Raw genomic sequence first — 141,913 nt, 5'->3', positions numbered from 1 at the left:
CAAAGTGTTTTGTAGCTTGGCTAATATGGTTTTGTACATAGTCTCATCTTTCCATAGAAACAAAAGATCATCAACAAAACATATGCAATACAATTTTTGTTGTTTCTCTTCTTTGACAAATACACAAGGGTCAGCTATACCTTGGTGAAACCCTAGAGAGAACATACCTGTGTCAATTTGGTGTGCCAACAGCGGGCACTCTGTTTTAGTCCATACAGGGCTTTCTTTAAACTACAAACCATTCCCTGCTTCACCTGAATACCATCAGGTGGTACCATGTAAATGCTTTCGTCCAGATTACCATACAAAAAGCTGTATTTACATCGTGATGTGACACATTCAGTTGTTCCTCAGCAGCAATTTTTAGCATTAATCGTATACTCTCAAATCTTACAGTAGGTGAATAAGTTTCGTGGTAGTCCTGGTCTGGAATTTGTGAGAAACCACGTGCAACTAATCTGGCTTTGTGTCTAATCACATTTCCATGCTGATCAGTCTTGGCCTTAAAGACCCAACGACTATCAATCAATTTCATGCCAGGTTGCATTGGAACTAATTCCCAAGTATTGTTTTTATGGAGGGAATCTAGTTCAGCCTTTATGGCATTAAGCCAAGGCTTTGCATCCTCTGAAGACAAACTCTTTACTTCCTGGAAGCTTGCAGGTTCAAAAACTTGTTTTGAACAGCTAGCAACAGCTGTATCAGTTATGGCTGCATTAGCATACTCTTGTGCATATCTCTTAGGTGGAACACCCTTTGTGGCTCTCTCAGATCTGCGTATATTATGCAAATCTCAGGAGCAGGTTCCTGCTTTGGAGTAGTAGAGAGTGGTATCTCTGACTCTGTATAAGACATCAGACGGTCTTTGGAATTCTTTAGTGCTCTTATAATCTCCATGTCTGTCTCACTATCAGAATTTTCAGCAACATTTTCACCTCTATCAACCTCTTCCTCTTCAGGATCAGGCTCCTGATCTGCATCATGGTAACACTGAAAATGCCTACTTTATCCCATTTTGCATTACATTCAATGCTTCTTGTCAGCTTTAAGGTCTTAGTATTAGTCATTAATACACGATATGCACCTTTTTCATAACCAAGAAATATAGCATGCGAACCACGTTTGCCCATCTTGCTATCTTGTGGTGTATGCACCCATACATCAGAACCAAAAATTTAAGGTGCTTAATAAAAGGCTTTTTCTTAAATAGCTTTTCATAAGGAGTACAGCCTATGGCTGATGAGAGCCTGCGATTATAACAATATGTAAAACAATTCAGTGCTTCTGCCCAAAAAACATCTGGCAGGTTGGCATCATGAAGTAGGGTCTTCATGCCCTGCTGGAGTGTTTGGTTAACTCTTTCACATAAACCATTTTGCCATGGGGAACGCGGACAAGCAACTTGGTGCTCTATGCCCATTTCAGCTAGAAATTGTTCAAAAACTGCTGAACAAAATTCTCCCCCTCTATCTGTGAAAAAACATTTCACTTTCGTGCCATGAACATTTTTTAACCATGCACAGAAATTCTTAAATTTTTCAAATGCATCATTTTCTTCTCCAACATATAAACCCAAACATATCTGGAGAATTGATCTATCAGAACCAAAAAATACCGTGAGTTACCTCTAGAGGGCGCTAGAGGACCAACAAGGTCTGCATGTAAAAACTGATAAGGCGCGGCACTTCCTTCATAGATATTTTACCCTTGGGAGCCATTTGACTTTGTGCTCAGCACAGGAAATGCATTTCATGTGATACTTGCAATTTCGCAAAGTCATTCCCTCCACCATTTCAGGCATCTTGGCCACGCCCTGAAAATGCAAATGCCCTAATTTGCGGTGAAAATCATGTATGCAATTATCATGTAACTTCTCATTTTTTCTCACAGACAACTTACAACACTGTTCACTATTTTTAGCAACATCATTTGCTTCAGTACGATAAGGCAAAACAAACAAACCCTTTTGATACTTGCCATAAAGAAAAAGCTTATTATGCTTCATTATTTGACACTTATTTTTGGTGAAACACACTTTAAACCCTTGTGCAGTAAGCTGTGACACGCTCAGCAGGTTATCAGCTAAATCTGGAGCAAACAGTACATTCTTTATTGTTGTATTCAGTCTTTTCAGGAAAACAGTTCCATGTCCTTCACTTTGAAGTGAGCCTCCATCTGCTTGATGAATCGTGCCCTTCTGCAACTCAAGCTGGACAAACAAACTCTATTTCTGCAGATATGCCGCGTAGCGCCCGAATCTATCACAAATGCTGACTGCACACGCTGACTGGTACAACGTGTAATCATAGCCTTTGGTTGAGGGGGTCCCTGGGCTTTGCCTTCCCCTCTCCCTCTGGAACCACGCTTGGCTTTTGCACGCTTTTTGCAGAATCTTGCACATGCCCCAGCTCTCCACAATTGTAGCAACGCTGTGCCTTTAAGACAGTAACACTATCTGGGCTTTGTGCTGAAGCGCTGCTAGCTTGTCCTTGTTTGTGATTTACAGCCATTCTTCGATCCATTTCATTCATCAAAACAGCAGATACATGATCAACAGTGAGCTGAGCTGTTGGTAGAACTGCTAACTGTGCAGCTACCGAATCATAACTTTGATCTAGACTGTTTATAATCAAAAAACAGAAAATGTCTTCAGAAAGATTCACCCCTCTCTGACTCAATTCCTGCCTCAGGGATTTTAATTGAGCCATATGAGACTGCAGGTCTCCACCAGGTTGCAATTCTAGTCTGCACAACCGCTTGAAGAAGATAATCGCCGAACCAGCTGCTGTTCGTAAATGTGTGTCTTTCAAAGCATTCCACATAGCTTTGGTGGAATCTTTTCCTTGCAGATTAATTAACTGGCCATCTGAGACACCTGTCATTATTGTGCCTCTGGCTCTGCAATCTGCATTATTCCAAGCAGCCCATCCACGACTATTGGGCTGTGGCGCTGTGTCTGTTATCACATGCCATAATTTCTCTTTCAGCAGCATTGCATACGCAAATTCCATGAAGAGTAATTATGCGTATCAAGCAGAGGAAAAGGAAAAGTACCGGCTTGGCTCTGCGCACGATCCATTTCTGGTTTTCCTATCAGCCAATGAAACAGTTTCTCTTAATGCTGCAAAGACTTATGACCGGCTTGCCTCTCCTACACAGCCTTGCTAATTAGGCAGTAAAACAAACAGACAAACTTGCCTTTGAAGCAGCAGCAGCTGACCTTGAGTTACATTCCACTGTCCTCCAGCCGAGACACTTCTTACCAGGAATCACGCAGCAATCTGGCACAGTCCGGAACACACTCTGAGGACAGTCCAACACAGTCTGCGCACAGTCCAGCAACACAGTCTGGGCCCATAACCGTTGTGAGCATTAAAAGCCCATATGCATATAGCAAACTCAGTCTCTTACAGCAAAGTGCAGCAGAAGCAACTGTGGTTGGAAAGTAACATCTAAGGTTTTATTTATAAAGCAAATAACAAAACAACACGACTACTCACATCCATCTTCTTCAGCAGGGGGGGGGGAAAGGAAGAGAGGGAGGAGACATTTAAATAGTTCCCATACTCATGCATCAATTAAGTAATTAAAGGCAACCCACAACATTATGCAATGTGAGAATGAGACATTACAATACTGACATCTCTTACTTTGCTCCATACTAATTGTACAGGAATTCCGATTTTCGGGTTGGCCATAAATTCTAACCCGATCCTTCCCATGAGGCTAAATCTTTCGTTCCTTCCTTAGGGACCCAGGGACAAATTTCCCCAATGGTTTTAACTAAAAGCTCTACTTCTGATTCAGAGACAGGGTGACCATTTCTTTTCAAAAGGTACAATAAATCTTCACAAAATTTTACTTGAGCAGTTGAGAGTGAGGAGCCCATTTTTTTTTTTTAAACACTTTTCAAAAACTTTCCCCCCCACCCGTAGGCTTTACTAGGGGACACCGGTTCTACCCGTAGGCTTTAACCGAAAACCTGGCACCCGTAGGCTTTAGCCAGAAAACCTCCGCCCCCACCCGTGGGCTTCTACTAGGGGCTACCGGCCCTACCCGTAGGCTTTGACCGAAAAACCTGGCACCCGTAGGCTTTAGCCAGAAAACCTTTCCCTCCCACCCGTAGGCTTTTTCGGGAGACACCGGCCCTACCCGTAGGCTTTGACCGAAAACCCTGGCACCCGTAGGCTTTTGCCAGACCCTGGCACCGTAGGCTTTTGCCAGAACCCTTCCCACCCGTAGGCTTTAGGGAAGACCTTATCCTGCCCGTAGGCTTACACTAAACTCCTTGCCGCTCTACCGGGGACCCCTTGGGGCAAAATACACGCGCGCAATTTCTATTTACACTATTTTTGGGCAAGCGGTGGATTCGCGCTACTGCAGCGAAATCCTGGATAAACCGGGCCGTTATACCTCACCTCTCAATGTCTGTTTCCGATATGTTGCCTTCAACCGGAGTCTTCGTGGAAGCGATTTTTGACTACGCTTTGCCTCACACGGGGCACCACTTGTCGGGGTTTGGGTGCTGGAGCTCCTCGTGCACGGCCTTGGATTGGTTATGCACGAGGTACCAGTTGGGGGAAAGTGGCCAGCGTTCCGCGTGCTTTTGAGCACGGTCGGCCAAGCCTCACAGTTGAAGGATGATGAGTAAGCCAATTGAAGACTCTGGTGGTGTGTGAGTTCCTAATTGCCTTCTTTAAAGAAACGTTGCCTCGTGAAATAAAATATATACCCTGACTCTGAATAGACGGACCAATTTACAGAAAATTAAAAATTTTACTTTCCCCCGTTAACCCCAAAGGAAGACAGACACGGTTGTATCTTTAGTGGCTTCGGCAGAACCCGCGTAGGCTCGTCCCCTAAGCTAAGTTCTCCTAAGCTTAAAGACCCTGCGCGCCCAATCTTCCGCGAGGCTAACTAAATAAACTAAAACCGAAATATCTTCCGCAATTCTAGCCCTAGGCTAAACCTAAAGAAAACCTAACTAAGGCTAAACCGAATGATCTTCCGCGATCTAACTCTAACTAAAGAAAAAAACCCATCCAACCCGTCCAGCCCGCTCCTAGTCCCTTAAACTAAACTTGACTTCAACTAAAACCCAACTAAAAGAACATAAACGAACTTCTCCTAAAGAACGTGCGGTCTCCTGCCTAAGCGGGGTGCCTCTGCCTTTATTAGGGAACAAACGTGACATCATCATTAGTACTTTAACCAATAAAATCACTGTTGCTGCCCTCCAAAAGGGCGGGAAGCAAGTTTAACGCTCATTAACAACTTTGAACATGACCGGATCTACAAAATAAAGGCGGATTAATCTTGTAAGTGAATCACACTATTCATTCATGCTTTCACTTTCACTTTTACGCGCAATTATACCAAAAGTAGACCTCGAAAAACTTATAAAATAACCAAATAAATATGAATCCATGGCGGATCCGTGAAACGTATTCCGACACTGACTGACAGCTTGGAACCGCAGGGGGGAGAGCTGAGTGCAGAGTGGGGGACCAGTGCTGGGTTTACGTATAAGCTAAACAAGCTATAGCTTTGGGCCTCACTCTTGGGGGCTGCCAAAAACATAAGGGGGAAAAACTGGATGTGCATTTCCAAAATATAAGATAAAAACAAATAATATAAAACATATAGTGTTTTGTGTTGTGTATGGACCTATTAGGTCCATAAAATACCATATAACTTATATTCAAACACAAAAAAACAAGGACAATTTGTTGTTGACAAAGGAAGCTGGACATATAAAGGGCCCCATTACCGTCAGTAGCTTAGGGCCTTATGAAACCTAAATCTGGCCCTGGAGGGGGGACCAAAGGTGGACATACAACCCCAGAAAGCAGCATGACGTGTCCCCCACCAGAGCTACAACCCCTCCCCTAATAGATGCAGTTAATCACTAAAAAACCGTACATTTATTACATTGACCACAAAAGAGATTTTAAATTTTCACAGCAAATGTTTTTGTCTTCAGCCTTCATCAGTTGCTCTGATAAAAGCGATGCTGCTTCCCAAGGCTGCAGTAGTTACAGACCCTTGCAGATGGAGTGCTCAGAAGACCTTCATTCGCTAAAGCTACACCAAAGTGGAGGCCAAGTACTGTTTGTGTGCTCAGCATGTGTTATATCCACAAATCCCCCCCCCTTTCGCTAGCATTGTTGGATCTATTCGCATCACTATAGCAATAATTGATAAATCCAGAAAGCTATGTTATCAAAATTAAAGTGTTTTCCTCCGGTGTTGCAGGGTAAAAATGGCAGTTTCTATATTGTGTAGGTAGGTCAGTTGCAGTTTTCCCAGTGCTGTTCCTGGGGGTACACAGGGGTACGCATACCCCTAAACATTTTGTGAATTTAAGTTTGACCTAATTGAGGGGCAGTAGAGGGGACGACAGAGGATGAGATGGTTGGACAGTGTTTCTCGAAGCTACTAGCATGAGTTTGGCCAACTGTGGAAGGCAGTGAAGGATAGGCGTGCCTGGCGTGCTCTGGTCCATGGAGTCACGAAGAGTCGGACACGACTGAACGACTGAACGACAACAATTTCAATATGAGTAGGTAAGTGAGAGTACCCCTAAACATTTTATTTTTATTTTTTAGAAAAAAGCACTGGTTTTACCTATGTACTGGATAATGGGATCTTGGATTTTGGTTTTGTTCATTCAGTGATTATTATTATTATTATTATTATTATTATTTATACCCAGCCACTCTGGGCGGCTTCCAACAGAATGTTAAAATACAATAATCTCTTAAACATTAAAGCTTCCTAAACAGGACTGCTTTCAGATGTCTCCTAAAAGTCTGGTAGTTGGTTTCTCTTTGACATCTGGTGGGAGGGTGTTTCCACAGGGCGGGTGCCACAACTGAGAAGGCCCTCTGCCTGGTTCCCTGATATAAATTATACTAGTTACAGGTAGGTAGCCGTGTTGGTCTGCCATAGTTGAAACAAAATTAAAAAATTCCTTCCAGTAGCATCTTAGAGACCACTAAGTAGTTCGTCTCTAAGGAGCTACTGGAAGGATTTTTTTTATTTTGTATAAATTATACTGCAGGATGTGCAGGTTGAGCTGTCCTGTGGCAAAATGCTAGAAACAAAGAAGAAGAAGAAGAAGAGTTTGGATTTGATATCCTACTTTATCACTACCCGAAGGAGTCTCAAAGTGGCTAACATTCTCCTTATCCCTTCCTTCCCCACAACAAACACTCTGTGAGGTGAGTGGGGCTGAGAGACTTCAGAGCTAGTGTGACTAGCCCAAGGTCACCCAGCAGCTGCATGTGGAGGAGGGGGAAGCGAACCCGGTTCCCCAGATTACGAGTCTACGCCTAAACCACTACACCACACTGGCTCATTCAGAGCTGCTAACACTAGGTAGCTTTCTCTTAATGATCAGGTTCTAGGCAGGAGGTGCTGGATGGAAACTGCAGCAGGATTTTCTGGGCCTGGAACACTGTATGTAGATATTTATTATATATTCAATTTATACTGAGGTCACAGGGCAGTTCACAGACAAGACCACAACATATCAAATCAAATAAAAAACAATAACCCAATAAACCCCCCCCCCAAAAAAGAGCCATATTCTAAAAGGGTGTTGGATTAGGCCCCCTGCATCCCTGCAGCTATTGACAAGAACTGCTGTGTGTTGTACATCCATTAGCTTAGTCTAGCCTGCCTTGCAGGGTGTTGCAATGTGCAAATATAAAAGTCAGGAGGAGAGGGGAGGAAAATACACAACCTTGAGCTCCTGAGGGGAAGAGCAAGAAACAAATATATGGCCACCAGCATGGATGGTTTAAAAAGAGGAATAGATGAATTCATGAAGGATAAGGCTCTCAGTGGCTTCTAGCGATACTGCCAATCAGAGGCAGTGTGCTTTTGAATACTGCTATATTGGCATCCTGCATATGCCTTTGAGATCTGGTTCCCCGAGAAAAGTGCTAGATCCTGGGGCAAGGACCTTGCCTGCTACCTACTGTGTTAGATTATTATCTGTTAAGGTCACTTTTAAGACCTTACCTGTGGTTTCACAGTTGAGATGCCGGAAAGGGCGCTCGCATTTCCTTTGCAACCCTAAGCCCCACATTCAAGAGAACTAACCAGCATCTAGACAAGCTCATTCTTTTTCATAAGTCTCTTGAGATATAATCATTTGGGGCCATGGAAGATGAAGACGGTTACATGGCGTTAAGTCCCCAGCCAAGTAATAAAAACTCTGCACGTTGGGCAGAAGCTAAGAGGACGCAAGGTATGGTTTGCCACGGCTCCCTCAGGGTCCTGCATTAGTGTTTGTTTGTATTTTTAGGGGGGGGAATCTTCTCTAGGGCACACAACCTTCTCTGAATTAGGACTGAGCAACTTTTTGGGGTATCACTGCTTGTTCATATTTTTTGGGTTGTATTCAACTAAGTTTTACTCAATGTAGATTCGTTGAAATTTATGGACGCACTTTGCAGCTCAAACCTAACCGTGTCTACTCAGGAGTAAGTTCTGCTGAATTCAGTGGAGCTTACTTCCAAGGTGAAAGTGGGCTTAGGAGGACAGCCTTGCTTGGTCATGTGCATTAATTTCAGCGGGTCTACTCAGAGTAACATTTAGTCGAATACCACCCTGCGCAAGTGAGTTTTATACTTTGTAAACTGCATAGCAGTAAATGCAGAGAGCAGCGGAGGCAGTTTGGCACAAGGTTCATTTTATTTTATCCTTTGTATGACTGCATTGTGCTAATCTTTTATTATTATTTACCATATATTCATGTGAAATTTACAACGTAAAGTGGCGTCAGATTAATTTTGTATCTGATGAAATTGTGTTGCATTGCAAGTTTTATTGTTTTTAGAGTTTGTGTTTTGTGTTTGCCTTATTCTTATCATGGACACTGCTTTGATGGCTTTATGCTGTGACAGGTAGGTAGCCGTGTTGGTCTGCCATAGTCAAAACAAAATAAAAAATAAGAAATTAAGTTTGTTCTTGCTATGAGCTTTCGTGTGCATGCACACTTCTTCAGATACTAGATGCACACGAAAGCTCATACCAAGAACAAACTTAGTAGATCTCTAAGGTGCTACTTGAAGGAATTTCTTATTTTTATTTTGTTTATGCTGTGATGCAGTCTTATAAATTTGTTTATATAATAATAATAATAATAATAATAATAATAATAATAATAATAATAATAGTGGCTATGGTCTACCTCTGGATACCAGTTACTGGAGATTACAAGTATCCAGTATCTATAACTGAAGTCAAGGACCTTATTTCACAGTTAAAAAATAATAAACCACCAGGCATAGACTATTTGCCCCAGAACTATTGAAATCTAACATCGACTGGTGAGCCTCCCTGCTGGTGGTAATATTCTCATTTATCAATTCTTCCGGGTTATTCCCTGAATTTTGGGCCACAGTGGTAGTCATCCCTTTATTGAAAAAGGGCTAACATCTGATCCGGCTAGTTATAGACCAATTGGTTTGCTACCTGTAATTAGCAAATTATAAGCAAAGCATCTTTACAATAAGCTAGTTGATTGGAACAAAAGAAAACAAAATCCTTCCAGTAGCACCTTAGAGACCAACTAAGTTTGTTATTGGTATGAGCTTTAGTGTGCATGCACACTTCTTTGGCAGATCTTGGCCTAAAATCCCTAATAAGAATGCTTCCGGCTTTTTCACAAAAGTCTTTTTAAACATTTTTTTCAATTCATTATAAATCATTACCCAATATTTTTTTAACTTCTCTACATTCCCACCACATATGATAAAAGGTCCCTTCTTTTTCTTTACATTTCCAACATGCCGAAGAGGAAGCAGGATTTAGACAAAGCAGATCCACTATAGATAATTGCTTTGTACTAGTCCATTTTATAGATAAGTATGTTAAGAAACCAGGTGGTGTGCTATACGCAGCTTTCCTTTATCTGAAAGCTGCATTTGATTCAGTCTCTTGAGTAAGACTTGGGATAAGTTGAAATCTTCAAGTATGGATAAAAGATTATTGTTCTTGATTAAATGTCTATATAAAAAAAAACCTGTGCTGAAGGTACGTTGCTGTACAAATGGGCATCTCACAGGATTCGTACCAGACACAGAGGCAGTTAAGCAAGGTTGTATCCTAGCTCCCGCATTGTTTAATTTATATACATATTATATTTTCCAGATCTCCAGAGTATCATGCCCCTAAATTGGCCACAAAAGCCATCTCTTTATTATTATACACAGATGATGTGGTACTTCTATCACAAAAAAATGGGCCTAAAAGGATTGATGAGGGCATTCTCAGGGTACTGCCAAAGAGAACAGCTGGCTGTGAATTACAAGAAAACTAAAGTCAAGGTGTTTTCAAGAAACCATAGGGCCCATAGATGGTATATGGATAATCAGTTAATTGAACAGATTAAAGTCTTTAAATACCTCAGCCTTATTCTTCAGTCAACAGGTTCATGAGGAGCACATCAGAAATATGCAAAGGAAACACTGTCATTCCTTAAGTGCCAAAATTCTGACACGCCTTTTCCTTACAAAAGGTGGCTAAAGCTAAACCCCTAGCCAGTGTGGTGTAGCGGTTAAGAGTGGTAGACTCGTTATCTGGGGAACCGGGTTCGCGTCTCCACTCCTCCACATGCAGCTGCTGGGTGACCTTGGGCTAGTCACACTTCTCTGAAGTGTCTCAGCCCCACTCACCTCACAGAGTGTTTGTTGTGGGGGAGGAAGGGAAAGGAGAATGTTAGCCGCTTTGAGACTCCTTCGGGTATTGAAAAGCGGGATATCAAATCCAAACTCTTCTTCTTCTCTTCTATATGGGGCTCAGACTTGGACAGGCACACTCACCTTGGATCTACTGAAGCTGTTCAATCTCAGTTCCTACAGCAGTTTTGTTCTGTTCCATCCCGTGTTGCAAATGCTTCATTGCACATAAAGGCTAACCTCCCCTCTGTTGAATTACAGATTTGACGTAGGACATTTAATTATTGGCTTTACCGAAATTTAAACCCCACTGGTCTACTACCCCTAGTATCGCAAGATTGTCATGAGAGCGCTTGGACTAAAATTGTCAACCAAAAGCTTTTCTTTTTTGGTTTATGGCCACAACAGTTACTAACACTGGGCTTCAGTAAAACAAATAATTTAAATAGACAGCTCCTATATGATATCAAGTGACAAAATAATCTGGCCACAATAAGGAAATTCTGTCCATGGTATGATTATTCTCCACCTAGTCATATTGACACTTTGGCACCCTATATGCAAAATTTAACCATTCCAAAATACAGGCATGCTTTCACTTTCGCAAGATTGAATGTGCTGCCTTCAGCTGTACTTGGGGGTCGATTTAAAAAAAATCCACTGAAAAAAGTTACCAGTATGTCCCTATGGAGGTGGCAGTATTGAGTCAGTGGCTTGTGTGCTTCAGGCTTGCACTCTTTATAAAGATTTGAGGAGTGAGGTTATCACTCCTCCTCTATTATTGTCCATGCTGGGTCTCTCAACCAGTGCTGCTGTGTCCTTTCTTTTAGCAGATCAAGATGATCAGGTGACGACAAAAACTGCAAGGTTTTTAGCGTGGGCAATTAGAATAGGTTCTGTTGTTTGATTATTGATGTAACCCCCCCCCCCCAAATGTACTTTCTATAGTTAAGTTTTTACCTCCATCTTCAGTACATTTTTCTTTTCTTTTATTGCTATGGCTAGTGGCTGATGCAAATAAAGTTTATTCTGCTCTACAAGTGGGGAAAGTGGCATTGTGCTCATATCCTGCTTGCAAACTGTGCATAAGCACCTGCTTCGCCCCTGTGAGAACAGGGTGCTGGGCTAACTGCGCCTTTGGCCTGATCCAGCAGGTTTTTTTGGTACATTCTTAAGTCTCCTCCATCAGTGCCAGCCAGACACTGCAAAACCTTACTGCGTGGGAGCCCCTACAGAGAGCCAATAAGGCATGTTTACAGCAACAGCTTCTCTGTCCTGAAAATAATGTAAAAAATTCTTTCCAGTAGCACCTTAGAGACCAACTAAGTTTGTTCTTGGTATGAGCTTTTGTGTGCATGCACACTTCTTCAGATACACATGCACACTTCAGATACACATGCACATACTGTGTATCTGAAGAAGTGTGCATGCACACGAAAGCTCATGCCAAGAACAAACTTAGTTGGTTTCTAAGGTGCTACTGGAAAAAAAAAATTCTTTTGTTTTGACTATGGCAGACCAACACGGCTACCCACCTGTAACTGAAAATAATGGTTGTTTCTAATTCAGGACATGCGGTTGTTTCCAGGTTTTCACACCAAAAATATGAGACAGGGCAATCTTAATGCTGTGTTTGCATATGTACGCTACAAAAAATAATAATAGCTGCCTAGGGTCAGAACTGTGGTTAAGTTTCCTCACTCCACATTGAATTCTTGCAGGCAATTCTAAGCTAATCGCTCGGTACAAAATCTCACTGGGGATATTAGGGGCAGCCTGTGTCGTTCTGGGATTGGCTGTGATTGCGCTGATCGTGTTTGGTAAGTTCTTAGATGTCTAATTGTCATCGCCCCCCCCCCAAAAAAAACCCACAACACCACCACTTCATTTTAAAATCACATGGCATATGTAGTGCACAGTTCCTCGATCCAAACTCTGAGGAAAAAATGGAAATAATATTCAGAGTGAGCAGGGAGGGGGAGACAACGAAGGGGATCTATGTGCCCTCCCCCAGTAAATGTATAGGAAAGGTGGATGGATCATCTTAAACTAGAGCACTTTGTATCTTCTTGCCCATGAAGCAAGGTGAGGTGGTGTTTTTAAAGCCGCCGTGAATCCCAGTTTGGAAGAAAGGTGGAATATATTAAATACAGTGGTACCTTGTTACAGACGCTTCAGGTTACAGACTCCACTAACCCAGAAATAGTACCTCGGGTTAAGAACTTTGCTTCAGGATGAGAACAGAAATTGTGCGGCGGCAGCAGCAGGAGGCTCCATTAGCTAAAGTGGTACCTCAGGTTAAGAACAGTTTCAGGTTAAGAACGGACCTCCGGAATGAATTAAGTCCATAACCTGAGGTACCACTGTAAATAAGTAGGTATTTGGGGATGGGGGAAGTGCAGAGTGACAGACACCTGCAACCCCATCATCTGGTGGCTTGCAAGGCTGGGAGGGTTAAATAAAAGATTTTTAAATAATGGTTCAGTTTGGCTCCCTGACTTTGATGCTGGGAGGGAATACAGAGGTATAGCAGGTAAAAAGGGATGGCTTAACCCTTGCTGCTCCCATCATATTTAACCCGCAGCAGAGGTTTGCATCCAGAAAGGGGGGAATGGCCTGGAGAATGGTATTGGGGGGGGAGGGTGCAGCAGGAGGCGAGTTTTCCTGCAATTTCTCCACTTCATTGTCCCGCCACCCAATTCATTTTAGGCCTCAGACGTTAGAAATACCATGATTGTTGTCTAAGGGCACTTCCTGGCTGTCACTATTTTTGGGTGGGATTCATTCACTTAGCTACTGGCAAGATTCTGGTTGCACATTTGTCGTGTATCGAGCACTTTTATGCAACAAACCCACTTCTCTAAAAGCCTGGGTTTAATTTAATTGTATACTGCCCTTCATCTGAAGATATCAAAGTGGTTCACAAGATTTCTGGCTACAAGGAAAGAGATTGGGGGGGGTGCATTTGAAATTGTGGGCCAACACTTGCTCTGTGCTGCCTTGCGCTGAGATTCATTGTAAAGCAGCTTTCTGATGTCATCTACCCCTCTGTGGCTCAAGCTGTGGAGGGAGGCTTATGTAAAGGTGAGACTCGTGGGACAGCTGCCAGCGCCACTGAGGATGAAGCAGGAACCTTGAAAAGCCCAATGAGAGCACATGGAAGCCCCTGTTCTGAGCAGATGGCCATTCACCTGTGTGAGCCATTTACAGGTAAGCTCCCATCTCTTCCTCCTACGGTGCCTGAAACATTTGCCTGTTATTGGTGAAAATGAGGTTCTTTCTTATGTAGGGACGGATTTGAAAATAGTGAGATATTTGAGTGCCACGTCCTTTAGGACTTCTGAAACTAACCTGTGCACCGTGAATTGGGCTTGGACACTGACAGACAAGCAGTGTGGCTGCTTCATGCTCCTTCTCCACCAGCGCCATCCCCACCAGCAATCTGGCTGCTGAATTCTGTCGTTTCCCAATCAGTTTTCAGGGGAGCTTCACATAGAGCACCTTGCAGCTACCAGAGCATGGAATATTAGTTCAGTTTTCATTTGTGTGAACAATCATAATACAGTGGTACCTTGGTTCTCAAACGCCTTGGTACTCAAACAACTTGGAACCCGAACACTGCAAACCCAGAAGTAACTGTTCCGGTTTGCGAACTTTTCCCGGAAGTCAAACGTGCTCCGTTTTGAGTGTTATGCTTCCGATTTGAGTGCCACACTTCCATTTTGAGTGTTACGCTGAGGTCTGTCTGTTTTTGCTATTTATTTTGCTTTTCTGTTTTTGCGGCTCTTTTTTGTTTTTTGTTTTTGTGACAGTGTGGAACCCAGTTCAGCTACTGATTTATTGATTGTGTGACTGCAGTGCACTGTTTATTGCTTTCATTAATGGATCAATGGTCTCGTTAGATAGTAAAATTCATGTTAAATTGCTGTTTGAGGGATTGTGTTTAAAAGTCTGGAATGGATTAATTCATTTTGCATTACATTCTGTGGGAAAGCTCACCTTCATTTTGGAACACTTTGGTTTTGGAAGGGGCTTCCAGAACGGATTAAGTTTGAGAACCAAGGTACCCCCTGCATGTAAAGAACTGAAATGATGACTAGACTAAAATAACCGTATGCCTTTTCTTTCTCTTTTTTTTTCTCCTTATAGAAAGTGCCAGGTGTAAGCTCTGTCCAAACAACTGGGTTGCACGGGAGGGAAAGTGCTACTGGTTTTCTAAAGAGAAATGGAATTGGCTTCAGGGCTACAGCGACTGTTCCAGGAAGAGATCTCAAATGCTAGTGGTCCGGGATTGGGCAGAAATGGTAGGAAAAACGTTACTCTGGATTTTGCAATGCAGGTGTTCAGTCAAGTGCTGTGTACAAAAATGCAAATAGTTATGGAACATGCATTATGAAACATGCATAAAAATAAATAAAACATGCATTAATAAAATAAAAATAAATAAAACATGCATTAATAAAATAAAAATAAATAAAACATGCATTAATAAAAATTAAAAATGCACTGCATTAGCGAAGCTTCCTTTGCAAAAATGTATGCATTAGGCAAAACTGCTTCTAAAATAGGTATATTAGAAGAAACTCACACACAAAAACCCTGATGTGGAAACATAGAGAACTGAATTGAAGGTTGGAAAAATTGTAGACACAGTGAAACTGAAACTGAACCGTCCCTGCCCAACAGTCACTGGCTGTAACTGAACAAAGAACAAGAACAACAAAGAAACAAGAACACTGGCAGAATTACAATTTCCCTTGTGTTATTGGCAGGAATTCATACAGGCCATCACTCAAGAGAAATATCCTGTTTGGATTGGACTTAATATTACACATCTGCGCAACACCTGGACCTGGGTGGAAGGCTCAGCCTTAAATCAAACCCTGTAAGTGTTTTCCTGCGTTTGTACAAACACAACCTTTCCTGTAATAGCTTTCTCTGAATTGCAGACGCCTCATCTCCACAGGCTAGCTGGACTGGATCAGGGGAACCTTTCTTGGTCCAGCGGGGCAGATTCTTCTCTCCAGTGTGGTGTAGTGGTTAAGAGCTGTAGACTCGTAATCTGGTGAACCAGGTTTGCGTCTCCGCTCCTCCACATGCAGCTGCTGGGTGACCTTGGGCTAGTCACACTTCTCTGAAGACTCTCAGCCCCACTCACCTCACAGAGTGTTTGTTGTGGGGGAGGAAGGGAAAGGAGAATATTAGCAGCTTTGATACTCCTTCGGGTAGTGTCAGGAAACCCCCTTCCCCACGGCTGGTGGAGTCGCGGGAGCGTTTGCAATATAGAGACCTGCCTCCGCTGTTCACCAGTTCGTCCTCCCCCTCCTCCACTGGAAGCGACCATTCCTCCAGCGGGGAGGGGGAGTCAGGGGCAGGAAGGCGGTGCAGGGGCTCTGAAGGTGTCGCGGAGCCTCAGCACCGTAGGGAAAGCGGGGATCGGGGTCAGGTTCCCACGCTCCGAGGTCGCAGGCAGGAAGGACGTGGAAGGGGGAGGCAGGGGTTCAGAATCCCGCGCCTCTTTTGCTGGACAAAGAACCGGAAGGGTTCATTCCTGGACTCTGCGGAGGGATGAGATGGACGTTTGAACTTTTGCTCCACTGTATATAGCTGTGCACAATAAAGAACTTAGTTTTTAGAAGTTCTGCGTTTGGGGCTTTACTCATGAGCAACCACTGAACGTCCTTACAGGTAGTGATAAAGCGGGATATCAAATCCAAACTCTTCTTCTCCTCCTCCTCACCTTGTGGTCCAACTTCCATGTACCTGTCAACCATCTGACAAGATGGCATCAGATGATTGATACCTGCTGGAGTCCGTCGGCAGCTCTTCTCAAGTTCCAGACAAATGGCTGGTCCTTACTCCTGGGCAAGATATACCTTTGGTCTAATCCTGCACGGTGCTCCTTGAATTGTGAAATTACTGACCTGAGGTTTTCTCTGTTTCCACAGGTTCCCACTGCCTCTTCCAGAAACTGGAGCCGGTTGTGGAGTTGTGAAATCCGGTCAAGTTCGCTCTGAAATGTGCACTGCTGAATTTAGGTGGATTTGTGAAAAAGAAGCCATTTTGTTCTAACCTATGAAAACCAGCCACCAACCTTCACGTGCTAGTATGATAGACCCTTTTTATTTCCCTGAACCACAAAGGCTGCATGAAGGAGAGCTGCTATCACAAGTGAATATCATCCCCTCTATTAGTGCACCTGAGTCATAACTCAATTATGGAAACAGGACAATCTAAAAAATTAGGTGGTAGCTTCTGAACGCTCAGGGGACTCCTTAGGTATGCAGACATATATATAACTTTGCAAATTAAAAGGCCAAGTATTTTTATTTTTTAATTCCTGAAATAACCTCCTGAACTCTGTCGCCCCCTTCAGCCCAAGCCCCATATTTCTGTCACACTCTGCTGTTTTGCAAGTGTTTGTTTGTTTTTCTAGTGCAGCACTGGATGTGGCAAGTACACACCTGAGGACTGCCTTCTGCACAAAAGCCATGCTGGAAGCCGGCAGGGCAGGGCAGAGTGGGATAAAGGCGTCCTACTGTATGCCATGATGCGGTCTGGAGAATTTTCCGTGTCATATCTTCACTGGTTTCAAAGTTTTTGCATATTAGTAAACTGTAAGTAAAATACAGTCGTACCTCAGAAGTCGAATGCCTTGCGAGTCGAACTTTTGCCTCCCAAATGCCGCAAACCTAGAAGTGAGTGTTCCGGTTTGCGAATGTTCATTTGGAACCCAAACGTCCGACATGGGTTCTGCGGCTTCCGATTGGCTGCAGGAGCTTCCTGCAGCCGATAGGAAGCTGAGCCTTGGTTTCCGAACGTTTTTGAAGTTGAACAGACTTCCAGAACGGATTCCGTTCGACTTCCGAGGTACGACTGAAAACATGCTAAATTAGCTCACTGTCTAACACATCAGTACATTTTCCTATGTACATTATCCTGTGCAAATAACCTCATTTGCATAGAATGTTCTTCAGGTCAACCCACATCACTGGCTGCAATTGGGAGGCTGCCAGTTAAATATCTCAGGTATACAAAGGGATCTGGTGATCAGATGTTGACTGTATCAAAGGAGCCAGCAAAAAGAAAATAAACCCACTTGAGCCTCTTGGGCTTGCCGATCAGAAGGTCAGTGGTTCGAATCCCCGTGACGGGGTGAGCTCCCCTTGCTCTGTCCCAGCTCCTGCCAACCTAGCTGTTTGAAAGCACACCAGTGCAAGTAGATAAATAGGTACTGCTGCGACGGGAATGTAAACTGTGTTTCCATGCGCTCTGGTTTCCATCGCGATGTTCCTGTCTGTCTGTCTGTCTATCTATCAACATCATTCAATAAATAAACAAAATAACTTTAACACTAGAGTTTGACATGTTGGGAAAGGTAATTCACAAGCACCCTAAATACTGTCGCACAGCGGTAAATTCATCAAGCAGAGTCTTCTTCATAAACAGAATAAAAGTTTACTGAAGAAAATAAAGTTGTTCATAAACAGCATAGTCAAAGAGCTTACACAGAGTGCTCATAACAGCTTTCTGATTCTTCATAGAGGCACACATCTTAAGTTACTGATTAACTGTAGTCCTGGAGCCGCTCTGTCTTCACACACATACTGAGCCGAGAGAGACTACAGTACAGACACGATCCATACAGCTCTCTGAGGCCCAGAGACAAAATGGCTATTTTATATAGGGAGGATGAGTCATCGCTCAAGATGAGTGACTGTGTAGGCCTTGCAGACCGAGCCTAGGCCTTGCCTGCTTCTGCTCTCAAGAACCTTTGTCATGACAAATACATCCACTTAGCAACGTCCACTAAGGGCTGCTTAGTCTGGGAGATGTCTCAGTGGCTGTTGTATTATACCTCTCTAACTGCCCACATAAGAGAAGAAGAGGTTCCACATATGTACCTGCAAAACTGTTCCACCTGCCTTTGCCCCCCTTTACCTTATTTTTTTTTGCTTTTCAGCTAAGGCAAGAGACCAAATGAGAACTGCATGGATGGTGGTTAGCCTACAGGTAGTCAAAACAACAACAACAACAAAAAATTCCTTCCAGTAGCACCGTAGAGACCAACTAAGTTTGTTCTTGGTATGAGCTTTCGTGTGCATGCACACTTCTTCAGATGCACACGAAAGCTCATACCAAGAACAAACTTAGTTGGTCTCTAAGGTGCTAATGGAAGGAATTTTTTTATTTTGTATTTTGTTTTGACTATGGATGGTGGTGCATGCAATAAGGAGCTCTTTCTAGCCAGGTAGCAGCTGTCAGATACAAGATTAAGTCTCTGCGTAACAAGCTGTCTTGTTAACAATGGCAGCAATTTGCTGTGCCTGCACCACAGAACAAGATCACATGTAAAAAATATTGTGCCAGTCTGGTTCCACCCATCGCATCATAGCATACTCTGAGTTGGATTCACATCATGACATAAATTCACTGGAGTAATGGTATCCTAGTTTAAGCATCGCCTCTCTCTGTCTGTCTCACTGTTTCATCCTACATACAATACCTCTCAGAAATTTACCAGCGGTTCAGAGATTTGGGATAAAAAGACTTAATGCAGAATTCTTACAACATCCTTCACTTTCAGGCTATTAGGCTACTGTTGCGGCAGAATTTTTAGAGTCTTTTTAGAGCTTTGCAAGAAGTCTGCATCTCGATTATTTGCAGCCACTTATGTCACATTTTCCTCTAGCTTAGCTACAAGGGCGCCATCTAGGGGCCAACCAGCCACAAGCAAGTCATTTATGCTGTACAATGATACCTCGTTTTGAGTCCGGGATCCGTTCCGGAGCCCCGGATGCTCGACGAAAGGGACGCTCGACAAAGCGCCGCTCTGCGCACGGGCATGGAGCGGTTTCGTGTTTCTGCGCAAAGCACAAATTAGCGCTTTGGCGCGTGCACAAGCAACAAACCCGGAAGTAACCTGTTCCGGTACTTCCGGGTTTGCCATGGACATTCCACGAAATGGATGCTAAATGGGGCGGACTCAAAACAATACCACTGTAAACTCAATTTGCCTCCCATCCTCGGTACTGCTGTGCTTTGCCTAAGATCTTAGAACGTTGGTGGAATAAGGACAACAACATTGCTCTCAAAAATGGATTCGGGACCTTTTTAAGTTTAGCTAAGTATAATTTATTCAGGGATGGGAGCACACATATACAATGTGACCCAGTGGCCTAATGGATAAAGCATCCAGGGCCGGCACATCCATTTAGGCAAACTAGGCAATTGCCTAGGGCGCCAAAATGGAGGGGGCGCTGGCCATGCTTGGGCAGGACGGGCTAGCAGCAGCTTCTCCGCTGTAGCAGAGAGGTGCTGCTTGCCCCCTACACCACCACCCCCTCCGGAGCTGGGGATTGTGAGTTTGAGTCCCATCTGGGTCATGCCTTGTTCTTGTTTGGAAGGGAGCAGGTGGCGCTGTGGTCTAAAACCACTGAGCCTCTTTGGCTCGCCGATCGATAGGTCGTCAGTTTGAGTCTGTACAATGGGTTGAGCTCCCGTTGCTCTGTCCCAGCTTCTGCCAACCTAGCAGAATAAATGTATCTGCCTCCAACACCGACAGTTGGACTATGCCTTTGTGTGTTGTATTGTGTGTTGACTTTTTTTAACTATTATTTAATGCTGATTGTATTGTGTGGTTTGTGGTCAGCCACCTTGACACCTGCAGAAAGAAGAGCAGGGCGAAAGAGAAAGATCATACCAAGAACAAACTCAGGTGGTCTCTAAGGTGCTACTGGAAAGAATTTTCTATTTTGTTAGGGCGAAAGAGAGTTGAGGTAGTCACATGTTGAAATGGTCACTGTTGCTTCCTTCAGGTTAATGTTGAAGATGTGAATGTTGACACTCAGCAAAATGTGATTGTCAATATTGTCATTGAAATTCTACTCACTATTGATCCAGAGTAGATTCCAATGTGTGTAGTTAGCAGAGTAAAAACTTAAATGTGTTGCAGAATTCCCCCCAAAATAGACCGGAGGCAATTAATATTTCATCCAGAAGTGCTTTACTGCTACTGAAGGCAAATGAGCATAATGGTCACAAATCCAATACATTGAGAATTGGCACTGTCTACAAGAATTCCAGTTGCAGCAGACTTAACCTAAACTTACAATAACATATAATAAGACTAAACCTTAACACTGTATAAAGAACACCACACTAGACAGAAAGTGGAACCCAGGCTCCTTCTGGCACTACTTTTATAGTTAGCATGACCTTGACAGAAGTGATAACAAAACCAGTTTAAGCCAGCTGTACTCAACTTCTCTGAAGGAATAACCCAAACATCATGAACATTCTGCTTGTTTCTTTCACACAGAGAAGCTTCCAGAACCCTCTTGAATTAATTAGAAAAAGATCTCTACACATCAGATCAATACTTTCTATACTAAGAAATGCAAGCTGACAGCAAGCCCCACTTGAGAAACCTTGTCTCCTGTCCCAGTTCTGCTACTAAGCCAGACAAGTGGGAAGCCAGTAACAGTATACTAGTCTTTTTGATAAACCGCTTAATATTTCTTCTTACAATCAAGCGGCATATAAATTTTATTCAATCAGTCAATCAATCATGTGCTAGCAGGGGGTGGGGTCGGAGGAATGTGAGAAGGCACGACTGAAAGAGCTGCCATGCAGCCTCAAAGTGACATAGGACAAACAGCTAAGTGTTTCTCTCTTCCCCTCCCCACCCTACTTAAGAGAATCATCAGCTACCAAGTGGAAGCACATGAACCAATCATGACACAGATAATGGGCTGTATCCAACCAATTCCCATTCAGAGTAATCCGAAACCTGAAGGATCATGAGGTGAGCAACCTCCATTATCAAAGGTGGTAGGCTGCAAAAAGCCATAAAGTCTGAAAGAATGGAGCCCGGCACACTTGCCTACGGACTCTTCTCCCCTTCGGAATCAGCAAAGCAGAGCTTCCACAGCAGCTTCAGCAGCAGTCAGTGGCCGTGTGTCTGTGTGTCATCGTTGCAATAAATCAAGACGACTCCCAGCTTCACTAAACTAAAGCTTTATTATATACAGCAGAAAAAAACATTCCAGCCAGGCGAGCACGCAGGCATTGCGACTCATCCTGACTCCGGATAAAACAGAAACTAACAAGTGTTTGCATTACAAAGGAATGTTCCCCATATGTGAACCTCCTCCCACTGGGCAGGGCGTAACTATCTGAGCTATTAACCCTGTAAGCTCACAACCTCACAATCAATGAGCCCAAGTTTTCCATGTCCAACTAGTTCAATGAGTAGGGTTAGCATTGGGTACCACCCAAATCCTGAACACCCTTGCCTTATAGGATCCCACTGCATGCACAGAGCAACCAGCTGTTATTTGGGAAACATATGAACCCAGCAACTGAAGTATTTCCCCCTCCATATTCTTCTGATTATCATTAATCACTGGTGGGGTCTTTTACAAAAATATATTTCAAGATCATCCATTACACAAACATATGAAAATAGATGTTGAGACGAGTAAGAATAGTTAAATGTGATTCTAAAAAAGTAGCACCACCTTTTTTTTTATTAAAATATATTTTTGTGGTAGCAAAATGTCATAGACATTGAGGAAAAAGAGAGGCGAGGTGAGGGAGGGAGAGGTTTGGGTGGGGTTAATGATCTTTTCATTATATTGCATAGTGTTTGTGGAGTGTTTTGGTGTCAGTATCTCACGGATATGTCCTTTATTTATATAGTTATTTGTTTTTATTGGCATTGTTACAGATTGGAGGGTCCAAGGTTTGGTTGGTTTCTATATGGTTTGCTTGTATGTGGGCGGGGGTTGTGTCAGATTGGCCATATTGATTCATATGCACTTGGGCGGGTTAGGTCATTGTATTGTCCAAAATATAATATAAAAAACAAATAAAATAAAACCTATATACAGCAACTGTGTTTTGTGTTGTGTAGGCTCCTATGATGTAAGTAATGGGCCCCGCCTGCTAGCCTGCTCCTTAAAATATCACTGGTTTGCTCATTTCTATATATAGGTTGCTTACGTTCTGCATGTGCAAATGGCTTTAGATACCTATTAGGTCCATAAATTACCATATAGCATATATTCAACACCAAAAACAGTGACAATTTGTTGTTGACAAAGTACAGCTGGACGTATAAAGGGCCCCATTACCTTCAGTATCTTAGGGCCTCATCAAATCTAAATCCGGCCCTGCTACTAGCAAATGAACACTAGCTCAGCCTTGCCTCTCCTCGTCATGCTTTTGTTAAAAATGCTTCTTTTCAAAGCATGAACACGAAAGCTTATACCAAGAACTGTGGGAATAATACAGGACGTGTCTGTGTGCATGCAGCATGATGTATTTCCAGCATCCACTCTCAACTGGTATGTGGGCACCATGGTAATTGCAGGTGCAGTAGGGCATGAAGTTCGTCCCTTCCACATCCCTCACAAGCATAATATAGTATGCCACTGAGATCATAAACATATCATAAGAGTAATGTGTGTTGCTAAGATCACAGGCATACCATGATAAAGTATGCTATAGAGAATGATCACAAGCATACCATGAGAATGAAGTGTGCTGCAAGGAACAAAGGGCTTTTGACATCAAGGGCATGAATAAGCTTTGCTAATATAATTGATTAATTACTTAATTATTATAGAAATGTACAACGATGATTGGTTAATGGTTTATACATATGCATAGAAGTGTATAATGGTGATTGGTTAATTGCTTGTACATATGCATATATTGCCACTAATAAATACGTGGGCAAGGGAGTGCCCGGTGCTCTCGTCCCTCGACTGATACCTCAACACGTATGGTCTGTCTTTCCTTCATGAGAGCCCACCACATGAAGCAGCCTCATTGTTACAAAGAACAAACTTAGTTGGTCTCTAAGGTGCTACTGGACAATTAAATTTTTTAATAGATATATTTCGACTGCGTCAGACCAACACGACTACCTACCTGATTTTAAAACTTAATACTGTACATCCAGGTTTTTTTCCCTTTAAATTTTTGGGGGGCTCCCAAGAGAGTGAAGCCCCAAGTTATAGCTTGTTTAACTTATACGTAAATCCAGCACTGGATATAATTAACCCAGGTGAGGAGGAAGGTCTCCTTCCCATTCTGGCATCCTGCATCCCCCCTCCATGCTGAATCGCGCAGGCCAAACTTATAAAAAGGACGATGAAGAAATAGAAGTCGTAGAAATAGACTGGTTAAAAAGTTAAAAGGAATGGCTTTTCAGTTTGAACTGGCTAGAAAGCATGCTAACTTTAAAATTCGGAAACTTGGCTTTCCCAGGTTTTTACTTCCTGGTTATTGTGGTATCCTTATGATGCCATGACTTTTATAAAGTACATGGAATGGGTAAGAAGAATCTAAGCTAAGTATTGATAAACTGTCACACTGAAAACTCTGACAGATAAGGACAGTTTTCAGTTAGTGTACTTCTATGGGCTTATGGGAAGAAACCCTACCTATGATTAACACTGGATACAACCCTGTCTTTCAAAAGAAAGGCACTTATTCTTTAAGACAATGCTAAGAAATTGGTAGCTGTTGTACAAAGTGCAGTCAATGAAGCTTTTGTGCTGGGAAGACTCTGAGCTCTCTTCAAGCTGGGAGATGAGGTCTTCTGCATATCCATTCTTTTTCGGATGTACACCATGAAGAACTGGTGTTTCGGTCATTTAAGTAAGCGCACAGGCCATCTGCTCCAATTTTAAACCTGCAACATTATTATTATTATTCATTAAATTTATATACTTCCCTTCATCCAAAGAACACAGCGCAGTTCACAGCATAAAAATGCAAAATGAGAATTCAAAATAGCTAATGAAATGGAAACAAATACACACCACCCCTCCTCCCACAAACATATTTAAAAGGCCAAGAAATGTTAATCTCCCAAAGGCTTGTTGAAGAGAACTGTTTTCACCTGGTGCCTAGAGATATGTAATTAATGATGGTGCCAGCGAGCCTCCCTGGGGAGAGCATTCCACAAATGTGGACACAGTAGAGATGGAGTCCATGTTTATTATTCCTTATTTAGAAAACATCTTAATCACTTCATATTCCAAAGAGCAATCAAGCGAGGTATCAATATGCAATTTATTAAGGACTGGTTAGAAACCTGTTAAAACAACTACCGGTATGCTGCTCCAAACTTAACAGTGACCAAGTCAGGATTACCCTCCTGGGAAGGCACAGTGAGATAAAAATGTCTTCAATGGGCACCAAAACCCCAAAACAGCCAATGCCTATTGGATATCTATGGAAAGGGAGTTCCACAACATTGCTGTACTAAATGTCCTGCTGCAAGGCCTAACAGAGCAGCATAGCCTAGACACCCCTACGTTGAAAGGCCTGCCATTCATACCAGCCAGAGCAGACTGGGCAGGTGATTATGACAAATGCCTCTTTGCTACTCCAGCTTCTGAATCGGTGCAGCAAATAGGTACAGATCTGGCCTGCCTCCATCATGTGACAGCAGCAGAACTGGTTCAGAATCCAATGGATCTTGTGCCCCCGGCAGCTTATTGCTGGCATGGCTTCTGTCCACCTGCCATGGGGGGGGGGCACATTGGGGCATCCCTCACCAGCATAGGCCAGGGATCCAGGCAGAGATGGGAGAAGAAGCATATCTGCCTCATCCAAGCCCCTTGCAGCACAGTGGATCATGCGACAGAGGTTTCGTTTCCAATTCCTTTAAAAAGAGACACAACTTTTCTTTCTATGTTTGTTTAATGGAGCAATATTTAACAGAAATCTCTAATCACACAACCGCCTCAAGATCATCTGAAACTTGAATCAAATGGATACCTTACCAAGGGTCAAAATATGAGCCATTTGTCCATTTCCAGGGCTGTCCTTTCTCCCTCTGTAGCCCAATCCAATAAACAGTTGCTTTCTTCTCGTTCAGTAGAAATTCCTGCAGGTTATTTTTTTAGGAGGAGGGGGAGGGAAAGTAACTAAATATTTGACAGACGTTTTTCAGAAGACATTCTCAAAAAGAGGAACCTCAGAAATTCTACCCACTTGTCAGGATTTTCTTCAAATACACTAACATGTTTAAACATTTGCCACAGCAGTTGATTGTCGGAATACGTTGCACGGATCCGCCATAGGATCCACATTTATTTATTTGTTTAATGAGGTTTTCGGGATCTACTTTTGGTATCACTACGCGCAAAAGCGAAAGTGAAAGCAAGAATGAATAGTTTGGTTCACCAATGAGATTAATCCGCCTTTATTTTGTAGTCCCGGTCATGTTCAAAGTTATCAATGAGCGTTAAACCTGCTTCCCGCCTTTTTTAAGGGCAGCAACAGTGATTTTATTGGTTTAGGCATTGATCATGATGTCACGTTTGTTCCTAAATAAAAGGCTGAGGCTCCCCGCTTAGGCACGTTCTTTTTGGTTAGCCGCACGTTCTTTTAGTTTAAGTTCAGGGTTTAGTTTAAGGGTATTGGGAGCGGGCTGGACGGGTTGGATGGGTTTTTCCTTTAGTTAGAGTTAGCTCGCGGAAGATCATTCGGTTTAGCTTTAGTTAGATTCCTTTTAGGTTTAGCCTAGGGCTAGGCTTGCGGAAGATATTTCGGTTTTAGTATTATTTAGTTAGCCTCGCGGAAGATTGGGCGCGCAGGGACTTTGAGCTTAGGAGAACTTAGTTTAGGGGACGAGCCTACACGGGTTCTGCCAAAGCCACTAAAGCTATAACCGGTGTCTGTCTTTCTTTGGGGTAAAAAAGGGGGTAAAAGGTTTAAGGTAAATTTTTTAATTTCCTTGGGTTAATCTATCTATTCAGATTCAGGGTATCCACTATTTCTCGAGGCAATATTTTAATTAGAAGGCAACTAAGAACTCATGCACCTTCGGAGTCGTCACCCGGCTTACTCAGCTTCCTTCGGATTGTGAGACTTGGCCGGCGCCCGTGCTCAAAAGCACGCGGAACGCTGGCCGCTTTTCCCCGCTACTGGTACCTCGTGCATGAGCAGTCCAAGTTTGTGCACGAGGAGCTCCAGCAACCAAACCCCGACAGTTGATAAAAACAGTACACTGGTACCACAGAAGTCGAACGGAATCCGTTCCAGAAGTCCTGCAGCCAATTGGAAGCCACAAAAAGCGTTGGAAATTCGGATTCCAAAGAATGTTTGTAAACCGGAACACTCACTGCCAGGTTTGCGGTGTTCAGGAACCAGAAAACATTCAACTCGCAAGGCATTCGACTTCCGAGGTACAACTGTAATATGAAAACTATCTGCAAAAACTAACAGTCTTTTTTATTTTATTCTTAGTCTTCAAGGCTAATTTATTCATTAGGTTTTTTTGTAGCCGCCATTCCCTGCCCTCTGCTTCATATCCTGAAATGATGCTGGGCCCAGGGCATTGTGAGGGATACAAAATGGCTGCCAGAATGCTCCTACAGTTGCTTCTGTTGCAGTGGCAACAAAAACAAAAACCTTTAGGCGACGGTGGGAGGAGGAGAAAGAAGCTGTGGCCCTGCAACTGCTAATGGCGAGCCCCACGTCCAAGGAAACTGTTGGGAGAACTTCTCTTCCCTTCAGATTAATCTGGCAAGATGGCTCCCAAAATAACTGTGGTGAGAGGGCCATTTATGCAGAGTGGCTGGAACACTGAGCACCATTTGGTGAAAAAGCAGGACATGAATTAGTAACAACCAAGCAAAATATGCTATGGGCTCATATTGCCATTACACAATGGACTGTGTTTTACATCAAAAAGTATTTCTAAACAATCATCCAGGGGAGCCTTACAGAAAATATATTACAGTCTAGTAGTCCAGTTTGAAGCTACAAAAGCAGGATGGTTCACTTAAAATGTTTTTATACCACTTTTTAGTTACAAAAGAGAAATACTGAAGCGATTGACACAGTCTATCTAGTGCTGGGGTTGAAGTGGGTGAAAAGACCCCTCTACTTGGCCAAACTGCGGGAGGCAGTGAATGATAGGCGTGCCTGGCGTGCTCTGGTCCATGGGGTCACGAAGAGTCGGACACGACTGAACGACTGAACAACAACAACTTACCCCTTAAGAGGGAATCTAAAGAGCAAGCAGAAGGGTGTTATCTACTGATCCTAGCTAAGCCCTACAGCACTAACTTCAAAGATTTAAGGGCTACTGGAATACTGCCTCTGACAGTGCAGGGAGAACCTAGCCACTCTCCTCCACTAAATTTCTCTAATCATCTTTGAAAGCCATCCAAGTTAATGATGGTCATCAATTCCTCCTGTTGGAAATAGAAACACTGTCAGTGTTAAGATCAGAGGTGAGTTAGACTTATCTGTGGTATCCATAAAGTGTCATGGGAGGACTGGCAACTGGGACAGAAGCACTGAGCTGAATTGGGAGATGTGGTGGACCTAAGGTTCCCCACTACCGATTTAACTGGCAAATCACAATACAGTCTTGGCCTAAATGCTACAGTGGTACCTCGGGTTACAGACTCCGCGCTAACCCAGAAACAGTACCTCGGGTCAATAACTTTACCTCAGGATGAGAACAGAAATCGTGTGGCGGCAGTGGGAGGCCCCATTAGCTAAAGTGGTACCTCAGGTTAAGAACGGTTTCAGGTTAAGAACGGACCTCCAGAACGAATTAAGTTCTTAACCTGAGGTACCACTGTACTTGCTTATAAACCAAGTCCACAGGGCAGACTGGAAGGCTCTCACCATTTCACTTGGAGTATCGATTGCTGTCAGGGAGCCACCCTGAGAAGAGCAGTTGCTCTGACTGGAGTTCCAGGTTGCCTCAGCAGTTGAAAAATAGTAGCACCAGGCTTCGTGCACAACCCAGCCTTGGGGGCAGGGGCCGGCACATGAAGGGCATTTCAATGAGATACCTAAAAGAAAGAAAGACATTTAAGAGCTGCTAAAATGACTGCACAGCTACTGCTCTGGAAATGGAGGGGGCTATGACTTAAACTCCACTTAGCCCCACTGAATTCAATAGGCCTTATTTCTGAGTAGACAAGGTAAAGAGTGTTGCTCTACTAAGGCTGCAGTTCCCACAACCATTCACCTGGGAGTTCAAGTCCAATAATAGGACTTGCTTCTGAGTAGGTAACATACTGATTTGTAATTCCATGGATTAAATTTGCAGATCTTTGCTTGGGAATAAGAACAATTGGTAGGAAAAGGAGCCCTTTTTTGCTTTAGGAAATAGAGCAGAAGAGAAAGTAAAAAAAAACAAAACCCCAAAGGTCACTGAATTTGTTAAAAGAATAATAATCTCTGAAGCACACAATTTCTAATCCATCTTCAACTTCATTTTTTTTATATTTGTTCTTAACTATCCAAAATTCTTTGGGCCTTGAAGCTAAAATATAATAATTGCTGGGGAAAATAAACAGTCTGTGCGCCTTGATATTTCCTTAGTCTTCTTAAATATAATTTATATACCAACACAGCAGCTTATAACGTTCTAGATGTTGATTTTTATAAAAAATAAAAAAAAAATTTGCCAAGGATCATTCAGAAGAAATTGAATTAAACTGTGAACCAAATGCAAAGTGAACTAGATTGTTTTGAACTGAAATTTGTTCCTGTTTACAATGAATTTTCCAGGCTACTGTACAAGGTAGGAGATGCAAAGGTAGGAGACACATACTTCGTTCCACGCATACTGGAAGATTTCCTATGAGGCTCAAAGAAAAGTTCTGCCTCCCTGCGGTACAGAACTGCAGTCTAATTGCCGGGAAATATGTATTAAATTGAGTGACATCTATACTTGACAATTTCCCCAAAGGCTCTGATGTTAGTCTGTTGCAGGTTCGCTGCTCTAGCTGGTGTCTGGTCTTACTGTGCAAAGCCGAGAATAACACCTGTTGCATTGCCCCTTTTTCGCCCCAGCCCTGCCCATCCCCAGAAGTTCAGCTGGGGTCTGGAAAACCCACACAATAAAAGGCAATGCAAGGGGAATGTCTTGTCTGTCTGAAACAGAAGGCCTCTTCTAAGATGGTGCCTGTTGCCCACAGTTTTTGGAAGCGTTAATATTAAACTGGGGTCTGCTGCCCTGATTGAACACAGGACACATTTTTAGTTGATTATAGTCATTGCCAGAGCCGTCTCTTGCTGGTCTTATGGAAGCTAAGGCTGCGGTCCTCTGCAAAACACTAATTCAGGGGCAAGTGTTTTCAGGGGGAAATTGGTTACATGGGAGAGGAGTCCCATCTCCCTGAGAATGCCACATGTTTCCTCCACATTTGTGTTATCTTGGAAAACAGACACAGAAACACGTGTTTGCCAAGGTCCCTCTGTTCTGCCTGTTAAGGCATAGAAGCAAACAATGACCACAAGGTGGCAGTCAAAGATAAGGGATAAGAGAATAGCTGAGAACTCACCATGGAGAACCCCTTGGACAATATTGCCAATAAAAGAGAGAGAGAATAAAACTACGAAAAAATGGACAATCCAAGCGTTAATAGTATATGTTTTCTTCTCCACCACGCCTGGTTTATTTTCATCATCAACTATAAGGGAGAGGGAGAGAGAGAGAGAGAGAGAGAGAGAGAGAGAGAGAGAGAAATGCATATATTAGATGTCTACTTCGTAATCAATATTCTTTTGGCCAGTTTTGTGAGTATTCTGTGCCAAAAAGAAACCGAAACCACACAACCCTCCCAAGATTTTGCACCAAGGTGATCAAAGTTATGTGCAATTCTGAAGCCTTTATAGATTATGCAAGCTCAACATATTAGCATAAAAAGCTTTGTGGATAAATGAAGATTCACCACCAAAACCACTCTGGGTGTTAAATAAAAACTGCTTAGCCATTCTTTTGCTTCCAAGACTGAGTAGGCATTGTGGCATGGAATTATATGGACTACATTGGCTCCCAGTACTTTTCTGAGCACAATTCAAAGTGTTGGTGCTGACCTTTAAAGCCCTAAATCGCCTTGGCCCAGTATACCTGAAGGAGTGTCTCCATCCCCATCGTTCAGCCCGGACACTGAGGTCCAGCTCCAAGGGCCTTCTGGCAGTTCCCTCGCTGCGAGAAGTGAGGTTGCAGGGAACCAGGAAGAGGGCCTTCTCAGCAGTGGTGCCCACCCTGTGGAACACCCTCCCATCAGATGTCAAGGAGATAAATAACTATCTGAGTTTTAGAAGACACCTGAAGACAGCCCTGTTTATGGAAGTTTTTTATGTCTGATGTTTTATTGTGTTTTTAACATTCTGCTGGGAGCTGCCCAGAGTGGCTGGTATGTATGTATGTATAAATATTATTATTATTATTATTATTATTATTATTATTATTATTATTATTATCACAGTGGCTACAGGTGATTTTTCATTAATGCTGACTGGCAAGCTAGCTGGACATTTGACCCACTTCGCTTCATTTGGTAACGAAGTCTCCGTGCAAGTTATTTGTTTCATTTGAAAATGGCCCACATTCATTTTCAGCCATGCTGTCATGAATATGCCCCATTGTCACCCATGGCTACATAGGCTGAGCAGGATTTTGGAAACTACCAAAACCTGCTTACAAAATGGAATGGAATGACTGCGCATTCTGCAAAAAAGAGATTTTAACAAACAAACCAATAATCTGTCTCCATTCTCCACCCTAATACTTTTCATGCATCAGAATTAACTTGCTTACCAGATATCGTCTCCGAATGTTCAAAATTAGAACTCACTCGGTTCTGTGAGTGCAAAAGCATAGCTTGCTGTGCTCCATTTGCAGGTTTTTCAGAGGTATTGTCATGTTCCACCATTTTCGGCTCACCTTCCAACAGATCTTCTTCACAGTATGCTGCTATGCCTTAAAGCAATCTCTTTCATCCTTCAGAAAGATAGCAGAAAAACTTATGTAGAAGCAAAATAACCCTTGCTTGCCTACATGCTATTAGGAGCACCAGACGCCTTTATGAGAAACAAAAAAAGAGGTATCAAATATGGAGGTTGGCAGAAGTACAAATATTTAAGTGGACAACACTCTTAAAAAAAAAAAAAAGATCCATTGAGGTCTGAGCATGCTCAGTAGCCATGGGAAAGAAGAGAGGTGGGGTTTCTTTTCCCCTCAAATTTCCTTCTCAGCTTCTTGGTGGAGGGTGTCACATTCCAGGGGTGGGCAGAGCTAGAAGCAAAGGTCAGCAGGTAAGAAACTAACTTTTACCTTTGTACATACGCAGCACATCTATAGAAGTTTATAAAATTATGCATGGCACGAAGAAAGCGGAAAGAGAAAAGCTCTTCTCCCACTCTTGTTAGGACACTAGAATTGGTGGGTATCCAACAAAGCTGAATGTTGGGAGATTTAGGGTAAAAGAAAGCATTTCTCTACACAGCACATAGTCCAATTATGGCACTTCGATTCCCCCAGGAGACAGTGACTGCCATGGTGAATGGCTTTAAAAGTGGATCGGATAAATCCATGCAGGAGAGGGCTATCAATGGCTATTAGCCAGTATGTTTCCGAGCACAATTCCAAGTGTTGGTGCTGACTTTTAAAGCCCTAAACGGCCTTGGTCCATTATACCTGAAGGAGCGTCTCCACCCCTATCGTTCTTCCTGGACACTGAGGTCCAGTACCAAGGGCCTTCTGGAGGTTCCCTCACTGCGAGAAGCCAAGTTACAGGGAACCAGGCAGAGGGCCTTCTCGGTAGTGGCACCCGCCCTGTGGAACGCCCTCCCACCAGATGTCAAAGAGAAAAACAACTACCAGACTTTTAGAAGACATCTGAAGGCAGCCCTGTTTAGGGAAGCTTTTAATGTGTGATATTTTAATGTATTTGATTTTTGTTGGAAGCCGCCCAGAGTGGCTGGGGAAACCCAGCCAGATGGGCGGGGTATAAATAATAAAATTATTATTATTATTATTATTATTATTATTATTATTATTGCCACTTGCCCACTTGGGGGCAGCAGTGTTTTCGAATAAGAGTTGCTGAAAATAGGGTTGCCATACGCCCAGAATTTCGGTATTCAGCCCGCTTAAGCAGTGTCTGGGCAGAAATTGCTGAAATGTCCAGGAAAATCCAGGTGTATAGCAGCCCATGTTGGTGCTGTAGATTTTGTCAATGTTCATTTAAAATGGCTCAAAAACTCTTTTGTTGTTGTTGTTGTTGTGATTTTGCAAAAAAGGTGGCCACAGTGAGAACAGGATGCTGGACTAGATGGGCCATTGGTGCATGCAAGCAAGAGGCATTTGGATTTCAAAACCACATCCCAGTCAGGCAGAAACACTTGATGATCAGTGGGGGGAGGGGGAGGGGATACTTGAGGAGAGTCCCGAGGGCCAAACAGAGAGATCCAGATGGTTTCATTTGGCCCCCAGACGTGAGGTTCCCCATCCCTGGGGAGACGGGACCGGGGGACCAGGAAAGAGATATACATGGAATGGTCTGGTGGGGGAGGGCATGTCTGGCGGGGCTGTAAGCTGGAGTTGTAAAAAATACGTGAACACATTGCAACTTTTTTGTCGCAGGTCCCATGATACACAAATCTTAATCTGTTCCACATTCTGAATTTACGGGAGGGTAGGGGGAGAGAGAAGTCTATATTCTTGAGCTATTATAATCCCAGCAACAAAGAATCCACCTCAATCTAATAAAAACAGATGCACTCACTACCATGGGAATGGAGTATGAACAGTAAACGTTTACTCACCAGAAGACAGTCCTTTGACAGATTTCAGTCAGTCCAGGGCAGATGCCTCCTTTTATCAGAAGAGGAGGAACTAGGAGAGAGAGGAGGAGTGAAGTGTCAAGATCCCAGTGCAGCCCAAGCTTTCAGTGACCAAGAGTCCCATCCGATGTTGGTCCTGAAAGTCTTAAGAGTCCCAATCCACTGCCACTGCTTGTGAGCAGTCCGTGGCCTGGCCTGATTCGCTCTCTGCCCCTCTGCCTGACCTTCTGTGGTGCAATGGGTCAGTGTGTCTGCCTGTTAACTAGGAGCTTGGTTGTTTGAACCCACCCAGGGACAGCTCTGGGCAGGATTCCTGCACTGCAGGGGGTTGGACTAGATGACCCTCAGGGTCCCTCCCAACATGATGATTTCTATGAATCCCCCCACTCACCCCTGTCCAAACAGAAAACACACCTGTGCAAGGGAATGGGCTGGCCAGGTGGAGAAAAACCAGATCCTCAGCCCCCATTTCCACGCAGGAAAACTTGCCACCTCCATCAAAAAGCAAAATAGGAAGGGAGCAACACGCCAACCCATCCTCTGCCAAAAGCAAAGGCTTGCCGCTCCCAGTCTTTTGGGTGTGGCAAGAAATCCTCTCCAGCCAGCAAGAGCCAATGGATGTTCGTGCCTCAAACCCTGGTTTCAATCCCATTTTTGAAGCCCAAAGTAAGAGAAGTAGCTTGGTGACTGAAGGCACGCAGAAGCCAATAAAATATTTGAGGGGGCTGCCCCCCTCAAGTTGAAGGGCATTCAAATGGTGTTTGCATGTCGTGTCTCATGATCAATTATGACCTCCTAATATTTTATTCCAAGTTGGCAGTGGCAGTTGAAGGCATGCAGAAGGTGCCAACTTTAATCCCCAGCATTTCTAGGCAGGGCTAGGAGAAACCTCTGCCTGAAATCCTGGAGAGCCATCGCCCATGAGTGCAGAGAGTACAGAGCTAGATGGAGCAGTGGTCTGATTTAGCAGAAGGCAGCACCCTCTGCACCAAGAGGAATCTGCTCGCCACTGGCGGACACCCTGAGCAAGGGAGGAAGAGAAAGCGGGGGACGGGATCTAGTAAGCACTCCAGCGTGGACCAGCCAGATGGTCAGGGTATAAGTAATAAAATTATTACTGTATTGTTATTAAAGCTTGCTTTCTGAGGGTGGCTGCACTCAGGAAAGGAACAGATAGGCAAGGGAAAGCGGGGCACACGATTCAGCAGCCGGCTGGGCAATGCAAAAGGAGCGCCACATAGAAGCCGTAAGAGCAGGGAGAGAGAGAGGGAGAGGGAGGGGGGCGTTTCATTAGGCAGGGAAGAGCCAAAGGCAGGAGGAGCCCGGCTAGGCACCAGTAGGAGCGGGTTGGAGATTTATTTTATTTTATTTTAAGTTTTGTATAGGAGCCTGGAAATCTGAATTCACTCTCAAAGAAAAAGTGAGATTCCCTCAGCTGTAAACCAACCTCATCAGGATGATGCCCTGAAAATCTGGAATCAAATAGCCTCCAATGGTTTACAAAGCCCAGAATGGTTTGCAAAGCCCACACATCAAAGCGCCTCCTAGTGAAGCAGGTGCTGTAAAAGAAATCTATCTGTCTTCTGTCAGAGAAGGAGCATCGCCTATTTATAGCTATCCTATTTTAGTTGATGGAATGGTAAGTTTGGAGGAAAGGAAGAGCTTTACACGTGTTGGGCGCGAAACCAAGCCTAAGATTTACGATCTAGGCTGCGTCTTTACCGCTGGCCCTCCCTCCTTCATTAGCCATTTCCTCTCTGAGCTCGCCCGGGCGCCCGGGCGCATAGGCATAGGCAGCTGCCCCCCCTAGAAGCCAGCTGCCCCCCCCCAAGCAAAAATGATCGGCGTCAATCATGTTGAGGAAGAAGCGGGGCGGGAAGAGAGGAGCGGAGAAGAAGGGGAGGCAGTGGAGGAGGAGGAGGCCGCCCGAGTTCCTCCCTTTGCCCCCCCCTCCCCTTGCCCAAGGCAGCTCCTGTCCCGGAGGCGAAGGAGGAGCGCCTGTCGCAAGCTCACAGCGGCGGGGGCTGCAGAGCCGCTCACTGTGCTGCCACCGCTGAGTCAGGCTTCGCTCTTCCCTCTCGCGCCTCCCTCCCCTCCCGGCCGTCTCTCTCTCTCTCTCTCTCTCGCCCCTCCATCGGGTGCCTGCGTGGTGCCTTCGCCCCTTCCCCTTCTTGCCCTTTTCCTCTCCCCTCGCTCCTCATATTCCATTCCTTTTGCGCTGCCGGTCTCCTTCAGCCTCCTTCTGATTCTCGTTCGCTTTCTGTCCCTTTCCCTTCCTCCTTTCCTGCTCCTCTTTGCGTCCTTTCCATTTCTTCCACCCCAGCCCCAGATATATTTCCTTCAGCCTTCTCCACTCCACCCTTCATACTTTACCTCCTTTCTTGTGCCATTGCCATTTTCCTCACTCAACTTTTCTTTTCTTTTCTTTTCTTTTCTTTTCTCCCCTCCCCTCATTCCTTCGTCGCTTTCTCGCCTTTTATTGTCTTCAGCCTGTCGTCTGCTGCCCCTTCATTCCCTTTTCCCTTCCCCTTGGCCCCCAGGCAGAGACCCAGAGAGGGGACCCAGTCAATGACACTTCCCTTGGCTACTGCTTTCTGAAAGCAGTAAGGAAGCTTTCTTTGGCAAAAACTGGGGTGGTGGTGACAATCAATGGGGCTTGTGCATTTCATGGAATTGTAGAGTTGGTCCAAGTACCCCCCTCCAATGAAGAAATCTTTTATCCAGCATGGGGCTCAAACCCACAAGCCTGAGATTGAAAGTCTCCTACTCTACCAGCTGAGCTGTTCCCCTGAGGGCTAGTGCAGGACATTTTGCTGCCTGAGGCCAAGGATGAGAGTTCACCCTTCCCATCCTATGCATTTAGTAATTTGTTAGGTTTCTATCTCATCTTTCCCTCCCCATACATTTCTCTTTCCCCCATTATCTGTGCAACAGGCCTATAGAAGAGGTTAGGCCATGGGTAGGCAAACTAAGGCCCAGGGCTGGATCTGGCCCAATCACCTTCTAAATCTGGCCCACAGACGGTCCGGGAATCAGCGTGTTTTTACATGAGTAGAATGTGTCCTTAAAATGCATCTCTATGTTATTTGGTGTTTTTACATGAGTAGAATATGTGCTTTTATTTAAAATGCATCTCTGGGTTATTTGTGGGGCATAGGAATTAGTTGATTTTTTTTTATTTTCAAAATATAGTCTGCCCCCCCACAAGGTCTGAGGGACAGTTTGCTTCTGAAAAGGTTTGCTGACCCCTGGGTTAGGCTAAGAGACTGGGTCTATGGGTGGCTTTGAACACTGCTCATCTTGATCCTCTAACCACTAGACCACACTACAGAGACCCACCAGACTGGCAGATGAAACTTCACTGCTAACAAAATAGAGTCCATCGCTGCAACAAGTTGGCCTAGTGGGCACAGGGCAGGCTGCATGGCACTCACAGCTCTGTGGAGCAGGCAGGGAAGGAGCATCACTGCTTATTTCATAGTTGAGTATGGCAATGCTCTCTGTGCCAAATAAATAAGCTTTTACTCATTCATCCTTTTCCTTCTAAAGACCTTTTTATCTCCCCAGGCTTTATTAACCTCTGCCTAACCCCCTGCACATAGATCGTTTTGAGTACTGCCTATTACTGTTTTTAAAGTAATTTGTATTAGTTCTTATAAACTGTCTTGGGAATTTTGAATGTAAGGGCAGGTGCATAAATATTTTAAATACAGTGGTACCTCTACTTACGGACACAATCCATTCCGGGGTGCTGTTTGCACCCCAAAAAGTCTGTAAGTAGAGCACTGCTTCTGTGCGCCACGGGAGGCGACGGAAACCGAGGCTCCGGCGCCTCTGAGCCAAGTGCAGAGCGCCTCTTCCTCCCAACCGCCAGCAACGCCCACAGCAAAACCTTCTGGGATCGGCAGGGCGGCGGGGGGATATTCTTAGACGTTGGCTGGGTCCCCGTCTGTTGGCTGCTTCTCTATTGGGAGTCAAGAAGAGAAACCTCTGAGTATGTGCAGAGTGCATTTCTGTTCCCGCTGGGCAGTAAGTTCACAGCAAGACCCAAATGGTGGTGGTGGTGGTGGTGGTGCGAGTGTAAACCTCACGGGCAGGGCCTCAGAATGACGAGAAGATGTCCACTCTACCGACCGAGCAGAAACGCGGCCGTTTTTTCGGGGGGGGGGGGGTTTCAGCATCTCTTCTGCACATGTCAAGGTTCACGGGGTAGCTAAAGGCAGTTTGGATAAGCCTCTTTGGAAAGGGGCAGTTTCAGGTACTGCTGGGGACAGAGGGAAAGCGGGGCATCTGGCCAGCTCTGTTGGAAACGGGATGGGGTGGGGTCAGGGCAGGACTTTGGGGGCAGAAGTCCATGACCCCATTCATAGGAACAAGCAGGACCCACACTATACACAGCAGGGCTATCAAAGCATCCCCCCCCTACATTTTTTTTCAGAAGCATTTTTTTTTCCGGCTCAGCACCATTTCCCCCCCTCTCCCTCACTGCATACTCCCTCCTCCCTCCCTCCTCCCGGTGCAGCCATTGGGCGGGCAGCTCTGCATGGCTGAGAGCAGGAAGAGGGCTGGGCTGAGCTGGCTCAGTGCCATTTGCAGCAGCCAACCATTTCCGAGCCTGCTGCCAGCTGTTTCAGGTAATCTGTGCGTTTTTCCTTTATTTTTCTTAATAATGGATGTGGATGGGGTCTGGATTGAAACGAAAGTTTTGAGCAAGTTTTCTTCAAACCCAAGAAAAATGATATTAGTGTAAGACATGTAACTAGAATAAAAATTAATTTTTTTCAAGCAAATCATTGTAATAACTACCGTAATAAAGCACTGCTATAATTATATATAATTTTCTTTAAATTTTGGTTTCATTCACCTTTTCCGTGCTGAAATGTCACAACCTGAACAACCATGGCTTGCCCCCCCTAGTTTTGATCCTGGGTACGCCCCTGTTAGTATTTGTACTTTTATTGGTTTAAATTGAATGGGGAGGGCAGCTCCCCCCCCCCGCCTATGCCCATATGTATTAGAGCAGGCATAGACAAACTCTGGCCCTCCAGATGTTTGGGAATACAATTCCCTTCATCTCTGACCACTGGTCTTGTTAGCTAGGGATGATGGGAATTGTAGTCCCAAACACCTGGAGTGCCAGAGTTTGCGGGAAAACCGTTGCTGTTATCTTTAGCAACGCAACATCACTACCCTTACTTCCCTGGGAGTAAGAGCTGAGTAGGCGTGGCTAGGATTGCTCTGCTCAGCTTCGTAGCATAATAAAACTTCTCTTTGGCTTCCACACAAACACGCACACAACAAGCATTTGGAAGCATTCCAGGATAATTAGTATCTAAAGAAAGAAAAAAAAAAAAGGAGAGATTCTGCACGTTGGTTTAGGCCAGGCATAGGCAAACGCCGGCCCTGCAGATGTTTCGGACTACAATTCCCATCATCCCCGACCACTGGTCCTGTTAGGGATGATGGGAATTGTAGTTCCAAACGCCTGGAGGGCTGGAGTTTGCCTATGCCTGATTTAGGCTTGCCTAAAAACAAATGGTTTAGTGATTGAGAGTTTATAGCGCAAACACAGTTCATGTGGCAGGTGCACTACAGACAAATTCAGTCAGCACCCATTATTTTTTTCCTGTCACTGCAAGTCCAAGCTGGGAACGCTGGGTTTCTCACTGTCAACACAGGAAGCTGCCGTATCTAGTGTTACCACGAAACCACGAGGCAAAGACAGAGAGGCTCCGCTGCACATTACCAAATGTAGTAATTCACTGATAAATATGCCTATGCACTGGCTCAATCAGAAAACTATCTAACTAGACCATTTCTGGGTTAGGGTTAATTTTAGGACTGGGTTAGTGTTAGGGTAAGCATTAGAATCAGGTTTGGGTTAGTGTTGTTTTATTTTTTCTTGTGATTTTGATTCATTTGCGGCTGGTTTGCTTTTTTCAATTTGTTGCGTTGCTGCTTTTTCACAAGTTGCAAGTTTGTTGGCTTTGTGGTTTTCTGGAAAGTTTCAGTTTTAATTGTGAATGCTCAGCTGGGGAGCTAAGCCTCCCCCCCCCAGCTGTGAGATCCCTGCCCCAACTCCTACTTGCACGAAGCCGGGGAATGCCTGGCTGCCTTCAGGTGGTGCAGCTTCCCTGTTAGTGTTTAAATTCCAAAACATTGTAAGGCACAGTGTGTTACAATTGCTAAACAACAAGTAGAAAAAAATCACCAAGGGGTTCACCAAGCTGTTCCCCAGTTTTCAAGTGGACTGTGGATGGGAAGTTTGGAGACTACAGCTCCGGATCATTCTCCCTTGTTCTCCTTCCATCTCCACATAAAATTCTACTAATCTTAAACCCTGTGAAATTATTCCTGAGGTTTAATTTCCCCTGTGTTTTGTGAAGATCTTCCGAGTGCTTTTTTTGGCTGCCTTTTGATTTTCGCTTGATTGGAACTTTAAACCTATGGCCAAAAGGGTATGTGATTTATTCCCCCCCCCCCTCAAAAGGTGGAAATAATAGCGAGTGTGCGTGCCAGGAGGCAACGAGTTAAAACTAATGCATGCCCAAAGTCCATTTTGAGGGCCTAATGCGGCCCCCAGGCCTGTTTAATCCGGCCCCCATTGCAGTTTATTTGTTGGGGGTCAAATCCTTAAAAAAGCTCAGAAACTTTGGTTGGCCCTCACACATATTCACTTCATCAAATCCGGCCCTCTTTGAAAAAAGTTTGGGCACCCCTGCAGTTATGCCATATATGCCTTATACCTTATGGGTGGGGAGGGGGAGGGGAGAGATTCACAACTCTCTTGCGTAAAGAGGAGCTTGAGTCTCTCCACACAGGAAAAGTCTACTCTACTCCAAAACACAGCAACTGCGGCAGCCGGCAGCGGCATCTTTGCTCCCTGCCAATTCTCAGCGGATGTAGTGAGTCAAGGGGACTGAAGTGAGGAAAAAGGCGACGCGACTTCACTTCACTGCGCGCTCTCTCTCTCTCTCTCTCTCTCTCTCTCACACACACACACACACACACACACGGATTGCTCCTGCCCGCCACCTGCCCTTGCCTACTAACAGCATGTCTTTTCAATGGGACCCATCATATATATATCAGGCAGGCGGGCCTCGAACCCAAGTCCCCTTCCGCCCACAAGCACAAACCGATCAGCGATCGTGCTGCCCCCTGCCCCCCTCCCGCACAAAGCTTCTCAAGCAGCCCCGTCTTAACCATTGGGGCTAATGGCGCAGGGCGCTAAGACGCCGGCCCCCAAAGGGCGCGCGCAGCGAGCGGGGGAGCCGCGCGGCCCCGCAGGCGGCCGGACGTTTGTGCACCAGCAAAGGGGGAGCCGCGCGGCCCCGCAGGCGGCCGGGCGCGCGCGCGCTAGCAGAGCTGCTCCCCGGGGCACGGGGGCGCCAGCGGGATCGTCGCGCCAGGCGGCCAATGTGCCTTAGACGGCCCTGTCCTCAAGGCACGGCGGCGTCTCCCGACCCCCACACCAGCCCCCTACCTGGGCGCACGCCCTGAAATATCCAATTCCCCCTTCACCAAACCAGGAGACGTGGGGCGGTGCCGGTTTACTTTCGAGTAAACGCAGCTAGGCTGGAGCTGCAATGGTGGGGAAAGTTCAGCGTCCACGCAGAACTACCACCCTCCCCAGCCCCCTCGTAGGGATAAGGCACCACCCCACCCCACCCCATCCCCCCGAGTCCCCCCCCCACTCCCGAGTCCCATCCCAATCTGCTTACATCTACACGGCTGTCATAACCTTACTTGGGCGGGGAACCAGGGCTAGCCGAGAGTCCGGATTTGGATTCGGGGAAGAGCCCGTCGAAGCGCTGGTTCTTACCAGCCGGCGTGCCTGGGTTTAATAAGTAGAGGTACGTATTGTACTTACTTAGCCTGACGCTGATTTAACAGTGGGGGCGGGCCTAGCTGCCCAGCGGAGCATCCAATTGGTCAGGGCGAGATAAGGACCGGGAGAATCCAGCTCTCATCCACAGGCGGCAGCTCTGGGCTGAAGACTGCGTGCCCAGATTCCTCCTACTCGGGGCTCGGATTTTTCGTGAGGTCCCTAACCCTAACCCTGTCAGTAGATTTTTTTTTCCTATTGGACGTAAGGATTACTTCTGAGTAGACATGCTTGGCATTGCACTGTCAGTTTATTAACATTACACTAGAAAAATTAATAGAGTACTTTCCATCTTTTTAAGTACAGCTTCTTAAACAATTTAAGATCAATGAAGCATAGACAGGTTTGGGGAAATGTAAGACCTGTCTTTGGGCAAAATCCTAGGGGAAACATAACAAAATAAAGTTTAGGTTAAACACGTTCACACAATTAATGTCATGTCTAGCTTGACCCCAATTTTTGTTTCTTTTTATCATTGATACCCTGCATTCTTTCTCAAAAGGTTTACTCAAGGTGGCTTCCATCCTTCAACAAATGCCAAGCATCCCTACAGAAACGTGATATATGTCAGTGTTTTTCAACCTTTTTTGGGCAAAGGCACACTTGTTTCATGAAAAAAATCACGAGGCACACCACCATTAGAAAATGTTAAAAAAATTAACTCTGTGCCTATATTGACTATATATAAAGTAATTCTCTTGAATAGGAATCAAATAAACACAAAGAAAGTATTTTATAATTACTTTATTATGAAATAGTAAGTAAACAGAAATATGAAAAATTATAAAATACTTTATTCAGTGCGCAACCAGGGCCTCTTTGGCTGAACACAAAGCTGATATTCTGGCTGGAATCTTTTTTTAAAAAAATCTTTCGAATTTTTCAATTTTTCCCACGGCACACCAGGCAACATCTCGCGGCACACTAGTGTGCCGTGGAACAGTGGTTGAAAAACACTGATATATGTATAGCTCAGGTAGAACACGATTTCCGGTCCCTTTAAAACAAAGCCTTCAACAGGTAGGATCCGTCTATAATAGTAGTGCCTAGACCCACTGTGGGAGATAGAGTTATGTTCCTTTCGGTAAACGGTGTTTCCGGTGTTTCTGTGTGCTGGCCACATGACCTGAAAGCTGTCTGCGGACAAACATGGTCTCCCTCGGCCTATAGAGTGAAATGAGCGCGTAACCCCCGAGTCGCCCGCGACTGGACCTAATGGTCAAGGGTACCTTTATCTTTACTAGACCCACTGTGGGAGAGAGATTTATAGCTCCTTTCCCCTAGAATTATAGTATTGTAGAGTTGGAAGGGACCCTCTTGAGGATCATCTAGTCCAGGCATAGGCAACCTTCGGCTCTCCAGATGTTTCGGACTACAATTCCCATCATCCCTGACCACTGGTCCTGTTAGCTAGGGATCATGGGAGTTGTAGGCCAAAACATCTGGAGAGCCGAAGGTTGCCTATGCCTGATCTAGTCCAACCCTCTGCAATGTAGGAATAATGCAGCTGTCCCATCCTTTTGCTGTCAGCCCTCATTTCCCTCCTCCTGCTATGTAAATTTACATATATCTCTCCCTCAGTCCCTCCTCTCTCTCTCTCTCTCTCTCTCTCTCTCTCTCACACACACACACACAGGTTGCCTCGGATGCTAGTCCTACTCAGAGAAGACTCACTGAAATGAATTAAAAATCCAAACATTAATTTCAAAGGGTCTGTCCTAAGTAGGTTTTAGCTGGATGTAGCCTGTTATTATGACCGAAGTATCTTACCCAAAAAGATCTGCACAAACCAATTTATCTGACTGCATTATTTTCGGGGGGGGGGGGACGACTGCTGCAATGGCTGAAGAGCACAGACTCACTGGAACAAACTCTGGGTTTGGGGCAACTGTCAAAAATGTTTTAAAATGTTTTTAAATAGTTTTTATTCTGTGACATTTTAAAAAAAATTTTGTTTTGTTTTGGCTCTGTTGGGGGTAGGATAAACGTTTAGTTGGGGTTGGGGATTACTTTAATTTTAGTATACCTGTAAATTTAGTATACCTGTAAATTGTGTGTTTTTTTAAATAAAAAAAGTTTCTATTTTATTGGTTTATTGTATAGTCTGTATAACATATTCCATTCTGAAGGGCAGAGGGTCAGGGTTGCCTGGGAGTGGGCAAAATGGCTGGGCAGCTTCCATTGGGGGGATGTACTGGGACACCCGATCTCAGTGATCATGGGTAGGAGGAGGAGTTACGCTAAGGCCGGAACACTTCATTACAGAGGAGACAGGTTTAGTCATTGTTTGAGGACTATCCCTGCCTTCGGGTCTGGTCTTGACCGGAAGGATACTGGAATCAATGAGAGAGACCCACATGACCTTAAGGTGCTGCTGTGCAATGCCCATTGGTTTCCGGACCTGATTTAAGGTTCTTGAGTTAGTGTTTAAAGCCCCAAATGATGCAGACCCCAAATATCTGAAAGTTCCTCCTTCACTAAAAACCCTCCAGGATATTAATATCAGCAGAGGGGGACCCCTGCAGAGCTCCCTATGCATAGTAGCAGGCCAGGTGAAACCATTCACTTTGACAGCCCCTAAACTGTGGAATTCCCTCTGCATGGAGGTGGTGGGTCTGGCTGCTGGCATCTTCATGATGCCACTTTTGGAAAATGCTGAAGATGCACCTCTTAACCCTGGCCTTGGCACCCGACTGTGTTTTTAGAGCCCACCCTACTCCTGTGATTGCAATCTGCTTTAACTGTTTTCCAAACTGCCCTGGAACAGGGGCGTACCCAGGATCAAAACTAGGGGGGGGGCAAGCCATGGTCATTCAGGTTGTGACATTTCAGCACGGAAAGGTGAATGAAACCAAAATTTTAGGAAAACTATATATAATTATAGCAGTGCTTTATTACGGTAGTTATTACAATTATTTGCTTGAATTTTTTTTAAAAAATTTTTATTCTAGTAACATGTCTTATACCAGGGGTGGCCAACTCCCAAGAGACTGTGATCTACTTTCAGAATTAAAATCTGGCAGTGATCTACCCCCGTTTTGGGGGGTTCAGCTCAAAGTTGTTGACATTTTGGGGGGATGAGGAATGCCCCGTTTTTTAGGGGTTCAGTTCGTTTTTAGTGTCTAAAATGCCTGCTTTGTAAAGTGAGACAACCTTTGAGGTACAGAACACCCAGACAAGAAAAACCAACTCAGCTAACTAGTTTACACAGATCTGAGGAGCCAGTTGATGCGTGCTAGGCCTTCGATTTCACATGGCGCCCAAACAACTGTACCCACACCACACTACTTCCAAAGTAAACCAAAAAGCTAAAAGCAAATGCAGTAGCAAACCTCAGAACTGAACTTAAAATCTGTATTCCCCTGCAACTGCACAGGCAAACCACCTAGAAATCAAACCTTGCTGCAAAACAATGCCACCCCCAATGGAGGCTGGAACCTGCCCCACAAAAGGAACCTGGGACAAGCTGAAGCTCAATTACCCTCTTTGATAACATAAAATGCACAATGATTATTTTAAAAAAATATTTATTCCTTTTAATTAATTTTCTAAGCAGTAGAAACTTTAGCAAGAGCACACTAAATCCTGAATTATTTGATTACTGACCACATTATGTAAACAGCAAACAAAAACAGCTTCAAAAAACAGAAAAACTCCCCCCAAATAGAAAGCCCCAAATGGCTGAAAAACTCAGTTTCCCAGAATCCTCAGCCCTCACAAAGGAACTACTCACCATGCAAGGGAACTCAGTTTCCAAAGCTCCCTTGCAACGATCAGCCAGCGCCACACACACACACACACACACACACAGTGTCAAGAGCTCAATTGTTATTGAGATTTTGGGAGGGGGAGAAATGTTAAAATGTTAACTTTTTTAAAAAGGCTCCAAGAATCAAACCTGTTCAGAAGCGATACCTTCTCTATCCATATTAGAGAAGGGAAAGCATTCCAAAGATATCCAGAGGCACTCTTCCCCCTCCCTTTAAAAAAATCTCTCCCATGAACAGAATTGAGGTCTATACTCTGCTGCCTCTTGCAGTCCCTGTGTGATGCTCCTTACAAGCACAGAAGTTAGGGCTGCCCTTATCTCTGCACTGCTGCATTCCCTTCCCAGTTCTACCAGTCAGGGCTGACAGCGGGAACCTACCACCCTGTAGGGCTGGCTGCATGCCCAAGACATCACTTTATTTTGTTCTTTTTTAATCTCTGTTCTGTATCTCATAAAGAGTCCATTACATTCCAAATAGTACCAGAATTTATATTTCCAAAAACTGAAGATTTGTCTTTCCCCCACTTTTATCTCTGCTACCCTAGGAGCATTTTGAAACCTCCTGGCACCCATAGGCATTCAGTATCAATCCTATACATATCTGGGAATTAAGTCCCAGATCCAGCTAAGTGGGTAAGGACATGAGAAGAGCCTGGTGGATCAGACCAAATCCCCATTTAGTCCAGCCAGAGTTGGGGGTTGGGCTTTGCTTATGTCTTTGCGACATTATAGAGACTACAACTACCATTATCCCCGACTATTGGCCATACTGGCCCAGGATGATGGGAGTTGTGGTCCAACAACATCTGGAAAGCTATACTTAGCCAGAGGTAAGATAAAAGGGTGCCATTTTAACACAAATCTACTTGTAGGCTTGTGCAGTTCTCTACACGCATGTTTTAAAGTTATTTGAGCACTTTAGGTCAGGGGTCAACAGACTCTAGGCTTGAGGGGTCTCTGTTGTTGTTGTTTTTACTCCCTAAGTGGATGTGATACAAATTTAAAATGAAATAATTATTGGCTTAGGAATTTGTTTTGAGTACTAAAATGGAACAGAAATTCTACTCAAAAACCCACTACTTGATCGCGGATTGAGGACTTGACCTTCCGAGGGCCTTCTGGCGGTTCCCTCACTGCAAGAAGTGAGTTTACAGGGAATCAGGCAGAGGGCCTTCTCGGTAGTGGCGCCCCACCGATGTCAAATAAATAAACAACTATCTGGCTTTTAGAAAACATCTGAAGGCAGCCCTGTTTAGGGAAGTTTTTAAAGTTTGATGCTTTATTGTGCTTTTAATATTCTGTTGGGCGGTTCGAATCCCGGCGATGAGGTGAGCTCCTGTTGCTTGGTCCCAGCTCCTACCCACCTAGCAGTTCGAAAGCACATCAAAGTGCAAGTAGATAAATAGGTACTGCTCCGGGGAGAAGGTAAATGGCGTTTCCGTGTGCTGCTCTGGTTTGCCAGAAGTGGCTTAGTCATGCTGGCCACATGACCCGGAAGCTGTCTGCGGCAGGGGCGTCATTGGGGAGGGGTGGTACGCCCCCAGTGACAGGGTGACAAGCGGCGGGTGGGGGTGACAAGCGGCGGCCCCTCCCGCCACTCCTATGCGCTGCTGCTCCCTCCGTCACCCCGGGAGCAGCAGCGCTGCACGGACGGGGTGCTCGCTCGACTGAGCGAGCACCCCGTCCGTGCAGCGCTGCTCCTCCCGGGGTGACCGGTGGTGCGTGGGGAGTGGTGGGAGGGGCCGCCGCTTGTCACCCCCACGCACCGCCGCTTGCTCCATCGCCGTGGGGGCAGCAGCGCAGTGTGTGCGGTGCTGCTGCTCCCGGGGCGACGGAACGAACAGCGGCCGAAAGAGAAAGCGGGTGGGGAAACGAAGCCAGCTCTTGAACGCGCCGCTTCACTTCATTTTTTTCTCCCCTTTCGGCGCTGGCAGGGCTGTGTAGTCGCAGCCCAGCCAACGGCGAAAGAAGCAGCCGAAAGGGGCGAAAAAAGGAAGCAAAGCGGAGCGTTTAAGCGCCGGCTTTGCTCCCTGCCCCCTTTCCCTTTCGGCTTCTTTCGGCGCTGGCTGGGCTGCAGAGTCACAGCCCAGCTAGCGCCGAAAGAGAAAGCGGGCAGGGAAGCAAAGCCGGCGCTTAAACGCACCGCTTCGCTTCCTTTTTTTCTCCCCTTTCGGCGCTGAAAGAAGCCGAAAGGGAAGGGGGGAAGCAAAGCGGGCGCTCTCAAGCGCCTGCTACGTTCCTTTCTTTTTTCCTGGGGGCGTGGCGTCACGCTGTGAACGTGCGTCATGACGTCATGGCGCACGCACACGTCACGATGCCCCGCCCCCAGGGGTGCCTCTTGGCTTCCTGCCCCGGGCAGCCAAGGGGCTAGGAACGCCCCTGGTCTGCGGACAAACGCCGGTTCCCTCAGCCAGTAAAGTGACATGAGCACCGCAACCCCATAGTCATCCGCGACTGGACCTAATGGTCAGGGGTACCTTTACCTTTACCTTTTTACTACTACTACTACTACTACTACTACTGAAACCCCTGCACCCACAAATGTTTATCATTTTAGGAATATAATTGTTTTGAAGGAGGTCTTTTTGCTATTGCCATTGCTACTGCTAAACAATTAGGAGTCAGAAATCTTTGCTGATGGTGTATTTCAAAGCACATATTGGTAGATCTTAATCTACATTCTGCTCTCCATTGCACTAAAGTACTACTATCTAAAAGTTAAATATGGTGCTATGAGAAGTGTCACGGAGACAAGCCTGGATAGGGAAAGGAGTGGGGGAGGAGGAACAGTGAGGGAAAGCGGAAAGCAGGCAGGCAGGGGGAGGGGGCTGGCTATCGAGAACCGGCCCCATTAATCTCAACAGATACGTCTGAGGATGACAGCCCTATCTTAGAGGTATCGCCAGAAGAAAGGGGGAGTGCTGATGTCAGTAATAAACAGGGGGAAGGGAGGAAGAGAGACAGGAAAAGATTTACGCGTCACTTCCGAAGCACCCGGAGGTTATTGTGCTGGAAGAGGCGCGAAAAGGAAGACACTAGTTAGGATTTTTGCCGTAATAGAATGCAGATGTTTTTAGTAGCTCTGTAATTAGTAAGGACAATAAAATGCTTTGAAAACCGAGAAATGAGCCAGCTGCTATCTCACAGCAACACCAAAGGCAAGGTTGCCATGACAACAAATCCTAACTCGACTGCGTTGCTGTGAGACTGTTGGAAAAGCGAGACATGGAAGGAGTTGAAGAGAGATTAAAGGCTGCGAGAGCCAGCTGGGAGATTCAAGCCAAGGAGGCGATTTTGAAAGTTCGGCAGGAAGGAGAGGCCAGAGTGTCTGATTTGGAAGAGATAAACAGGCGTTCTGAGCTTAGAGCTGCCAAACTGGAGGAAGATTTACGAGATCTGCAAATTAGGCTTGACGAGGCTCGCAAAACAGGTGGAGGAGGAGCCACAGCAGTCGTGACTCAGAGACAACAGCTTGCATCAGTGAGTAAGTTTGATGGGGACCCCAGGGGATATTTGGGGTTCAGGACTGAGGTTGATTATGCCCTTAAGATGCGAGGGAAAGACTTTGAGACTGATGCTGAGAAGGTAGCCTTTATTATTTCCCACTTATCGGGGTCCGCGAGAGAATGGGTACGCCCACTTTTGGCAAGTAACAACCCAGCGCTTGAGAATCTCAAGGACTTTTTGGATGCCATGGCGGCTCATTATACAAGTGACATTGATCAAGAGATAACCAAGCAGGAACTCATGAGCCTCAGACAAGGGAAAGGGACTGTGAGAGATTATGTGGCGAAATTCACCCTTCTCTGCCATAAACTGGGATGGGAGATTTTGGCCCCACAAACTGAAGCGCTTTTTCAGCAGGGGTTGAACCCGGAAATTTTGGACGAAATAAGCAGGGGACCGAAGCCCAAGGACACGGATGCTTATATTAAACTGGCTTTGCAAGTGGGGGTTCGGCAGGAGCTAAGGGAATGGGAAGGGCAGAATGTACCGGGCAGGAAGACATTCAATGCTTACAGGCGGCCTTCCCATGGTGTTCAGCCGGTTCAGGGCAACAGGCAGCATCTACCCCCCGAAGAGCCAATGGAAATCGGTCGTTTGGACACGAGGGAAAGCCTCAAAGAGAAGCCTCGCAGGGAGCTGCTGAGCAGGGGGGAGAAAGAGACGCGCAAATGCTTTGTGTGTGACAAGCCGGGGCACCTAGATCGGAATTGTTCCCAGAAGCGAGTGTGGCAAGGGATGGCAGCGGCTGCGGGGCAGGAGGTGAGAGGGGAAGCACAGGAGCAGGGAAACGCCAACGCCTGGTTGGAAACAAGAGAGGGGAAGACCAACCAGGCGGAAAGCAAGCAAACCCCCCACAACGGCAGAGTGCAGTGGTTCCAAGGGAGCCCAGGCCGGGAACTGTGCTGATGGTACGGCTGGAATTGCTAAATGGGTACCCCCTTGTGGTAGAAGCGTTACTAGATTCGGGCAGCTCTGCCTCTTTCATGTCCGAAAGTTTCGCCAAAGCCCACCAGATCCATTTGTTGCCTTTGGACTTTCCGCTGGTGGTGACCACAATTGATGGGAGAGAGCTGCTGGGGGGCCAAGTGAGGCTTCAGACACCGCCCATGAGGATGAGCGTCTCGAGGCATCAGGAAGTGATTGCTTTCAATGTCACACACCTGTCGGGGGCGCCGATCATATTGGGCATGAGTTGGTTAGATCTTCACGATCCGGTCGTGGCCTGGCACCAGAGGTCGCTCACCTTTGGATCTTCGCATTGCATGGAGAATTGCCTGATGGAGGTGGGATCGTCGGAGACGGGGGGCAGGATCGCCACAGTACGGTTGGAAGATTCCAGGGGAATTCCACCACAGTACGAAGAATTCAAGGACGTGTTCAGTGAAAAGGAAGCGAACAAACTGCCCCCCCATAGGCCGTATGATTGTCAAATTGAGTTGCTGCCGGGGGCAAAGTTGCCTGCAGGAAAGTTGTATTCCATGTCGGAGCAGGAGTTGCAGGAGCTGAAGGAATTCCTCACACTGAACTTGCAAAGGGGATTCATACGAGAATCCAAAGCGGTAGGAGGAAGCCAAATCTTCTTCGTGGACAAGAAAGGCACGGCACAAAAACGCCTTATATGTGACTACAGGATTTTGAATTCGCGAACGAAACCAACCGCCTTTCCGATGCCCAGGATCGACGACTTGTTGGCGGCAGTGCGAAAAGGGAAAATTTTTACGAAGTTGGACTTACGAGGAGCTTACAACCTCATAAGAATCAGAGAAGGAGATGAGTGGAAAACAGCCATGTTTACCCCGTTTGGCACCTACGAATACACAGTGATGCCATTTGGATTACAAGCGGGCTCACACACCTTTCAAGCCTTTATGCACCATGTGCTGGGTCCCTTGTTGTACCGGAGCTGTGTATGTTTTTTGGATGATATCTTGATTTATTCGGACAATGAGAAGCAGCATGAGCAGCATGTCAGACAGGTGTTGCAGAAATTGAAACAGCATCATCTGTATGCGAAGCTGGAGAAATGCCAATTTCATGTCCAGCAAGTGGACTTTCTGGGGTACAGGGTGTCGGACAAAGGCCTGGCAATGGACGGGGAGAAGGTAAAGGCAGTGTTGGATTGGAAAACACCCAAGACCAGAAAAGATGTACAACGCTTCATTGGGTTCAGCAATTTCTACCGCAAGTTCATAAGGAATTTTGCGCAGCTCACAAGCCCGATAACCGACACGTTGAGTACTAAGAAGAAGTTTCAGTGGACTCCAGAGGCGCAGGAGGCGTTTGAGCAGTTACGCAAGGTATTCGCCTCGGAGGAACAGCTGTTGCACCTCAACACGGAGCGGCCCATACGCATGGAGACTGATGCGTCGGACAGGGCGATAGGAGCGGTACTACTGCAACAGGATGCAGCAGGCGACTGGCGACCCTGTGCGTTCTTCTCGAGAAAACTCAGTAAATCGGAACGCAACTACACCATCTGGGACAAGGAGCTGTTGGCCATTGTAGCGGCGCTCAAAAAATGGAGGCATTTCCTTATCGGAGCCCGCCACCAGATCCAGATCTACATGGATCACAAGAATCTGGAGTACTGGAGAACAGCCAGAGTGCTCAACCAGAGACAACTCAGATGGGCGGAATTTTTTGCCGACTTTGATTTCAGGATCCATTATGTCCCGGGGGACAAGAATGCGAGGGCGGACGCCTTGTCTCGCAAGCCGCAGTACCTAGAGGAAGAGGGAGTGCCGGAGGAGAGACATGTGATGCCGCCCAGCCGATGGCAGTGCGCTGGAGCCAGGGACCAAGAGTCTCTCATACGACGCCTAACTAGGGAAGATGCGTTTGCGCAGCAGAAATTCAAAGACCTTCAACAAGGTGCAGGGGTGGAAGACGGCTTCTTAGCCAAGGATGAACTGTTGTTCTACAAGGGAGCATTATATGTCCCAGGGGATCACTTGAGGGCGAAGGTTCTCAAGCAACTGCACGATAGTCCTTTGGCAGGGCACCCGGGACAGCAAAAGACCTTGCAGTTGGTCACCAGGGATTTCTGGTGGCCAGGGGTGCAGGAGGACGTCAAAGGCTACGTGCAAGCTTGTGATTTGTGTCAACGGGTCAAAAGTGACAATAGACCTCCTGCTGGACTGTTGCATCCCATGCCCACCCCGGGGAAGCCATGGGAGATGGTGTCTATTGACTTCCTCACAGATCTGCCGGCGTCTAAGGGCAAGACGGCAGTGCTAATCGTAGTGGACATGCTCACCAAGATGTGCCATTTTGTGGCTTGTCCTAGGGCGGTGTCGGCAGAGGAGACCACCAGGTTGTTTGTAGACCACGTTTTCAAGCTGCATGGAGTACCATCGAGGGTCGTGAGCGACAGAGGCCGCCAATTTACGTCGCGGTTCTGGCGCAAGCTCATGGAGCTCCTGGGAGTGGAACTCAACTTGTCGACAGCCCGGCACCCGCAAACGAATGGACAGGCAGAGAGGGCCAATGCTATTCTGCAGCAGTACCTACGTTGCTACGTTAGCCAATGACAGACGGACTGGCCAAAGTTCCTAGCTTTAGCGGAATTTGCCTATAATAACTCAGTTAATGTTTCCACAGGGATGACACCCTTTCTTGCGAACTATGGAGGACATCCGAAGTCGTTCCCGAGGGGAGAGGACCAGGGCCCGAGCGTGCCGGCGGCAGAAAATTTTGCGGAGGAGATGCTCCAATTGCATGAGCAACTCAAGAGCACGCTGGACAGGGCCAAAGAAGCCTATAAGAGGGCTTCGGATCAGCATCGGAGGGAGGGGGAGGTCATCAGGGTGGGGGACAGGGTGTGGTTGTCATCCAGGGGGCTGCCCACCAGAAGCAGGTGCAGGATGTTAGAGCACAGACGTTTGGGACCCTTCGAGGTAGTGGGCCAGGTCAATCCCGTAGCCTTCAAGCTGAGGTTGCCCGAGGACATGAGAATTCACCCAGTGTTTCACAGAGCGCTGTTAACACCATACAGGGAAGGGCACCCTTATCAAGGGGAAAGGGGGGTGACAACAGGGCCTTCAGTGGAGGAGGTGGGGGCCGGAAATGAGGTTACTGAGATCCTCGATTCCAGGTGGCGGGAAGGGCAGGTGGAGTACTTGGTGGCCTGGGAAGGGGAGGATCCCGAGAACAACGCATGGATACGCCATGATAATATTCAGGAGGAATACCTCAAGGCTGAGTTCCATGCGCTATACCCACAAAAGCCGGCACCACCGGGGTATGAATGTTGGCAGGGACATCAGGAGGAGGAGATGGGGGACCAAGGGTCCACAGGAAAGGAGAAGACAGAGGAACCCCATCCAGACTGGTCAGAGGAGGAGGTTGACGGGGTAGTGTCATTCGCACCTTTTACGACGGAACAGTGGAAGACGGTATTTGAGTCGGATGAAAACGAGGATACAGACTTCCTGGGGTTTGTCACACCACCGCGCACGGAACAGTGGCAGCATGGGAACGGGGAGGTGGAGAATGTTAGCACGAGCATACACCATCCGCTTGAGTCCAGCGACTCCGGGGAGGAAGGGGGCCTGGAGGAGGGAGTGGATGTCACGGAGACAAGCCTGGATAGGGAAAGGAGCGGGGGAGGAGGAACAGTGAGGGAAAGCGGAAAGCAGGCAGGCAGGGGGAGGGGGCTGGCTATCGAGAACCGGCCCCATTAATCTCAACAGATACGTCTGAGGATGACAGCCCTATCTTAGAGGTATCGCCAGAAGAAAGGGGGAGTGCTGATGTCAGTAATAAACAGGGGGAAGGGAGGAAGAGAGACAGGAAAAGATTTACGCGTCACTTCCGAAGCACCCGGAGGTTATTGTGCTGGAAGAGGCGCGAAAAGGAAGACACTAGTTAGGATTTTTGCCGTAATAGAATGCAGATGTTTTTAGTAGCTCTGTAATTAGTAAGGACAATAAAATGCTTTGAAAACCGAGAAATGAGCCGGCTGCTATCTCACAGCAACACCAAAGGCAAGGTTGCCATGACAAGAAGTTTTGAATTCTGAGCTTCAAAACATTTCCACTGAAAATCCACAAAAAAACCAGGCCAACCCCACTTTTCACAGAAGCCCCTCACCCCAGCAAAATGATACAACATTGACAAGAAGACAGTGGGTATAAGAATCTTTTCCATTCAAATATTTTAAACATTTTTTTTGTTCTACTCATCCTTTCAAAACATTTACACAACATATACACCATGTGAAAGTTTTATTTGCTCCTTTATGCTTTAACAACTATAATGAACCCAAAATGTGAAAAACCATTTGACGATTATGAGATCAAATTTAGCTCCTCCCAGAGTTTTCTGGTATGGACCTGCTAAATCTCTATGCAGAAGTTCTAGAAGTCACTTAGAAGTCACTTTTAACTGTATCTGTAGTTCGAATGAGAAAGACACAACCTCCTTCTGGCGTACCATCACGGGCCTCCTGGGCCAGGAGTGGACTGGTCCCATTTGTACTGTAGAACCCCAGGAGTGGACGAAACATTTTCAAACCCTGTTCTACGATGACGAAGCCCAGCACAATGATCTAAGTGCTCACTCCGAGAATTTACCATATTGGCCTCCTGTTTCCGTAGAGGAGGTTGGGAAATTAATTGCCCAACTGAAAAACAACAAAGCCCGGGCATTGACCACATTCCAGCAGAGCTCATGAAGGGCAATATTAGTTGGTGGGCCCCTATAATGGCGTCAATATTTACATACATTGATTCAACAGGCAAAATCCCTGGTTGCTGGACAGAGGCAGTAATCATTCCAATCTACAAAAAGGGTCCTATGGCAGATCCAGCGAGCTACAGACCCATTAGTCTCCTCCCTATTCCCAGCAAATTGTACACCAAACACCTCCACACTAAACTAATTGACTGGATGGAAACTGAGGCAGTTCTGGCAGAGGAGCAAGCTGGTTTCAGACAGGGCAGAACAACAATAGACCACTGCTTCGTACTATCACATCTCATAGATTGTTGTTGTTGTTCAGTCGTTCAGTCGTGTCCGACTCTTCGTGACCCCATGGACCAGTGTACGCCAGGCACGCCTATCCTTCACTGCCTCTCGCAGTTTGGCCAAACTCATGTTAGTAGCTTCAAGAACACTGTCCAACCATCTCATCCTCTGTCGTCCCCTTCTCCTTGTGCCCTCCATCTTTCCCAACATCAGGGTCTTTTCTAGGGAGTCTTCTCTTCTCATGAGGTGGCCAAAGTACTGGAGCCTCAACTTCAGGATCTGTCCTTCTAGTGAGTACTCAGGGCTGATTTCTTTGAGAATGGATAGGTTTGATCTTCTTGCAGTCCACGGGACTCTCAAGAGTCTCCTCCAGCACCATAATTCAAAAGCATCAATTCTACGGCGATCAGCCTTCTTTATGGTCCAGCTCTCACTTCCGTACATTACTACTGGGAAAACCATAGCTTTAACTATACGGACCTTTGTCGGCAAGGTGATGTCTTTGCTTTTTAAGATGCTGTCTAGGTTTGTCATTGCTTTTCTCCCAAGAAGCAGGCGTCTTCTGATTTCGTGACTGCTGTCACCATCTGCAGTGATCATGGAACCCAAGAAAGTGAAATCTCTCACTGCCTCCATTTCTTCCCCTTCTATTTGCCAGGAGGTGATGGGACCAGTGGCCATGATCTTAGTTTTTTTGATGTTGAGCTTCAGACCATATTTTGCGCTCTCTTCTTTCACCCTCATTAAAAGGTTCTTCAATTCTTCCTCACTTTCTGCCATCAAGGTAGTATCATCAGCATATCTGAGGTTGTTGATATTTTTTCCGGCAATCTTAATTCCGGTTGGGGATTCATCCAGTCCAGCCTTTCGCATGATGTATTCTGCATATAAGTTAAATAAGCAGGGAGACAATATACAGCCTTGTCGTACTCCTTTCCCAATTTTGAACCAATCAGTTGTTCCATATCCAGTTCTAACTGTAGCTTCTTGTCCCACATAGAGATTTCTCAGGAGGCAAATGAGGTGATCCGGCACTCCCATTTCTTTAAGAACTTGCCATAGTTTGCTGTGGTCGACACAGTCAAATGCTTTTGCATAATCAATGAAGCAGAAGTAGATGTTTTTCTGGAACTCTCTGGCTTTCTCCATAATCCAGCGCATGTTTGCAATTTGGTCTCTGGTTCCTCTGCCCCTTCGAAATCCAGCTTGCACTTCTGGGAGTTCTCGGTCCACATACTGCTTAAGCCTGCCTTGTAGAATTTTAAGCATAACCTTGCTAGCGTGTGAAATGAGTGCAATAGATAAATATGTCAATAAAACACGCGGGATTCTATACGCAGCCTTTATTGACCTGAAGGCGGCCTTTGACTCGATTTCACGAGTCAAACTCTGGCTAAATTAAACATTTCCAGCATTGATAAAAGATTACTATTCTTGATAAAAAGCCTATACAAAGACTCCAAGAAGTCTCCGTTAATGGGCAGCTAATTGACCCTGTACCAGCCAACAAAGTTAATGGGCAGCTAATTGGCCCTGTACCAGCCAACAAAGGAGTCAAACAGGCCTGCATTTTAGCCCCGGCCTTATTCAATCTATACATAAATGACATGGTCAAATATTTAATATCCCTGGAGTATCATGCCCCCAAACTGGCCGAAAAATCAATTTCAGCGCTCCTCTATGCGGATGATGCGGTTCTCCTGTCACGAACCAAAGTAGGCCTCAAAAGGCTTCTAAGAGAATTCTCAGCCTACTGCAGGAGAGATCAACTGGTGGTAAATCATCAAAAAACCAAAGTCATGGTCTTCGCTAGGAGACACAGACAATATAGATGGGAGATGGACAATCAACCAATAGAACAGGTCAAAAATTTTAAATACCTCGGAATAGTTTTCCAGTCAACAGGGTCCTGGGAGGCTCATCATAAATATGCCAGGGGAAAAGCATCCCAAAGCGCCAAAATATTGTCTCGCTTTTACTTTACGAAGGGAGGCAGGCATATTCCAGCAGCTCTGGAGGTTTTTCAAGCAAAACCTTTGGCGCAGTTACTCTATGGGGCCCAAATCTGGACGGGAAACCATTGCAGTATACTTGAAACGGTCCAGTCTAAATTCTTAAGACAGATTCTAGCCGTCCCACCATGTGCACCAAACGCAGCCCTACGATTGGAGACCGGCCTCCCCTCTGTCGAAACCCGGACCTGGTTAAGAACATTCAACTATTGGATTCGCTTAAATTTAAATCCATCCGGCCTATTGCCCCTAGTTACACGAGATGCACACAGAAGTCTGTGATCCAAAGCAGTGCATCAAAAACTACTCACATGTGGCCTCCAAGCACAACACCTACTTAAAACGGGTCTTCCCAAGGCAAAAATCCTTATTGACCAGCGCCTGAAGGATATTGAACTGCAGAATAATCTGGCCTCTATCAAGAATTTTAGTGCTTGGTACGCTTATCTGCCCCCCTCCCACATTGAATCTCGGGCACCATACTTGTCCAACCTAACCATCCCAAAATTTAGGCGGGCCTTTACACTGGCCAGACTAAATATGTTACCCTCAGCTGTTCTTGAAGGTGGATACCAAAAAATTCCAATCGAGATCCGGCTATGCCCCTGTGGATCCGGCTATGTAGAGACTGTGTCACATGTACTCTTGTCCTGCCCCCTATATAAAGATCTGAGGGATGAGACCATCACGCCGCTCCTATCCGCTCTTGTGAAGCCAAATTGTTTTCACTTCTAGCTGACCAGAACAGCTCAATAACAGAGAAGGTTGCCAGATTTATCGAGAGAGCAATGAGATTGAGAGCTGCTATCTGAACGACAAGTGTAGTCATCCGGATTCCCAGCACAGGATTTTATTATTATCATTCTTATTAATATTTTACTATGTATGCTAAGTTCCAAGGAGCTATTACCTTGAGTTTTAATAGGTTATAAGGTTTTATTGGTAACCATATTTGTTGTATTTTTGTTGGTGTTTGTCTTTTAGATGCTATGGCCAGTCGGCTACGCAAATAAAGTTTGATTTTGATTTTTTTTTGTATCTGTAGTATTCTTTGTATAATCGCGCCAGGCCACTGCCTGGTCTTTTACTATGTGCTATAGCCATATGGCTAATGCAATAAATAAATAAATTGATTGATTGAGTCACTTAGAATTTCTTTCACATTTTGTGTAAATGGGAGCGGTTGTTGATTTACACTCCCTGCAAGTATTACACTCCATAAAGGATTTACATGGCTTTAACTTCGTATCCAAGCACAAAACTGGCATTTTACTTAATGTCTGAAAATTGGCATGTCCTAAACGCCTATGGAACAAATGTGTGCATTCATCATGTGAAGAGGCTTCCCCCCTCCCCTTTTACATTGTCATCTCTACTTTTACATTTTCTTTGTTGTAAGATTCCAAACAATTTCCCCTTATAAGATACAATGAATTTTCTAGCTTTCCTGCTATGCAAACCTTTCCATTTCACATTTCTCTTCAACAAATCTAACTTCAAAATTCATAGAAGTTTTGAAATGGACATTAAATTAGGACATTAAATTGAGGAATAAGCAGAACATTGGTTACAATTGTTCCTATACACTTTACATACATGTCTAAAACAGTGAAATCAAAACAACCTGTATATTCACCTGCATAAGCCAAGGTGGTCAAACGCCACAGCCCAAGCAGAAAGGAGTTACTTCTGCAGAGATGCCATTCAGCAGACCCATCAGCAAAGATAATTCCACAAATTCATGGAGCCAATAGGAAAAGATACTTTCCACCAGATACTTCATGCCAAGTACTCTAGATCCATCTGCCAATGTTCATGTCTGAACAGCATATGAAAATTCCAGTCTTCAGTGTCTCAGGTGGGCAACTGGAGAAACGTCTTCCAACCTGTTCTGCGTAAGGTTATGTGCGATGACAACAGATCCAGTAAAATAAAGGTTCTCTCAGGGGACCCATGGTGTTTATTAACCTGGAAAGAAGAGATAATAAGGTATGGTGAGATAACAGTGGCTCTCAGGGTGGACCGGATGGCATGGTAAGCCACATTATGGCTTATTACGGGAACCATGCCAATGTGTAGGCTCCCACGGAGGAACCTGCAGCCACTTCGCCCCACCCTGGTCCTTTTTGGGTGGTGCTGTGGTCTAAACCACTGTGCCTCTTGGGCTTGCTGACCAGAAGGTCGGCGGTTCAAATCCCCGCAATGGAGTGAGCTCCCGTTGCTCCGTCCCAGCTCCTGCCAACCTAGCAGTTTGAAAACACACCAGTGCAAGTAGATAAATAGGTACCGCTGTGGCGGGAAGGTAAATAGCGTTTCCGTGTGCTCTGGCACTTTTCACGGTGTCCCGTTGCCCCAGAAGCGGTTTAGCCATGCTGGACACGTGACCCGGAACGCTGTCTGTGGACAAACAGCGGCTCCCTCGTCCTGAAAGTGAGATGAACCCCTAGTTGCCTTTGACTGGACTTAACCGTCAAGGGGTCCTTTACCTTTACCTTTTACTTGCCATGCTGCAGTGGTGCACTGAGCTTCCTGAACCAGGACTCAAGGTTAACTTCTCTTCTCACTAACCATGTAGCCTAACCATGTAACCGGGAGGGCAAGCATTTTCCAGAGGAAGTCATTAATTCTTTATTGCCAAAGGACACATACAAGTTAGGGAAAGGCATCAGTCCATCTCTTTCAGCTACTCCTAGGTATTCACCCGATGACTTAGTCACTGCAGCAGAGAGGGCCACACCCCAACTTCAGCTTATGTATCTCCCCTACCCAAGCTGCACACAAGCAGACACACTCTCTGCCTGCATGTAAGGTAATCTTCTGCCCCTCCCGCTTCAGTCCTGGTCCTGGAGCAGGAGAGGTGGGGGCAGAAGGAGGAAGTGTGGAAGCCCTTGACTGTCTACCAGCCTTCCCCATCTGGCCCTGCTCCAGGACCTGCTCTCCACTTTCCCATCTTGCAGCCTCTGCTGCCTCTGACTCATTTCCCAGCTGCAACAGGTTCCTCCAGATCACTGATCCCTTCTTCCAAGTCCATCTCCAACCCTGCTTCTCCTGGTGCCCACTCATTGGAATCCAACCAGTCCCAGACACATACGTACCATGCATTTAAAGCCGTATCATGCCACTTTAAACAATCATGGTATTATTATTATTATTATTATTATTATTATTATTATTATTAGTAAATTTATATATTGCCCTATACCCGGAGGTCTCTGGGCGGTTCACAGAACAAAATAAACATACAAAACCAGGCTTCGGAGCTCTCGAGATAACACGAGCGATAATTATCGCCCACTGCTTCCAGGGAAGTAAACGGCTTTTAATTCCCTAATTTTATACATTTACCCTTATCTTCCCATGGGATTTTACCGATATCTCTTATAAGCTTCCACGAGACACCCTGGGCAGGCTGCCAGCCGATAGCCGTTACTCGTCAACTCCCTTCTTTGCTTTGTTTTTGGTATTATGAAGTTGGGCTTTTATCTCTCTTCTCGTCCTTCCCGTCCTTCTGGCTTTTCTCCCACTTCATTATGACGCCTACTAGTAAACGCAGCAGAGACCCAGAGGAAGCAGTCTCAGCACCAGCTCCTAAACAAGCTAAATTGGAGGACTCTTTTTAGTAAACTGACCTTCATGGTGCCAATAAAAAACAGATTTTCTCCCCTTAAAGATGTATGCGATAACAAAGTGGTTACTCTAGCGGAGGATTTGAATACTCCACAGACTATAAATGTAAATGGAAAAGCTACAGGGGATGGATCCCCCCTGGCGACAGATCCAGAAATTGAACGGGGGGATTGTACTAGTTGGGAACAGCTCCATCTAATAATCAGAACTCTTCAATGTATTTTTGAAAGACTCGATGGACTATCCTCACAATTCTGCAAACTTCAACAAAAAATTGTTCTCCCTCCGCCGAAGGCAGCCCAAACTGTGGCAACAGGTGATCCAGGCAGACAGCGACACCTCCCTTCGAGTAACAAAGAACTGGATAACTTTAAGTTTCAACTTAATCCCCTATTGACCCACCAATCGCTGATTCTGCAACCAAGGAAATTATGCCTCACTATCTGGGATGGATCTCCGCGGTGGGGTACCTTGCGTGGTGTTAAAGAGCATCTAAGCAAGCTTCTAAACATTGTATCATCACAAGTCGACCTTATTGCAGTGCTACCACTGAATTATCAGCGCAGGCACCAGAAAGTAATGCGCTTTTTATTCCTCAAGGATTCCCTCTATCTCCATCAGGCGGAAAGCATTCCTGGCAAGTTGCGGCATTATACCAACAAGAGTTTTCACCGATTCCAAGATAAAACCACTCCTAATCGATAGATCACCTGATAAGACCTCCTCATTTACTATCCCAGATACAATCCGGGACCCTGAGCCACCTACCTTAGACACATATGTCCTGCAACAATCCAGGTCCCATGCTTCCACCGTAGTAGCAAAGAATCATAGCTGTGAGGACAACCACCGGACACCCCCGGAGGAAAGATGTCTTATCGCCTCTTTTGGTGAGCTACCAACAAATGAACAACAGGAAATAATCTCTAGGCTGGACTCACTTAAACAACAGCTCTTGCACATCCTCCATACTAAATCGTTTATGAACATCAATCACCCCAATTCAGCAGAACCGTGCTCTATGGAAATGGATGAGTTAATCCCTCAAAGCTCTATGCCAAAGTGTGCGACACCCTTGCTGGGTGCTAGGGCCTCTCTCCAGGAAACAGACCCTCGCTCCATACCTCAAGTTGGACATCTATCTCCACCATTAATAGATCTACATTCATCCCTCTTGGATAATGAGCCGAATAATGATGCTCAAAATCCCACCTCTCTTAATAAATCATTGCCATCCTACTCCTCTATGCCGGAACTGGAGTCCTCCTACTCAAACGACATACAAAGAGCGGATGCATTAGTGAATTCTCCTTGCTTAGCCCCAGAGGCAGTTCCAGATCTACAGTCTCCTCTGATACCGAGACAAACACAGGAGGATGCTGTCCCAGTGCTGAGAGTTAACACCATGCTGATTGAAGATCCTGCAGGACATATAAACCAGATCACCTCAACCTCATCTGGTTGGCCTACTAGGGGGCCTGCCTCTGCCGTCCTTGCGAGAACTGATACACAATCCCTTAAAGACCGACGGCTCTACTTGGAGGCCCTCCACACATCGTCCCCTAACATCATAGAGGCGTGTGACCTGTCTGTATTAGAAACTCCACCCAATAGAGGGAATGTCCAGCTGCGTCAGCCTGTCTATCCCTCCTTGAACTCTATGCCAGCGTGGCCCCCACTAGAGCCACTCCTACAAAGTAAAATAACTGATTTCTTCGCGGGGTCCTCTCAGCCTCCTAAGGACACTATCTTTCCCCCTAAATGACAGTTAATTGGAGAGCATAGAAACTGTCCGCTATTGGTTCTTTGTTGGAACATTGCCGGTTGGCATGGGAAAAATCTGACCCCGAATTTCTGGCATACATTAACTTGTTTCACATCATCCTATTACAAGAGACCTGGGAGGATGAGGAAATTGTTATAAATGGTTTTGACCTCCTAACACTCCGTGCTAGCCCCTCCTTGAAAGGTGGTCGCCCCAAAGGTGGCCTCGTAATTGGTGTTTCACTCAAGCTACATACTAAACTCTCTTCTGTGCAGGCTTGCCCTCCTTATGTTCTTTCTGGGCTGTTAACGGGGGGGGGGGGAAAGATCTCACTTTTAATATCCAATGTTTACCTCCCCCCAGGAGGGCTGCGCCCTGAACTTTGCTCTAGATGGGACTCTTTAGAAGACCATCTTCTTTCTTGTTACATTAAATGCCCAAATATCCCTTCTACAATCGGTGGAGACTTTAATGCCCGTACCGCTGCCAATTGGGACTCACTGACTAAAACCAAATGGTGGGTTACCCCCTGTTTTGACAACTACAAATGGGAGCACATTTAGTCCGGTCAATATACAAAATGACCTGGGCAAAATTGCAACATAAACGCTATTAATGGCATTTTTATGAGAATTGGGTGTAGAATAACATATTAAAAATTAGACAAAATTAAATGACAGGAACACTGTGAAATCGTGATTTCAAAATGGCCGACCTGCTGTATCAATTGTATTGTATTTCGATTAGTTTTCTAAACTTAATTGTGTGTATCCTATGTTTTTTAATTGTTGTTACCAAACGTCAGGGAAAATAATACAAAGTTGTCATTGATCTAGTTATTAGTCTACATAATTTCTGCATTTAAATGTTTGCTAAAAACAACAAAGTGAAAGCAATGGTACATTGAAACAAGGTCACAATAAGGCGCTTGAACCATAACTTTTATTATGTATCACAAAACAAAAGCAGACATCAGTCATCCATATCATCTTCTATATCAGAACAATGTTCAATCAACAACTATTTTTTTTGCACGTGCAACGGAATGTACAACAACCAGTGCTGCAGTTACAGTGGATAACTTTCAAAAGACTTTCAGGTGCAGGGGCCATGTCTGACATCACAGGGTGAAGCTGGTTTTCCTCCTTTACCATCCAACCCCAGTCATTAGGTCGTAAACCCTCTTTGTGGCATGACCATTCCATTATCTGGTAATATGATCAAAAACTATGGAATTTTGTTGCAGATTTAATATGAATTTAGTTTGCGGAGAGAAGTGTACTTCAGGGCTAGAGAACATAGATTTCCGACATTTGTGAGTCATATCTTTAATGGATGGGATGTTTTCATAGCTGTCAAAGACAATAATAGCTTTCCCATAATGACGAGTTGTAAAATTTGCATAAGAACATGCTATGTCATCATACCTGTTGTCTTTGTCCATGGAGCATAGACAGCATCTTAAAAAGCAGAGACATCACCTTGCCGACAAAGGTCCGTATAGTTAAAGCTATGGTTTTCCCAGTAGCAATGTATGTAAGTGAGAGCTGGACCATAAAGAAGGCTGATCGCTGAAGAATTAATGCTTTTGGTGCTGGAGGAGACTCTTGAGAGTCCCATGGACTGCAAGAAGATCAAACCTATCCATCCTTAAAGAAATCAGCCCTGAGTGCTCACTGGAAGGACAGATCCTGAAGTTGAGGCTCCAGTACTTTGGCCACCTCATGAGAAGAGAAGACTCCCTAGAAAAGACCCTGATGTTGGGAAAAATGGAGGGCACAAGGAGAAGGGGACGACAGAGGATGAGATGGTTGGACAGTGTTCTCACAGCTACCAACATGAGTCTGACCAAACTGCGGGAGGCAGTGGAGGATAGGGGTGCCTGGCGTGCTCTGGTCCATGGGGTCACGAAGAGTCGGACATGACTGAACGACTGAACAAAAACAAATGTTATCATACATTTCATGCTTCTTCCATTTAGGGCAATGCAGCAGCGTACCACCATCTAACATGAATTGATCACTTATTGGAACGTATTCGGTACTACAACTATTCTGTTTCTGCATCACATATTTTTTGATAACATGTACTATCTGTGGCTTGTCAGCCTTCCTGGGTATAGAGCATGATTTGAACAATGAAGGTGGGTATGAGCACAATTCATACTGCAGCACTTCTTCAAAATTTAGTTCACCTGTGTTAACAATGTCCAATAGCCTTTGAAACAGCAATGCTGGGTCAATCGTTCTTTCATCATCTCCAGGAATTTTCAGTGCAGCAGAGAACGCTAATGTTTTAACTTTGTCAGAACGCTTACATTTATATGCAAAAACTTCTTGGTCAATAAGTTTAGCTACAATGACCTTACCAACTTCTTGCAATTCATGCACATTAACATTTGCCAAATCTGCAGTTACATCTGTTACAATATTACTCAGACTTGACTCAGGTGTAAATGGCGAGAATGCTTGCAACTTGCTCAATACCAGTTGTGAATCACTTTTGTCTCTAATCAGCCTTGCACTAGGTAGTTCCTTGTGTTGTTCACTTGATGAATATGACACATTGGTAAACTCCTGCATAGCTAGATTATACCCTGACGATACAGGCAACGATAAAGACCAAACTGCTCTCTGAACGCCAGTCAATCCACTTCCTCTGGTCAAACCCCCTGTAGTTTTAAGAGAGTGCATCAGACATTGTTTGATTACCAAGTCAGAACCCAATCCTGCCCAGTACCGTTCACTTCTGCGTATCACATGAAATCCTTTTTCAAACATTGCAGAAACAGCCGCATTTGTTGTTGGCAACAGAATTATATTCTGCAAATATAGGTATGCTGATTTCAAGTATTTATGGTGACCCGCAGCTGCAAAAATGGGTAGACACTGATGTATGGCATCAATATGCATTTTCCATGAACCAGTTCTATCTGCTGTGATGAGTTTTCTAGCAAGATCAACCATATTTTGATACTTAAGCCATAGTTTACTTGTTGCTGAGTTTGCTTTCAGTTCGTTCTTCTTTGCATCCAATGCACAGCTTATGTGTATCATAGTCTGTGAAGAATCCACTTCTTCTATAGTTTTGTTACAGGACACTAGTGGGGGAATTCTGAATGATCTTCAATTATCTGCGACATTATTTCAGCACTTAAGCATGAATGTCCACGAATAGCTCTTGATACTGATTTCCCATTTAACATATGCACTACTGTATTTTCCCCATAAATCTCTTCTAGGATTTCTTTAAGGCCCTATCCTGCCCTGAGTGTACCAATGGCCCCAAGAAGATTCATGAAAGTATGAAAGGAACCAAGCAATAGAATGATGTCCTTGAGAGCACTACCATCACATGATGAATGAACTATTTGTGATGCTTTCCAAAAGAGTGGCTGATCAAATGTTATGATAGTTGGTATATTGTGCTTAAGAGCTAAATCTCGTAGGTATGTTAAGGTAGACAGGATGCAAGTCATTTCAGTGGGCTTCATATCAATGATAGGTAGGAAAAGTACTGATGATTTCTCAACTTTCTGGTTGTTTTGGTTATTATGTATTAACTGCATCATTCCAGACCAGCCAGGCATTGGTTGTTCAAAGTTCCTTGACAGTTTCCACAGCAGATCTACTTTGACATTTGTGGGATAGATATCAGGCAATATTTTAAACTTAAGGATGCAAATCGATATTCATGAATGTTGATAGATGCAGCAGCTTTTAAGTCACAGCTCAACATATTCTTTCTTGGAATACAACGAGAAAAGGTTTTTGCTGGGGTTATTGCTGCTATCATCCCCATACCATGGAATGTGTTCTCACCAACAGTGTAAGAATATTGTGATCAATATTGTCCGCAACTAGAAGAATGTGACTGTTTTCAACATTTTCTAATATATCAACAATTAAAAAACATAGGATACAAACAATTAAGTTTAGAAAACTAATCGAAATACAATACAATTGATACAGCAGGTCGGCCATTTTGAAATCGCGATTTCACAGTGTTCCTGTCATTTAATTTTGTCTAATTTTTAATATGTTATTCTACACCCAATTCTCATAAAAATGCCACTAAAAGCGTTTATGTGGCAATTTTGCCCAGGTTCCAGCTTTTTTTTCTGTAGATTGACCGGACTAATTGCAACAAGAATTTCTAAGGATTCCATAGTAAATGAGGCAGGAGTTATCTTCTATCTAATGGCTATCCGTCTGAATTTAGTTTTTTGGAATGGTAGATACCCCCCTGATATACCGGGGGAGTTTACTCATCTTGGCACAAAATCTAATAGTGTCCTTGACTACCTGTTGGTTTCCAGGGATTTAGCTAAGAGTGTTCTTTCCTTTAAGGTCGATAATGTGCAAGTTAGTGATCACCTTCCCCTAACGGCCACACTTTCTCTGGTTTGGCAAGGGGTTGATCATAGACACTTCCCCCTCATGGAAATTAACGCAGCATCCAAATTAAGAGGGATTAAATGGTCAGAGGTTCTTGCCCTAAAGTATAAAGAATTTTTTCAGAAATAAATCCAGGTTCACCCCATAAAAACGAAACAAAAAACAGCACAAAAAACAAAAAAGCACATTGTCAGCCACACATACGTACACACCCATCACAACTCTCCAAGGTAGTAAAATGTTGCACCACTGTGGTACACACAACATGTATGTACATGTACACACACACCCCCCCTCAATGGTCAGTGGCCTAGCACCAACCAGCAAGGGCCAGTGCCCAGAAATACACATCTTGGCAGCTGAAAGTTGACTAATCGACACAATATGGGTTGCTAGGTATATTTAGCCTGGAAAATAGAGGAGGTATGATAGCCATCTTCAAATATCTCAAGGGCTAGCACATGGAAGAGGAAGCATGCTTGTTTTCTCCTGCCCTGGAGGGTAGGACTCGAACCAATGGCTTCAAGTTACAAGAAAGGAGATTCCGACTAAGCATTCAGAAAGCTGAGATTCTTGCATAGCAGGGGGTTGGACTAGATGACCCTGGGGGGGTCCCTTCCAACTCTATGATTCTATTATTCTAAACTCTAATTGGAAAACATTTTCCTTCTTTTATCTGCATTTTTAACTAGAGGTGCCCACAAGGTACCAATATCAGGACTCAGGGACAGACTGTCCTCCTCAGTCAAGGAATGGCATGAGGTGGTCCCCCTTGTGACCCACTCTAATGTTGAACAGAAAAAAACTCCTTTCTCCCTATGGAGATACTGGAGCAAGGTGTCAGAGAATGGTCTGAAGATGAGGACTAGGGAAGAGAACCAGAAGGCAGCTAGTTGAGACCAGAGGTGTCTTAGCCATTGAGCCTAGTGGCGCGGGGAACCAGGCGCCATGTTCTAGAGGGCGCCAGGGAAGGGGCGGAGGCGGACGCGACGCCTCCCGGCATCAGTCGCCGCCCTCGTCCGCCTCCTGCGCCGTCCTTGGCGAAGGAGCAGCTGCTCATCCCATCAAAGGTGGGGGGGGGTGGGGTGTGTGCGCAGCTCCGCGCTTCTCCCTGCCGAGCTGCGGCGGCAGCTCCGCCTCCGAGCGCCTTGAAGTGCTCTGGCTCATCCTGATTGGTGCCGGACCCCGCCACTCCAGCATGCCGCCACCCCCGCCACCCCCCCCCCCAACCGGAGCGGGCCTGCGACTGGGACTCAGCAAGAAGCTGAGGAAGAGGTGCTGCGCTATTTGTTTTGCTTTTGGAGGGGCTTGGCTTGGGGACGAATTCAAGCCCCGCTAGCCCAAGAAGGAGACAGGAGGGGTGGTTTCCTTCCGCAGCTGTGTTGCCTTGCGCACCTTCGCGCGACTCCCCCATTCGCCCGCAGCTAAAGCACCTCTGGAAGCAGCTTTTTTCCTGCGCAAAAAAGCCCCCTTTGCAGCTTTCCGCTACACGTTGGCAGAAAGAATCAACACGAGGGCAACGGGGACTCTTTCCCCCCCCCCTTTACTTCGTTTCAGAATGCATTAAAAGGAATGCAGAGGAGGGAGAGAGTGGGGAGGACCAGCAGCTTTCAAGGGAAGCGGGTCTCGAAGAGGGGAATTTTTTGAAAAGGCTCTCACCGGATTCCCTGACCTCCACTCACCCAGGGGTGCCTTAGCCATAGAGGCTAGTGGCGTGGGGGGGGGAGACCATGGAGGAGCCGCCCTCCAGCTGCTGCCCACCCGGAGGGAAAAGTGGGCGTGGGGGGCGCCGGAGGGATCCCTGCACCAGGGCACCAGATAAACTTAAGACGGCCCTGGTTGAGACTACACTTGAGAGCTTTGGGGAAGAAGAAGAAGAAGAAGAAGAAGAAGAAGAAGAAGAAGAGGAGTTTGGATTTGATATCCCGCTTTATCACTACCCAAAGGCGAACATTCTCCTTTCCCTTCCTCCCCCACAACAAACACTCTGTGAGGTGAGTGAGGCTGAGAGACTTCAGAGAAGTGTGACTAGCCCAAGGTCACCCAGCAGCTGCATGTGGAGGAGCGGAGACGCGAACCCGGTTCACCAGATTACAAGTCCATCGCTCTTAACCACTACACCACACTGGGGACTGAACGTATCAGAGAGCAGTGGGGGGAGGGGGACTTCCCATTGGCTCCCAAAATGCTGCAGAAGTTGGAAGGAGGATTAGCCAACTGCCCTCTTTCCAGAGAGCTGTGTACTGTATGTCTCCTGTGCAGCACTGGAGCTACAGTAAGTACCACCCCTTTGCTGACTTCCAGTTCTAATTAAACCAGGTGAGTCTCTCCTATCCCTTGAAAGGGCCAGGCCAGAACTTTTGGCACCTGAGGCAGACCCCCCAAAATGGCATCCCATCTCCCCACCAGTACAATATCAGGGAAGAAAGACTGACATTTCATCTGCTGCCTCTGTGGGTCCTACCGCCAGAGGGAGTCACCTCACCTGACCTGATCTTATGGGAGGGCTGTCCTTTGAGTTGTGGATTGCCATGTATAAGCTGCCCTCCCTTCTTTCAGTAACAAAACCTGCTCCCCATCTCGAACTGCAGTATTTTTTGTCCACACCAAACACTGCCCCTGGGGAAACAGCACTTGGTGGCACTAGGCAGGTGCATATTGTATTATATTACATGTCTGCCGAAAACTCCAGTTGGCCTGATTCCAGCCACATAATTTAATTACACTGTTAGAATCATAGAACTGTAAAGTTGTAAGGGACCCTGAGGATCATCTAGTCCAGCCCCCTGCAATGCAGGAATATATGAGGATTGAACCCTATGGGGATTGAACCTGCGACCTTCACTTGTTTTAAAATGTTTAATTTTACCTTGTTTGCAATCATGATTCCCTACACATTTCCTTTTATTGGTTTGGTATTTGGTCGCATTTCGTAAGTAGCAAAACATGTGCCCTGCTTGGATAACTTTGCTCAACAAGGGGCTTATTCGTTTTCCAAATAAAATAAATAAAACCACATATGGAGTTTGTATTGGTGTGTGTGTGTGTGTGTGTGTGTCCTTGTGCAGTCCCAACAATTTTAAAATTTAAAATGGGGGGTGGGGGCAGATTCAGATTGCCTCTGCCTCTACAGGGGGTCCACGCAATTCTGACCAGATCAAGAAACAATAACGAACAGTGGATCTCTCTCCTCTGCCCCCATCTAAATAAAATTATCTCAAGCTTAGCTTCGCCTGAAATATGCCGCAGGATGAACCTCAGAGGGTTGCCGACCCCCGCGGCGTAAAAGACGACCGCGCGAAACAGTCCCGAGGGTGGCAGAAATTTCTTTTTTCTTTTTAGATATAAATAGATACAAACTAGGAGGTGTAACACAAAGAGAGACTGCTCTTCGTGCGGCTCCTCGCAGCTTTGTACTTTATGACAAGGAAATGTGAGGTATGGGCAGCACAGAAATCCGAAGGAAAGGAAGGGAACCAAATTCTTTCTCGGCTGCGTCAGCCATTCGCGATGGCAGGAGGCCAGGCAGAACCTGGCGCGTCCGAAGCTAGCTCCCCTTGCTTTCCACCCCGACTGAACAAACCTTACCCAGCGCTATATGATTTGATAATAGCAACGTGCATATATCACCACCTGCAGATGGTTGCGCACGAAACAAGAAACTGGCACATTCTAAGTATTTCGTGCGCCCTTCTGGCTTCGCTTTAAAAGACACGGAGATCCAAGACTCGAGACGGCCGCCTCCCCGCCTGCTGCAAAAGACGAATCGGCAGAAGCAGGGCGGGCGCTTTATCCCGCCACCCGCCTGTCTTCTTTCTCCTGCCCCCCCCCCCCACCTTTTAAAAACCAATTATTGTACCTTAACGGTACAACCTCCCCCCCCCCCCCAAAAGCGAAATACATACAGTACTGCACTTACCCTCATTGCAAGCGTTGCACCTAAACTCAAGGAGCCCAAAATGGCTGCAATATTGAAAGCGGAACAGAGCGTTTTCGCATCGAGCACTACGCGGCGCTCTCTAATCAGGCGCTTGTTTTGCTTTGCTTTTTAGGCAGCCAGCCATTTAGGAGCAGCGCCTATTTAGGAAAGTGTTCGTGCCATTGTGCATATTGCAGAGTGCCCTATCGCCCACCCCCAGCTCCAAATAAGTGAATGAATGAATGAATGAATACTGCATTTCTGGGGGCGGTTTGGGGGGGGGGAAGGATTTGCTCCATAATTATTGTTTATTATTTTCATTAATCATCTTTATACAGTATAAGTAACTGAATGACACCCCAACCCGCTTAAAAAAAAAGTGACCTAGAGAATGTCATTTGTTAGCTTCCATATAGCTCAGTTGGTTAAAGTGTGGGGCTGATAACACCAAGGTTGTAGGTTTCATCTTCCTGCATTGCAGGGGGTTGGACTAGATGACCCCCAGGGTTCCATCCAACTCTACAGTTCTATGATAATAATAAAATTTGCGCCCCCCCCCCCCCGTTTCCCTTACACTCAGGTGCTTAGATGCTTGCCAAGCCGGCAAATGATTTCAGACATCTAACGAAGTGGATTGTTGCCCGTGAACCTTGTTATGTATTGCTGAGTGGTGGATCTCGCCACCCACCAGGAAGAACCAGCCACTTTTTAAATCCCTGTTCTTAGCCATGAAGCTCACAGGGCCCCATGGGGCCGGTTGCAGTCACACCGCCTGACCTACCTTGCAGGGTTGTTTTGAGGGTAGGACCTGAACTCTTTGGAGGGAAGGCAGAATAAAAACGTACTAAATAGGGAATACGATTGCGAAACGGCCTCCCACAGAGCGGCTTGGCCGGCTTCTTCTCTGTAGCCTTTTCTGCACACCAGGCAAAGACATTATTGCTCTAACCTAACCAACTGAGCTAGCCAGCCAAACCCACAACTTCAATAAAAAAGAACTGGTTAGGCAAGCTTTCCCCTTATAGATTCTACCCCCACAGATACAGGGCTGGAAGGGACCCAGGGATATCACCCAGATTGTTCCTCCCTGCCCCAAACACATAACAATATACAGTGTGAAATAAAATCACATATTAAGATACAGATCACGTATACTTATTCTTATATAATTTATTAACAATAAAAAATAAATATTGGTGCCAGCCTACCAGGAGTGGGGGGGGGGAGGAACCCCAAACTGGCTGGACTGGTTATTTCACATTCAGGCTACTTGAAAGGAAAGGGGCAAGGCTGGCTCACCCCACCCCACCCCATACTCCATAGTTTTACCTGTACACATCAGGCAGGCAGGCAAATTTTGCACTGGGTTGTGTCCCAAGTATTGCCAAACGCAGCTGTTTTCTGCGTCTCTCCCATCCAAGCACAAACAGGTACTGACATTATTCGTTTCAAGAATCGGAAAACTCAATTTACAAGGTAGCGTGTATGATTGAATTTGGCGGACTTCGCTCCCATTTTTGGCACACTTACTACTCAAGTAGTAAATATTTTGCTGGGCTCAGTAGGGCTTACTCCCAGGCATGGGTGTAGCCGGGGGGGGGGGGGGAGGCAGGAAGGGGCAGCTACCCCAAAAATAAATAAATAAATAAAAATACATAGCTAGCTGAGGCTCTGCCCCCCCCCCCCAAAATCCTGGCTACGTCCATGCGGGGGGAGTAAGTGTGCATCTCAGTGGGTCGGGTCCCCACCCTGCCTGGCTCCGGAAGCGGAAAACTCCTGAAAGCACATTAAAAACAGTAGCAAGGCACAGCAGCTCCTAAGGGTTGTTTTTCTACTCTTTGCACTTTCCAAAATGGAAATAATGTTTGCATTATTCAGAACTGAGTAATGACAGCCACAATGGCCTGGGGCTTGTTTATGAAGGTGCCAATGAAGGGCTATGAGCTGTGACAGCAACCTTCCCTGTCAGTCAGCATTCCATGGCCTCTGAGCATGTTCAGAATTCAGTGGAGCATTTCAGGTTTTTTCTTCTCACCTTTGAAAAAAATTTTTTTTTAACTGCCTGAATATTTTTGAACCACTTGCAAACCTTGGGGTTTTCCTAAAGCTTGCCGATATATATATTTGGCTACATAAGGATTAACTCTTGTGCTTTGAACGTTGGAAATAGAAGGAGCAATGGCTGAATGGAACCTCCATGGGGAAGCGGGGGGGGAGGGGCATAGCAAGGGGGGTAGGGGGTGGGCGGCCCCGATTTCCATAATGGTTGTTGTTGTTGTTGTTCAGTCATTCAGTCGTGTCCGACTCTTCGTGACCCCATGATCAAGGAACATTTTTTTTTTGAAAAAAAAATTAGGGGGGGGGTTGAATTTTTTTTGATTTTTTTTAAATGCCCACTCCAAAGGTCTTATCTTACTATACTAGGGATTATATAGCTATATATGAAATTTCATGCATATCGGTTAATATCTTGACCCTCCTCCACCAAAATAGCTGTTCACTTGGCTGTTTTCCTATGTCATGAAGGCTGAAATGAAGGCTGAAATTTCAGTTCAGAGAACACTTACTGTTCCCAACCCTAACCCTGTGGAAAGCCATCTAATTAGACTTTAATTTGATTTTGAGATGTTTTTAGGAGGTAATTTAATTATTGTTTGATTTTATACCAATGTTATGTATCTGATGTTAGCCACCCTGAGCCCGACTTCGGCCAGGGAAGGTGGGATATTAAAAAAAGTAGTTGTTTTTTATTACTTGTTATTATTCCTTTGTAAGAAAATATGAAATAACTTAAAACCATTTTTGCGGGGGGGGGAAATCAATGGGGGGTTGACAAGAAATTTTCCGCACCGGGTACCACCTGACATTCCCATGCCTGGGAAAAATTTTTTTGCCCCAGGGTACCAGTTTACCTTGCTACGTTCCTGTATAAAGTTTAACTGCAGTACTCATTCTGGCCACCGTGGCTGCGGTTTCCACTCAGGTTCCCATCACACATCTGTCCCCGATTCCGCAAGACGCTTCGGTTTCACGCTGGGAGCGATTTGCAACAGCACATCACTGACACCTAGCGGCCGAGGGCGCAAAACCGGCGCCAAAGACCCGACAACAGATGTTAATGCAGCTGGACATAGGCGCCTACCGAGAGGGGCGTTTTTACTCACCCAGCTCGGTTCCTCCCAGAGCCAACCCCTGCTGCTTAAGTTACGGTCCCTCAGGGCCCCTGTCACAACACGATGGAGGTGCCCCATGGTCAGTCTGGCAGCAAGATGGGGGTCAGGCAGCCTGCCCAGGGCAGCAGAGGAACCTGCTGGACGTTGTAGTCAGAAACTCCCTGCACAGGGTGTTGACCCTTCACTTCTCTGCTTCTGGGGGTGCTTTCAGTGCTGTTAGAACGTTTATATTTTCTTTCTTTAGTTCATAAAAAATTATAAGCAGCTTGATTGTAAAAAACAACAACAACAACCCACCACCCTCAAAGCTGTTTACATATCTGGGCTGGCTTGGTAAAAGGCACCCTTTTTTTTTTGTAAAGCTGACCTGTATTTTAATTCATGATTTCATTTTATAAAACACCGAAAACCCGGAAGTAAGTGTTCCAGTTTTCAAATGTTTTTTGGAAGCCAAACGTCCGATGCAGCTGTCGGTTAGTTTCCAGGGCGCCTGCTCCAATCAGAAGCTGCACCTTGGGTTTTCAAACATTTGGGAAGTCAAACGGACTTCCGGAACGGATTAGGTTTGGCGCTTTTGTTTTTGCTATTTATTTTGTGTTTTTGTTTTTGAGGCTCTTTCGGTTAACTTTTGTGACTTTGTGGAACCCAGTTCAGCTACTGATTGTGTGACTGCGGAAATGGATAAAAGCCCCCCATCCAAACAATGACTATCATCAGCGCAGGTAAGAAAAAATAATAATTTTAATTTTTATCATCTACAATACTGTCTTATTTTATAATACAGTACATTGATTATTGCTTTCATTTTATGGATCAATGACCTCGTCAGATAGTAAAATTCATGTTAAATTGCTATTTTAGGGGTTGTTTTTAAAAGTCTGGAACAGATTAATCTGTTTTGCATTACATTGTATGGGAAAGCGCACCTAGGTTTTCGAACGCTTTGGTTTTGTAACGGACTTCCGGAACGGATTAAGTTTGAGAACCAAGGTACCACTGTTTTGAAACTGCGGGTTTCATTTATATCTTAGTCATTCTTTTAGGTTAGACTTGTTTTAAACTCTTATTTTATGTAAACCGCAAAAAAGTTTATTATTATTAACAGGTATCCAGATTCTGTCAAATTAAAAGAAATATTTTAATACCTAAATCTATCTATCTATGTCATTTCCTGCCAATACTGCATTTGTTAATTACCTTTATATCCCACCAGTGGCATGCAATCAGTGGACAAGGGAGACTAGGCTAGTCGCCTAAATTTTCCCCTGGTGCCTCCTTCTCAAAGCCCAGGAAGCTTCTGCCTGGTTCAGGAAATGAGGTGTGATATTCACGGGCAGAATGTCACACACAAGCTGGCACCTATGGCCCTAACTGTTCCCTATGAAAAATTCACAAGTCACTGTATCCTACCTTTCGTCCAAGGCGCAGGACACAAAACCCAGCCTGGCACTGCAAAAATGAGGAAGGGGTTAAGCCAGGCACCCCCAAACTTGACCCTCCAGATGTTTTGGGACGACAACTCCCACCATCCCTAGCTAACAGGACCAGAGGTCAGGGATGATGGGAATTGTAGTCTCAAAACAGCTGGAGGGCAGAGTTTGGGGATGCCTGGGTTAAACCAATCCTGTGCACTCTTACTCAGAAGAGCTGAACTGAGGAGGGGGGTGTATTTCTAGTAAGTGTGTGCAGGATTGCAGCCTAAAAGCCCAGTTACCCACTCACAAGGGAGCAAGCCCCATTATCCTGCACATGTTCATGCCCACTTCAGAAGATGGGGTGAAATACATTTCATCCAGACTACTCAGTTTTTTGTGGGCTACTTTCCATGGCTGATTAACCACCTGGCCCAAACAAGGGTTGATTCAACTTTCGCACATACTCCAGAGGAAGCTCATTTGCCTGTAGTTCTTGACCTCTCTTAGGGTTTCCTCGATGTACTTGGCAAACCGGCGTGCTGAGCTCCTCCATAACGCGAGGAGAGAAGGGAAAGGAACCCATCTAAAATAACTTCAGATGTGGGTGTTTTATTGATACTTCTATCCCAATAAAAACATTACAAAAAAGAGGCTATTTACAAATCTGATCCGATGTTGTTACACTGCTTGATCCAGGCTTTAGATCAAATTTCCATTTCAGCTGTATGAGTCCGTTCCAAATCCATGCCGGCACCCTGGCACGTACATTTTAAACGGCTGTTTAGTTGTCTTAACCTTTTCCGTATCAGCGGTAGCCCAACTGGAACAGCAGGGCCACATCCGCTCAGTGGCAGCCAGCAAACTTTAGCCACTTCTGTTAAGAGGAAGAAGAACCTAGAGACGTTTTCCTGCTCCTTTTAATCAGTTCTTGACCGGAGGGGAGTCATCAGACAACCCCTACGAAACCTTCTTCTCCTTCCTCTCTGTCTCTCTGCTACTCCTTGACAGTTAGGGGCAGGGTGGGGGGATGCAGCTAACACCCCCACCCCGACTCCTGTTTCCCAGCAGAAAAGTGCAAGGAGAGAGATCTGGGAGTGCCGGCAGTTCCCTGCCCTTCAGGAACTGTGTTTCTGCCGCTTCCAGAAGCGCTTGACGTCCGAGTGGCCGGCCGGCGTCACCACCATGAGACGTTTGGCCGGGTTCTCGAAGACAAGGACCCCCAGCTCCTTTGCGTGGTTGCGCAGCAGCTCGAAGTCGACCTGAGACAGGAACTGGTTGTAGAGGACACCTGGGGGGGGGGGGAAGAGAGCAGGAAGACGTGGTGAAAAAGCACAGAAGAGAGCAGAGAGGGGTCAGGGAAAGGAACAATGTGGCAGGGAGATGGGGGATGCAAAGAAGGGGGGATGAGAACCAGGGTGGATTTGATTTAAATCAAATCACTAGGTTTTTTTCTTGGTTTTTTTTCCCTACAGAAAGACTCATTCTTGCTGGCATAATCTTAATATTTCCAACCAGAGGAAGGTTTCATTTTTGGAATAATAAATTTTCAGAGTAGTTTTTACAGTTATATCAAAAATTACCGATTTGGTTATACTATTAGAAATACATTATGAAATTATTGTGAGGTTTAATAAGTAAACTGTTTATATTGGGACAACTTTTCTGCTGCACTTTACTGGAAGGAGGAAAATAATCATTTCCTTAATAACAATTAAAAAAAATATTTAACTGAAACAATAACATTATAACATGTATCCATGTTTGCTAACTGATGTGGTTAAACCATTTTTTTTTAAAAAAAATGAGTTTTAGCACATATGAAAAACTTAAAACAAATTCTTATTTCCTGATGAATAGCCTTTGGACTATAATGTAACTTAAATAGAAAACTATCTTTAGAAATATTTTTTTCCTCCAAAAGCATTTTATATTAAATTAAAATTTTTAAAAATCTGATTTTTTTAAATAAAAAAAAAATCATTGATTTTTATCCACCCTGATGAGAACACAACTGGTGCACTGCTCTTCTGTGGTTTCCAGAATCTGGTATTCAGAAGCATTGCTGCGTCCGACCGTGGAGGGAAAAGGGGAATGAGCACTTGATGTGAAAGGAGGAAGAAAAAACATGGGTGAACCCAGAAAGGTGGATCCGAAGCAAGAAGGAAGTTGGGTGGGGTGGAAGAGGGGATAGAGATATTTCCCCTAGAGATGCGCCCCTTCCCTTCCCCATGTTCTTCTCTCTTTTCCACCCAACCGGGGTTTCTCACCCACAGACACTCACCCTCAGAGAAGCGGAGTCTGTCTCGTTCCAGCTCCCACAGCCGGATCTGATCTGTGATGGTGGGAGGCAGCACCGGGGTCTATGGGGGCAAGACAGCAGAGAAAGAGTCAGGGAGGCATATGGCAGAGACAACTCGGAAAACAAAGAATGAACTACTGTATTGGCCTGAATATAAGCCTCACTTTCCCCCCCAAATTCCGACCGTGAAAAGTTAAAGTGCGGCTTCTATTTGCAACCTTACGGTATGCAGCCAGGAGCAAAGGGCAAACAGGGCTAGGAGCGTGGCAAAGCGGCGGCCACCCCATGCGTAGTCCCCCGCCCCCCAGTCCTCTCCCCCAAGGCAGGGAAGGGAGAGAGCGAAGAAAGGGAAAGGCCGCGGCAACGCAGCGTGGTTCCCCCCCCATCCAGTACACAGCCAGAAGCAGCAAGGAATGGAGCGGCTTATATATTCGGGTATTTTATATGTTTTTATTCACCCCCCCCCCAAAAAAAAATTAAAGGAGCAGCTTATATTCGGGCCAATAGGGTATTCCTATTGCTGCAGCAACCGAGGCTTCCATTGGAATCTCCCTAGCAGAGGTTACCCAGAATCCTCGAGGCCACATTCCAATTTCTCTTGCCAACATGTGACGCCCATCCTTGGCCTTTCATTAGAAGAACCCCGCAGGATCAGGCCCAATGACCCATCTAGTCCAGCATAATGTTCTCACAGTGGCTACCCAGATGCTCACGGGAAACCCAAAAGTGTAGCCTGAGTGCAACATTATTAATTAACAATAATAAAATTATATGCAGTGGTACCTCTGGTTACAAACTTAATTCATTCTGGAGGTCCGTTCTTAACCTGAGGTAGCACTTTAGCTAATGGGGCCTCCCGCCACTGTCGCCGCGCGATTTCTGTTCTCATCCTGAGGTAAAGTTCTTAACCTGAGGTACTACTTCCGGGTTAGCAGAGTTTGTACCCTGAAGTGTCTGTAACCCAAGGTGTCTGTAACCCGAGGTACCACTGTACTGCCCTTTGTCCGTAGACCTCAGGGCAGTTCACAGCATAAAAATATCCCTCTCCTGACTTGCGATTCCTGCCAACTGCCATTCTGCCTTCAAACAGCTGAGCTGTAACATAAGACTAATTCCACAAAGTCATAAAAATAGCACCAAACCCTTTGGAAAGGGAGGGGTGATTCTTTTATGTGCAGCGATCCACTAAGTGACCACACTGCCTGCCGTAATCCTCACCTGTTTCAGCATCACAGAGTGAGCTCTGGTACGTAGGAAATGAATGATCTGCGGGACAGAGAAAATAAAAAGGGAATGAAGCAGAGCTGGCCTTAATACTATTTGACTGACGCCATTTACTTGATCGCTTCACACTATTCCCAGCGGTGGGTTCGTCAGTGCTGGGAAACACCCAAAGGAAGGGGAGGCTAACCAGCCCAGAAACGAACCACACTCTGCTAGGCTCCCTTTAAACTGGTTAACCCAACAGCCTCTCCCTGGTTCCCCACCTGGTCTGCCGTGATGCCATTGGCGATGGCTTGCTGCACGCTCTCCCGGGTGACTTGAGCCACCACCAAGTTGGGGAAGCGGTAGAGCATCTCGGAAAAGAGGGCGATGAGCGCAATCTGTAGTTCGGAATCTGGAAACCAGGGCAGAGAGAGAGAGAGAGAGTCAAGAGCTTAACTTTTGAAAGTAAGTACACCCCTTACTGGCAAGAGAGCCAGTGTGGTGTAGTGGTTAAGAGCGGTAGACTTGTAATCTGGGGAACCGGGTTCGCGTCTCCGCTCCTCCACATGCAGCTGCTGGGTGACCTTGGGCTAGTCACACTTCTCTGAAGTCTCTCAGCCCCACTCACCTCACAGAGTGTTTGTTGTGGGGGAGGAAGGGAAAGGAGAATGTTAGCCGCTTTGAGACTCCTTCGGGTAGAGATAAAGCGGGATATCAAATCCAAACTCTTCTTCTTCTTCCCTTCTACCCAGAAAAATGTCTACCAAGCTCAGATTTTTTTGGTGCATGAGATGGACAAGAAGTTACTCTGCACATGCTCACATGTACTCTCTTTTAGTATTATTTCACAGCTGAACCCAAGAATGGAAAATCAGATGTCTTCCAAAAGTCAGATGGTTGTTTATTTCCTTGACATCTGATGGGAGGTCGTTCCACAAGGTGGGTGCCACTACCGAGAAGGCCCTCGGCCTGGTTCCCTGTGAGAACCTACCTTGCCTGCAGAAGGTCTCAGATTCAACCTCAGTCATTTCCAATTAAAACAGCCTCTGTCTCCCGGAATGCTGTTGCCAGTCAGAGTAGCCAACATTGAGTTTAGTGGGCAAACATTCTGACCTAGGAGCTTCCTAGTCCTGAACTAGACCCTGGTGAACCTGGCATTCACAGAAGCCCTCCAAGAGGGAGGATGACGGTCCTGGATAATTGGGAGCTAGCTAACTTGGTCTCCTCTCCGCGTTTAAGTGCCATTGGGTTACAAAACCAGTGTTATCATTTTGGATTTGCGGAGATTGTGGCGGGGAGGCCCACAAAACCACGAACAAGAGGACCATAGAAAGCTGCCTTATACCGAGTTGCTCCACCGAGCCATTGAGTTCAGGATTGTCTACTGGGGTTTCCCAAAATTGGGTCTCCAGCTTCTTTTGGACTACAACTCCCATCTTCCCTAGCTATAGCAGGACCAGTGGCCAGGGATGATGGGGAACTGTGGTCCAAAAGCTGCCAGAGACCCAAGTGCAGAATTCAGCGGCCAGGTTGCTCACCGGAGCAAGATGGTTTGAGCATATTACACCGATCCTGGTCCAACTGCATTGGCTACCAATTAGTTTCCAGGACCAATTCAAAGTGCTGGTTTTGACCTATAAAGCCTTAAACGGCTCAGGACCGGACCGCAATACCTCAAGGACCGCCTCTTTCAATATGAACCTACCCAGACCCTGAGATCATCTTCTGAGGCCCTCCTTCATGTGCCGCCTCCTCGAAAGGTCCGGAGGGCGGCAACACAAGAACAAGGCCTTCTCTGCAGTGGCTCCCCGTCTGTGGAATGCTCTCCCCAGGGAAGTTCGCCTGGTGCCTTCATTATACAACTTTAGACGCCAGTCAAAAACATCCCTTTTTAACATTTGGTTGATCTGGTTGACATCCTATGCCCTTTTAAAAATGTGGTTTTTTGCGGGGGGGGGGGGCTACTGGGTTGTTGTTTTTATTAGGTATTTTGTGGTTTTATATCTTGATTTTATTCTGTGAACCGCCCTGAGACCCCCAGGTGTAGGGAGGTATATAAATTCAATCAATCAATCCATCAATCAATCAATAATATGGGAAACAAGGATTAGCTGGGGCTCTCCAAGGTTTCAGGCAGGGGACACTCACGGCCCTACCTGGAGATACCAGGAATTGCACCTGGGACGCATGCAGAAGCTAAGATCCACGCTGGGAGTCAGCCTCTGACCTGTGTAGGCATAGATTCTGTAGTTGGTCTCCACAATTATGAAGCCCTGGTAATGGGTGTCCACTGTGGTGCCCGAGATGCCAGAGGAAAGGTTGATGGCCAGCCGTGTGGGGTAGTAACGGCGAGATTTCCTCTGGAAGGGGAGAAGGACGGATAATGGCAGTAAGACTCCTGCAGGCTTGAAATCCCTCCCTCCTACCTACCTAACTCTGCTTAAAAGTGCCACTCCAAACTTCCACTTTGAGTTCCGCATCTTTGCAGCAGGTCCTCTAAAACGTTCGGTTCCCCAGCCTACAACAGGGGGCACAGCTTTCTGTTGTTTTTCCCACCCTGTTCTTTCCCGGAAAACCCTGCATACGATCTAACTCGGCTAACGTCCTTGGGAGGGGTGGGGAGTCTTACCTTTCTCTGAAAGACGAGGCCAAATTCCCGAAGGTGCTGGAGGAAATTCAGCAGAGACTCGCTCATCCCTTCCACGGAATAGTCCTGGGAACAGATGGGTGGAAATGGGGTCTGATTTACTCACACACACGCTGGGGGAGGGGGCACCACTTGGATCATTCAATGCTTCGTGCCTGCCAGTCGAATCAGGCCGAACTACTGAAAACCACCAGGAGGCAATGTGAAATTTCTCTCTGCTGCAGTGATGATGCATTCACACATGCAGGTCAACATCACCGCCACATGCTGCCGATATCAAGCGATGGAACCTGCATGTGTGAAAGAGCCTACAGACACAACACACTTAACCAGGCTTTGTTTTCCTGAAGCCCAATATAAACATCACCTCCAAGTGACCAAAGCTAAGAATGTGGTATTCTGGTATGAGGAGGGAGATGCAATCTGGTTTTGGAAAAAGCACGATTCATGCATCCCCCCCCCTCCAGTCTTATAAAATCAGAGTTGAAAGGGGACAATGACTCTTTTTCAGTCCGAGGTTGCCTTCCTCTTTGGGCGACTGTCCAGGCTGAAGCATATTCCCAAGAGGTAATGTAGCTTTTGAGGAGAAAAAAACCCAAGAAGGGACACAATAAAGATTTGTCAAGTTATAAACGGGAAAATAAACAGGAGTCAATCCTAAAATGCATCTGGGGGAAAGGGGAATGTTTTCCCTGCAATGCAGAATTATGGATTTGACCCCTCCTATCCTTTTGCTCCCCGCTTTATAGGCTACACTAAGAGAGTGCTCCCCCTCTTCCAATATCAACCATCACAGACCCTACGATCAACAAGGAGTGGTGCCACTCCTGGTACTGCCTGGATGGAGCTGCAGGGCCTCTTCAGTGGTGGCTCCCTATCTGTGAAATGCCTTCCCTTGGTAAGCTGTGCCTGCCTTTGCCCATTATTAACACCCAGGAGGAATTGGATGGCTGAAAGACCATGCTTCCTGGCAACCCTCAAATTCTAAATACGCATGGAGTATGCTTTTCCTTGTATTTTCAATTGTCTTGTTTTGCTACTTTGTTGTTTGCCAGACTTTGAGCTTATGGGGAAAGTTTCTCACCTTGCCGAGAGTGGAGAAGCTGAGCTGGAAGAGAAAGGAAAGAATCTCCACCAGATCCATGCCCCGGGTCTGTAGGGGGAAAGAAGAGGTGGTTAAAACACAACAGGGAGATAGCCAGAGCAAGTGGGGAGGGGCAGAGGCGGGTAGGCCGACCCCTCTTCTCCTCACCTCAGCCGACTGGAGATACTGCAGCATGAAATACCAGAGCTGAGATGAGGTATCCAGCAACAGGAACTGGAAGCCGGAAGATGTGATACAGGGGGGCTCCCCAGGTTCAGAACTAAAGAGGAAACACAGAGAGGTTGAAGGAAAACAGAATGAGGTACTCCTCTGTGGTGTAGGTCTAGATCAGGAGAGGGGAAAGTTTTTCATTCAACTTTCTGAGAGCCACCTGGCAGTGGTAGGTGGGGCCAGAGGTAATACTTGGTGGAGCAAAAGATATAGGTACTGCATATTTTTCCCCTCCTCCCCAATTTATTTAATTTTATCCTGAAAAGAGAGCCATTTTCTGCAAAAAGAATATTCCTTTCCAGTCATATTCCAGTGAATTGACTCTCATGTCCTGAAAGCTCCCTTTCCCCCTATGTATACAGTCAGTCAGTTTATCCGTTTCTGCAAGCAAGCAAACAAGCAAGCAAGCAAGCAAGCAAGCAAGCAAGCAAACAAACAAACAAACAAATAAATGCTGACCATCTGGTTGGGTTTCCCCAGCCACTCTGGGCAGCTCCCAACAGAATATTAAAAACACAATGAAACATCAAGCATTAAAAACTTCCCTATACAGGACTGCCTTCAGACGTCTCCTTAAAGTTGTATAGTTGTTTATTTCCTTGACGTCTTATGGGAGGGTGTTCCACAGGGCGGGCGCCACTACCAAAAAGACCCTCTGCCTGGTTTCCTGCAAACCTCGCTTCTCGCAGCGAGGGAACCGCCAGAAGGCCCTCGGAGCTGGATCTCAGTGTCCGGGCAGAACGATGGGGGTGGAGATGCTCCTTCAGGTATACTAGGCCGAGACCGTTTAGGGCTTTAAAGGTCAGCACCAACACTTTGAATTGTGCTCGGAAACTTACTGGGAGTCAGTGTAGGTCTTTCAAGACCGGTGTGATGCTATATGCTTTATTAACTATTGTGGATTTTAAATGCCCACCAGCAACATGCAGTTATCTATAAAAGGTAAGGTAAAAGACCCCTGGGCAGTTAAGCCCAGTCAAAGGCGACTATGGGGTTGCGGCATTCATCTTGCTTTCAGGCCGAGGGAGCTGGCGTTTGTCCACAGACAGCTTTCCGGGTCATGTGGCCACCATGACTAAACCGCTTCTGGTGCAACCAAACACCATGACAGAAGCCAGAGCGCATGGAAACGCCGTTAACCTTCCCGCTGTAATGGTACCTATTTATCTACTTGCACTGGTGTGCTTTCAAACTGCTAGGTTGGCAGGAGCTGGGACAGAGCAATGGGAGCTCACCAGCGTGTTTTAGACCACAGCGCAACCCGTGTTCCTATGCAGCGATCAGCACCACCATTGCCACATGGTTTGTTATGTTGCCCCCAAGGTGTTCAAGTAGGTGGGGCCTGTAACTAGTGGACATTCTTTTAAGAGTGACATGGCTTGTGACTCCTAATCAGACAGGACCACTACTGAAAACTGCGTGGGATGCTGAGATAGCTTCTTTTACCATTCATTCCTACTCCCTCAACCCCATAGTTTGTCTTCTTTGCCACTTACCTCTTCATCAGTCCAGCTTCAATGAGCAGCTGAGCTAAGTCCTGGCTCACGGCTGCACTTGGAGAGCCCACCATGAAATGCAGGATGACCTAGGAGGATGCACAAAAATGGAACGGCGTGGGAGAAAATGGGTTTGTCCAGACTGGTTCGCTACTAGAAAGAGGCCCTCGTGAACCCACACTTTTCTGCCACAGCTATGGCAAATGGCCGTGCAAACAACCCATCTTCCCACTTCCCATGGCCCAGACTGAGAAGCAGCAGCCGGGTGGCATCTCCAAAAGACTCCTATATTGGAGCCCTGTAATGAAGCACAAACCAAACACTCACCTCCCACCTCTCCTCGGCGTACTTGTCAAGAGACGGGACATCCCGGGCGTGCTTGTCTGGGCCCAGCTGGCCAGTGTCATCAGACCAGGCCTTACCTCTGCAGAAACAGGACGAGATGCAAGGAATGCTGTTGGACACTTATAGAGCTAGCAGAAAGCTGCAGGAGGGACAGAGGTTTCTCAAAGCCATAACATGAAAGCTGGCATTCCGAAACCCGGTCACCATTGACTTCCACAGGTACGTATGCGACATTGTCATTCTCAGTCAGAACAGGAGGGTTGTAATCTATGTGTTCTTTTGCTCCCAAACATCTTACCCTCCACATCATGGTCAGTTGTGATCCATGACATGAAATACTCCTCTAGCTCTCAGGGGCAAATCCCAGTACAGTACTTCAAATCAATCACATTTGCTTGGTTTGTTTTGCTTCTAGTAATCATGGTTTCTCGGAGGGGAGATTGACAAGGAATATGCAGCATGCCGTTTCCAATCACTGATTAACACCAGGGTTTCCCAAACGTGGGTTTCCAGCTGTTTTTGGACTACAGTTCCCATCATCCTTGACCACTGGCCTTGCTAGCTAGGAATGATGGGAGTTGTAGTCCAAAAACAGCTGGAGACCGAAGTTTGGGAAACCCTGGACTAGACGTAACCATGTCTGTGCCAATGCCAGCGTGAGCACTAAGCGATGGTTAAAGCAAACCATAAAAATGTGTAATAAATAATAATAATAATAATAATAATAATTTACATGCAAGGAGAAGGCAAGTGTCTGAAAAACCCATGGTTTGCAAGTTGCCCCACCGTATCTGTGTGGGGCCATTAGAAAAGAAGTTTTCTTTATTTCATTGCTCTATTTATTAAAGCACTCCTAATTGCAATGCAACCAAAGCACATCGGTCAGGAGGCCTGGTTTGCACTTAACACCTAACCATGGTTTGTTTTGCAAATATCTGATTGGCCTCAAAGTCTGAATCCAGCCCAGCTGTTTAACCACGGTTTGTTTCCTAGAAACAAGGTGAACCCATGGCTTGTTGCTGGCTTGCAAACTGTGCCTTGTTTTAACTGTTGTTTGACGTTATGCCTCAGCCAACAACCTTGGTTAACCCATCCCACCCCAGAACCTCATATGTTACAGAGATACAAGGCAAGAGCAGCTTAAAAACAAATCCAAGTGCGGAAGAAACAACCTGCGGCTTGTTGAACAAATCAAGGTTAAAGCAAACTATGGTTTAGTGTTATGTGTGAACACAGCCAGATACGGGATTATCTCGAGTGCATTAAATGCACTGAGCCTCTGCCTTCGATTCCTAATTCTCTTCATGGCTCTCACTTACCCTCCCAGCAAGGCGATGCGCAGGTTCTCCTTAAAGATGGGGTTCAAGACGATTCCTTGGAGGCCGCCGGGGAGCAGCTGTGTGTGCCAGAGCCGCAGCCCCAGCAAGACATCCGAGCTTTCATCCTGCTCCCTAAAAGGCAAGAAGCAATTGTGAGCTAAGCTGAGTGCAAAACCGGGCTCCGGGGAAGATAAAGATCAGTCGGGCTGTTCCCTTGTCGAAGCGAAGAACGTAATATATGAATTGGACCAGAAGATACTCAGAAACTCATCTATGTGTGTGTGAATCACTAGGCTCCCACAGAACAGCGGCTTGGTTTCTCTTGCTGTTCCGATGCTTTGCTACACAGCCCGAGCTTTTGCTTCCACACTGTCCTATCACAAGCAGCAACTCACTTGGTGAACTCCTTCTTGACCCAGGAGGCCACAGCGGCCTGAGGGAGGGGCTGTTCCAGGAAAAGCATCCTCATGACATAGTTCTTGGCCAACCCCGGCAGCTCTCTGAAAATGCAAGAACAGTGCTGTGAACACAAAATAAAATTAATAATAATAATTTATACCCCGCCCATCTGGCTGGGTTTCCCCAGCCACTCTGGGCAGCTTCCAGCAAAATATTAAAATATTCATCAAATATTAAAAGCTTCCCTAAACAGGGCTGCCTTCAGATGTCTTCTAAAAGTCAGATACAGTGGTGTCCCGCTAGACGAATGCCTCGCTAGACGAAAAACTCGCTAGACGAACGGCATTTGCTAGCGGAAGGCTGCCCCGCAAGACGAAAAAGTCAATGGGGCTGTCTCGCAAGACGGGGAAAAAAAATTCGGCGCGAAAACCTCCGCGCTGCATTGCCGCTTCGCTAGATGAAAAATTTGCTGTACGAAGACACTTGTAGAACGAATTATTTTCGTCTAGCGGGGCACCACTGTAGTAGTTTATTTATTTGACATCTGCTGGGAGGGCGTTCCAGTATCGAGAAGGCCCTATGCCTGGTTCCCTATAACCTCACTTCTCGTAGTGAGGGAACCGCCAGAAGGCCCTCAGCGCTGGACCTCAGTGTCTGGGCTGAATGATGGGGGTGGAGATGCTCCTTCAGGTATACTGGGTCGAGGCCGTTTAGGGCTTTAAAGGTCAGCACCAACGCTTTGAATTGTGCCTGGAAACGTACTGGGAGCCAATGTAGGTGTTTCAGGACTGGTGTTATAGGGTCTCGGCGGCTGCTCCCAGTCTCCAGTCTAGCTGCCGCATTCTGGATTAGTTGTAGTTTCCGGGTCACCTTCAAAGGCAGCCCCACATAGAGCGCATTGCAGTAGTCCAAGCGGGAGATAACCAGAGCAGGCATTACTCTTGCGAGACAGTCCGCATGCAGGTAGGGCCTCAGCCTGCGTACCAGATGGAGCTTTTACAAAATACTTTTATAACATAACGCAGGGGGTGGCTAATCCGAGGCCCTCCAGACATTTCTGAAAAACAGCTCCCATTTTCCTTGCCCTGGACTCTGCTGATGGAAAACTGACGGGAACTGCAGCAAACATCTGGAAAGTCGGGAGATTAGCCACAGCATCTCCTGCTCAGAAGGCACCATCGAGGGTCGACAGTAGGGGTGGGGGACCTTTGGCCCTCGAGATGTTGCTGGACCGCAATTCCCACCCCTCTTGACCATTTGCCATGGTCCAAAAACGTACAGAAGGCATCAAGTTGGGAAAGGCTGAGCTGCAATAAATTGCTTAAAACACACAGATCAATGCGTGGATGGTTTAGAGTATAGCGAAACTGCTTTCAGAAGCGACGCCGATCAAGTATTTTAAGCACCTACTTTTTAAAAAACTTGGAAACATGCTACTGTTTATTTTATTTATGTATTTAATAGATTTTTATATAGCACCTGTTCGCATAGACTAAAAAGGGCAATGTGCCACATGAAACACCAGAAAACAATACAAAATATAATCACGGGAATGACTGGCTCATCGAAAACAACAACCTGTTGGAATAATACTACTAAAAAAAAAAGACTCGCCTTTTCCTGTTCTTGTGAATGGATGCAATTAAATACCAAAAGCACAATTTAAGCAAGACACCAGAATGCACATACAATACAATAAAATACCTGCACATCTTGTTTACAGCAGGATTCTCCCCCAGCGCAGGCAACTTTAGAAAATCGAGGATTCGTGACTCAGTTAAGATCAAGCCTAAGGCTGTAATCCTAACTCCGCTTACCCAGGAGTAAGCCACATATAAACAGGATTTACTACCTGGTAAGCGCGGTTAAGCTTGAACTGTAAATAATCAAGTTACAGGTATATAGAGGAGGGAGAAAGGTTGTTTTCTGCTGCTCCAGAGAAGCGGACACGGGGCAATGGATTCAAACTACAAGAAAGAAGATTCCACCTAAACATTAGGAAGAACTTCCTGACAGTGAGAGCTGTTCGACAGTGGAATTTGCTGCCAAAGAGTGTGGTGGAGTCTCCTTCTTTAAGCGGAGGCTTGACAGCCATCTGTCAGGAATGCTTTGATGGTGTTTCCTGCTTGGCAGGGGGTTGGACTGGATGGCCCTTGTGGTCTCTTCCAACTCTATGATTCTATGATTCTAGGTAGGTAGCCGTGTTGGTCTGCCATAGTCAAAACAAATTTTTTTTAAAAATCCTTCCAGTAGCACCTTAGAGACCAACTAAGTTTGTTCTTGGTATGAGCTGAACAAACTTAGTTGGTCTCTAAGGTGCTACTGGAAGGATTTTTTTAAAAAAAATTGTTGTAAATAATCTAGTTTGGAAAGTAAACCGATTCTTTTATTTCACCCTCCCCACTCTGGCCAGCACCCCAATATTTGAGAAGGGGGTTCGTGCTCACCGAAAGACAGCTAGGCATGTGGCAGGATGGTTGTAGAGCCGGTCTAAGATGCCAGGGCTGAGGCCCCGCAGGAATTCATGAAGGTTCTTGCATTTCAGCTGTACCCTCTGCAATTTCATCACCGACTCCATAGTAATCTACAGGAGGAAGGGTGTTTTCATATATATATAAAATATAATATTACACACACACACACACACACACACATACGGGGGGGGATGCGTAGCTGTCAACTTTTCCCTTTTCTTGTGAGGAATCCTATTCGGAATAAGGGAATTTCCCTTTAAAAAAGGGAAAAGTTGACAGCTATGGGAATGGGATTCTGAACCCAATTATTATCAGCACAGGTAAGCACCCAATTGTGAATCACTGAATTGCAGAGTGGGAAGAGACCATGAGTCATCTAGTCCAACCTCCTGCAATGCAGGGATCTTCTTGCCCAACGTGGGGCTCAAACCCATGACCCTGAGATTAAGAGCCTCTAGAAGAAGAAAACAGCCTGCTGAAAGTATAACAGCCTGAGTTTGGCCTGCTATGCAGAACATAGACACAAGTAGGGTCAAGACCTGCCCCTGCTCATTCTTCTCCCCCCCCCCAGATTCCTTTAACCAAAAAGGTCCCAGATCAGGTGACAATAATATGTGAATGCTTAGCATGTTTTTATGATTAAGTGGAATACATAATTCTGATACATGCACACACATAAATACATTATTATCGGTCAAAATAATACATAATCAGAAAAATAAGGTGTATACGTTTAAAATATTTTTTTAAATATAAAACATCAACAGAACAACAAATCTGCATGAATATATGCAAGCTTAATATCTTACAAATACAAAGCCCTTACCCTGAGGCGGTAACCAGGCTCAAGCAATAAAAGAATCTTCCATATTTTTAATCAGGAAGTCTCTCCGCCCCCTCCCTGCCGGCCTCAATTGCCTTTACTTCCACTACGGGCTGCAATCCTCCTCAGCCAGGCTCTGAAGGTGCAACGTCTACTCAGGAGTAAGCCTCACTAAATCCAGCATGAACTACTCCTAGGCAGTAACTGCTTGAGAGCCGCCTTGGAATGCGTGGATAGGAATTGCACCGATCGTTGCAATACATTTGCAAAAAGTCTTTTGCAATTTCTTGGCAATGCATGCGGCTTTGGGCTTGCACTTCCCCGCCCCACAACTAATTCCCAGACAGTCCCCCGTCGCCTCGAGGAACCCCTTCTTCCTTTCGGCAACGTCCCCTTAGGCTACAATCCTCACCTCGCTCCCGTGAGAGTAAGTCCCATCCCATTGAATTCAATGGAGCTTCCTTGTGAGCACGCGCTCCCGGAGCTGCAGCGCTGCGCTCTCCTCTCTCCCGCAACGAGCCTCGATCCAGTCCTTACCTCGCATGCATTTTCCCGATCTTCAGCTCCTCCGGATTTCTCTAGGCTCAGACAACCCAGCAAAGCCCTTCCTCTTCCTAGGGCTCCAAGCTCCCGTCATGCATTTCACACGAGACAGACAGGAAACCCGCCAGAGAGAGGTCGGGGTCGGCCTCTTGCTCTGCACGTGAGCTTCTTGCTTTTCACCTCCGGCTGCAGAAAAAGCCGATCGTCCCCTTCTCCCTTTTTGCAAGCGGGTGCCTCTGAAGGTAAGAGTCTCTTAGGAAACTTAATTGCAATGCAAAACATGTCTCTCTAGATCTCTCCCTGCCCCAGTATTTCAGATTGACACTTTCTTTCTGAAGCGCAGAGTTGTTGTTTTTTTGGCACCATGGCTGTTACCTATATTCGGCATCTTTCTTTCTTTCTTTCTTTCTTTCTTTCTTTCTTTCTTTCTTTCTTTCTTTTTTGCTTTCCGCAAGAAAATGTCTCAAAGTGACTTACGCATGCCATAACATGTGAAAAGAACCCGACAGTCTGTTTGAAAACGACACAAATAAGGAAAATGGAACAAATGTCCTTAATTGGTCAAGACCCATGGCAGATTTTAAGTGATTTAGTCTGTGTTTTGAAAACCCAATGTCTTATATTGTATTTTATTGTGTCGGCTATGTCTGAAGCAAGAGGAAGAACAAGCACACTAGTGGCCAAAATTGTGGAAACCTTTTGGGAAAAGTTACAGTGTTGGTCTGCCATAGTCAAAACAAAATAAAATAAAAAATTCCTTCCAGTAGCACCTTAGAGACCAACAAAGTTTGTTCTTGGTATGAGCTTTCGTGTATCTGAAGAAGTGTGCATGCACATGAAAGCTCATACGAAGAACAAACTTAGTTGGTCTCTAAGGTGCTACTGGAAGGAATTTTTTATTTTTTATTTCTTTTATTTTTATTTTATTTTATTTTGTTTTGACTTTTGGGGAAAGTGTATTTTGGAGGTTTGATGGCTCATAACACCACTTTTTTTTTGGGGGGGGGAGTAATACCATAAAATTATATATCAATGGGAAGATATTTTAATGAAGAATGTAATGCAACAAAGTTTGTTCAATTATCAAATGTTATAGCCGAATAACCAGAAAAGGGAAGCACAACTTGCTTAGGTTGATATGCAATAGCTTTCCTTCATTTGAATTTAGCCAGTGAGTATGAGTGTTTAGAAAGCCAATCAGGTGTTACGAGCCATCAGTCCTCGGAAATACACTTTCCCCAAAAGGTTCCCACAATTTTGGCCACTAGTGTAGGTCCACAGGGTGGAGAGGATGGAGAAATGCAATTTGGTGACAAAGAGAAGGCAGAACTACTCCACACCTCCTTTGCCCCTGTCTTCGCCCAAAAGGAAATCTGAAAGATAAAAAACTTCCCTTCTTCCCCTGTTCAGATGTCTTACTGATGGCAGAGACCAACCAGAGTGCACTTTTCAGGAAATTGTCATATTTCTGTCTGGTTGGGAGGGAGGAAGGGAGGGAGCCCCTTTCACAAGTAACACTAAGAACCCTAGAAATGACTCGCTGGATGGATCAGGCCAGTGGCCCATCTAACTCCAGCAGCCTGTTCTCACAGTGACCTACCAGATGTCCCCAGGAAGCCTTAAAGCAGGTCCTGAACGCAACAGCACTCAGCCTGCTTGCGATCCCCAGCAAGTGGTATTCAGAGACTATTTCATAGAATTGGAGAGCTGGAAGGGACCCCGAGAGCCATCTAGTCCGAGCCCTTGAAATCAGTGCCGGATTTACATATAAGCTAAGCAAGCTATAGCTTAGGGCCCCACTCTCTTGGGGACCCCCCAAAAAATTAAAGGAAAAAAACAACTGGATGTACATTTCCAAAACATAAGATAAAAAACAAATAAAATAAAACCTACATACAGCAACAGTATTTTGTGTTGTGTATGGACCTATTAGGTCCATAAATGACCATATAGCATATATTCAACACAAAAAACAGCGACAATTTGTTGTTGACAAAGGACAGCTGGACATATAAAGGGCCCCATTACCTTCAGTAGCTTAGGGCCTCATCAAACCTAAATCCGGCCCTGCTTGCAGTACAGGAATCTTTTGCCCAATATGGGGCTCGAACCCACGATCCTGAAAAAGTCCAACATACTGCCTTGGAGAGTACGCACATAACTGTTTCGTGCTGTGGAAGTGAAGCGACTCTTGTATGGGTTGACCTTGTCGGTTTAGTTTGCTTGGTTTTTCTCCCCCACCTCCCCACTTTCCCCCATATTTCTTATTTTATTTTCTGTCTTACAGTTAGAAATATTCATTTTAAACAGCCTTAAAATATCAACCACTTCCCTTCTTCTCTTTCCGTGGTTCATTTTGCCTAACATAAATCTCTGCATATTTTATATAAGCTAACCCAGGAGTAATCAACCTTTTTATACCTACCGCCCACTAATGCATCTTTCTTGATAGTGAAATTTCCTTACCCCCACCAGTGTTCGATGGAAGAAGGAGTCAGCTTGTGCCGCAAAACCCCCTACTGCCCACCTAGAATCCTGAAACGCCCACTAGTGGGTGGTAGGGACCAGGTTGACAACTCCTGAGCTAAACCATTCATTATTACATCCACAAAAACTTATTTACAATGTTGATTTTTATCTTAGTGCTGTCCATGTTTTCAAATGTACACAATTCCCCCCCATATATTCAATAAACATTTAGTTTGCTTGGTTTTCCTTTCCGCAGGTTCCACCTACCCACCGTGCAAAGACGGAAAAGAGAGCTTATGGCGCTGCGAGACGGGTAGCTGCGAGAGAGGTGTGCTTCCCCCACCCCACCCCCCCATGCCTGAGAACTGAATGCGTCCAATTCCAAACATGCCATTGGCCCGGTACAATTCTGGGCCTGTCCGGCGCCTGTGTTCTCTCTGCCGTTTGCTTCTCTGGGCTGAGAAGAGGCGCTGGGGGGCGCCTGGCGTTTGGAGGTCTTACTCCCAAGCGAGGAAGCCCGAAGGAAACCAGACGGATCTCCATAGCCAAGCAGGGAAAACGCCCCACCTGAAAAATAAGGCAGAGAAACAGAAACGGCAGCGGGAGAGGCTGGAGGCCATCGAAGCTGGGCTGCTTGCTGGGTCCAAGGTGAGGCGGTGCGTGGAGGACCAGAGACGTTGATGTCCCGACTTTGGCTAACTATTTAATAGGGGAGAGTCGAATGAGGAAGGGCCGTTGCTCAGAGGGAGAGCGTCTGCTTCGAATGCTGAGGATTTCCGGTTCAATCCTCGGCAGGATTTTTTTAAAGTCATGATTTTTTAAAAATATATATATTAAAAAATGGATTTTTAAAATTTAAATTGGAATTTTAAAATTTAAATTGGAATTTTTAAATTTAAATTGGATTTTTAAAATTTAAATTGGATCTTTTAAATTTAAATTGGATTTTTTTTAAAAAAAAATGCTTTTAGAGAAAAAAATCTTTCTAAAGAGAGTTTTCTATTTAAGTTAAGTTTTGGAATAGTCCAAAAGCTATTCATCAGGAAATAAGGATTTGTTTTTAATTACGTAGCATGAGGCTGTATATGCAGCGTTTACGGTAAATTTTTTGGTGAACGAATTCCATTAATCCATTCACACTGTCATGCTCTTCCAGAGGTTTCTGTAAGATTATTTGTGGGCAGTGTTTCTAATGAGAGTATATTATCACAGATGCTTGTTTTTGCACTTCTCAAAAGTGTGAATTTGTGTCTGCAGAGATAACATGCCTTTTCTTCAAAGGAAAAATGTTATAAAATAAACATACGGAGTTGAAGGGGAAAAAAACCCTTAATCCCATTGTTCTTTTGCAAATTTATATACATCCTTACCTAAGTTCCAAGAGGCTCAATGAATAGATTCTTTGGAGTGGAATAAATCTATGCGAGTAGCTAAGTGTGAAGCAGTAAAAATGAAAGTGCAACCTTGTGAGCAGACTACTCCACAAGTCTTGGGACCTTTGAGTAATCATTGTGCAAGTTTATTATTCCAAAAATGAAACCTTCGTCTGGTTGTAAATATTAAGATTATACCAGCAAGAATGAGTCTTTTCTGTGAAAAAATGATTTAAATCAAGTCTTACTGACAAGTGATTAAAACCATGATTTAAATTGACTTGATTTAAATTGATTTGATTTAAACTGATTTGATTTAAATCGATTTGATTTAAATCATATCCACCCTGATGCTGAGGATCTCTGGTTCAATCCTCGGCATCTCCAAGTAAGACTTGCAGAGGAAAAGCAGGAGGAGCCAAGCCCTGGGAGCCATCTTGTCTCTGCTGTATTTTGCAGGAGCAGCCGCCAAACCAAGGCAGGGGCCGGGCCTTGAAAAGCACTGTTCTGTACGACATCCCCACCGCAGCTGGAGAAAAGAAAGGTAACAGTGGGGGGGAAAGCAACTCCTTGCCCTTCCCAGAGCAACCTGCATCTATATCGGTTGGAAAGGTGGCAGTTTGAGAATGCCGGGTTCCACACATTTTATACAGATCAGTTCTGGGATTTAATGGAAATACGCATACTGTATATATTTTTTGCTTTAATAACAGGTACCGTGAGGTTTCTGTAGTGGTTTCTCATGAGTAAACACTCTGGACTCCGGTCCATTTGTTTACAGGTTTATTGTGCAAGTATTTACAGTGCAGAGCTCAAAAGTTCATGTCCATCTTAGTCACTCTCAGATTCCGGAAGTGGCGCTTTCCTGGAGCGCCCCCCAGCAAAGGAAGGGTTGCGATGGACAGGAGGGGGGTGGGGTAAAGGATGAATATTTAAAGGGGATATTAAAAAGGCTGACCACGGAACTCCGAAACCAGAGGGGAAACGGTGTATGAGACTGGAAGAAACATTTAGGTATTTGATAAGATGTGATTTTTTTTAAATATTTGAAATTGGAATCAGAAGGAATATAGGCTACAGTATTACAAAGTTAAGTTAAGAGAGGATAAAAGAAGTTGAGATGTGGAATTTGATGTGTTGTTTGATAAGAATAAGATTTAAGATATGTTGATTATAATTGTAAGATTAAGATTAGGTGTAAGAAAGAAGATCTTACAAGGTTACAAAGTTACTAAAGAAGATTAGAAATGAACGCAGAAGAGAGGACGTGAGGAAGTCCCAAATTTAGGATTATAAAAAGGATAAGGATGGATAAATAAGTGTGTATTTTGTTTTGTAGTTTTTGTGTGTTTGTATTTGTATTTTGTGTATGTTTACTATTAAGATCCAATAAATTCTTATTTTTAAAAAAAGGAACTTGTGCACCCCCAGTCTCCCCCTTCCCTCCTTGCGTTTCACCCCTCTATGTAAGTGGGGCGATGGAAACGTCGTTGCTCCCTCCTTGCTAGTCTGGCTGGGTGAGTGTCTGGGCTCTGGAACACCCCCCAGCCCTCTCCCCTCCAGGGTCCCCTCCTGCCTTTTGTTCCCTCCGGATGCTGTCCCGCTCTCCTCGCAGTGCTGGGGCTCTGTGTCCTTTGGCAGCCCCTGCACCACTCCGCTGGTCTCTGACGGTTCCCTGACAGGTACCCTCTTCCCCACAGATACCTCGGCACCGCTGCCCGTCTCGTATAGCCCACGCTATGTTGAAGCTGCCTGGTATTCCTGGTGGGTGAAGGAGGGATTTTTCAAACCAGAGCACCAGGTAGGAAAATAGATGCTGTAAACAAGTGATTTTAGGTGGGATGTGCCCTTAACAAGCAAAACCAAAGATGTGCTGCCCTTCAGAGTTGACAGATGGCTGAATGGCAGAAAGGATGAGCCAAGAGGAGCACTAGATGTAATAATGAAAGGGGTGAAGTTAACAGAAAAGTAGGTTTCGGTGGAGAGATGAAGAAAAACACCTTGATACGGAGTTTGAGAGTGGAACCGATGACTTACAGCTGTCAAGCAAGGACTTCCAACAACTGTTGGGAATGCACCAACGCTGGATTATTTGCATCCATCACGGGGTTTAACTCAGTTGCACACAAAAGCCTCCTCAATCCTGGGATTAGATGGGCCTTTGATCCTTGCCTGCAGGTCTCCCCTTAACTTTTTTGGCAATCCTTGAAATCAGCGATTCTGCCCTGGCACTGGCTATCGGGCTGTTCTGACCTTGGGCACTGCTGATCTCTCTTCCTGTTTATCTTTCCCAAAGCGCCTCTTGCCCCATCGGAAGCCAGAAACGTTTTCGCTCTCTCTCCCTCCGCCAAATGTCACGGGGTCCCTGCACCTGGGCCACGCCTTGACCGTGGCTCTTGAAGATGCTCTGGTACGGTGGTAAGTGATGCTCTGCGTGGCCATGTGGTTACTTTGCATCCGGCAGCCGATGGCTCCCCTGAGAGTCAGTGTGGTGTAGTGGTTAAGAGTGGTAGACTCGTAATCTGGGGAACCGGGTTCGCGTCTCCGCTCCTCCACATGCAGCTGCTGGGTGACCTTGGGCTAGTCACACTTCTCTGAAGTCTCTCAGCCCCACTCACCTCACAGAGTGTTTGTTGTGGGGGAGGAAGGGAAAGGAGAATGTTAGCCGCTTTGAGACTCCTTCGGGTAGTGGAAAGCGGGATATCAAATCCAAACTCTTCTTCTTCTTCTTCTTCTTCTTCTTCAGATTCGTGTTTCTCACTCACGTATTAATTTTTAGATTTATAGCCATCAAGCCCCTTAAGATATAAGGCTGAGTGGCTTGCAGCAGGTATACAAATATGCACGAGAGAGGTCTAAAGGTAAAGGTAAAGGGACCCCTGACCATTAGGTCCAGTCATGTCCAACACTGGGGTTGCGGAGCTCATCTCGTGTTACTGGCCGAGGGAGCTGGTGTACAGCTTCCGGGTCATGTGGCCAGCATGACAAAGCCGCTTCTGGTGAACCAGAGTAGCGCACGGAAACGCCGTTTACCTTCCCGCTGGAGCGGTACCTATTTATCTACTTGCACTTTGATGTGCTTTCGAACTGCTAGGTGGGCAGGAGCTGGGACCGAGCAATGGGAGCTCACCCCGTCGTGGGGATTCGAACCGCCAACATTCTGACCGGCAAGCCCTAGGCTCTGTGGTTTAACCCACAGAGCCACCCGCGTCACGAGGGAGGTCTACAGCTCATGAAAAAGAGCCTGTGCTTTGATATAAGGCAGCTTCCTTGGTTCCAGGGGGAAATCTAAAGCAGTGGTCTCAAACTTCTTTTATCCGGACCATACTTTCAGAATAAAAATTTGCTCACACCACGCTGAATTCCCCATGGAAAAGACATACATTGGAAAACAAAAAGAAACAACTCCTAGCAGGGTTTGAGTCGTGAGAGAATAACCCAGGCATAGGCAAACTTTGGCCCTCCAGATGTTTGGGACTATAATTCCCATCATCCCTAGCTAACAGGACCAGTGGTCAGGGATGATGGGAACTGTAGTCGCAAAACATCTGGAGTTTGCCTATGCCTGGCATAACCTGATGCTCTTGCTGTCCTTTTGAAAATATATTCTGCCAATAAAAAAATATCTTGAACTATACTACACCAAAATGTTTAACTGTTTCTCTGATTGTCCTTGAATCTTCCCCTCCACGCTTGCCACACTCCCCTGCCACATGGGTGTGGCATGACACGTCCTTTGAGAACCACTGGTTTAAAGAGAGAGGGTTCCACGGTCTTGAATGTATCACAGCCTGATTTACAGGGCTCCCAGAATTCTCTTGGGGAAGCCATGACTGTTTAAAGTGGTACCGTAGTGCTCTCTTATTCCTCCACCAAATGTGGATGGGGCATTGGCCCGATCCAGCTCAGGACTGCTAATATTCTTAACTTTTGTACAGAAGGCTATGTTCCAGCTATGCAAAATTCATAGGTTTCAACAAGCGCACCCCGTAGGCATCTGTCTCCATCCAGGAAATGGGGAGGCATTATTACATCGCAGGGACACAGTCCAGCAAGGCAAAGGTGCTTGAGGAGGTTGCAGAGCATGGCGTGGCCTCAGCAGTGCGCCGAGGGCTAGGCAGAGAGGGTTGGTGGGCTGAATTTGGCCCCCAAACCAGAGGTTCTCCACCTACGTTGTGAATCCTGTGCTCTGTCCTTGGAATCTGCTCCCTCTTTATGCTGTTTTTTTTTTGGGGGGGGCAGCTGTGCTATTTGTAGAGATGCTGGTTCTGATCTGGCACCAGGTCACTGTGTTTAGCGTCAGGGCAGTTGCTGAGTTCTGCATTGTGGTCTTTCGATGTCTTGCAGGAAAAGAATGCAAGGCTATAAAGTTCTGTGGGTTCCAGGGTCCGATCATGCTGGGATTGCCACTCAGGTGAGAAGAACCGCTCCTATCGCGTGGTTCCCCATTCCTGACATTGAAGTAAGTCTCACTTTGCCTAATGCAGGGGTCAGCAACCTTTTTCAGCCATGGGCCGGTCCACTGTCCCTCAGACCATGTGGTGGGCCAGACTATTTTTTTGGGGGGGGGGGGAGGAGAATGAACGAGTTCTTATGCCCCACAAATAACCCAGAGATGCATTTTAAATAAAAGCACATATTCTACTCATGTAAAAACACGCTGATTCCCGGACCATCCGTGGACCGGATTGAGAAGGTGATTGGGCCACATCTGGCCCATGGGCCTTAGGTTGCCTATTCCTGGCCTAATGGGACTTGGTCCCTAGCACGTTGTCTTAGGATGGTAGCCTCAGAGGGGGATGGAATGAGACTGTAGGGTTCTAGTCAAGATTCCTGCATGGGCTGCTTTCAAATTCCCGTTGTTTTCTACTGCTGTCTGGCCAGGCTGTGGTGGAAAGAAAGATCTGGAAGGAGAGGGGAGTCCTCCGAAAAGAGCTCAAGCGTGAGGAATTCCTCCAGGAGGTCTGGAACTGGAAAGAGGAGTGAGTATCCGAGGGACTCAGGCCATTTGCCATAAATGTGGGAGAGGGGGGCATTCCAAGGATAGATTGAGGAGTGTGTGGAAATTACATAAAGTGGAATGTGCTTAAGCTTCTTGCATGGCAACCAAACAAAAAAAAAAAACCTCCTGCTTGTTCTTCCTTTTACCTCTGTACATAAGAGGTTTGCTTTTGTTCTGCTTTTTCTCCTGAGATCAGGAAAGGGAACGAAATATTCCAGCAGCTGAAGGTGATGGGAGCCTCATTGGACTGGGACAGAGTCTGTTTCACCATGGACTCCGTGAGTAGCAGATTCTGAAAATGCAAACGTGGTTTGTATGTAACAATGTGTGCAATAGGAATATCAGTCTGTGGTTGATTTCTTTGGTTGCTGGTGCCCTACCGAGTTTTGCTTCTTTTGTACTGTCTCTGCGTGAAACAAGAAAGATATAAAATAGGTAGCATTTTGGAAATTGCAGTCGTAAATATGAGCGATGCTGTTGCAGTTGCCAGAGCAACATTTCGTTTTCTTTTACCTCTTCGTTAACTTTGTTGTATTAAATCTGAATATAAATACAGGCGTGTTCTAAGGGGAAATGGATGAAAATAATGCAAATTTCCGTGGACTTCAAATAACTTGCAAGCTAATGCAGAAACGGGTTGCAGACTGTGGCTTCCATCATTGTTGCTGCTGCTACAGACTGGCTATAGCTGCCATTGCTCTTTCTTTGCCTCCTTCCACCATTACCACAGCTCTTTCCTTCTTAGGGCTTCTCCCAAGCGGTGACTGAGGCCTTCGTGCGACTGCACGAGCAGGGCCTGGTGTACCGGGAGAGGCGCCTCGTGAACTGGTCGTGCGCCTTGCGGTCGGCCATTTCTGACATTGAGGTGAGTGGGAGGAGCCTGGCGGCACACGGTGGCTGGGAGAAGGGGGGGTGCTCTTTAGGACCGAGGTGGCTCATGGATGGTGTCCCTGGCAGGTGGAGAACAGGCAGCTCAAAGGACGGACGGAGCTCTCTGTGCCCGGACTCCAAGGCAAAGTGCCATTTGGGGTCTTGGTGACGTTTGCCTACAAAGTGGAAGGAGAGGACGGTGAGTTAACAGCGGCAAGATGTCGTTCCCGTTGCTTATCTTTGTATCTTTATTTTAGATCTTGTGATTTATGTTGAAATGGTTCAGTTTGGTTGTGTATCTTTAAATGTGTTGTCTGTTGCGTTATGACTTCAGTCATGCCTCATGTTGCATTCGCTGCAGGATGCGAACGGCGCAGGTTACGAACGCGCCAAACCCGGAAGTACCGGAACGGGTTACTTCCGGGTTCAGCGGTTCGCGCATGCGCAGACGCATCAAATGACGTCATGCGCAGAAGCACCGAATCGCGTCGCGCACATGCGCAGACGTGGCGCTCAGGATCTGGACTGCTCAGGATGCGAACGGGGCTCCGGAAATGATCCCGTTTGCATCTAGAGGTACCACTGTACTTTTGTTATGTTGTGGTGGTGCATTTTTTGATGTTGTAAGCCACCCTGAGCTGTGGGAAGGTGGCCCACAAATAATAGAATCATGGAGCAAAGAGGAAGCTGGTAGTGACCTAGATATGAACTTGAATAGGGACAGTTTAAGGTCAGCTACCTTCACTGCTATTTTTAGTGTTTTGATTTTGAGTTTCCATCTGTTTCAGTCGTGTTAGCCTCTTTCAAGGCCTTCTGTTACATATAAACAAACGGAAGGCTGTCGTCACGTTTGCAATCCTGCCCTTCCTCCCAAGAAACTCAGGGTAGCCACAGTGGGGGCAGGGTGAGCCTACCTGCTTTTTAACCTTGCAACAGCCCTGCAAGTTTGGTTAGCTGAGAGATGTTGGTTCAAGATCACTGTGCTTCACAGCTGAGAGATGCGAAGGAGACCCATATCTCCCTGGTCCAAGGCTTTGTCTGCAGCATCAAATGCTGTCGGGTCCAGGTTGAGACACGCTATAGTTTCATAGACACGGAAGATACTCTCCCAGCTGTGTTTTACAGGAAAAGTCAGAACAAAATAGAAAATTCTTTCCAGTAGCACCTTAGAGACCAACTGAGTTTGTTCTTGGTATGAGCTTTCGTGTGCGTGCACACTTACCAAGAACAAACTCAGTTGGTATCTAAGGTGCTACTGGAAAGAATTTTCTATTTTGTTTCGACTACGGCAGACCAACACGGCTACCCACCTGTAACAGGAAAAGTCAGGTTTTGGAACTCTTCGATGTTTCAGGTTGTAACTTATTGAGAAAGAAAACAACACAATCTCTTACAAACAATTGGTTTCCTTTTGTTAATTAATGGAAAGAGATGCGGCTCGGTTATTGGGCAGGATAAGATAGCAGGCCAAGATTTTGTTCAGTTGGGTTAAAGGTGGAGGGATGCCTTATGGTAAAAGGGTGGTTAAGGAATCCAGTGAGTAAATTTGTTGTTGTTCAGTCGTGTCCGACTCTTCGTGACCCCATGGACCAGAGCACGCCAGGCACCCCTATCCTCCACTGCCTCCCACAGTTTGGCCAAACTCATGCCAGTCGCCTCGAAAACACTGTCCAACCATCTCATCCTCTGTTGTCCCCTTCTCCTAGTGCCCTCCATCTTTCCCAACATCAGGGTCTTTTCCAGGGAGTCTTGTCTTCTCATGAGGTGGCCAAAGTATTGGAGCCTCAGCTTCAGGATCTGTCCTTCCAGTGAGCACTCAGGGCAGATTTCGTTAAGAATGGATAGGTTTGATCTTCTTGCAGTCCATGGGACTCTCCAGAGTCTCCTCCAGCACCATAAATGAGTAAATTAAGGCAGCTTAAATGGTCATCCCCATTCTCCTCACATGGCTATATCCTTCTTTTTTTGTCTTGTGTGCTGACAAACCCCACAGGAACGCTACCTTTCTGACTAAAACACCTTTTGTTTCCCCCCCATCTGGTCTCTGCTTCCTTGGACTGAGGGCAGGTGAGGAACTTCCTGTGGCCACAACCCGTCCGGAAACCATGTTGGGAGACGTGGCGGTCGCTGTCCATCCGGACGACCCGCGGTATAGAGTAAGACTTCTCTGCCCGTTCTCCCTTCTGATGGGGCCATGGAACCGTAGTTTCAGGGGCCCAGCACAAGCAGGAATGCCTGGACTCAAAGCATAGCAAGGCCCAGCTTGAAATGCATATTGGCTGGTAGAGGCCTTGGGGGAACTAGATGTGAAACCTGACATGGACAGCCTGTGACAGATTAATTTCATGCAGCCACAAAAATGGGGTGCAGAGGAGAGAGAAAGAAAGAGAGATGGGATAGCAAACACAGAGCAAGAGAGATGGAGTGGGATAGAGAGCTGTATAATCCTGCAACCCATCATTGACAGCGGACCCTACTAAATTTTCCTGTGAGTCAACAAACATTCCTATGAAAACAGTTTCCCACTCGGACTGCATGGCTCAATCTGGCCTAGATGCTGCTGTGCCACAAAATCTCTACCTACCTAGGGATGTATTGGCCTGTGAGTCTCTGTATTTCTCCTTAGCTCAGTGGTAGAATCACAGAATTGTAGAATTGGAAAGGGAACCCTGAGGGTCATCTAGTCCAACCCTCCTGCAATGCAGGTATAACAATAATATTATAATAGTCATCATTTATTATTTATACCCCGCCCATCTGGCTCGGTTTCCCTAGCCACTCTGGGCGGCTTCCAGCAGAATACAGTGGTGCCTCGCAAGACGAAGTTAATTCGTTCCGCGAGTGCTGTCGTATAGCGGAAATTTCGTCTTGCGAAGCACGGTCAGAGGAAGCGCGGTTTTACGAAAAGAAAAAAAAAATGCAAAACGTTTCGTTTTGTGAGTCACGGCCATAGGGAAATTCGTCTTGCGAGTCACCCTTTCGTTAGCGAATGCCTTTCGTCTAGCGAGTTTTTCGTCTAGCGAGGCATTCGTCTTGAGAGGTACCACTGTACTAAAAACCAAACATTAAAAACTTCCCTAAACAGGGCTACCTTCAGATGTCTTCTGAAAGTCAGATAGTTGTTTATTTCCTTGACATCTGGTGGGAGGGCATTCCACAGGGCGGGCGCCACTACCGAGAAGGCCCTCCGCCTGGTTCCCGGTAACCTTACTTCTTGCAGTGAGGGAACCGCCCGAAGGCCCTTGGAGCGGGACCTCAGGTAGATCAACTGCAGTGCATACAGAAGATCCCAAGTTCAGTACTCGGTATCTCTAGATAAGAGCTGGGAAACACCCTTGCTTTAGAACCTTGGAGAGCCACTGCCAGTCTAAGTACTAAGCGAGAAGAGCCACCGGTCTGATTCAGTGTAAGGAAACTTCCTATGTATCTATGAATTTGGGTATGCAGATCAGGCAATACTGGGCAGGAGGGATCAGTTAGTGTGAAGCAGCTGCCCTACTCACTGGGGTAGCCGGAAGAATTATTGGTAGCATACTGGGACAGTTTATGTGTGGGAGTCTCCCACCACCACCAAAGTGGATCTCCTTTGAATTTTTTCTTTCTTGAGAGCTGACTGCAGTATGACCTGGTTTGTCTTTCTGGATTTTTTTGCCAGCACCTTCATGGCAAGAGACTCTGCCACCCGTTCACCGGCCGTCTCCTTCCTGTCCTTACCAACCCCTTTGTGGAGCAGGAGATGGGCACAGGTAGGCCTGCTTTCTGGAAGCTGGATGTTTGCGTTGTTGCAGGTTCCCCCCCCCCAGTCAATAAAGACAGACACGGGTTCTCCGAGGAAGGTCAGAGTTTATTCAGCTGCACGGAGGCCAGCGAGATATGTCTCAAATGCTGAGCCCCGATTGCTCGCTGGGGGCTGTCTTTTAGAATGAGCAACAAACAACTTCTTACGGGATTACTCAAGCGAAAAAGCAGAACTTTCCTCAAAAAGCAGAATTTTTCTAGTCTCTCTCTCCCCCCCCCCCGTCTGCCCGAGCTGCCAGACACGAGTTAGCCCAGGAACCTCATCAAAATGCTGGAGAGGGTGCACATCCACAGGCACATACCTCCACATGTGGTGGGATGTGTCCCAAAATCCAACTATTCTGGACAATGACCATATGAGAAATATGTAAAACAACCAAGCGAGTATTAGAAATCACCCCAGAATTGGCCTTACTAAACATCTTCCAAGACAATAATGCCCACTTACACCACAAATAACTCATAACCCACCTACTCTCACCAGCCAGAAACATCATAACCAGACACTGGAGAGACCTGTCAGGAGTAAGCATGGACCAATGGTACCAAATAGTATGGGAAACAGCCTTACTAGAAAAATTAACCAATAAGCTGAAACTGACACGGGGACAAATAGAAGAAGACGCCTTCACCCCGCTATGGCTCCCCTTCATCACACACACAGCCCAACAAGACAATGACAAAAACCCACCAATGGCATACAAATCAACATGGCTAACCTGATCCAAAACACCCACCTACTCCACTCACACATGAAAACAAAGACCACCACAGCCAACCACAAATGAACAACCACACCTCAGGCCAACCCCAACCTCTCACCACCAAAGGAACACAAGTGAACAACAGAGAACCTGCACAAACAACGCTGAAACCAAATCCTACATACATTAAGTAAAATAGAAACATAGTTACCCCCCATCTCCCCCCCGCCCACCTCTTTCCCCCCCCTTTCCCCCTAATGTCTCAACTAATGAAACTGATTTGTAAAAATGTTGCTTGGAAAAAATACAAGAGAGACGTTGCACGTACTTTTGTGAATCAAGAAAATCTTTAATAAAAAAACACAATAATAAAAAAGACGGGTTAGTTCATCCCTTGTGACTGTAGATGGCTTACACAGTGTTTTCTACTAGTCTCCAGAGTGGGAGCTGTAGGGGGAGATAGTCTACATTCAGTGTGACGAATACCGACAGCGGCATCTGGCGTGGGGTATCTGTTCTCAGGGATGCCCCTTCTCACTTTTTCTCGCCACCTTTGCAGGGGCTGTGAAGGTGACCCCGGCACATAGCCATGCCGACTACGAACTGGCTCGGCGGCACAACCTGCCGTTCATCTCGGTTATTGCGGAAGATGGCACGATGACGGCAGAGTGTGGGGATTGGCTACAGGTAAGCTTGGCTATAGTTTTCCCAGTAGCGATGTATGGAAGTGAGAGCTGGACCATCAAGAAGGCTGATCGCCGAAGAATTGATGCTTTTGAATTATGGTGCTGGAGGAGACTCTTGAGAGTCCCATGGACTGCAAGAAGATCAAACCTATCCATTTTGAAGGAAATCAGCCATGAGTGCTCACTGGAAGGACAAGATCCTGAAGCGGAGGCTCCAAGACTTCTCTTCATGAGAAGAGAAGACTCCCCAGAAAAGACCCTGATGTTGGGGAAGATGGAGGGCACAAGGAGAAGGGGACGACAGAGGATGAGATGGTTGGACAGTGTTCTCGAAGTGACTGGCATGAGTTTGGCCAAACTGCAGGAGGCAGAGGAGGATAGGCGTGCCTGGCGTGCTCTGGTCCATGGGGTCACGAAGAGTCGGACACGACTGAATGACTGAACAACAAGAAGAAGAAGCTTGGCCTTTTAAGGGGGCATCCATGCGAGCTTCCGGTTGCTCGGCACACTGCAGCAAGAGCCGTTTGCAGTCGCCACCACATCCCTCCATGTTTGGGGCTGACCCAACTGATGTAGCTGCCAAAGATGGCAGATTTAGAGGCACCGTTAACTGGAAGGAAGTTGTTTGATTCTTCAATGTGGATTGATTTCTTACATGAGAGGTGACATTTGGATTTCCTGCCTCAATACCAAAATGTCTTAAGTGGAGTCATGAAAAAAAAAGAACCCCATGAAAACCTATGTCATAATAAAACCGTTAATTACCGTACTTTTCCGTGTATAAGACTAGATTTTTTCTTTTGAAATTATGTTAAAAAGTGTGGGTTGTCTTATACATGGATAGTGTGTCGGGTGGACATTTGATTGGTTGCTGCCGTGGCTGTAGTGGCCATTGGTCGTGTTATTTGCTGCGTCAAGGGCTGGTGTTGATTGGCTGACGCTGTGGCGATTGGGCGGGCAATTGGCAGCTTCTGCTGACGAGGGGAGATTTCGCGCCGCGTGTGGGTGAGTGATTTCCGGCAACCCCCCCCCCAAAAAAAGCTCAACAACACTGAGCCATCTCTCCCCCCCCATTTTCTTAAATTTGAGTCCCCCAAAATAGGCAGCATCGTATACTGTCTTATACACAGAAAAATACGGTATTTTTTTAAAAGTTAGCACAAGACACTGGATGATAAGAAAAGTGTTCCCCTTTCAGGGGCTGCCTAGATTCCTGGCCCGTGAGAAGGTGTTAGCTGCTTTGAAGGAGAGAGGACTCCATCGGAGGGCCAAGGAGCACCCCATGGTGCTTCCAATTTGCAGGTAATGGTAGAATTTTTTTATATATACCTCTTCCCTTCCGTCCCCAGCCATCCTTCAGTTTCATCTAGCCGTCTTTATTGATGGTGGTGATGATGATTAAAGCCCTGCCGAAACAGGGTGCTGTACATTAGGGGTGGGGTCTCCTAGGCCCTGGGGGACAAATGCAGCCATCCAGTTTTTTGAGGGGGTGCGGGGTTGGCAAGTAACATTGATTCTGTTGTAGTCGCATACATGAATAAATTTCTATACAGCTTGGGTAGTTCTGTCCCTGTAATTCCCAAAAGGAAAAAAGAAGTCCCAGCGAAAGAAGAATGGATACAGAAACCTATGGAATGAGCAGAAATGGCGAAACTTACTGGGGGCGTGGGGGGGTGGGGAGAAATCAGGATAACAGACTTTTTATAAAAGAATGGAAATGGTTTGTTTAATATTTACAAATAAACTGTAAACAGATAAGAACATTGGCAGGATAATAACCTGCAGTTTTATAAGAGTATATATTTCAAGTAGATGAATAAACGAGCAAATTAAAGTTACCATTTGGATATGCAGAAAATATTAAAAATAAATTGAAGGTTCCGCAGAAAGAGGGGGAAGGAAGTCGAGTTTTGAAATGTTAAAACGATTGTAAAATCATTGAAATGTATAAAACTGAAAATCATAAGTATTGTTTTTAAAATAAATAAATAAATACAGCCATCCAGATCTCTCTCTCTGGTCCCTGCAAACAACTGAGATTGTATTGCTCCTTGGGGCTGAGGCTTATTATTATTATTATTATTATTATTATTATTACTACTACTACTACTACTTATGGTCCACCTACATCGACGCCCCTATAACAATGGCACTAACATCCTGACGCTGGAGGGTTTTAGCTTTGCAAGGCATCCTGGGAATCGGAAGTGACCCTTTGTTCTCTCTCCCCCCCCCCCCAACTCCCACCCTTCACAGCCGCTCTGGGGATGTGATCGAAACCCTCTTGAAGAACCAGTGGTTTGTCCGATGTGAAGAAATGGCTCGCGGCGCCTTGGAGGTAACTCCCCCAACACTTTAACATCGCTAGGGTGATCTGATACAGCCCACATTCTAAGAATGGAACTATAAGTAGCCACAGAAGCTGAGACTGCAGAGATCTTTTAGGGACCCTTCAGACTTAGGGTGGTAGAATTGCTATATGGCATGTCCCATTGTTACCACCACAAGATAAAGCGATGCCCACCAATCTGGGTGCCTTCACATGAGGGGATTGGGTTTAACTAAATAGTTGTGGCAGTGTGAGACAGCACAAAGAGTCCCACTAACGCGCAACAGTACTTGCCCCCTTCTCCTCCTCTTGCAAAACAACATCAAACCTGTGGTTACGTAAAACATACTCAGTAAACACACGAGACGTAACCGGCTGTGCTCTTGCGTAAATAAAATAGACTATTCACTGTATCATATCAACTTACAGATTTCAAAGGAAATAACTCATAAAGTTCGACGAAGAAAGCAGAAGACCCAGTAGATCAGTTCATTCTCAAATCAGTTCATTCATGAGGTCCATACATGTACTAGAGTCTATTCCACCTGTGTCTGTTCATTAAGTCCAAACAATCCACATGGAGGGTTGTTACAGTTCCACAGAATCATTTCACAGAGTCTAAGACAAGGATTTCCGGCAGGGGCGGAGCGGAGGGGAGGCGTTACGCCCCAGGTACTGCCTGGGGGGGGGGTTGACACTCGGGGCGGTACCCCGCCCCTGCGATCAGCGGCCTTAAAACTTGCCGCTCCGCCGCCGCACGGTCGGAAAGGGTGGCAGCCGCTCGCACACACCCAAGGTGGTGGGCGTGAGCGGCCAGCACCCCTTCCGACCATGCGCCACCATCTTGGGTGTGCGCAAGCGGCCGGCACCCCTTCCGACCGACAGACTGGCGCCGCCGCACGGTCAGAAGGGGTGCCGGCCGCTCACGCAAACCCAAGATGGCGGGCACGAGCGGCCAGCACCCCTTCGGACTGTGCGGTGGCGGCGGCGGAGCAAGTTTTAAGGCTGCAGCGTGCTGCAGCCTTAAAACTTTCCACACTGCCGCCGCACGGTCTGAAGGGGTGCCGGCCGCTCACGCACGCCATCTTGGGTGGACTGCGCATGCAAAGTCCACTTGGGATGCTGCGCGCGCACGCCGTGACAACATGGCATGCGTGCACTTGGGAGCAGTGCGCCACCCCCGGGCAGCAAAGCGGCTCCCTACGCACCTGATTTCTGGAATATTGGCCTTGTTTCGCCGTCCTGGGCTTCATCAGTAGTACAAGTTCTGGGTAATACAAATAAATACAATGTTGTAGTCTCACACATTTTTACAGAAAGAGTAATATAAATACTATAAACAACTGTACATACCATATTTGATGCAACAAGATAGTGGATCTTATGGCAAAGTAGTAGCTGCGATAAACAGCAACTGTTGCAATGTAGGGTTATATGGACAAGCACAATATCAGCTCTTTGGGTTCGGGAAATTCCCCAGAACAGCTCGTGGGGGGAGGAGAGGGGAGATTGGTCCACCCGAGAAGCAGAAATGCTTGCTCTGATGGAATGATCACATTGCGTGATGTTGAATTCCACCCATTACTAGTCATGGTGGCTCTACGCCACTTGCAGAATCAGAGGCATCCTTCATCTGAACTTCAGTCGCCAGAGAACCAAGAGTGGGGAAGTGTTTTGGTTGGGCTCGTCGGCTGCTTGCATGCTTCCCGGGGGCACCTCGTTGGTTGCTAAGAGACAGAAAGACCCACCTCTCCACCCAAGGTATCAGTTCGCCCTGAAATGAGTTAACCAGGTTTATCCGTTTCTGCCCTAAGGCTGTGGAGTCCGGATTCTTGAAGTTGACCCCTAAATTCCATGAGAAACACTGGAGGACTTGGCTCTTGAATACCAGGTAAGATAAGGGAGTCCTGCCCCTTTGATCACCTGTATTCTTCTTTTCCTCCTTCCAAGACTTGACGTATCTCTTAGGACTGGCCAATCAGGACTCAGATGAGTGAGAGCCAGTTCAAATAACAGCTTCCCCTGCGCTGGATCATTGAACACTGCGTTACTCTCTCGGACTATTCACTCATCCAGCCTGTATTGTTTACTCTGGAAATAAAATTGTGGGGTGCTTTCATGCTTTCAGGGTTTTTACCCATCACTAATATACCTGGGGTGCTTTTTTCTTTCTTGAAGATGCCAGAGCTTAAGGCCCTCTGCATTTAAAGCATGTGCTCTTGCCCCAGAGTTGTGGTCGCTTTCCCTGCTGCTAAAGTAATGAAGAGGGATTTTGGCTGCTATTCTATGGCTGCCGGGGTGGGCTGGCAGCACTCACCTGACCTCCTGCCACCCACTAGTGTGTTTGCACCGCACCGGCCTCGCTGCCACCTCTCCCTCTTAGTAAGCGGTTATGGGCCGCTGCCGCCTGGGTGTAAGCCCCATTGAACTTGATGGGACTTGACAGAGATGCTGCTATGAAATCTCCCTCTTGTACTTGGGAGGTGCTGTTTTGGCTACGCAAGCAGAGGCGCTCACAGCCTGAACACCACAAATAAAGGGATTAATTATTCCAGAAGCATCTAGCCAGCCCAGCCTGATGCCATCCAGCCGCAGAGATCTTCTATTGAGCAAGCGTTATATAAAAGTTGTTAAACAAGGTTTTGGGACCACAAGTCCCATTATCCTCCACAAACCTGGCTAATGGCCAGGGATGATGGGAGTTGTAGTCCAAAACCTGGAGGGCACCATGTTGGGGAAAGCAGAGCTAGACGGACCGTCATTTGATCTTGCAAGTGGCCCTTTGTGTTCTTGAAATCCAAATGGCATCATTTTGATTGATTTTCTCCTCCCTCCCGCTCAGTGACTGGTGTATTTCTCGCCAGTTGTGGTGGGGTCATCAGATTCCAGCCTATCGGGTCACTGTTCCTGGATCGCCAGACGTAGCAGAGGTGAGTTTTAGCCTCTTTGACTGGGTATCAGCCGCCATAGCAAAGGGGTTGGCAGGGTTGAGGTTGAGAACGAGTCTCTGGCGCCTCCGGTCCTAGTTGCAGTGCGACTTCAACTTCTTTTCATCTGCATTGCAGCAGGAGGAGAGCGATGGATTATGGGTAGTGGGCAGGACAGAAGCAGAAGCTCGGGGGAAAGCAGCAGGCATGCTGGGAAAACCAGAAGAGGATCTGGAGCTGGTGAGAGGTAAGGCAGCAGCACAGATATTCGTACTTCCGGGAGGGAGAGTGCCAATGCGTCTGGCCAAACACAAGGAAGTGCTTGAAATGAAATTTGGTGGCCTTTGTGATGAAACTAAGCCAACGTCGTTCTCAGTCACACATCCCTGCTTTTCCTTTCCATCCCCGTCACCTTGAGAAATTGCTTACATTGCCAGATGCTTTGTGCATTCCTGTAAGGAAGCCTTCTAAGAACCAGACATGGCCTCAACCCAATATAACCTGAAGGAGCGTCTCCAGCCCCATCATTCTGCCCGGACACTGAGGTCCAGCGCCGAGGGCCTTCTGGCGGTTCCCTCAATGTAAGAAGTGAAGTTACAGGGAACCAGGCAGAGGGCTTTCTTGGTGGTGGCGCCCACCCTGTAGAATGCCCTCCCATCAGATGTCAAAGAAATAAACAACTACCTGTCATTTAGAAGACATCTGAAGGCAGCCTTGTTTAAGGGAGTTTTTAATGTCTGATGTTTTATCGTGTTTTTAATATTTTGTTGGGAGCTGCCTAGAGTGGCTGGGGAAACCCAGCCAGATGGGCAGGATATAATTAATTAATTAATTAATTAATTAATTAATTATACATTGCAGATGGGGGGGGGGACAATCTGGATTGGGACTCTGGGATGGGGACTAGGGGGCCTTTAAACTCATCCAGATCAGATGGTGAGGAGGGGGGTGGGGTAAGAGAATTTATAAGATCTATTAGGAAGGCTAACCATGGCACCCGACCTCAGAGGGAGATATGCGACTTGGAGAAGGAAGGAATCTTTTAGGTTTTTTTATGATAAAGTTTGGATGATAAATTTTTTTTTCTTAAGGTAGGAATTAGAATTAACAAGAGCAATAGTTTTACTGAGTCAAGAGAAAAAAGATACAAGAAGTTAAGATTGGAAATATTGTGTTGTATTTGATATAAACAAGTTAAGGGATATTAAGGGATATTAGAGGTTTATTTGAAGATTAAGAATAATAATGAATGATTGGTGAAATTAGTTACAAAGTCACTAAAGTAAATTAGAAATGAACGCAGAAGGGGAGAACGGGGGAAGTCCCCCTAAGAATGATTTGAAGTAAGATTCTAAATAATAGAATGGTGTGATCCTGTGTTCCTGTGGGTTGTTAGGTATGTATTTGTTATTTTTTGTTTATTTTCTTGTTTGTTTTTGTGTTTTGTAGTATGTTTGTATTTTCTTTGGTTGGTCTGATTTGTATGGAAATACCAATAAATTCTTTTTAAATAAATAAACTCATCCAGATCAGGCACCCTGGGCCTTTTGAATAAAATATTCGCATTTGTTTTTTTGTTTTCACCAGATGCCGATGTCCTGGACACTTGGTTCTCATCTGGACTTTTCCCTTTCGCTGCGCTGGGCTGGCCCCGTAAGGTGAGTAGAACTGGGAGGGGCAAGGAGCTGAAGAGCCACATGTTCCCCCCGCCCCTGGCCAAGAGGTAGACGGCCAGCGGGTAGCGCAATGGAGGAGCCATACCTACCTCTCCACCTACACCTTTGAGAAGAAGACAGGACCAAGGATGGAGAGGAGGTTCTCCCAACAGGAGACAGGTGTGGGCAAGATTGTTTCAAAGGCCCTAGTGCAGGGATGAGGAGCTTGCAGGCCTCCAGGTGTTGTTGGACTCCAACTCCCATCAGTCCTAGCCAGCATAGCCAATGATGAGGGATGATGGGAGTTGGAGTCCAGCATCTCCAGCCCTGCCTTGGAGGTAGCATGTATGGCTTCTTGTTCACTTGCCATGGGTGAAGCATGAACAGCAGGTAGGATAGTTTTAATGGGAGTCAGGGCAGCACTTGCTTCACTCTTCTAGTGATCAGTCCTCTGTATGATTAACTTTTTGCACCACAGATAGAATTGTATTTTTGTTTAGCTGAGCACTTCATAGTCTTTAAGCTCGTCTTCGCAATATGCTTCCCATTTTGCAAACGGGGCACCGAGACCTAAGTGGTTGTTTCAAGGCAATTTGGTGAGTTGCTGGCTCTAGTTCTCCCAAAAGGCCTGGAAACGATGCCTTATGAGGAATGGCTTAGGGAGCTGGGTATGTTTAGCCCGGAGAAGAGAAGGTTAAGGGGTGATATGATAGCCATGTTCAACTATATAAAAGGGTGTCATATAGAGGAGGGAGAAAGGTTGTTTTCTGCTGCTCCAGAGAAGCGGACACAGGGCAATGGATTCAAACTACAAGAAAGAAGATTCCACCTAAACATTAGGAAGAACGTCCTGACAGTGAGAGCTGTTCAGCAGTGGAATTTGCTGCCAAGGAGTGTGGTGGAGTCTCCTTCTTTGGAGGCCTTTAAGCGGAGGCTTGACAGCCATCTGTCAGGAATGCTTTGATGGTTTTTCCTGCTTGGCAGGGGGTTGGACTGGATGGTCCTTGTGGTCTCTTCCAACTCTATGATTCTATGAAATGTTCTGCTTCACCAAATGTTCTCTTTCTCATGAGATTGGAACAGAAAAAGAAGGAGGCAGCAGGGAGCAAGGAGGAATGGGGGTACTATTAGGCTTGCCATACGCCTGGAAAATTCTGGACATGCACGGAAATCAGACGCCTAAAATGACTTCCGGGGGAATTTTTGAACCTTAAGGGATGTCAGGAATTTCTGGGACATAGGGCAAACCAGGGTTTCTTTCAGTTTTCTGGGTTTTTTCCCCCTGTGTTGGTTTTAAAAAAAAAAAAAAATTATGGGAGAGGCTGTGCCCCAGCAGCAGTGGAAGTGACAAGAGGTCACTTCCCTTGGCCAGGGAGTTGGGGGGGAGATGAAGGATGTGGGGAAGAGCGGAAGGCGCCATCGCAGCGAGCTTGGCCATTTTCACGCTTTTTGGGTGGGGGAGTGTTTCCGGGGTTTTTTGCATTTCATTTTTTTTAAAAAAATGTTTCATTTCGGAGCTGGGCAGAGTGAGCGTCCAGATGTGCTGGGCAGCAATTGCCCCGCAGTGTCACGGTCTTGCAATAGGAAAGCCGGCAGGTCTCCTCCTCCAGGTGTGGTGGTTATTCATAAAACCCTGCAAATGTGTTTGGGGCAGAAAAGAAAAGCTCAACAACTTTGGGGGTGTCAGGAATGTTGCTTTTTGAAATATGGCGAGCCTTGATGTGGGGCATGTGCTGATGCCACTGGTCCTGCCTTCGTCCCCCTGCAGACAGAAAATCTCCAGCAGTTCTACCCCAATAGCCTTTTGGAGACTGGGAGCGACCTTCTCTTCTTCTGGGTGGCCCGGATGGTGATGCTGGGGAAACAGTTGACCGGAGAGCTACCTTTTTCTCAGGTATGGATTGGATGCTAGAAATTCTGCACTTCGGTTCCTGGAGGGCATTACGAGAAGATCCATGGCACTGAGAGAAGCAAAGTGTGAGCCCTAACTATTTATCCACAACTTATAGCGTACTTCCTGATTATCAACGCAGGATATGCAAACACAGCTGTTGAAGAGGTCCTTGCGATTGGTTCATCGCAACCTGCATTTTTTAAAAATACTATTTTTAGAGTAATCCTTGCCAATCCACTTAGTTCTGTCTGGATTCCGGTACTCTACCTTTCTGTCCTCCTGAGTCTTAAAGTTGGTGTGATAAGAACTTCATTCCCAGGTGGCCAGATTTTTTATTTTCTTTTGATTAATCCCCATTACTTGCTTTAACCTGAATTGTCATGTTGTGCTTCTGGTCTCCTGGGTCATCATGGTGGGGCTAGAATTGCCTTTTCGACTCTCCTGCTGTGTGTTCTATTTGAAGAAATGTAGCAGTTCGAAAGCACGTCAGAGTGCAAGTAGATAAATAGGTACCGCTCCGGCGGGAAGGTAAACGGCATTTCCATGCACTGCTCTTGTTCGCCAGAAGTGGCTTAGTCATGCTGGCCACATGACCCGGAAGCTGTGCGCCGGCTCCCTCAGCCAATAAAGCAAGATGAGCACCGCAACCCCAGAGTCGCCCGCGACTGGACCTAATGGTCAGGGGTCCCTTTACCTTTACCTAGTGCATACAGGGCATGGATAGGGAGCCAGCAGCCCTCCCAACTGTTGTGTTACAACCCCTATCTTTGCTGACTGTTGGCGATGCCGGCAAGGGCTGATGGAAGTCCCAACAGTATTTGGGCAGCCTCGGGCAGGAGCGGCGCATCCCATTTTTCCACTTGAAGTAAAACAGGAAATGCCACCCTGCTCTGCCACACCTGCCGCCACCATGCTGCTGCCACATTCCCCGCTGCCACAGGGTTCCTATCCTTGGACTAGGCATAACATGCCGCAGTTTGTGATTTTGAGAAACTGTAGCTGTTTCAGAAAAGGGAACTACTGTAGCCTGTGATTTGTAAGCGTACAGGCCAAAGTCTCACGAATCTGCCAATTCAAATAATAACACAAGGCAGTGTATCTGCCTTCCCATGACTATTATTTTATAGTACGGTTTGCCCTTGTTTTTCCTCGATATCCTGTTGGTGCTCTTTGCAGAGTTTTGAAGACATAACACATTTCCTGTCTCTCTCCCTCCCTTTCAGGTTTCCCTTCACTCAATGGTCCGTGATGCTCATGGCAGAAAAATGAGCAAATCTCTTGGGAATGTGATCAACCCTTTGGATGTTATTTACGGTGCTCCTTTGCAGGTACATAACTGTTCAGAACATTGGAACAAGTGTCTTTCTCTTCACTCTCTGTAGACCTTGACATCCCAATGAGTTTACTCCACTTGTAAAGGACTGTGGCCCTACTACAGTCATACCTTGGGTTATGATAGCTGTGGGTTGTGTTTTTTTTTCGTGTTGCGAACGCGGCAAACCCAGAAGTGTTTACTTCCGGGTTTCGCCGGCGTGAGCATGCACAGAAGCGTTCTCCTCGATTTGCGCATGCGCAGAAGTGCAATATCGCGGTTTCACACATGCGCAATATCGCCACTCAGGTTATGGACTTTTCGGGGTGCAAATGGCACCCCGGAACGGATCGGGTCCATAACCCGTATTTTTCTTATTATACCACATGTCATTATGATAATGCCATCAAAAGTACCTAATTAAAGGTTTCCTTATACCAGGCTTTTCCAACTCCCAAGAGACTGCGATCTACTCACAGTATAAAAAAAACTGCCCTCCATTGTCACCGGAGGATTGGCCAGAGTTGCTGAGCTTTCTTTAGGGAGCCAGAGTTTGCTGAGCCTCCTGCAGCCAACAGGAAAGCCGTGCCTGATGTTCAGCTTCCAAAAAAATCGTTCGAAAACAATCACTACCGGTTTGAACATTCGAGTTCAAAGGCATTTGGCTTTCTGAGATTCCACTGTTATCCACAGCTAGGAGGTTTAGAAACCTGCTTTAAAAATAAAGTTCTAAACGCCAAGATTCTTGTGATGTTATGTGCTGCCTAAGGTTCTGTATATATGGTATAGTCCTAAGCTGGGAAAACCCTGGAAAGCCAGTGGTGATTTCCCTTTATCTCTGGCTCCTCTTCTCCCTGAAGTTTCCCTCTTATTATTATTATTATTTATTGTTTTCAGGTCCTACATGAGAAGCTTCAAAATAGCAGTCTGGACCCGAGAGAGGTTGCCATTGCTATGGAAGGCCAGGTCAGTTCCTCCCCACACCTCACCCCGCCCTCCAGCTGGACCCACTCACCCTTTTGGTTTTTTTTGGGGGGGGGGGTGGTTCCTGTGTGTTCTCACCTCCTCCTGTCATTGTCCCTTTCCAGCAGCGAGATTTTCCTCGAGGAATTCCCGAATGTGGAACCGATGCCCTAAGGTTCGCTCTCTGCTCCTATTCTGCCCAAGGTGAGAAGCTGGAACATTCCCGTTTATTTTCGGGGGGGGGGGGCTGTCCATGAAATAAACAAAGCAGAGGTGGCTTCAGTCCCTGGCATTTCCAGTTGTGACTGGGAGAGATCCCTGTCTGAAATCCTGGAGAGCTGCTGCCAGTCATTGGCAGACAGAACTGAGCGAGATGGACCCAGTGATCTGGCTCAATATGAAGGAGAAGAAGAGTTTGGATTTGATATCCCGCTTTATCACTACCCGAAGGAGTCTCCAAGCGGCTCACATTCTCCTTTCCCTTCCTCCCCCACAACAAACACTCTGTGAGGTGAGTGGGGCTGAGAGACTTCAGAGAAGTGTGACTAGCCCAAGGTCACCCAGCAGCTGCATGTGGAGGAGCGGAGACGCGAACCCGGTTCCCCAGATTACGAGTCTACCGCTCTTAACCACTACACCACACTGGCTCCTTCACGTGAGGCAGCTTCACGCGTTTCTGTTTAGCATTGTAAACCGGTTTTAGATGTCGCTTTGGCCGACTTGGAAACTGAGGCCCTTAACGCCACTTCCACGCCCTCCTCAGGCGACGGCATTAACCTCGATGTGGCTGCGGTGGAGAGCGCCAGCCGTTTCTGCAACAAAGTGTGGAATGCCCTGAAGTTTACTTTGGGTGCCTTGGGAGAAGGATTTACCCCACTGGAGCCGGAGAAGGTAACTGGGAATGTGTGTATGCAGGGAAGGGGGTGATTTGCCTACAAAATATGTTGACGTCTGTCGGTCTGTCTTTGCGCTGTGTAAAACGTAGATTGCAGAACAGAGGTCTCTCAAAGAAACAGACATCTCCTTAAACTTTCAGCACACCTAGGATTTGCTTAGTAAGCGTTTTCTGCACTCGTCTACCACACTGACAGCCGAATTCTAGACACGTTGGCTCAAAAGTCCACTGGGTCAAGATTTTTTATGTATGCCACTACTGCGGCTCGTGTTTTGTTAGCCCAAAAATGGGAAACGAGCGAGGTCCCAACTAAAGAAGAATGGCAACTTAAACTGACGGAATATGCGCAGCTTGCGGACCTTACATATAGAATAAGAGAACAAGAAGAACCTACGTTTAGAGAAGATTGGAAAATATATGGGGGGGGGAATTGTGTACACTTGAAAACGTTGGCAGCGTTAAGATAAATTCAACAGTGTAAATAAGTTTTGATGGACGTAACCATGGAACACTGAATGGTCCAGTTTATGTAAAATAGGCAGGGATTTATGATGTGCAAAATGAACCATGGAAGGAGAAGAAGGGGAAGTCATTGATATTTTAAGGTTGTTTAAATGAATATTTTAAATTGTAAAACAGAAAATTTAAACACACACACACACACATGAGAGAATGAACGAAGTAGGCTGTGCTTGAGAGCAAAACTCTCTGACGTTCAGGCGAAAGCTGTGTATTAGGAGAGGGGAGCACAAAAGCCTGCGGCCTCAGCAATTCTCATTCACAGAATGCTAGACCTTGGTTTGGCATTACACCCGGAACAGGCCATAGGGCAAGAAGGAAGGACTCTAGGGAGGTCTGAGCAGCCTTAAGGACAGTGCAGCGTGGGGACCAAGGTAGCTGGGCGATTTTTTTCCTCGTGAATTTTTTCAGCCACCTGTTGGAAAATATCGGGTCAAGTATTGTGAGTACTAATTAGTCCTCTCTTAGGGCTGCATACTACGAAATTGCCCAGAGTTATGCAGGTCTCCTAATGTTAGGTTTACATCCCCTCCTACATGTAACCAGTTATGCAGTCCCTGCAAATGCCACAATAAATTGGGCTATTCTTTAAGGTGCTACAAGAGACTTTGTTTTTGCTGCAAGAGACTAGCACAGCTAGACCTCCAGGACAGTACACCTAACAACATGCTTATGTTAAAACACCCTTCTGCAATCTGGTACCCCAACTGGACCCCAACTCCTGTCCTCCCTGACTATTGGCCCTTCTGACTGGGACAGATGGGAGTTGTAGTCCGACGACATCTGGAGCCCACTTGGTTGAAGAAGGTTGTGTCAAAACGTGCTCTGTATTAAATCTTTTGCCATGTATATGCTAAGGGTTGTCTCCAATGCTAGTCCTGCTCCGGAGTGAAGTTATTGGACGTGACTAACTTGTTTAGTCGTGTCCGTCTCTTCGTGACCCCATGGACCAGAGCACTCCAGGCACTCCTGTCTTCCACTGGCTCCCGCAGTTTGGTCAGACTCTGGTTGGTAGCTTCGAGAACACTGTCCAACCATCTCATCCTCTGTCGCCCCCTTCTCCTTGTGCCCTCAATCTTTCCCAACATCAGGATCTTTTCCAGGGAGTCTTCTCTTCTCATGAGGTGGCCAAAGCATTGGAGCCTCGGCTTCAGGATCTGTCCTTCCAGTGAGCACTCAGGGCTGATTTCCTTCAGATTGGATAGATTAGATCTTCTTGCAGTCCATGGGACTCTCAAGAGTCTCCTCCAGCACCATAATTAACTAACTTAGGTTTGTTAATTTCAAACTTAGGTTAGTTAATTAACTAACTTACCGTAGGTTTGTTAATTTCACCTGGCGTGCTCTAAGTATAACTTCATTAGCTACCACCCTAAAATGTAATGCAAAGCAGCAGCGCTGAGGGCTGAAGCTTTTACAGTTCTGGGCTCCACCTGCTTCCATTTCCAGCATTCATCTCACACTTTTTCTGTCATTATGGGCTTGTGCGCAAGGTGGGAGAAGAGGAGAAGGAAAACACAGGGCACAGTCTGCAGGCAAGTGATGCAGTCACCTTGCATTGGGTCTGGCCAGTGACTTGATGGGAGACAGCTAAGAACCTTATGGCCTCCGTCTTGAGTTGCATGAAAGAAGAAAGGTGGGGTAGAAATTTTAATACACTGGAATACTTCTGCCACTCGTTTGCCTCTTCCTCCAGGTCTTCCCTAGCTCCCCGATGGAGCGCTGGATCCTCAGCCGTCTCTACCACACAGCGGAAGATTGTGCCCAGAGGTTTGAAGGGTACGAACTGCATTCTGTCGCGTCCTCGGTCCATCTTTTCTGGCTGCATGATTTCTGCGATAACTACTTGGTGAGCTCTGCCTGTGGGTTCAAATTCCTACCACCTCTCTGGGAGTGGGATGGGCAGGACTAGTTCATAGCCTAAGAAGTGAAAAACTTGCAAGTCGAGATGCAGGTGGGCATCGTCTAGGGAGTATGATTCTGGTTTAAGATTTTCCGTGAGATTTTTCACTGGAGGTGAAGCTCTGAGTAATCTGGGGTTGATTTATTGTGGGTGGCAAGGATGATTGGGGGGGGGGGGAGAGGGCATGGAGAAAGAGAGAGAGGCAGAAAGAGAATATGGAGTGCAGAAAGAGAAAGAATAGGATGTTGGGAGTGGCAGAGTGCTGTTGCACTCATGTGTAGCTCATTAATTATTATTATTATTATTTATTATTATTGTTATTAGAATTTATATACCACCCTATACCTGGAGGTGTCAGGGAGGTTCACAGAAAATATCACAATATATAAAATCAAAATAAGAACAATAACCCAATAACACCCCCCCAAAAAAGAGCCACATTTTAAAAGGGTATAGGATGTCTATCAGGTCAACCAAAGGCCTGGTTAAAAAGGAACGTTTTTGCCTGGCGACTAAAGGTGTATAATGAAGGCACCAGGCGAACCTCCCTGGGGAGAGCATTCCACAGACGGGGAGCCACTGCAGAGAAGGCCCCGTTCTCCGGGTGCAGGTTTCCCACAGGCATCTGGTTGGCCACAATGAGAAAAGCATGCTGGTCTAGATGAGCCATTGGCCTGATCCATCAGGCTCATTTTGTCTTCCATCCTTTTTTTTTTTTACTCTTCCCACCCATTGCTCGCATGTGTCCTCCAACAGGTTACCCCAAAGTAAAGGAAACCCCTGCCCTCAATCAACCAGAAAAAAATATTCCTCTACCCCCGTGCTGAACCATTTACAGATGCTGCATGAGGCCCTCGGTATATTACGGGACTACAGCTCCTATTAGCTCCAGCTAGCCTGGCTGACGATAAGGAGCGATGGGAGTTGTAGTCCGTCAACATCTGGAGGGCCGCAGCTTCCCAACCCTGGCATGGAGTTGGATCTTCAGGAAGCACCTCTCTTCCCAGACGGTGGTAACACGCCTGTTCTCCATCCACAGGAGTCTGTGAAGCCCATATTGAGGAGCGGGGATCCGTCTCGGCTACTCTCCACCCGTTGGACCTTGCACAGTTGTGCGGATGTAGCTCTGCGCCTCCTTTCTCCCTTTATGCCTTTCCTCACAGAGGAGCTGTGGCAGCGCCTCCCCAAGATCGACTCCCAGTCTCCTCCCAGTATCTGCGTGGCCAGATATCCCAGTACGGAGCAACTGGTGAGAGCATTTCCGGGGACCTGAAAGAAGGAAATGTGTTAAAACTTGGGGGGGGGGCATTTCAAGTGATTCAGGGCTCACCTGTGCATTTTCCGGAAGTGCTTCTACAAGTTTACTTCGTAAACCTTGGATACAGTGGTATCTTGGTAAAGGTAAAGGTAAAGGGACCCCTGACCATTAGGTCCAGTCGTGTCCGACTCTGGGGTTGCGGCGCTCATCTCGCTCTATAGGCCGAGGGAGCCGGTGTTTGTCCGCAGACAGCATCCAGGTCATGTGGCCAGCATGACAAAGCCGCTTCTGGCGAACCAGAGCAGCGCACGGAAATGCCGTTTACCTTCCCGCCGGAGCGTTACCTATTTATCTACTTGCACTTTGACGTGCTTTCGAACTGCTAGGTGGGCAGGAGCTGGGACCGAGCAACGGGAGCTCACCCCGTGGCAGGGATTCGAACCGCCGACCTTCTGATCAGCAAGCCCTAGACTATGTGGTTTAACCCACAGCGCCACCTGGGTCCCCGATATCTTGGTACTCAAACTTAATCCGTTCCAAAACCAAGGCGCACTTTCCCATAGAAAGTAATGCAAAATGAATTAATCAATTCCACACTTTTAAAAACAACCCCTAAAACAGCAATATGCTGTATGTACCCTTCTGTGTATAAGACTAGGCTTTCCCCCTTAAAAATCATGCTAAATAGTGTGGGCCGTCTTTATATGGATAGTGCATAGGGTAGATGTTGATGATTGGTTGCTGTCGCGGCTGTCAGCAGCTACTGTGTGTGTTATTGGTTGCTGCGTCAAGGGCTGGTGTTGATTGGCTGACGCTGCGGCAGTTGGGCGGGTGATTGGCAGCTTCTGCCAGCAAGGGGAGCCATCTTGAATTTGAGTCTTATACACAAAAAGTACGGTAAGTTTCACAAAATATAATAGTGAACTTTAAAGGTATGGTGCGGACATGGCTCTCATTCTACAAGGAAAGAAGGATCTGTTCAAGTTGTATTTTGTTTTATTTATTCATTTCTATACTACTCTATATTTTTAAGAAAAATCTCAAAGTGGCTTACAGCATTTTGAACATCAGTAAAACACTCCAGAATCAAAACATTTCTGAAGAAAGTCAAATATAAAGTATACAGTCAAAAGAAACATAATTAATAGGAAACTGAAATATTATCTTAAAAGATTTCAAAATAAAACATTACAAGGGAGGTCAGCTACAGAATACATCTATAACACAAAGTTTAAAAAAAAAGCTTAAACATTTCAAAAGGAAACATTGCTAAGTGAAGTCAAATATAAAATGCACATTAAAAACAGCATAATTAACAAGAGAATAAAATACTATCATAAGCATGACAGTTTCCCCTTCCTCCACATTTCTAGGCTCACTGGCGTCATCCCGACGAAGAGGCAAACTTCCTGTTAGTACAGGAAGTCATTAGAGCCGTGCGTGCCCTGAGGGCAACTTACCAGCTGACCAAAGCTCGGCCGACAGGTAAGACCTCTTCAGATGTCTTCTGTGTGGAGAACTGTTCGTTTTGCACAAGGGCTTACTAAGGAAATGTGGTCACTGGGATAGAAAAACACCATATTTTTCGCTCCATAAGATGCACATTTTTCCTCCTGAAAAGTAAGGGGAAATATCTGTGCGTCTTATGGAGCGAATAGTGGTCCCTGGAGCTGAATTGCCCAGAGGCCAAAAGAGGATCGTGCTTTTTATTTTACAAAGAGAAAGGGGAGTGTTGAAAGGACCCCGCTCAGCAGCTGATCAGCAAGAGATAGGGAGAGAGATAAGAGTCCCCACTCCCTTTCAGCCCCGCCCTCCTTTGTTAAATGTGCTGCAGAGGGAGGTTGTTTGTTTCCCCAGCGACATGTGACTGGCTGATTAGATTATCTGTCTGGAAACTGTAGAAAAGGCTCCCTTTCCTTCAGAAGCTGCAGAAATGTGAGTTGAACCCCATAAAAATGGGGCTTTTCCTCTTTGCTTTTCCCCCTTTGCAAAAGGAGCTTTGCTTTTCCCCCTTTGCAAAAAAAGCTGCAAAACTTTCAGCTGATCCTCAAAAAAACAGGACTTTTCCCTTTGCAAAAAAGCTGCAAAACTTTTAGCTGATCCTCAAAAAAACAGGGCTTTTAGAAGAGGAAAACCAGAAAAATATTTTTTTTCTTGTTTCCTCCCCTAAAAATGAGGTGCGCCCTATGGTCCAGTGCGCCCTATGGAGCGAAAAATGCGGTAGTTCCCTCACTCCTGATAGAGGAGGCACCCCCAAACTCGGTCCTCCAGATGTTTTGGGACTACAACTCCCATCATCCTGAGTTAACAGGACCAGTGGTCAGGGATGATGGGAATTGTAGTCCCAAAACATCTGGAGGGGGGCCGAGTTTGGGGGTGCCTTTGATAGAGGGTATAACTGGTGCCCCCTCCCTCCAACTGGCTGATACCTTTGATTGTCTGACAGTGCCTGTATTTCTAAATCTCTCTTTCTGTCTCTAGTGTATCTGGTTTGCCCAGAGGCAGTTCCCCGTGGCGTATATGAGACCTATCGAGAACCCCTGCAGACTTTGTCCTTGGCTGGAACCCTGATACTCCTCTTGGGTATCGAGGGAGCAGAACTCCCTGCGAGTTGCGTGGCTGCGAAGGGGCATGGGCACACTGCCATCTATGTGGATCTGCAGGTAAGACCCAAGTTAGGGCAAGTGATTGGTTCAAGGAGGCAGGTTCATAAGGAAACCAAAGAAAGGTGGTTACAGGTAGGTAGCCGTGTTGGTCTGCCATAGTCAAAACAAAATAAAAAAAAAATTCCTTCCAGTAACACCTTAGAGACCAACTAAGTTTGTTCTTGGTATGAGCTTTCGTGTGCATGTGTATCTGAAGAAGTGTGCATGCACACGAAAGCTCATACCAAGAACAAACTTAGTTGGTCTCTAAGGTGCTACTGGAAGGAATTTTTTATTTTATTTTGTTTTAAAGAAAGGTGGTGTTATAAGGGGGGGGGGGGAAACTGCTCCCTTTCCCTAATGGGGTATTCCAGAGCCCTTATAGAGTCCTTAAGTAGGTTCCCTATTGGTAGGAGAAAACATGCCAAGCAGAGTTATATTGAGAAGCAAAGCGGCTAGTAAGCCTGATCTTTATTTTAGGAACTGTTGAAACAGGGTCACCACACGCAGGAGGGTTGAGAACCCTGAACAATGGTGCGCAAGCCCCTATATAGACTTTTGAAATTGCCCACCCTGTAGCCCAAGACCACCACCCTCTGAAACATCATATATACATCACAGAAGGAGGCCACCTACAACAGAAATCCTGCCTGCCAGGATACCTGATAATGGTCACTGATTGCGTTACCTGGGCAGTCTGGCCATTCTTTTGTGATGGTAAATACTTTTAGTTCCTGAATCCGGTTCATAGGCTCACCCTATTCATACACAAATATGCCCTTAAGACGGGATTTGCAAGCCAAAAAAATGATGGGCAGGCTTTCTCCCATTTGCTTCCCTTATTGCAGAGGAACATTTGAGGTCCTTGGGAGAGTAAAAATGGCATCAGAATTGCTTTCCTGTACTATTTCAGACACATGGTTCGTATATTTAGATATGTGTGCATTTATGAATATTTATTCTATATTTGAGACCTTAAAACTCTTGTAACGGTGGTGACCAGGTGAAATGCATTGTGGGAGGATTATGGCCACCTTTCAGGGAGTAACTTCAAGGGGGTCTGGAAGGAGGTTCTTTTAAATGTATATCATGCATTGAACCTGTGACTCCTCTCTCACCATAGGGATTGGTTGATCCCGAAAAGGAGATCCTCAAATTTGCATCTCGGCAAAAGAAACTGGAGCGGCAGCTGGCAGATCTCACTGTACGGGTTCAAGGGGCCAGATATCAGGAGCAGGTCTCCCCAAAAGCCAGACTGGATCACCAGCAAAAGGTATTAACTGCTATGGGGGGGGGGGCTGTGGTTGCACACCACATTAAACAACAGGTAATGTTTAACTGTGCAATACTAGCAAGCAGCGATCTGGATTGTGTGGCTCAACAGTTGCTTCTTTGCTCTGGATTGTAACAAGCTTTATTGCATTGTCTGAGCCCAAACTCGTGGCTTTATTTTCGCCAAATGAAAACTGCAACGAAACGAAAACAAACCTTAATTATTATTATTATTTTTTAAATTATTTTCTCCTTTAACAAAATCCAACAATACAACCCTCCGCTCTGCCGAACTTATGACTTCCCTCCCTCCCTTCAACAGGTAATATATTTCAATCCACTCGCGCACCTTTCTAACTATTGTCCACATTGTAGGATTTATTTCAATCCTGCTAGTGTCTTCAGATTTTTACAATTGTCATTTAAATAAACAATGAATTTACTCCAATCTCTATGGAATTTCGAGTCACCCTGGTCTCGGATTCTGCAAGTCAGTTTTCGCCATTTCCGCATATTCCATCAGTAGAGAAACAAACCTTTTGAGTGTCAACAAAAAAAGAGCATATGGGTATTTTCGAAATACTTCATTTTTGTTCTGGAAAACAATACTACCCCCCCTTTCCTTTTAGGTTTTCGACAAAAAAATAAAATCCTCACAATTTTCTTTTAACATCTTTATTGCAAGTTCAAAAAGTACATAGCTATATGTGCACTAAACACGGCGAGATGTAAATAAAAGAGAGAAAAAGAAAAATAGAAACAGCACCCGTGTAGAAGGGAAAGTAAAAGGGGGGAGGGGGGGAAACCCAAAACGGTATACTTCACAAGGTTGTTATTGTACTTCACCAGATCTTAACCTGGTGTAAGAATGGATTCCAAATATCATTGAATTGGTCCATGGCAAGTCTGCATTTATATGCAAGTTGCTCACGTTGCGAGTTTGTAGAAGTCTTCAATCCAATCGTAAAAGGGTGCCACATTTTTATTTTTCCCAATTCATCAGTATCAGTCTTTTTGCTGTGGAAAGGGCACGGAGTCTTCTTCTGTTACAATAGTGTATCTGCCCTGCTGTTCAACCATAAACTGTTTCTTGGGGCTGATGTCTATAGGATTATACTGCAAGTTTCAGTAAACAAAATAGCATAAATACGTGTTTGTGACATCCTTTGGGTATGAATTGGGGGGGGGGGAGTCTGCATTAGTAACAGCCAACCCTCCTTATCTCACTGGTAGCAAAATAAAAAAATAAAAAAAATTCTTCCAGTAGCACCTTAGAGACCAGCTAAGTTTGTTCTTGGTATGAGCATTCATGTGCATGCACACTTTTGCAGATACACTGGTGGCAGTGATGCTTCACCTGTGCGTTTAACCTCCTCCTTTTTTGTCACAGATTTCCTTGCTGCATTCTGAGCTGGAGCAAATACAACAGGCCATGTCAACCCTCCGGAAGATGCCTGTGAGGCAGGGATTGTCTCCTGAGCCAGTTGAGCAGTGAGGACTGGCAGAATTAGCCTTACACAGCATAGGTGGATTAACTAGAAGGCTGAGAAGATACGAAAGACTGGGGGAAGAAGTTGGAAGAGCTCTGCCCGCTTCTGAGACACCCGGTTCTGCGATGGAGCCTGTCTTGCGGCCGGGCGGAGGGTGGGGTCGGCACACTGACTTGATTTTGAACACTTGGGGTCTCCAGCTGGACTCCAGAAGCCTCCGTGGGCTGACGTGCTGCATTCACAAGTTCACAGAGCCTCCACAGAAGGGGTATTTTTATCGCCAACGAGGTTCAATGCCAGCTTTTACCGCCGCAGAAGCTGTGGAACTGTTTATGATATGCCCTTACCCAGCCACCGAGGGTCAATCTTGTGTCACAGGACAGCCACACATAGTATGCTTGATGGGTTCAGCTGTTCAAAACCTTCTCCAGGCAACTTGTTCTCACTCTCCCATGGGATGCGTTCACACACAGAGAATAAATGTGTGAGCCAGGCTGCCCATGGAGGAACCACAAGTAATTCGCACAATCATGTCGCTGCGATTGTGGGAAAGTCTTTCTCTGTGGCTACCTGCTTTTTACCCTAAATTTATCCATGTGAATACACTCCAAAGTCTAAAAAAAAAGATTTGAACACCTGAGCTTGTTGTCCCATTGATTTTTTTTTAAAGTACGAAACTTGGACTTCGTAGTCAAACAAAAGGCTGTCTAAAATAATTTTCTTTCTTTTTCACTGCTTACAGAGTTGGGAACGTATCCACCGACAAGGTTAACTATGCAGATTTAAGAGGCTTTCATGCCAAGATGAAGTGTAAAAAAAAGTTTGGAATTACATCTTCCTTTTAAATCAATCCGGAGTGTCTTTCTTACAATTGCATTTTTGAACATGCAACGTGGATTTTGAACATGCAAAACATGTGCTTGATGCCCCCCCTGCAGGAGAGATTAAGGGCTGCAAATTGTGAAAGAGGTGGACGGGGGAAGAGAGCGGCCGGAACCCTCCCCACCCCCGCAATAGAGACGCCCCTCCCAAGCACCCTTAAAAGTTCAAGATGCAATCTAGGTGATTAGGATGATGGCTAGTTCACTACTTAAGAAGACATAGCAGGAGACCAGGCTTGAAAGGGTTACTCTAGCAAAAGGCTGGAATGAAGTTTAGGTTTACACAGACCTGCAGCCCAGGTGGGTGTCTCCTGGTCCGCTTGAGGTTGATTCCAAACACCTGTTGTAGCATGAGAACAAAGGAACAAGAACAAGGGCTGTAGCCAACTAAATTATTTTGAGAGCATAACCATTGAAATTAAATGGACCCAAGTTAATCATGTCCATTATTTTTAGTGGATCCGCTATGAGTAGGGCTAGCACCGATGAGCTACCAATTTAATGACCAGTTACAGGTAAAACAAAATAAAATTAAAAAAATCCTTCCAGTAGCACCTTAGAGACCAACTACCGTAAGTTTGTTCTTGGTATGAGCTTTCGTGTGCATGCACACTTCTTCAGATACACTGAAACAGAACTCACCAGACCCATATGTATAGTGAGAGAGTGGGGAGGGGTATTATTCAGAAGGGTGGTGGGAATGTTACAGGTAGGTAGCCGTGTTGGTCTGCCATAGTCAAAATAAAAAATAAATAAAAAATTCTTCCAGTAGCACCTTAGAGACCAACTAAGTTTGTTCTTGGTATGAGCTTTCGTGTGCATGCACACTTCTTGAGATCCTTCAGTATCTGAAGAAGTGTGCATGCACATGAAAGCTCATAATTTTAATGACCAGGTTGCAACTCAAAACTGAACTGAAAAGCAGCTGGAGGAGAAGCAGAAGCAGCCAAAGGCAAAAAACAACTGGTAGTATTTTTTTGGGGGGGGGGTTGAACTTTCCCCACCCTGGGGACCGCCTGGGCAACTTGCCCAAACTGGCTCTAGCCTACAACTGGGTTTGGGGAGTGCAGCTGTCGGCAGCCTGAGGAAGCTTCCTGGAACACTTGTGCTTGTCTGTAAAAAGCAAACCCAGAGAGACCAGGGTTCCTCGGTTGTAAGTTTGCGCCCCACAGTGGGGAACTGGGTGGGTGAAGGCATAGGCAAAAGCCAGGCTGCTGCAACAGGGAAGACGGGGGAGTGGGAAAGGGATCAGGTGAAGGAATCGAGATTTATCTCTAATAAATGTAACGTGAATATATAACTTTAGTATTGCTGTTTTAAGTTGTCCGTTACTTTGGGGTAGCTCCACACACTATAGCACACGCATGTTTGAAGCCCATAACCACCCCACCCCCCAAAAAAATCCTGGGAACTGTAGTTTAAGAGTACCAGGAATTGGAACTCTTCAAGGGAAAAACGGCAGTTCCCAGGATTCTCTGTGCATTAAATCTGCTTCTCCAGGATCTTCCCCTTAGTCCAGGCGGGGAGGGAAACCTTTGGCCTGCCAGGTGTTGTTGAACTACAACTCCCAACAGCCCCAGCAAGCAAACAAGCATGGGCCAATGCCGTGGGATGGTGGGAACTGGTAGTTCAGCGACGTCTGCGGGCCAAAAGTTCCCCCGCGCCTGCTTTACTTTTATATGTACACCGCTTGGAGATAATTTCTCACGCAGTAAGCGGTGTAGTTTGGCCAAACTGCGAGAGGCAGTGAAGGATAGGCGTGCCTGTCGTGCTCTGGTCCATGGGGTCACGAAGAGTCGGACACGACTGAACAACAACAAGCGGTGTAGAAATAGTCACGTATTTAGGTTCCACGCGGCGCACTTCCCCCTTTCCCAGAGTTTCGTTTTATCGTGCTTGCACACCCACTTCTGGCTTTCTCCCCGCCTACTTTCGGTTTTGGGTGGTGGTGGTGGTTTATTTTTGCACGCTTGAGCAAGGAAGAGGCAGGCGGTGCCAGCCGGGGCCGTTGCAAAAAGGGCTTCTTTCTCCCTCCTTCCTCCATGGCCTCTGCCGCCGCCGCCCGCGCCCTGCGGGAAGAGCTCTTCTGCCCGATCTGCCTGGATTACTTCGGCGACCCGGTGATCCTGAGCTGCGAGCACAACTTCTGCCGCGCGTGCATCACCACCTACTGGAGCGGCCTGGGCGACAGCTTTTTCCCTTGCCCGCAGTGCAGGAAGAGGTCCCGCTCCGGGATGCTTCGGCCCAACGCGCAGCTGGGCAAAGTGGCCGAGAGGGCCAAGGAGCTGGCCTCGCTCGACGAGCTCCCCGGCGTCTCTCGGGGCGCGCCTTCCCCGCCGCCGGCCGGCAGCAGCAGCGACCCAGGAGCGGGGCCGGTGTGCCGGCAGCACCGAGAGCCACTGAAGTTGTTCTGCCTGGAGGACGAGGCTCTCATCTGCGTGGTCTGCGACAGATCCAAGGAGCACCGATCTCACGCGGTGATCCCCGCGGACGAGGCAGCCGAGGAGTACAAGGTAAAGGCAGCGAGAGGAGCGGCGCCCCTCCTTCCCACCAAGTTCCAGCCGGAAGGAATGACACACACACCTCCCCTCCGCAATCAGTCGTTCATTGCCTTCAGTAGGACTACTCTTGAGTAAGGCGAGCTTTGCACGCAACCCAGAGTGGTGGGAAGGATCGTGGCTTGGGGTGCGTTTCCTCCAGTGATCTCTGTTCACGAGATACTTGCATTGAAAACAAAACATTTCGCTTTGGGTGGGGTGGGGGCGAGGTAAGAGATTGGGGGATACATTTTGCACGCAAAGGATTTCTTAGGAATTGCAGCACCCTTATTGCTTTATGTATCGAAACAATAAAAAACACACAAACGACACATATGCACTGTGTAACTAAAGTTACATCATATACTATCCTAAGCCTTCACATGTATCAGCTTTACGTATATATATATATATATACACACACACCATTACATGTAATTTATAGTGTCCATATAAAGATTTATTAATAGTATGAAAAACCATGAATCCACAAAACGCCAACAGTCCAAGGTCGTATTCATAAATATCCTTCCCTCTTTCTAGAGCAGCTTTTGGGGAATCTTCAGCCCTGCAAATGTTCCTGAACTACAACTCCCATCATGCCTGCTCATTGGTCATGCTGGTTGGGACTGATGGGAGCTGTAGTTTAGCAACATCTGGAGGGCCAGGGGTTCCCTACACCTGCTCTAGCGGTTAAATGCCTGAGCCAGGCTGAATGCATCTTGACTCTTAACTTAGAACTGGGGGACCAGTGTGGCCATGCAAATAAATGCTCCTGAACTACAACTTCCATTATCCCTGGCCATTGGCCATGCTGGTTGGGACTGATGGGAGCTGGGCATGCAACAAGAAATGGAAGGCCACAAGTTCTCTGTCTGTGCTGTTAAGTGCACTTGAATGTAAATATGCAGAACGATAATGCATATTTATATAAAACAAAATAAAAAAAAATTTCTTTCCAGTAGCACCTTAGAGACCAACTAAGTTTGTTCTTGGTATGAGCTTTCGTGTGCATGGACACTTCTTCAGAAACAGAAGTCACCAGATCCTTAAATGTAGTGAGGGAGTGGGGAGGGGTATTACTCAGAAGGGTGGTGGGAATGGGTGATCAGCTGATAGGTGTGCAATTAGCCTTGCAGGGAAAGGCAAGGGGTGAGATGGCTAAAGATAGCTTTGTCATGTATAATGACATAAGAATCCAATGTCTTTGTTCAGACCAGGTTTCTCCATGGTAGGAGAATTAGCAAGGCTAATTTGCAGCCATTAAGAGTCATCAACAGGTTTTCCACACCTAATTGGGACCCAGGTGGCGCTGTGGGTTAAACCACAGAGTCTAGGGCTTGCTGATCAGAAGGTCAGCGGTTCAAATCTCTGCCACGGGGTGAGCTCCAATTGCTCGGTCCCAGCTCCTGCCCACCTAGCAGTTCGAAAGCACATTAAAGTGCAAGTAGATAAATAGGGACCGCTCCAGCGGGAAGGTAAACAGCGTTTCCGTGCGCTGCTCTGGTTAGCCAGAAGCGGCTTTGTCATGCTGGCCACATGACCTGGAAGCTGTCTGCGGACAAACGCCGGCTCCCTTGGCCTATAGAGCGAGATGAGCGCCGCAACCCCAGAGTCAGACACGACTGGACCTGATGGTCAGGGGTCCCTTTACCTTTACCTTTAAGGTGCTACTGGAAAGAATTTTTTATTTTGTTTTGACTATGGCAGACCAACACGGCTACCCACCTGTAACTGCATATTTATATAGTGCCTACTTCCTTTCCATCGCCTAACATGCTGCCTATTATGATCCTACGCCAGAACAGAATGCATGCCTAAAAGCAGGCTAAAATCCAGCCATTCATCCCTCTAAACACCAAAGTTTTCTAGCTTTTTAATTTTTTTTTTTAAAAAAATCTCTGTATGCACAGTAACTGCAGCGAAATCAGACTCACTGAGGATCTGTTTGCACACCCAAACAGGGGGACACGTGCTGAAAAAAACTACAGTACTTCTGCAAGCAGCAAGAGCTTGCTGCGCAGCAGATGTTAACGGATTCCTGTCCCCTTCAGCTACAGCTGGCATGGCCAGTGATCAGGGAGGATAGGAGTTGTAATCCAGCAACATCTTGTGAGCTGTGAGTTCCCCCACCCCTGCCCTAGCTGCAGTGGGGCACTCAAGCGTCCCTGGCTTTTCCCTGCTGACATACAAGCAACGGGCTCCTCCCAGCACAAGTCACAGGCATTTGGAGATGGAAGGCTTTGCAAGGGTTCACATTTCGGGAGCCTCGCCGTTGTTTGAAATGGGTTTTCAGGATCCTCCTGCCAGGTGCTTACAGGAACCTAGAACTAGAACCTTACAGGAAAGAGTGCTCACCTTATAAGGAGGCTTGAGGTCCTGTACCTCTCAGGAGTGTTTGGGCATCCTAGAACTGCCTATAATCTGCTTGCATTGCTCATGCCCAGGGCCGCATGTAGGTTTGATGAGGCCCGAAGCTACTGAAGGTTGTTGTTGTTGTTCAGTCGTGTCCGACTCTTCGTGACCTCATGGACCAGAGCACGCCAGGCACGCCTATCCTTCACTGCCTCTCGCAGTTTGGCCAAACTCATGTTAGTAGCTTCGAGAACACTGTCCAACCATCTCATCCTCTGTCGTCCCCTTCTCCTTGTGCCCTCCATCTCTCCCAACATCAGGGTCTTTTCCAGGGAGTCTTCTCTTCTCATGAGGTGGCCAAACTGAAGGTAATGGGGCCCTTTCTATCTCCAGCTGTCCTTTGTCAACAACAAATTGTCGCTGCTTTTTGTGTTGCATATATGCTCTATGGTCATTGATGGACCTAATAGGTATCTAAAACCATTTGCCCATGTTGCCATGCAACCAGTCCATGCAGAATGTAGGCACCCTATATATATAGAAATGAGCAAACCAGTGATATTTTAGGGAGCAGGCTAGCTCATCATAGGAGCCTGCCTACACAACACAAAACACTGTTGCAGTATGTAGGGTTTTTTTTTTAATCTTATGTTTTGGAAATGTACATCCAGTTTTCCCCCCTTTAATTTTTTTTGGGGCCCCCCAAGAGAGTGGGGCCCTATGCTATAGCTTGTTTAGGCTATACGTAAATTCGGCACTGCTCATGCCTATGGAGGGAGCCTATGGCAGAAGAACGATACAGAAACCCAGAACTGCCCACTCCCTAAGCCTTGAACACCCGTCTGCTGTTTTCTTTGGGCAGGCACAATTTCAAGACCACCTGGCTTCGTTGAAAACCGAGAGGGACAGCAGGGATGTCCTTGCAGTGAACCATGGGAAAAAGCTGGAGATGTTGCTGGTAAGTTTGCCTTCTTAGGCAAATCTGTCTTAATAATAATAATAATAATAATAATAATAATAATAATAATAATAATAATAATAATAATTTTATACCCCGCCCATCTGGCTGGGTTTCCCCATCCACTTTGGGCGGCTCTCAACATAATATTAAAAACACAAGAAAACATCAAACATTAAAAACTTCCCTAAACAGGGCTGCCTTCAGATGTCTTCTAAAAGTCAGATAGTTGTTTATTTCCTTAACATCTGATGGGAGGGCGTTCCACAGGGCGGGCGCCACTGCCAAGAAGGCCCTCTGCCGGTAACCTTACTTCTTGCAATGAGAGAACCGCCAGAAGGCCCTCGGAGCTGGACTTCAGTGTCTGCACTGAACGGTGGGGGTGGAGACACTTGTATATTTGGGGCTTGAGTGACATCACTCACAAAAGAGGCACATTTTGTGTCAGAATGTGTATGTCCATCCGGCAAACGCTGTCTGACCAGCTGGGGCAACAAATAGCAACAGCAGCTCTTGAAACAATGGTGCCGCAGATCAAAATGTGTAACTCTGGGTGGCACATGTATATAGCTAACAATTAAGAGGCAAATTGGGGCCCGGGTGGCGCTGTGATCTAAACCACTGAGCCTTGGGCTTGCCGATCAGAAAGTTGGTGGTTCGAATCCCCACAGCTGGGTGAGCTCCCGTTGCTCGGTCCCAGCTCCTGCCCACCTAGCAGTTTGAAAGCACGTCCAAGAACAAGTAGATAAATAGGTACCTCTCTGGCGGGAAGGTAAACGGTGTTTCCGTGCGCTGCTCTGGTTCGCCAGAAGCGGCTTAGTCATGCTGGCCACATGACCCAGAAGCTGTATGCTGGCTCCCTCGGCCAGTAAAGCGAGATGAGCACCGCAACCCCGGAGTCGGACACGACTGGACCTAACGGTCAGGGGTCCCTTTACCTTTAAGAGGCAAATGCCAGTCTAGGCTACACAAATAGAGAACAGTTGTGGATAGCACACAGTGACCCCAATCCGTACCTTGTAGGGGAGGGTTTCCCAAACTTGGGGCTTTGGTTGCTTTTGGACTACAGTTCCCATCATCCCTGACCACTGGTCCTGCCAGCTAGGGATTATGGGAGTTGTAGTCCGAAAACAGCCAGAGACCCAAGTTTGCAAAACACTGTTGCTGAGGAAGTCAAAACAAAAAGCAGAGTTGCTGCGTTTCAGACTGGGGTGGGATGTAGAGTATAGTCCTCAGCCCAAACCTTAAACTCGGCCTGGTCCTGTTAGCTAGGGATGATGGGTGTTGTAGTCCCAAAACATCTTGAGGGCCCAGTTTGCCTATGTTTGGCTTAGATGTAAGCAAAACCCCAAGCATAAGACCCAAAGTAGACATGGCAAATGCATGGTGTAAGGTCGTTAGCTGACACCATGCATTCAAAGTATGTTATTCCCCCCCCCCAAAGGATCCTGGGAACTGTAGTTTGTCAAAGGCTTGTTGGTAATGATAGCTTTGTTATGAATGGTATGTGGGGGTTTTTGTGGCTTTATATTTTAAACCGCCCTATGATTCCTGGATGAAGGGCAGTATAGAAATGAACAAATAAACAAAGCAATAGCTTGTGAGGGGTAAACCACAGCGCTCAGGGTTCTTTGTGGGGAGACCACATGCTTTAAATGTGTGCATGCAGCCAAAAGGTTGCAGGCCTCCCTGCTACCTCAAATGGCAGGCCGTGAAGTGCTGCAAAGATTGAGGAACTTGCTAAACTTGTCAGCGCCTGTTTGCAGAACTCCCACAGGCATCTAGTTGGCCACTGGGGAAGCAGGCTGTTGGATGAGGCGGTACATCTAAGTTATTAGGATATGCAGTCACATAGTATTAATGGATGTTACTGGGCAAATCACAGAGTTGAGGCTGGGCTGGAAAGCTTGCAGTAGGCCAAAGGGAGGCAATATGGTTCCCCACTTCACCCCCAATAAGAACATAGGAAGCTGCAGGCTTTCAACTTGGGTTATCTCCTAGCCTTACCTGGAAATGGTGGGGATTGAACCTGGAATCTTTTGTATGGAAGTCGGATGCTTTACCACTGAGCCACAGCCTTCCCCAGACGTTGTTGGACTCCGAACTCCCATCAGGACAAGCCCGAGGAGGGGCAACTGCATGCAAACATAGAAGAGAGCATTGCGTCCTCACAGCGGCTGAGCAGTTGCTTGTGGGAAGCCCAGCAAGCAGGGTTGAAGCAAAAGGACACCCTCCCCTCCTGTATTTTCCAGCGACTGGTATTCAGGAGCATCGCTGAACTTACTCGGCTCCGATACTCTGGTTTTGCTGCAGCAAGCAAGGAGAAAAATGTGCTTTTCAATGTTACCTGTCCTTACCCTTTTGGAACGGCGCCGTTTCACGTTCCTTCCTCCGCAGGGTCGTGCGGAAGCTGAGAGGCAGAGAACTGTCCACGTGTTCCAGCAGTTAAGGAAGACCCTGCAGGACAGGGAGAGCCATGCCCTACAGGGGCTTTCGGAAGTGGCCAGTAAGCTGAAGAGAATGCAGCGGCAGAACGAGAGCAAGATCCTGCAGGGGGCGCCGCTTCTACGAGGACTGATAGTTGAGCTGGAGCAAATTTGTCAGCGGCCGGATACTGAGCTCCTCAAGGTAAAAGCAGCAGCGTGGTGGTTCGGCGTCTTTTGTGCGGGCAGTGGGGTTGAAGACACATTGCTGTTTCTGCAGCAGGGTTCCTGTCTCCAGCGTCTTGGAGCTGCCCGGTCAGCATGAAAGGGGGAGTTTTTAAGCCAAGCGCTTTGGGAACATTGAAAACAGAAGGTGCTTCTGTTTTGAGAGAATTGTGTGCAAGATCTGTTAACGTACAATGAAACTTCCCGGAGTTTATTTTTACTTTAAAAAATATATATATATTTGGTTTTACATATTTAAGTTTATAATCATACCACAACACACCCAAAATTACAAGATTCCCTCGAATCTCTGGACTTCCCACCTTCCCCCTCCATGGGTTCTGTTGTTAAACATTTTCTACTGCATCTTTTCAATAGTCCATATTTTATATAAGTCAATTATCTCCATAGTACTTGCTACATTACGAGTGTTATTGCAATCCTGCTAATGTTTCCATCTGTTTACAGTGGTCTCCAAGATAAATTATAAATTTTCCCCATCCTTTGTTAAAGTTTTGGTCTTCTTGGTTCCTGAGCTTTCCGGTCAGCTTTGCCATTTAGGCATAGTCCCAACAACTTCATTTGCCATTTTTCTCTGGTAGGGACTTTATCTTCTTTCTGTCTCTGGGCTAACCTCTCCCATGCAGCTGTCTTCGCATACATAAAAAGTCTTTTCTGCTGCCTTGGAATTCCAGCACCTACAATTCCTAATAGAAAAGCCTCTGTTTTTTTTTTAATAAAAAGTTATTTTTTAATCCTTTTTTTCAGTTCATTGTATATCATTTCCCAGAATGCTTTTATTACCTTGCACGTCCACCACATATGATAGGAGGTGCCTTCTTTTTCTTTGCATTTCCAGCAGACATTTGTACCTGTCTTATACAGTGGTGCCCCGCTAGACGAAAAACTCGCTAGACGAAAGGCATTCGCTAGCGGAAGGCTGTCTCGCAAGACAAATTTGTCAATGGGCTTGCCTCGCAAGACGAAAAAAGTTTTTTTTCCCTTTCGTCAAATCGCTATTCTCCCGTTGGTGCTTCGCAAGACGAAAAATTCGCTATACGACAACACTCGCAGAACGAATTATTTTCATCTTGCGAGGCACCACTGTACATTTTTGCGAACTTACTAGGAGCACAGTATAAGAATAGGTCGTCTGGAAGCACTCAAAAGCAATAGAATACAAATATACAAATTTAATAAGCCGTCCCACCACAAAATTAGACTTCAGCGAGAGCCCAGTTCATACATTACTCCCCACCCTACCACATAGTTCCTGGAGGAATTTTGAGTTGTGAATTGTGATACTGTGAAAGGGCATCCCTTTACAATTCTGCTTTCTCTCCATTTCTTTCCCCCCTTTAGGATGCTGGGAGCCTTTTGAAGAGGTAAGCAACTGTGGTTGTACGTGTGGTTCATTCTGTCAACAACCAGCCTGAGAGGCTTGTATCCACCGCCATTCATGCTCAGAGCAGACCCGTCGAAATGAATAGATGCTGTCAGTTTAGGCCGCTTCAATTTCAGTGCGTCTGCTCCGTGGTTGAATACAGCCCAGAGTTTCTGCCAAACAGGAAGCCACCTGATTTTTCTCTCTCTTTCATGGTAGGTGCAAAAGCTGGAACTTTCCAAAATGGTCGCCGGTGTCCACCGCGGAATTGGAAGAGAGAATTTTCCATCTCTCTCGGAAGAAGACTGCCCTGTGGGAGCATATGACCGAGATGAGAGGTTAGTACTGTATTTTCTGGCGTATAAGACGACTGGGCGTGTAAGACGACCCCCAACTTTTCCAGTTAAAATATAGAGTTTGAGATATAGTCGACCGCAGATTCTCCACCCGGCGTATAAGATGACCCCCAACTTTTGAGAAGATTTTCCTGGATTAAAAAGTAGTCTTATACGCCAGAATATACAGTCGTTGTTGTTGTTGTTCAGTCGTTCAGTCGTGTCCGACTCTTCGTGACCCCATGGACCAGAGCACGCCAGGCACGCCTATCCTTCACTGCCTCTCGCAGTTTGGCCAAACTCATGTTAGTAGCTTCAAGAACACTGTCCAACCATCTCATCCTCTGTCGTCCCCTTCTCCTTGTGCCCTCCATCTTTCCCAACATCAGGGTCTTTTCTTAGGGAGTCTTCTCTTCTCATGAGGTGGCCAAAGTACTGGAACCTCAACTTCAGGATCTGTCCTTCCAGTGGGCACTCAGGGCCGATTTCTTTAAGAATGGATAGGTTTGACCTTCTTGCAGTCCATGGGACTCTCAAGAGTCTCCTCCAGCACCATAATTCAAAAGCATCAATTCTTCGGTGATCAGCCTTCTTTATGGTCCAGCTCTCACTTCCGTACATTACTACTGGGAAAACCATAGCTTTAACTATACGGACCTTTGTCGGCAAGGTGATGTCTCTGCTTTTTAAGATGCTGTCTAGGTTTGTCATTGCTTTTCTCCCAAGAAGCAGGCGTCTTCTAATTTCGTGACTGCTGTCACCATCTGCAGTGATCATGGAACCCAAGAAAGTGAAATCTCTCACTGCCTCCATTTCTTCCCCTAGTACTTTGCGCTAACTTCTTTGCACAACATGCAGGTGCACTGTGGAACTCGCTGCCACAAGAGGCAGTGAAGGCCACCAACCTGGCTGGTTTTAAAAGAGATTAGTCCCTCACGGAGCATCAGTGGCTATCAATTGGAACTAGCCACAATGACTGTGTCCTACCTTTGGCTCTTCCTATGCAAATAGTAGCATTGATGATGTTAGTTATATCCTAGACATAGCACTTCGAAGGAAGGGATGGGAGGAAGGTCTCCCCCCCCCCTCTTTCTTTCTTTCTTTTTACAATGGACATTGAATAAGTTCAGGTAGAGTTGGGTTTTTAGTGTAGATTGGTCACAGGAGAACGGGTATAGAGACAAAAGCATGCCAGGGATTACTATACCACTTGCATTATGCAAAAATCCACTTGTCCAAACATGAGGAATTAGTACCCCAAACCTCGCTATACACACCACAGATTCACATATCCAAACAGTTGGACCTGCATGTAGCACGGTAAAACAAATAAGCGGCCTTGAGCAAGCCTTACTTTTTTGTCAAAACAAAATAAAAAATAAAATCCTTCCAGTAGCACCTTAGAGACCAACTAAGTTTGTTCTTGGTATGAGCTTTCGTGTGCATGCACACTTCTTCAGATACACTGAAGAAGTGTGCATGCACACGAAAGCTCATACCAAGAACAAACTTAGTTGGTCTCTAAGGTGCTACTGAAAGGATTTTTTTATTTTTTATTTTGTTTTGACTATGGCAGACCAACACGGCTACCTACCTGTTACTTTTTGTGTTCTGCTGGTTCGCGGCAGCAACCATGAAACCATGATGGAAGGGGGAGGAGGTAGATTAGACAAGTAAGATAATTCCCCCCTTCCTTGTTTGCCTTTTGCAAGCTTTCAGAAGATTTCCCCTGCTTGTTTTGTTTTTCGTTTTGGGGTCAAAACTCCATGGCCGGGAACGCATTAGAAATCTCCACGTAGGAATCCAGGGAAATCGTTGACTCGTTAAGCAAATGTTTGCCTTTACAAGCCATTTCCTGAGAATGCAATGTGTTCAGATAGCGAGATTTGCATATATATATACAGTGCTTTTTTTCCTAGAAAAAGAGGTGCAGGAACTCTCACCTTTTGGGGATGGACAACCCAAAGTTGTTGAGCTTTTAGGGGCGCCGCAGCCACTTTTAGGGGCGCCTCCGATGAGTTCCAGCTGAAAAACAACGCTGTTTAGATGTTTAAAAAAATGCCTCCTGTAACCTGCTTCCAATGGAAACCAAACATAGTAAGCACTGCACTACTGAAACGTCTCATCGCTCAGGGAATTGGAGCGAGAGCAATAATACTGAGTTGGGCAGCCAGTTTCTCCTTTTATTAGTAACCTAGAGCGGAAGATCTTACCTGTGCATGTGCTTCATATATGATGTAGGTAGAGGCACACATTCCTCTTGTGTTATTACAGAGATCATCACCTTGGATGCTGATTCAGCTCATCCCAACCTGGCGATTTCAGCTGACCGGAGGACCGTGAGCCGCAGGGATGGCTTCCCGGCTTACCTCGACACTTCTAGAAGATTCCACCCCTCCTTCTGTGTGCTGGGCTCTGAGGGCTTCTTAAGCGGCCGCCACCACTGGCTGGTAGATGTGAAAGGCCGCTGTGGTTGGGCCCTTGGTGTAGCTCAGGAATCTGTGGAAAGGAAGAGGCCCATGGTACTTCAACCAGAACATGGGGTTTGGGCTGTGGAGTTGGGGCCCTACCAGCTCCTTCCTGCAACGCCAGCAAATGTGGCAGAGCCGGAGACTCCGACCCGCAGGATTCTCGTTAGCTTGGACTATGAGGCAGGGCGGGTGGCGTTCTCCGACCCTTGTAGCTCAGAAACACTCTTCACCTTGAGGGCATCCTTCACGGAGAAGCTTTACCCTTTCTTCTGGCTGTGGTCCCCTGAGGCCTCTCTCACACTGTGTCCCTGAGGCAAAGTTGAGGGGTGGAAAGGAACGGGAGATGCTGTCACCTGATCACCGTCTTCTGCCCTGGAGTGATGTGGGGGGAAAATAAAGAACAACTTGCACTGGTTCACCCACAAAACTATTTTTGTTAACTCCCAATATACAAACTGATTCTGGGTCTGTGAGTCCTGTTGGAGCCAAGTAGAACTCAGAATCTGCCATGGTCTGTATCTGGCGTTGGCAAAGGATGATGGGAGTTGAAGTCCAACAGTGGATGGTGGGCCACACATTCTATACCCTTGATCTATAGACAATCGTGCATTACTAAACCCGTGTTTGCCGATGAGGCAGAGTGCCCCGGATAGAGTGCTGCATGTAGGTTGCGGAGGGTTAGGTTCAATTCAGCACATGGTTGCAAAGTGCACTGCGTCGCTTCAAAAAGTTATCGCTTCATCTCTGCCGAATCTACCTCACAGGGTTGAATAAATGGAGAATAAACATGCACACTGCCTTGAGCTTTTTGAGGTCAGGCATGATGGGAGTTGTACTCCAATAACTCTGGGAGGGCACTTGCTTCAGAAGACGGATGGGAGCTAAATGTAGTCATAAATGAGAAGGCCCAACAGGAGAGGGAGGTGCCTCCTTCATCCTGTGCTTCCCAGTTGTCTCCTGCAAATACTCCTTAATGGTGTCCCCTCCCCTCAGCTGTGCAAAAAGTAATTAAAGATACTTGAGAGGAAGGTTAAACAATCCTTATCAAAGTCAATTTCCCCCAAAAAGTGGGAAGGAAGAATTTGGGGTCAAATGCTTTGGCATATAAGAGAAACCACATGTTCGGGGGTGCTGTTTGCTTCACAACATCTAGCTCCACGCCTGGGCTAATATAACTCGAGTCTGGTGCCTTATTACATTACTAATTTTGTTATATATGTCTGTGTGTGTGTGTGTGTGTGTGTGTGTGGCACTCTAATCATGGTCCTGTTGCTGGTTGGAGAAGGAAGAAGCTGCAGAGGCACCAAGAGCTGGCAGTCCCTCAGGCTTGCTTTTCCAGCAAGCTGCTCTCCTTCCTCCCTCTCATTGCTAACTCTCTAGGCTATTTAAGGCTGCATTAACACCATAAATTTAAAGCTCTGTGCTACCACTGTAAACAGCCATCGCTTCCCCTCAAAGAATTATGGGAGCTGTAGTTTTCTTAAGGTGCTGAGAGGTGTGAGGAGACCCCTCTTAGAATTGTAGAGTTGGATAGAAACATAGCTTCTTTTTTTCTTCCTTTCTCCTTTGCAGAAATAATTTCTCTAGCAGTGCGCATCCGATCATCTTTAAATGAGGACTTGTTTATCCTCTTGGGATGCACATATAATTTTTCTGTGATGAACCTGAAGCCTGCCTCTACAGCAGTGGCTGACCTGCAGTTCTTAACGTGCAATATATGAAAGTACCTGCGTGGTTAGTTTTTAATTAATGTAGCCTATGTAATAAGTTGCTGAAGGATTTTAAAATGATAATTTGAACATTTCCTGTAGAAATACCCTGGGTAAGAAATGTTATCCCTTCATATATAGCCTACAGTGACTGTGGACAAGTGGTTTTTATAAGGATTTTAATGTTGATATTTCTAAAATATGTGGTATGAAAGACCAGAAACAAATTACTTTGTACTGGAAGGACAAATCTACTAATAAAGCTTTTTTTTTTTTTTAAAAAAAAAAGACTTCCGGTGGAGCTGCGGCCATTGTTAGGAGCGCGGAATAGCCCCTCGAGAAAAATATATATATATATATATAGAATTGTAGAGTTGGGAGGGATCCCCTGCAATGCAGGAATCACAGCTGAAGAATCACTGATGGGTGGCCATCTAGCCTCTGTTTTAAAACCTGCAATTCGTTTCTACCCCTCCCAGAGCTACAATTCCCAGAGTTTGTTTGTTTTTTATTTAATTTATATATCACCCTTTGTCGGAGGACCACAGGGCGGTTCACAATACAAAAACACCCAAGTTTCCTGTGAAGAAGGATTGATTGTTTTAACCACTCTGGGAATTGTAGCTGTGGGAGGGGAATAGGAGTCTCCCCACAACTATGAAACTGCAGCTCCCAGAATTCATGACTAGTCACATCTGAAGGCAGCCCTGTCTAGGGAAGCTTTTTAATGTGTTATATATATATATATATATATATACACACACACACACACACACACACACACACACACACACAGTGGTACCTCGGGTTACAAACACTTCAGGTTACAAACACTTTGGGTTACAGACTCTGTTAACCCGGAAGTAGTACCTCGGGTCAAGAACTTTACCTCAGGCTGAGAACAGAAATCGCGCGGCGGTGGTGGCAGCGGCAGTGGGAGGCCCATTAGCTAATGTGGTACCTCAGGTTAAGAACGGTTTCAGGTTAAGAACGGACCTCCGGAACAAATTAAGTTTGTAACCAGGGGTACCACTGTATGTTGAAAACCA

At 46.1% G+C, this 141,913-nt stretch overlaps 5 protein-coding genes across 7 annotated transcripts; 3 read left to right on the top strand and 2 right to left on the bottom strand.

Annotated features, from left to right (window-relative positions):
* Positions 1-8,091: 8,091 nt before the first annotated feature.
* On the top strand, positions 8,092-16,989 carry LOC117042373 (killer cell lectin-like receptor subfamily F member 1). The gene is made up of 6 exons (XM_033141921.1): positions 8,092-8,257; positions 12,413-12,511; positions 13,752-13,901; positions 14,841-14,995; positions 15,464-15,576; positions 16,640-16,989. The coding sequence occupies exons 1-6, from the start codon at positions 8,170-8,172 to the stop codon at positions 16,761-16,763; spliced, it is 729 nt and encodes a 242-aa protein (XP_032997812.1). The 5' UTR covers positions 8,092-8,169; the 3' UTR covers positions 16,764-16,989.
* Positions 16,990-25,251: 8,262 nt separating this feature from the next.
* On the bottom strand, positions 25,252-70,224 carry LOC117042101 (C-type lectin domain family 2 member D-like). Its single transcript, XM_033141577.1, has 6 exons — positions 70,169-70,224; positions 58,097-58,428; positions 31,291-31,473; positions 30,029-30,157; positions 28,359-28,528; positions 25,252-25,599 (listed from the first exon to the last, which is right to left on the bottom strand). Exons 3-6 carry the CDS (start codon positions 31,403-31,405, stop codon positions 25,492-25,494), a joined length of 522 nt encoding a protein of 173 aa, XP_032997468.1. The 5' UTR covers positions 31,406-31,473; positions 58,097-58,428; positions 70,169-70,224; the 3' UTR covers positions 25,252-25,491.
* A 5,116-nt stretch (positions 70,225-75,340) lies between these two features.
* On the bottom strand, positions 75,341-89,712 carry GTF2H4 (general transcription factor IIH subunit 4). 3 transcript variants are annotated; one of them, XM_033141574.1, is made up of 14 exons: positions 89,617-89,712; positions 88,230-88,366; positions 85,779-85,883; positions 85,384-85,515; positions 84,047-84,143; positions 83,720-83,808; positions 82,161-82,272; positions 81,993-82,061; positions 80,891-80,974; positions 80,489-80,621; positions 78,543-78,673; positions 78,274-78,321; positions 77,038-77,116; positions 75,341-76,044 (listed from the first exon to the last, which is right to left on the bottom strand). In XM_033141574.1, exons 2-14 carry the CDS (start codon positions 88,358-88,360, stop codon positions 75,872-75,874), a joined length of 1,383 nt encoding a protein of 460 aa, XP_032997465.1. In that variant the 5' UTR covers positions 88,361-88,366; positions 89,617-89,712; the 3' UTR covers positions 75,341-75,871. The 3 variants fall into 3 exon arrangements, 2 of the variants coding, with proteins under 2 accessions (XP_032997465.1, XP_032997466.1); XM_033141575.1 differs by lacking the exon at positions 89,617-89,712 and adding an exon at positions 89,492-89,586; XR_004426046.1 differs by having other exon boundaries at positions 75,982-76,044; positions 80,418-80,621.
* A 2,735-nt stretch (positions 89,713-92,447) lies between these two features.
* Positions 92,448-125,807, top strand: LOC117042100 (valine--tRNA ligase, mitochondrial-like). The gene is made up of 29 exons (XM_033141576.1): positions 92,448-92,739; positions 93,924-94,008; positions 95,165-95,265; positions 95,761-95,882; positions 97,812-97,878; positions 98,349-98,446; positions 98,663-98,744; positions 99,212-99,331; positions 99,424-99,535; positions 101,404-101,492; positions 102,992-103,082; positions 104,398-104,525; positions 105,723-105,826; positions 106,781-106,862; positions 108,668-108,744; positions 109,696-109,783; positions 109,919-110,027; positions 111,368-111,438; positions 113,204-113,329; positions 114,553-114,657; positions 115,539-115,607; positions 115,730-115,808; positions 116,368-116,495; positions 118,715-118,867; positions 119,961-120,170; positions 121,553-121,664; positions 122,661-122,842; positions 123,948-124,097; positions 125,487-125,807. The coding sequence occupies exons 1-29, from the start codon at positions 92,461-92,463 to the stop codon at positions 125,589-125,591; spliced, it is 3,324 nt and encodes a 1,107-aa protein (XP_032997467.1). The 5' UTR covers positions 92,448-92,460; the 3' UTR covers positions 125,592-125,807.
* A 2,522-nt stretch (positions 125,808-128,329) lies between these two features.
* Positions 128,330-139,945, top strand: LOC117042098 (E3 ubiquitin-protein ligase TRIM39-like). Its single transcript, XM_033141573.1, has 6 exons — positions 128,330-128,980; positions 132,222-132,317; positions 134,715-134,945; positions 136,328-136,350; positions 136,569-136,687; positions 138,959-139,945. The coding sequence occupies exons 1-6, from the start codon at positions 128,510-128,512 to the stop codon at positions 139,465-139,467; spliced, it is 1,449 nt and encodes a 482-aa protein (XP_032997464.1). The 5' UTR covers positions 128,330-128,509; the 3' UTR covers positions 139,468-139,945.
* Positions 139,946-141,913: the final 1,968 nt, after the last annotated feature.

This window comes from Lacerta agilis, chromosome 2 (genome assembly GCF_009819535.1).
Source record: "Lacerta agilis isolate rLacAgi1 chromosome 2, rLacAgi1.pri, whole genome shotgun sequence".
NCBI classification, from domain to species: Eukaryota; Metazoa; Chordata; class Lepidosauria; order Squamata; family Lacertidae; genus Lacerta; species Lacerta agilis.
This window is presented reverse-complemented; position numbering and strand designations above follow the sequence as displayed.

What these genes read in the sequence shown, in the direction of transcription:
- LOC117042373 (XM_033141921.1), top strand. Translation starts at nt 8,170, where the DNA reads ATGGAAGATGAAGACGGTTACATGGCGTTAAGTCCCCAGCCAAGTAAT. An exon ending in TCCGGGATTGGGCAGAAATG is followed by an intron (nt 14,996 to 15,463) that starts GTAGGAAAAACG and finishes TGTTATTGGCAG; the next exon opens with GAATTCATACAGGCCATCAC. An exon ending in TCAGCCTTAAATCAAACCCT is followed by an intron (nt 15,577 to 16,639) that starts GTAAGTGTTTTC and finishes CTGTTTCCACAG; the next exon opens with GTTCCCACTGCCTCTTCCAG.
- LOC117042100 (XM_033141576.1), top strand. Translation starts at nt 92,461, where the DNA reads ATGCGTCCAATTCCAAACATGCCATTGGCCCGGTACAATTCTGGGCCT. An exon ending in TGGCTCGCGGCGCCTTGGAG is followed by an intron (nt 106,863 to 108,667) that starts GTAACTCCCCCA and finishes TTCTGCCCTAAG; the next exon opens with GCTGTGGAGTCCGGATTCTT. An exon ending in CCCCACTGGAGCCGGAGAAG is followed by an intron (nt 116,496 to 118,714) that starts GTAACTGGGAAT and finishes CTCTTCCTCCAG; the next exon opens with GTCTTCCCTAGCTCCCCGAT.
- LOC117042101 (XM_033141577.1), bottom strand. Translation starts at nt 31,405, where the DNA reads ATGGTGGAACATGACAATACCTCTGAAAAACCTGCAAATGGAGCACAG. An exon ending in ACATTCGGAGACGATATCTG is followed by an intron (nt 30,158 to 31,290) that starts GTAAGCAAGTTA and finishes TCTCCCTTATAG; the next exon opens with TTGATGATGAAAATAAACCA. An exon ending in TGTCCAAGGGGTTCTCCATG is followed by an intron (nt 28,529 to 30,028) that starts GTGAGTTCTCAG and finishes TCTTTCTTTTAG; the next exon opens with GTATCTCATTGAAATGCCCT.
- GTF2H4 (XM_033141574.1), bottom strand. Translation starts at nt 88,360, where the DNA reads ATGGAGTCGGTGATGAAATTGCAGAGGGTACAGCTGAAATGCAAGAAC. An exon ending in ACGCCGAGGAGAGGTGGGAG is followed by an intron (nt 83,809 to 84,046) that starts GTGAGTGTTTGG and finishes GCATCCTCCTAG; the next exon opens with GTCATCCTGCATTTCATGGT. An exon ending in ATGGCATCACGGCAGACCAG is followed by an intron (nt 78,322 to 78,542) that starts GTGGGGAACCAG and finishes TCTGTCCCGCAG; the next exon opens with ATCATTCATTTCCTACGTAC.
- LOC117042098 (XM_033141573.1), top strand. Translation starts at nt 128,510, where the DNA reads ATGGCCTCTGCCGCCGCCGCCCGCGCCCTGCGGGAAGAGCTCTTCTGC. An exon ending in GCTGGGAGCCTTTTGAAGAG is followed by an intron (nt 136,351 to 136,568) that starts GTAAGCAACTGT and finishes CTTTCATGGTAG; the next exon opens with GTGCAAAAGCTGGAACTTTC. An exon ending in GCATATGACCGAGATGAGAG is followed by an intron (nt 136,688 to 138,958) that starts GTTAGTACTGTA and finishes GTGTTATTACAG; the next exon opens with AGATCATCACCTTGGATGCT.